This window comes from Oenanthe melanoleuca, chromosome 4 (assembly GCF_029582105.1).
Source record: "Oenanthe melanoleuca isolate GR-GAL-2019-014 chromosome 4, OMel1.0, whole genome shotgun sequence".
In the NCBI taxonomy this organism is placed as follows: domain Eukaryota; kingdom Metazoa; phylum Chordata; class Aves; order Passeriformes; family Muscicapidae; genus Oenanthe; species Oenanthe melanoleuca.
In genome coordinates this window covers 62554982-62699160 of record NC_079337.1, presented here as the reverse complement: position 1 = coordinate 62699160, position 144179 = coordinate 62554982, and the positions used below count along the sequence as shown (strand labels likewise).

General features: G+C 42.5%; 1 protein-coding gene across 3 annotated transcripts; it reads right to left on the bottom strand.

Moving 5' to 3' along the window:
* Nucleotides 1-43739: 43739 nt before the first annotated feature.
* FAM53A (family with sequence similarity 53 member A) lies at nucleotides 43740-112494 on the bottom strand. 3 transcript variants are annotated; one of them, XM_056489465.1, is made up of 5 exons: nucleotides 112373-112494; nucleotides 91756-92000; nucleotides 84972-85026; nucleotides 80431-81230; nucleotides 43740-44936 (listed from the first exon to the last, which is right to left on the bottom strand). In XM_056489465.1, the coding sequence occupies exons 2-5, from the start codon at nucleotides 91831-91833 to the stop codon at nucleotides 44613-44615; spliced, it is 1257 nt and encodes a 418-aa protein (XP_056345440.1). In that variant the 5' UTR covers nucleotides 91834-92000; nucleotides 112373-112494; the 3' UTR covers nucleotides 43740-44612. The 3 variants fall into 3 exon arrangements, with proteins under 3 accessions (XP_056345440.1, XP_056345442.1, XP_056345441.1); XM_056489467.1 differs by lacking the exon at nucleotides 112373-112494 and adding an exon at nucleotides 112259-112364 and having other exon boundaries at nucleotides 80431-81227; XM_056489466.1 differs by lacking the exon at nucleotides 112373-112494 and adding an exon at nucleotides 112259-112345.
* Between the last annotated feature and the right edge of the window lie 31685 nt (nucleotides 112495-144179).

The window sequence follows — 144179 nt, the reverse complement described above, 5'->3', positions numbered from 1 at the left end:
TTGCTAGGTGAGCAGCTGTGGGAGGAGCTGGGCTCTTCAGAAGGCCCAGAGCTATGGGAAACTCAGCTGGGGTCAGTGTCACAGGTCATCAGTGGGGAGATGGCTCCTGGCTGAGGTCAGCTCCATCCCTTCTCTCCATGGGACAGAGATGCTGCCTGCAAGGGGGAGGATGAACCTGTGAAACGTGAAAGGTGAAATGTGAAATGTGAAATGTAAAATGTGAAATGTGGCCCAGGAGAAGAGGAAGAGTTAGCTGGGGTACACCAGCCCTGGGGCAGGGGCTCACTCCAGACACTGCCTGGTGTCCTGGGCACGTCCCTGCAGTGCCAAGTGCTGCCTTGCCTGGCACCTGGCAGAGCAGAGGTGCTGGGGTGCTGTGTGCTGCAGTGAGGGTGAGCTCTGCCACAGCCTGATGTCAGCCCACTTCACCTCATTTCCTCCAGTGGGATCACCAGGAGTCAGGATCTTAGCACAGACCACACTTTAAAACCAGCAAATAAATACAACCAGCAAGGCTGACAGAATTTGTTTTCTTCTCACTTCACACCAGTTTTATGCTGTTGACTCTTCATGGATATCCTTATCTCCTGGATCTGCCACTACATCAAGCATTTTGCACTCACTGTTCCATCACTTGACAGCACTGTTGCTCCAGACAAGAGGCTGCTGATTTGCACTCCTGCAGCTGAGCAAAATGTGGTAGATGACCAGGCTGCTTTTGCAAGAGCCCAGCTATGTGATTCATACAGCAGTGGTACTCCTGGGCAGCAAGAAATTAGGCTGGGAACAGAAAGAAAACTTATTTAAAGCTGTTCTCAACTATACTCTTCCTAAATTAGTTTCTTTTGACTCCTGGTAGCTTTTCCACTGGTGTCCAAGCAGATGACTCTGGCATTCTGGATTCACCTTTTCTATCAAGGGTATGATGAAGGCAGCTAATCCATAAAGAAACAGGAGGAGCTGAGTTTGATGGCACACAAGCATTTTTACCTGTTTTTTAGCACTGTTCTCTACATTTTCAAAACAGGACAAAGCACATCAGTGCCACAGCAGAGGCACCTTACCCAGAGATGGGAAAGCAGGGACCAGCAGACCTCACAGAGATGGGAAAGAACGAACCAGGAGATCTCCAAACAGCTTTTTTCCTCATCTCACCACCATGTTACACATGTAAAATACAAGTGGGCATAAAACCTTCACATTAACATCATTCAAAGCTCAGCTCTACCCTCACACTGCTCTTTCCTCTGGAGCACATCCCACCCTCCTGTGTGCAGTTATTTATATTTCTTCATGCTGTCCTTTCTGGCAGGCTGTTCTACTTAACACCCCCCCAGCAGAGCATTCCCAGCAGGACTCTCTGCAGCAGCACTGCTTTTAACCTACCATCATAATGACCATAATTTACTGCCATTGTATTCCACCCCCCCTCAATGTTAAACATTAACCTTGGGCCCACTATTGACTGCAGAAGGCATCTGCTGCAATCATATGGGAAATATTGGGCATTATTTGGCTCTTCAGGAGATGGAGGCATACAGAGGTCCATGCTGTGTTGTTTAGGGGAAGAGCAGAAAATGTCTGTGCATAGCCAGCTTCAAAATTTAAACTGAGTTTTCATAACTTCTGCTTCTAAAGGTTGGTTCAGCAAAGCACTAAATCTTTTCCACAGAAAGCACAGAAGTTTCCTTGATGATCAACCTTGTTAGCTTGAAGGACCTATTCTTTCAGAGTCCTCATTGTGTGGCAAGAAGAAAGAAAAAAATGAGTTCTTGGAAGTAAAAACGCTTCTTCTGTTCAGGTTGGAATAAAGAAAGGGTCACTGCCCCTGAAGGCTTTGCCTCTCTCTTTTCCTTTTCTTAGACCACATAAATAGAAGAGTAATGCCAGCCCATAAGCTGAATGCATCAGGTTCTGATCATGCACCAAAGCTTTTGCAACACATGAGACTCATATTTGCTGTCACATGCACAAGGTGTCACCTACACATTAATGCTACACAGGATTGATGGGCAGATTCTTGTCATTCTGTGCTGTCCCTCTCCCATTGCACAATCCCTGAACAACACTCTGCCCCTGTAAGGAAAATCTGAGAACATTTTGAACTTTTTTTAACCTGCAAATTAAAGGCTGGTGGTAGGACTAGCAAGTGGGAATCCTGAAAAACATCTCCCTTTCCTTTGTCTTCAAAAGCCTTGACAAGCCTCCCTCTCCCTGCTCTTATCTCACCCAAACTTACCAGCAAAATCCCTCCCAACAAATCACCCATGACTTCCAGCCTTCTTTTTCTTTTTTTGGTGATGTAATACAGGATGCAAATTATTCCACTTTTTTGGGGATGGAATGTACATTAAACATTATCCAGTTCCAACCTCTCTGCCATGGGCACCTTTCACTGCACCAGGTGGTTCAAAGCCCCACCCAACCTGCCCCTGAACATCTCCAGGAATGGAGCATCCAAAACATCTCTGGGCAGCCTGTGCCTGTGCCTCATCACACTCACAGTAAAGAATTTCTTCCTAATAACTAAACTAAACCTGTACCTACCATCTTTCAATTTAAAGCCTTGTCCTATCAACATACACCCTTGTATAGTCCCTCTTCAGTTATCTTGTAGCCCTTTAGGTACTGTCAGGCTGCTCTAAGGTCTCCATGAAACCTTATCCTCTCCTCTCCTCTCCTCTCCTCTCCTCTCCTCTCCTCTCCTCTCCTCTCCTCTCCTCTCCTCTCCTCTCCTCTCCTCTCCTCTCCTCTCCTCTCCTCTCCTCTCCTCTCCTCTCCTCTCCTCTCCTCTCCTCTCCTCTCCTCTCCTCTCCTCTCCTCTCCTCTCCTCTCCTCTCCTCTCCTCTCCTCTCCTCTCCTCTCCTCTCTTGTTCAGAGCAGAATCCCCTCCCTCAGCTGGTCTCTTTCTTTTGTACTCTCTGGTGAATATTTCCAGTTTAACCACAATGTCCCTTGTCTGTTCTTTTTCTCTTCTGTCTCGTGTCTTGCCAGCTTTATATCACTGTGAAGCAGTCAGGTTTTTTTGTTGGAGAAAAGTGAAACAAAAGGCATTAAATATGTTTTCCTTCTCTAGGTCATCTGTACCACTCCTGTTCCTCATTAGGTAATGGGTTTATGCCTGCTGCTGTCTTTCTCTTACTTTACTGTATTTATAGCACCTTTCTCCTTGTATCCTAACACTCCAAACTGGTTGTAATTCATTTAGCATGGAAACCTTTGTGCCCTACGTGCTTATTTTATTCCTTGATCTCATCCTCAGTAATGTGACCTCATTCTCCTTTTTAAAATTATTCTTCTGGGACTCTCCTATCCACAGTGGGTAGAGGTGGATCTTCTACCGTGAGGAACATGCCCTGGCTCAGATGCTTAGCTCCTCACCCCTGGCCCTGCTGAGAAAACCTTGTCAGGATGTGGGATCTCACTCAAACAGCAAGGTTTTATCCAGCACACAGCACTTAAGTTGCTCCAAATCCTTCCCAGGATCCACAGCACCCACGGGAAGGGGATGTGCCCCATAGAGAGGATGAGGGCAATGACTGTCCTCTGCACTCAGTACTGGTGAGGTCACTCTGAATCCTGGATTCAGCTTTGAGCCCCTAACAATAAAAAGGTATTGAGGGGCTGGAGTTAGTCCAGAGAAGGGAAATGGAGATGGAGAATAGCCTGGAGCACAAATTTTACAAGAAGAGGCTGAGGGAACTGGAGGTGTTTAGCCTGGAGGAAAGGAGGCTCAGGAACTTGTCACTCCCTACAACACGCTGCAAGGTTGTAGTGAGGTGGGACTCAGGCTCTTCTCCCACTTAACAAGTGACAGGATAAAAGCAAATGTTCTCAGGCTACACCAAGGGAAGTTTAGATTGAATATTAGGAAAAATTTCTTCACTGCAAGGGTGGTCAGGCATTGGAATAGGCTGCGAGGGCAGTGTTGAAATCACCATCCCTGGAAGTGTTCAGATGTGTGTGGATGTGGAGCTGGGGACATGGTTCAGTGGTGAGCGTGGGGATGTTGGGTTAACAGCTGGAATTGATGGACTTATGCACTTCTCCAACCTCAATGTTTCTATGAGTCTATATATCAGGGATATGCCAGAGGAGATCCTCTGTATCCCATGCTGCTGATGTGTGGTAACAGCCAGGGATGGGAAATGCTGTGCCTCAATCCCACCAGCAAAGGACAAGGGAGCATCCAGAGAGAGCTGATCAGGACATTACAGAAAATCTCTGCCCCCAGTCAGTGAGGAAAAACCACATTTGCTCTCCAGTTTTCATGTCTGATGGATACCTTAATGTCAGCTAGACACTTGGTTTTCTTCTGCAGCAGAGATGAGCATTTGCCTGTGCAAATCCTCTGCAACAAAGATAGAAAAGACCTCTGCAGGTCTGCCTTGCTCCACTCCTCCTCCCCACTCACAACACTTCCCAAAGCCACCTCTGGAAAGCCTGCAGGGAATTAACACAACACTGGCAGAAGTGAGGCTGGAAAAAATCATGTTTAAAACTTTAAAATAGATATCTCCTCTGGTAAAATCATCTGACATAGAAAACTCAAACAGTACCGGGAGCTTTGTGTGTGTTCAGCCAGTGTGTGCTGCAGAAGGGGGATGTTGGAGCAAGAGTCTCACCCATATTTGACTTGCTGAAGACTTGAGGGGAGTGTAGCCTTAGAAATGCCTTAGGCCCCTTTCATTCAACCTCAGCAGGGGTGGCCCTTGGAAACACTGATAAGGAAATAATTAAAAAATTAAAAAGAAGCAGATAAAGGGCTGATCATAGCCCCAGTAAAGCAGGACATGAAAGAAAGCTGATTGCAGCCCTCTAGGCAGGACAGCAAAGACTTTGTCCAGTTTGGGTTTGGTGATTCTGCTAAGACTTGGTCTCTCCAGGTAGCTTTCCTCCACAATACAAGGTGTCAAATAATTTGCAAAATGCTTGTAATTGCATTGATATATGTTGGCATGCATTGACACATGTGTGTTCTTTGGGAAGTACCTCCATCCAAGTGCCTCCTCAAAACTTGTCCTCTCTCAGATTGCAAGGACTCAGGACTCAGAGGCTGAGGGAAGGGAAAGCTGTTGTGATTTCTGAAACAGGGTGTTCTATTTCAGAGGCAAAGAGCTCCAGAGAGCCCTGTGCCTGTCATTAGAGCCCACAGCTATGCAGGGCTGAGAACACTCTTCCAGCCTTCCTAGATGAAAACCTGACTCTAAAATATTTTAAAGATGAGTTTTTATAACACTCACTTATTCCATCTATGTCTGAGTACCGTGGTGTGTGGAAGCATCAGTTTTAATATCACAGCACCACTCTCCTGCTGACATGTCCCTAAATGATCTCAAACCTCTCTTTATCCGCAAAAGATTGGGGGTTTATACCTTAATTCCTTAAATTCAGATAAACTCCAAGGAGTTTCCCAAAGTCAGCCTCGAGCCTGGGGGGAGATCAGCAGGGCTGGTTATTTTTCAGCCCACAGCTGATCCAGACCCTGCCCATCTCACCCAGTGAGACCCTGGTTGAACCAGCCTGGCCCTGTATCAGGTGGTGTGAATGCAATCTAAATTCAGCCAGCAGCCCTAATTAATGCTCCTCATGTTTGTTTGACTCACCCAAGATACTCATGGACCTGAGTAGTAAATCTCATCGTTGCATAGGAACTGCAGGGATCAGTTCCTTTCCAAATGTGTCCTGGAGAGAGCCCAAGATATCTAATACTGTGGGGAAAACACATATTGAGTGTCAAATAAAAGCAACAGCGGCTCTGCAACAAATGGCAACTTCCTCTTGGAAGAGTCAAAGATGGCTGTGACTGCTGATGGTTTTAAATGTACTTTCAGATTATTAATAGAGACAATTTAAAATAGCTCCTCTCACTCCAATTCCTGCTTTAACTCATGCCCAACTGCTAAACATACTGTGGCTGCTCCTGCTTAAACACTCTCTAACAAATCACAGCCATGCATAGGTTTCCTTTCAGTGTTTCCAATTTACTCTTTAATGGGAGACAAATGTGTCTTATTTGCTGACTCCTTAATGAGTCTGAAAGAATTTCCAGGCATGCTTATTAGAGCTGCTTGCAAATTGTTTTACTTGCTTCAATCTGTGGCTGTGGGATATTCACTGGCACTTAGATGCTGGACTGGCTGGGGCAGCACTAACACGTAAATCAGTATATTATGTAAAAGAAATAGAAACTTTGGTAGGACTGTTCTCATTTACACCTGACAAGAGTCAGAAACCAACACTGAACTGACAAGATGTATATGTAAATAGTTGTTTTGCTCATGTAGTTGTAGGATAGTAGTTGCTGTCTGGCTTCCTATTGTAGAAATTCACTGAGTAGCTGGTCCTGGCAACTTTCAGGTCTGTTGAATTTCATGCTCCTGTGGTTTACTATGATTATTCAGAGGGACTTTTTGTTTTGATGGCCATACAAAGGAAATATGCCTCTTTGTGGGTTTGAACATGTATTTTGTGATTGGATTTTTCTTTTAAATAATTTTTTCTGAGTGTGACAACTCCACCAGGAAACATTTCCAAGCGCAGACTTCCTGACATAAATATTTATATTATCACCTGCCTTTCCACCTGCTCCCAGGCACTGGGTCAGAGGTGGGAAGTGTAGATTAAGGGCTGGGGACCAGGGGAAATGCAGCAGGGAGGGAGGCTGAGCCTGAGGCAAGGGTACTTGGGGCGTGAGAACGGCTGGAGAGTTGAGGGAGGGCAAGGCAGGGAGTCCTGGGCAGGAGATCTGCACAGATATAACCTAAAATATTTAATTTGGGGTAGGATGGAAGCAGGCTTTCACTGGCAAATCTCTTGGTGTCCATGGCTCTTCCTTCACAAAGGAAGGGTGGTTTGTGGGTGCTGGGTTTTGTGAGTGCCTGCAGACCCTGCAAAGCAACAAAGAGCCAGATGCAGCCAGTGTGAGCAGAGTCAGATGGGGTTTGGGGAATAAAGCACCCCAAAATAGGTGGTCATTGGAATAGAAACAAAAAGAGAAATTGTACATTGACCCTGAATTTATGTGACTGAAAAAAAAGAATAAATCCCTCATTTTTCCAGCATGAAAAACCTACACAGTTTTTAGAGAGTAAAAGGCCTTAGATCTTATTGCTTTGTCTTTCTTACTGCTAGTAGGGCATTCAGGCTTAAGCAAACCATTAAGAATATGCTTTCTCAGGGTATACAAGGCTTTTTGCTGTTCAATAACAGGGGAAAAAATGAATTAACATTATTCTGTTGGTTTCACAAACTGAGAGAGGGGACTTTGAGGTTTTCCTCTCTTAGAAAAGTTGTACTTTTCGTCTCTCAACTATACCAAAACTACCCACATTTACTGCAGAATAGCCCTGTCAGTGTGCAGCATGCATTTGAAATATAGAGGCAGGCCAGATGAAAACCAGCAGTGTGAAATCAGTGCACCAAGAGAAAAAGGCAAGGCTCAGATCAGACCCTCTGGGCTGGCTGCTGGCAAGCCTGCAGCGTGTGTGTGCTCTCCCCTCCACTCCCAGTGCCCTTGATTTCTCAGGCTGCTTTGAAAGACAAAAAGAAAGTTGGTAATCATACACTGACAGATGGTTCCTTGGTTAGTTACTCTTTATTTAGATTGAAACAACTGCGATCCATCAGCTTTTGCTTTTTTTTTTTTTTTTTTTTTTTTTTTTTTTTTTTTTTTTTTTTTTTAATAACTACATCACAGTGAACTTTAAACTCCTAATCTATTTCTAAGAAGTATTGTGTGGCAAGTGTCTATTAATAACAAACCTTGGGCTGACTGGAAATTTCCTTTTCTGTATTCATATTCCAGTTTCTGAGATGTTTTCACCCAATTCTGCTTCCCTGCTCAATGGCAGAACTATCCAGAAAGTTTTCCAGTGAATGTCACATTAAAGATATTGCTTGCATGCCTATAAATGGAACTTAGATATTTCTTTCTTATTCTTGGACTTTCTTTATTTTAATTGTGAATTCATAGCTAATGAACTGCTTGTTTCTTATTTTGATCATGAACAATTTTGATTGATTATTTGGGGAAAATATGCTTGCATCACCTTCCTAAGCATATCAGAGTTAAGCTGTATCTGAGTTGTCCTTTTGAATAGCATTTTACAGAACTCTATATGCATTTCAAGTTAAGAATGTCCAAAAATAAGATGTCTAGAGGAAAGCCTGAAACAAAGATTTGGACTTAAATTTGAAGAGTGGCTGTCTGCAATAAATGGAAAAAAAACCTTATATTACATTCCTGCACATGCCTAGAGGTTCATTTTCCTTTGGCCCTTTGGGTTGATGTAGGATTTCTCTGCACATCCTAGACCCAAGTGAGCAGCGATTTCTCCAAGATTCACTAATTAAAGGAAAATCCTGTTTAAAAAAAAATCCAAGCAACGAGAGATTCAGATTCTTTGGGGGCTTTTGTTTCACATTTCCTACCATCCATCATTACAGGTCTGCACCAGATTTACTGAGTGCAAACAAAACTGCTGATGAAGTAGTGTCCAAGTTTTCTTTTACAGACAGAGGGGAGACTTTCACTGATACATTTTTTCTAGCAGCACAAACTCAAATATCAGAATTTTCCAGGTATTGAAATGGGTTGAATAAAAAAAAAAAAAATTGCTACATTGATCTTTCAAAAATACATTAAAAATTTTAGATTTGAAAAACAGAAGGGGATCATAGTTATGCTTAGTTACCATAAAGCACTTAATGCATCTGTGGCTGTTCATTTTTTAAGGAATTCATTCTGAATTTTTCAAAGGGAAAATCTCAGGGAAATCAAATGGTCAGTTTAATGTCTTTAATTCTAAAAGAGTAAGATCCAAGTCTGCTCTAAACTATCTTATATTTGGACCTGATCTACCTCAAAACCATCACTGACTATTCAGGCCACTTAGTACTATGCAAGTTCAACTTGGAAATTTTTTCTTTTCACATCAAAGTTTTGCCTCAAGGTTTGTTCTTTAACAGGCAGAGTGAAAGGAAGAGTCCCTTTTTCACAGGATATACCACACTGCTGGCCTTCTAGACAAAAGCTGCATGCACTGATTTCTCATGAGGAATGGCATGCTGTTAGGAGATGGGATCATTGGCATGAGCAACTCCCTTCCTTGCAAACGGCTGTCTTCTTCATCTCCCTTTGGCAGAAAGCTCTCATTGATAAACCTCAGCAGGCAGCTGGGCATTCCCTCTGTTGTTTTATCCTCAGTTCACCTGTCCTGGCTGGAGCTGGCTGAGTGCTGCTGAAAGGCATTGGGATGATGCCCTGTTTTTGCATGGATAAAGGAGATGCTGTGAGAAGATTCAGTGGGAGTTCCCTTAAATAAACCCTTCCAAAGGCCTGGATCACTGTTTCAAGGATTTTGGGCACATCTTCCTTGCAGGAGAGCTGGAGGTAGCCAGGGCTGTTGATCTCCAGCTCCTCATGGTGAGAAATGGTCACATCCCCATCACCCAGCTCAGAGATTTGCCCTGCAGGCACCTCCCTTCCCTGACCCCACAGATCCTTCTCCTCCCTGTCCCCTCTTTGGCACTGATCTGAAACCCCCATGGGTCACACAGTGGGCAATGAGATTAAGGCTGGGATTTGTAAAGATGAAGCCTTTTTAGAGAGCTTAATAGGCCAGATGCTCAGCTGAGGATCAGGCCATCTGTCCATTCAAGCCCTACCTGTACAGCAGGTTATTGCTAAGAGGGAGGGTGACAGTTTGGGACTGCAACCCCAAAACCCAGGGACACAGCATCCTCCTGAGATGAAAAACTTGGAAGGGACAATGGCAGATGATGTTCCTGGCTGATACAGGCACCAGTAAGAGGGAGACAAGCCCAACTGCATGCATGGCAAAGGACTTTGCTCTTCCAGCAGATATTAAGGACCTTAGAGTCAGCAAAACCTGTAATTAGGCTCACTTTAAAATCCTTTGCTGTAGCAGAGTGAAGGGAGCCCCCCCAGCAATGGAGGCAGGCCCAGTCTCCAAAGGCAGCTGCTGCTTTAGTGCAGTGATCTGTCTCCACACTCCCTGATAAGCAGTCTGTGCCCCGTGACTCATGATAAAAGGGAACGATGGTCCCTGCACAGACCCAGAGAAGAGGTATTGATTTGCAAATAGTTTAAAAGAATATTCAAGGGTCATGAGCTGACCCTTTTTCAGCTCTGACATTTTCTATCAGGGGGGATCCCATTGAGATGGGAATTCATATCCTAGACATTGTTTTGTCCTGTTTCATAAATAAGTTGAATAGCTTAATTGATTGACACCCACTGCACTTTCCCAGCTTCCTCAGGCTCAAAAGTACACTGCTGTTTTCTGCCATAAATAATATGAACTTTCAATCAGCCGCCAGGCACAAAAAGGAACTGAGAATTCTTCATACAATAGCTGCAATCTGGCATATGAGGCACTGCAGGTCTGGAGGGAGAGCTGTGTTTGATGTCACCAGGTATTCATTTTTTTCCTGTGGCACCAATAGCATTTTCCTACCCAAACGACATAAATCCTAAAGAAGAAGCACCCAGAGGCCCCTGCAAGGAGGGAGACTGGTTTGTTCTGGAGTTTATGTGTGGGTTAAGAGCCTGGTGAACATAACATGGAACCACGTGCTGGACCATCAGTTCCAGTCCCTTGGAAATGCTAGTGCAGCATCCCTACATCTCTTTTAGATTCTCACCCAACTTCATCTCAACCTGAGTGACATTATTCTCTCCCAAGCTCCCCATTTGTCCCCAGACCTCACTTCTCTGATTATTACAAATTTCCTAATTTTCAATCCATTATTTGTGTTTGAGATCAATCTGTTCTCGTGGCAAGTTTATTCCTTTACTGAATAGTTCTTTTCCTCCCTGGGTATTTAATCCCCAATGCATTTTGTTCTCATTGCTCCTCCTCAGCCTTGGTTGCATTAAGGGAAATGAGCCACACATTTTATATCTCTTATTTTTAATACAATTTAATGGCCTTTTCAGCAATTCTTGTGACTTTTGGAGAGTTTTTGGCTTAGCTATAGCCCACACTTTCAAAAAACAGATGCAGAAAGAGTGTGAAAGTGTTGAGGACTTCCTCTTGGGGAAGGAAGGTGTGGATGTAAGTGCTTACCTTCAGTTGCCCAAGTTGGAAAATGTTAGCTTCTGACCTCCCTGTGCTTTAATTTCCTCATCTGTGAAACAGAAAGAACAACACAGACCTCAAAGGGGAGTAATTAAGTCCTCCAAAGTGCTCCAAGATCTTAAAATGAAAAGTTCAGTTCTGAATGTGAAGCTCTTTTGTGTGTTGTTCTTTACTTGTTACTCCTTAAGCAGAGCAAACCCTGGAGTGAAGGCACTGAGCCAGACCAAAGCCAAGGCAAGCTCCTCCTGATTACAGTGGGAACCCCTTATGCAAAGGTTTCATCTGCTGCTGAGACAGAGCAATAAAGACTGGGAGAGAAAGAGTACTGACTGAAACCATTGCAAGGCCAAGAGAGATCTGTAGTTTTTCTTTAGAAATAGCAGCAAACAGTTAAATTTATTTCTCTTGTTTTGCTTCAGCAGAAATTTCTCCAAGGATGATCACCATATGCACCCTCATCTGTAATTAATAAATGTTTGGAAGGACACTTTCCCACTCAACATATGAAATTATAGATGATCCCTTAATTCCCCAGACATTTGCAAGCCTTGTCTTGTCAGAATTGAATTTACTACAGCTGATTACCCTGAGAATGCACTGACCTTCTTAGCTCCTGCTGTGGTCTTTATTTTTTCCATGGCAGATAATATGGGGACCAGAAACTGGGGACTTGGTAGTAGGGATTATGTGATACTAATGAGACAAAGCTTATTGTTGATGTTAACTGTTATTACCACTAAAAAAGTGCACAACTTCAGACAGATGGACTTCACTTTGTTACACCAGGAGGGAGTGAATGCATTCTGACAGTAGCAGCATCTATTTAAAATCTGGACCACATCTGGTGCTTCTCTGAAGCAGACCATATCTGATCAATCAGAATTATGGCTCTTCAGTCTCCAGACGAGTTAGAAGAAATTCATTATCTTTTTGAAGCCTGCTTCTCTTTCATCTATTAAAAAAAAAAATGAATTGTCATCAGATCCATTTAGCTACTAAAAGAAAAAAAATGTACAGTAATTAAACTAACTAGCAAGCTCCACATCTGAAGATATGATTAATTCTTTGAAACACAGTGTATGTAGGTACTTGGCTCATGCTAGTCTTCAGTCAACAGTTTCCTTGCTGATGAAACAGATAGCCTAGGACTTATCTCCATTTCTGGTTAATTCATAAACTCTTGGAAATACCCACAGGAATATCTCCAAACTCTGTCAGAAGTCAATATTTGTCTTCCAGTAACATTTAGCCCTGGGCACCTTGAGGACAGCAGTGTGTCCATGGAGCCTCCTGCTGCCAAGGGTGTCACCCTGTCTGTATCCCCTTCTGGACCTGCAGTGTCAAACGCTGAAAATTGGCACCACATGCTGTGAGCTCCTCCATGTGTGGTCTGCTGAACCCAAAAAGGTGCTGAGAGCCTGGCCTTACACACAAGCAGAAGGCAAGAGGATCCTGTTCTGGATCACTTTAATTTCTTCAGTCTTTTATGATTTTCTTCTTGCCTTTGCTGATGAGCACAATCATCACACCAACTAGAACCCAGCCTCTGAAATTCTTATCACTGCTTCCATCCTTGCCACGTTTTAAGAGCACAGTTTGGAAAGAAGCCTTGTGAAAGCAATTGACATACTTCTCCCTCATTCACAACTTTTCAAACAAAACTGTTATTAAAAGATAAAGCATTTTATAGGTGTTATAACTAAAGTTAGTGAGAGGGTGGGGAAACACAGGTTTTATGTGCAAAAGTATAACCTTGGAAGAACAATTTAAAAAGCTCATCAACATCTGTGAAATATTTCCCAAACTTTGTCAAAGTTCTATTTGTAATTCCTGCTAAGAAAACCCAGGGAAATTATCTCCTTTTTTGAGTGGGGTGGAGGCAGTGACTGTAACCTTCCAGAGGAGCATCAGGTGTGCAAAAGAGACCAAGGCTGGCATTAATTTCTTCTGCAGCAGTGATAGCTCAGGAGCAAATGATTTTGACTGCTTGTTGATCACGTCCAGATGGGTAAAGCACAAAATGAGGTTATAATAGCTGCCTGCCTCAGTGCTAAACCACCCTCAAAATTAGGTGGGGCAGCTCCAAAGCCATTTATCTACCTTGGGTGCAGGACTGTCATGGCAAAATTGACTCAGGGTGATATATATCAAAATCTCCTGCTGGCAGTAGTAAGTCCTCTGGAATTTCTACAAATCATGGCTGACAATTTTCTAACCAAGAAATAAAAGCTAACAGTAACTAAGGTGGAAATGATTATGTTGGATCCCTGTCTGAGTCAGTTAAAAACACATGGTATTTCAACACAACCAGGTTCACAAAGCTGAAACAAGTACAAGCCAGTTGTATGGAAGGACTGAAGACTAAAGGTTATGCATGCAATGAATAGTTTAAAATTATTTAGCTGCATGTAAAAAGAACCAAATAACAACAACAAAATCAGACTAAAACTGTAAGGAAGCAAGCATGGTTCCAAAAATCTAAAGTATACAAAATAAGCAATAATAATGGATGGATGTTTAGAAGGCAGATGTTGCAAACACTGAAAATACATCCTGGAGCTATACAAAACTAATAAGGAAGCAAAGGGATCCAAGGAAATATATATGGACAAAAAAAAAAAAAAAAAAAAAAAAAAAAAGAAAATAGAAAAAAAAAGACAGGAAGAAGCAGATGTTTAAGTCCATTGAGACCAAGTGTAACCCTACCAATATTGAAAGCCCATGAATAGTAGAGCACCAGAAAAGTCAGTAATAATGCAGAAAATCAGAATTGAGTCCCTTCCCTTCCCTGGAGTAAACCAGGACATGTTCATATCATAAGGAAAGAATGAATATTTTCTACTCAGGCCATAATTGAAATGGAAGGAAAACAGTCAATACTGAAGAAACTTTAACAACCAGATTTGTGGCACCAGGACTACTAAAAGTGCAGGTTAGGAAGTTCCTCTGGATGCTGCTTTTAGTAATTTAGGCCCAGCAGAGGCAGAAACATGAGAGAAAGCAAATACTATTGCAATGTTTGGACAGGGTGAAGGAAATGATCAAATAAGTATAAATTTGTCATCCTGGCACTCACTAAGGGTTGCAATAACAGAAAAATTTACAAGACTTAACTACTAAAGATTTCAAGGAGGTACTCTAAATATTTTGCAATTTATGGAAAACAGAGCTTCTAGAAGTTGCTGTTATGATCACTGCCAAAGACAGAGACAGATAATACCTGTTGATTTTGCTTGTTCTCATCTCCAGAAAAGATGGAAAATATTCTGCATATTCACCAAGTAAGAAATATCTGAGGTTTAGAAAAATGTGACACAAAATAGAGAATTATTTCTTTGAAAAGTATTTCTTATCAATCTTAGAAGGATGAAGGTCCTAATTAATGCTTGTACAATTTGACCTAATTTTTGATTTAAAACTACCAGCTGTAATCTGTAACCTTTTTATTTAGTTGTGGTGATGAAGTAATCGGTTTTTTGTGAGTATTCTATTTTAAGAATGGTTTAAGGCTTTAAGGCAGTGCAATCCAAAACACCTGTAGGCACCCACAGCTGGTACAAAACACTCTTCTCTCTATTGTTGCATAGGCTTCAGTAATTAAGCTCTGATATAAAGAAATAAAGAATTTGTGAAAGGAGTGGAATAGAAATACTCAACTCCATCTGATTTCCACCCAAGTCAGAAACAGGCACGAAGCATCGTCTCCAAAAATCACTGAAATGCTTCCTCTTTTTTTTTTTTTTTTTCCTTTTAAATCTGTCATTTCTCTGCTGAAATGAGGCCTATCAGCTCCTTGAGGTGAGGAGATGGAGTCCCTTTGGTGTGAGCTGTGTGAGCTGGCCCCAGTGCAGATGGAGGGGCAGTGCAGGTTACATCACTCCACAAAACCCCCTCTGAGCCACCTCACCTGCTTCAAAACTGCCTTGGCTTGAGGGGTGGGGTTGAGACCCCAGATTAGGACAGGGGAGCACAGCAAAGTGCCCAAATTTTCACTGTGGCCAGTGGGAATGGAATCAGCACAGACTGAGAGTTTTTCCCTGTGGAAGGCGCTCGCTCTTATCAGCAGGTTAAATTCCACACAAGTCCCTTTAACATCTAATTTTATCAGGGAAATTGATCCAATGTTTTGCAGCAGGAAAACAGAGCCCTCTTTTCCAAGGCAATACTTCAATCTATGTTTCTCTCTAATGAAATTTCTCCCTAGGGCCATACAGAAGGCATTGCTCACTGCTTTAAAGGAAATGTTTTTTTAAAACCCCATAGTTCCTCACCTTTTATAAACTCCTCTGCTTCACAGATCTGTCCCCTCAAATCTTGATGTCTCATGGGTGCAGCTACACCAAAATTTTTGCAAATGCCATTCAAGAATTAGTAAAACCAAAGCTTTGCATTGATGTCAGTCTGCTTTTGGCTCTCTATGAGAATTTATTCCTCCTTACTTCTAGATGAGCCCATTGACTCTCTTGAAGGAAGGAAAAGCCCAGACTTCTCCCAAATGCTGTGTGTGCCATTCCACATCCAGCTGGGAAATCCCAGCACTGGAGCCAGGCTTGCAGGGATTGCAAATCCCTCGTTCCAGGAGTGTCCTCAGACAGACAAAGCCCAGCCAGCAGAGAGCTTGGAAAGGACAGCAGGTTTTGCTCAGGTCACCCTGAGCCCTTACCTTCGGTGTGAGCTCTCCCATTTCCAGGAACAGGGTGGGAGGTGCACATGAGAACGCCTGGGGGAAGGAGGCACATTTGCAGCACATCTCTGATCTGCCAGATATGCTGCCAGGAGACTGTTTGTGGGTACTCTGTTATCATGTTATGATTTGCAATATTCCAAAATACAGAATGAAAAAAAAATAAAGACCCCAAGCTGAGACAATGCCCTGCAGCAGCAGCTCTGATGGTAGAAACAGATTTTCCACACCTGCTGACTTCACACCCAAACCCACATCTGTTTAATAAACAGTAGCAGGAATAAAAAAATACCAGCTCTGGAGTTTCATCAACAATTAGAGTAAACTTGTTATGATGTCAACAATCAGCTATTTCTGCTGATGACTGTCACACACATTCACCTGAGAATGTCTCTGAGTTGTTCTTATTTGGGACAGGGGCATGAAACAGGTGTAATTTTAAAAGCACTCAGATAATGTGACAAAGATTGCTTTGAAAGGACTCTCATGGTGGAACTCAGACACAAAGTTATCTTGCCCATACATGTGGTATCAGCACATTTTCATCCCTGATTGAGTTAGAATTTTAAAGTTAATTACACTAAGTTAGACAAGATGAGGAGATTGTGTGCTGACAGTCTTTTTGCTGTGCAAGCCATGCCAAAAGCCAGTGATTAGCACCTTACAATCTCCTGATCTTCATCCCTAACATTTTTCTTCGAAGCCTTGTATTTCAGATTCTTTAGGTATTCTACAGAGCCCTACCTAATCTTCCCATTTTAATGTTGTTCTCTCACCTTCCACACATGCCAAGCATTACAATTCTTGTTGACTCACTTGGCAATGCAGCCTTGCAAGACCCAAACACACTTGTCATAACGAGGTTTATAATGAAAATACTCCATGGAAGAAAAAGAAAACACTTCTTTTTCTTTTTTCTCTTTTGTTTTGCTGAAATACTGCATTTTAATTTCTTTATGAAAAAAAATATTAAACACAAAATGTTAATAGTTTTTATGGCTCTTACAAGAATAAATGTATTAAAGCAAGACACTGAGTTGGACCAAGAGTGCAACAAAGCATTATAGTCCTAATTCCTAAAACCAAGTAAAAATTCAGAATGGTGGCAGGAGTCAAGGCTTCTCCAGCTGATTATTACAGATTTCAGTGATGTGAGAACTTTAATGAGCCTAGCCCAAACCCTTGAGCAGTTGAATCAGCCTGCAGAAGAGAGCCCCTTTGCTGGGGTCCCACTGAAGCACGTCCTGCTGGCCCCAGCTCTGCTTCCCTTTCAAAGCAGCCAAAGCCATTTGTGTCACACGCTGTGCCTGCCCAGGGCCATCCCCTTCTGCCCTGTGCCCATTTGGCAGGGCCCCAGCCCTCCCTGCAGCCACGCTCCTGTCACACACACAGAGTGCAGCCTGAGCACCGTTCTGGCACCTCAAACACACAGCACCTGTTTTGAAGGTTAACAGATAGTGACAAGTATAATCACAGCTTCTGCTGAAGTTTTAGCCTGCCAGACAGCCAATTATGCCATTATTTTCTATAGTTTTTCCTCCCCACACACATAACCCATCACTTTTGCAAGGCAGTGCCACAGGCAGCTGCAAGATGCTCTGTTTTGGAGAGGTGGTCACCTCTCCTTGACTCCTTCCTGATGGCCAGCAGCTCTCAATGCCATTCCCACCAGGCCATGGCATTTCTCTGGGATGCTGCTCCTCAAAGGTCATGGTACAAGGATGCTCCAGCAGTTTTCCCACTTTACGTCCATCAGGTGAGGTCATGTCTAGAGCTCCCTGCTCACATTTCACCTTTGGGCCCTGGGGTCTGTGGCCAGGAGCAGTCACGAGCTGCCCCAGTTGTGGTTGTGCTGCAGGGCTGGGACTGGAGCTGGGGTCACTGCCAGGGCAGGAGGGGGAGGCTCAGATATCCCTGTCTAAAGGTTCCCACGCCCAGAAAGTTCCTCATCATCTCAGCACAGGGGCTTTCATTTGCCAGGGAGTGTGCTTTGGCAGAGGTCTTCTCCCCAGGCAGCTGGGCTCATCTCTTGTGCAGGGAGGAAGAGAGGGAAAATTAAAAAATGGGAGTGTAATAACACCCCCAGCCCCTACAATCACAGTTTACTGTGCCTCAGCGAGGACACAATTCCTGGCCATTACAGTGGGAACAAAAACACTGTCCTAGACCTTCATATTTTCAGCATTAGGCTTCCAAAAACTTCAGACCAGAAGCAATTATTCATTTTTCAGTGCACCATTTTGATTTTATCTTGGCACAGAAAGGAGAGACCAAGTGTTCTCCTTCCTTTCCTGGAAGAAGGTCTAAAGATACATGCAACACATCCAAGGTCCATTTCAAGGTCTCTCTCTATTGCAAGCCCTGCTGACCTGAGCTGAGCAGCACAGACATAAGTGAGGGATCCTTCTTCAGGGTGCTTAACACACTCTGCAATTGAATCCCTGGGACAGAAAACAAGCATTGGGCATGGTGGATGTAACCTGGAAGGACAAGGAATAAAAAAACAGGTTGTTACTTCACAAAACAGGGGCACACAACTTTTTGAAAATACCTTTATTTTTCCAATTAAAGAGAAAAAGAAAGGAAGCTTTAAATACTCATTTGAGGGGTCATTAACTTTGTCACCAAAAATTAAACAAATATAGCAGCATGGAAAACAGCCATGATGAGATGACAGTCTGCAGCACCCCTCTCCAGTGAAACCCATTGCTTGTTTCCACTGGAGCTGATGTGCTTTCTGTAGGATTACACAAAACAGAGAGCCCTGTCCCCATCCCATGGGTGGGGACAAGAGCCATGTCTAGCAGGTTTGCAGATGGTGACAGGGACAGCACTGGTATTTTCACTGTGGCAAGTCAGAGAGTCAGGATGTAGCTAGGAGAAAATCACACTACTGGTGCTATGGTGTGCCAGCATAGGAAAACTCAGAGCACTGTTTGCTTTGGGGTGGGAAGGATGGACAGGGAGTAGGATTTTTCTCTTTGCTTGTTTCCCTGCTGCCTGGGATGCAGGTGAGCATGGCATTCTCCTAGTTTTGGGGAAGGTAATGCTTCCCCTGTAACTTTCTGGCAAAACACCAGTTTGGAGGAATCCACAATTTCCCTGCAGACAGGGAATGTGCTGATGGCAGCATGGTTTCCAGGGGCCTCCCTTACTTGCTCTGAGTTAGGAAATTCACAGACCTGCACAGAGGGGGCTGTTGTGGGGGACCTGGAGCCATCAGATGCCAAAATCTCATGCCAGTTTTTCCTGACCCAGGCTTGCACTGGGGGTGCTTGGAGGCATCATATCCCAGAAGAAAAACAGAGAGGCTTGGCATGGGAAGGGGAGCTGAGGATATAAACAGCTGTCAGCAGCAAGCCCAGATCCCACCTGCCCTGTGCAGTGAGAGAGCAAGGAGGACAGGAAGGTGGGATCAGCTCCTGGGCATTCCAGAGTGGGCTCATGGTGCAATTGCTTCAAGGGATGGGAGATCAGCCTGTCTTACCTGGTGTATCTCCTACCTGGACCACAGGGTGGGAGGGGAGTCATGGAACACACCCAAAATTGCAGATGGTGCTTTCCTGACAGGGAGGTTCACAGCAGTTCATGATCCACCTGCCTCTGTGGGGACTCACACCCCTCCACATGCTAAAATGCTGGGCACTGTTGTGGATGCCAAGGAACAGAACAGCTCAGCAGAACAGTCTGCAGGAGGAAGAGGTTATTTAAAGGGTGTTTGCCCAGGCTCTGCACCAGCACTGCTGTGACAACCCTACTGGGGGGAGCAGTGTGAGGTGAGGAGCTAAGGGCCAAGTTCTCATCAGCCGTTTCCAACCACAACACTGCAGCTAAATTTAAACAAAATCTGTTCCCATCCGTTCTGCCTGCCCTGCTCTTGCCTGTCACTCACAAGACAACCTGAATTTGATACAACCCCCAGGCATTTATTTATTCATTTATTTTCAACCTGTTCACCTGGTGACCACCCACCCCTCCAGACCCCCCATGACCTCTGGAGCAGTGTGCCAGGGGCACCCAACCACCACTGCATGGGAAGGGACAGAAAGATGCAGTGAATTTGCTCTGAGGTGCACTCACAGTCCCAGGAATTGTTAGCACTTGTCCAACTCTCAGGTATCCTGGGCAACCTTCTCCACTAAAAGGAAGGCTTACTCTTAAAGCAAAGCTGTTCTCAAAAAGAGGATAACTTCACAAATGTTGTTTGTTTTTTGTTTTGTTTTTTTTTTTCTGAGAGCAGATCTCCTTGGCAAATGCTTTTCCTTTTTCTGAGAGAGAGACAGAGGAAATATCTGCTCAGACCTCCTGTGTCCTCAGCTGCAGGACAGGTCAGTGAAGAGCAGTGAAACAATCCATCAGCTGAGCCCATGCTATTAAATTCAATCCAGTGATGCCACACGAGTTTTTCCCGTATCATATAATCAAATAAAACCAAAATTTCCATTCCTTTTCCATCCTGCACTAGTGCCACTGGAATGACGTGTAGGATAACACCAGGAAAGTTACAGCTGCAAAGTAAGTAAGGGTTAAGTTTGCACACTGCATGGGCTGGGGGTTATTACCCATTTAATACATTTCTTTTGTCATGTATCAGAGGCAGAGCTTTTGAGAAAAAATCTGTTTATGTACTGCCTATAACTAACACTGCCAGTTAAAATATTGTGTGGTATATTGTTAATAGGATACCAGAAAAGCCCAAAACAGGAAGAACACCATTAACAAAAACATAGAGCATGTCCTCAGCAGAAGGAAGAGACAAAACACACCTATATTCCACAACAGTATCCAAAATTTTCCCATTTGGCAAAGATAAAATATTGTCCTGAACACAGCCTTTTTGAATGAAATCCAAGATGGGTGAGTGGGTAAATGACAGATCCTTTAATTTCTTCTTCAAAAATTTCTGAAAGGAAATAATAATTTACAAAGCCTTTCTTACTGGTAATATATATATATATATATATGAGAAGAGGAAAGAAGGAAAGAAAGAAAGAAGGAAAGAAGGAAAGGACAACAAAAAATCCTGACTACTTATGATCCTGCCAAAGCAGTTTTTGTAATTAATAACCTGGGAGAAACCTAGGCTAGGAGTTGGGTTTCCCAGTGTTTAATTAATTAAAGTAATACAGAACAACATTAAAGAACTTGTTTGTTTTGCCATGGTCAGTTCTGACCTGACATGGGACCTGTGACCAAACTACCAGGATTTTCCTGTGTCTGGTGCTGTCATGCTGGGATTTGGTTTTTATTGAGTAATCCTGCACTGTCTGCACGTGCTCTCCAAACAAAACCAGGCTGTGAGCACTCAGTGCACAGAGACAATCCCCCTGATGTGCCCAACAGCTCCCAAACACACACCTGGCCCAATCCCTTCCCCAAAGATGGCATGAGGACTCCTCTCTTTTAGCTGGTTACATTTAAAAATAAAGAGAATATTTGCTTTATCATAACTTCCCTTTAGAGTCTACATAGTCTCATGAACAACAATGGTGGGCTCTGGGAGGATTTTTTTAAATTTTGAAAATCAGGAGTGAGACTGGCACTACATAGGCAAGTGTGCAGAGAATCACTCTGAAAGTGGACCAAACCTCTTGTGTATTTCTAAAACTTATCAGCTAAATAATTACTGATTAATGCTAGTTAATGCTGAACCACTCTGTGTCAACCCACAAATGATCTACAGGAGCTACACAGGACACATGACCAAAGCCTTCACCCTGGAATAATCTGGAAGAAGGCTCATGTTTCTGATTCAGTATCTGTTTTTGCCAGAGGATAAATGATTTCTGCAATACAGACTTGGAGACAGCTCTGCTGATGATAACTTGTCAACAGGGCAGGAAGGCAAGGCCATCAGCCTTTCTGTCCCTGTGTATGGAAATGTGGATGGATTTCTGGGCTGCTGCTCAAGCCCAAATACCAGCTCTGCACTGTTTGGAGCACCAGACAAATAAAGCCACCTACACCACTTATGAATGGCCAAAAATGGTGGAGAGCAGGGAGCACCTCCTCAGTCCTCCAGGCATAGCTGAGCTGAGAGCAGAGACTGGCACAGAGCTGAGAGCACTCCCACACCACTGAGACACTCCCCAGCTCCAGGAAAGCAGAATCCATCCCTGCTGGCTCCTCAGGACAAGGTGACTCCAGCCTGGGAGGGGGCAGAGGGACAGCATCCACCTTCTTGGCTCTTCCCTGCACAGCCCTTTGCACCACAGAGGAACACCGTGGGGACACCAGCCTTGAGGAAGAGGAGCATCTTCCCCAGTCCCCAGCCACGACTCTGCAGTGCCCCTCACCACAAGGACACCTCATGCACATTCATTTTAAATATAGAGGGGTGATCCACTCCCCCACCACCCTGCAGCTCAGTGATGCTTAGCCAATTAGATTGATCTGAGAGTCCTAAGTGGGATATAGTCAGCATTTAAGTAGATCACTGACAAAAATAGAAAATCAGAAGGACCTAGGAGCTATTTTGGTCTAGCCTTTGACTGTAAATGGTGTGGCTGATAGCTGAGACTACTGGCTCCATTACAAATAAAAGCCCCAACTAGAGTAAACAGATGAACTGACTCTGTTTTTACATTTTTAAGAGCCTTTTCCTATGAGAAGTATTCTTAAAAAGGTCTGAAATGCCTTATCCCAAGGTCCCTCACAAGTGAAACAATTAACCTCTACTCTCACCAAATACCTTCTCTTTTTCAAGTGCACCCAGTTATTGATGTACACAACCATTTTCAGATGATGCCTTTTTATTCAGAACAACAATATCCATATGTGAAAATACAGCTCATATCTTCTAGTGCTATCAGAGAATTTAGTTTCCAGTAGATAAGATTGCTGCACTAAACCATGTTTGGGAATGCAATATCCAGCCTCTGATCTTTGCTTTAATATTGGCTTCCCACTGTAGCATTTGAGAAATGTTAATGGTCTCTTTTTTTGAGCAGCCAACACCTGTGAGAGGGAGGGAGGTGGTATTATCTCTGTTTTACAGAGGATCCCTGCTAGCAGAAGCAAGCAAAGGTCAAGGTTATCTGTAATGTCTACAGCCCAGCCAGAAATAGTTCTTCTGGGTTCTATGGAGGATAATAAAAGGTAAGAAAGTTGGTCAAAATATTTCTTGGAAACCAAACTTACCCTGGCAGTAGAAGAATGCTTAATCCAGAAAACAAAACAAAACAAAACAAATCAAAAACCAGCAAACCAAAACAAACTGCCAACACAAACCCCAGTGGGTGGAAGCTCAATTAAAACACTGAAATAGAGAGTATTTTTCCCAGCTGTGAGGATAACCTTACCATGATCTCCCAAAAATGGGGTCCTTCAATCCTTCATTTGAGAGTTTTAGTACAAGCCCATTTGGGAACTCTGAGCTTGATGCAAAATGATGTGGTATGGTTGAACCATGGGGGAGGTCAGACTGGAAGAACATCCAGTCCCTTCCAGCCAGAAAGTCTGTGACAGGTCAGTGTCTTTCATATGGACAGTTCTTGCTCCAAGCAGATGCTGAATTATTGCAGCATTTAAGTGTTTTGCTGCTGGCTCTGATAGGATTCTGTGCTCCTACCATGCTGCCCTCCAGCTCTTTATCTTCAGGACAATGCCCTGCTTGTAAGGGCTGACATGAGCTTTGACTTCCAGGCACCATGTTATTATAAAAAGTACCAGATCCAGAAATGGACTGGCAATCCAAGATAAGAGAGTGGCAAAATATCAATTTACAGCCTCTTGCTCAAGACAGGCACATCCCAGAGACAGAACACATAGAGAACTGCTTGTTCACATTGCTCCAACATGCCAAGGATTCTCAAGTCTACTTGCCTGGAAAATTTCCAGCAGTACCTGGGATGCCAGAACTGTGCTTTAGTAGATGACACCTCCTAATTTGTCACCTTGGACTGATGTCTCTTTTGGAGGAACCTATTAGAGTTTAGCCTAATTGCAAAATCATGGAATAATTAAGGGTGGAAGGCACCCCTACACCAACCCTTGCTTGAAACAGGGTCACCTTCAGTGCTGTCTGCTCCACCTTTTAACTACCTCCAAGGATGGAGAATCCCCAAATTGAAACTACTGAAAGAAGAGCCATAAATAATGGAAACAAGCTCAGCTCAGGAGGCTCAGACTGGCAGCTTTGGGAGCTGGGGATGGGGTACAAACTCCACCCTTGGAGGTTTTCCAGAATTTCCTTCTATGGGCTGCTTTGAGTAGAGGTAGGACTGGAGATCACCAGAGATCCCTCCAAACACTATGTCTGTCATTCTGTCAATAGATTGTTCAATGGATCAATCAATCAGTGGAAGCAAACATAGTTTTTGCAGTCTTACCTCAAAATTCCATCAGATGTTTTGGAAGGATTGCCAGAGCAGCTGGGTTGATTCACTGCATCTGGGTTTTAAAAAAACACTGATAAATGGTAAAGTCTCCTACTAATTTATTGTCATGGACTACCATAAACTCATACCAGATTAAAACCTAGGAAGTTAAAAGAAGAGTAAAGGATGGCATGAATGAACACATACACATATGGATCCATACTTTTGCATATATTTGTACATTCTGACATATGAAGACATATGACATTCTGACAACAGAAGAAGAGTTTCTGGAAAGTCCCCCAACACCTTGTAACTTGTAAATGTGCTGGAATTTCAGGTGATTGGTGCAATCATAGTCATCTGGAAAGAGAATGAGTGATGGGTGAAATAACCAATAATCAAGTATTAAAAGCTATCCAAGATTTTCTGATCTAAGCCTGAATGTGAATAATTGTGGAAAGATGGAGCCACAGTTAAAAGTCAGTATCAATAAACACAGATTAATTTATGTGGGAGAAATCATCCTAGCCATACACAGAAAAAGAGGTGACATAATTGTGAATAATTGTCTGAAAATGCCAGGCCAGAGGCTTTTAAAAAGAATGATAAGGTTTATCAGAAGAGGGCAGAGAACAAAATTAAAAGTCCATTGCACACCCCCAAATTTTGTGGAGGGAAATGCTGATCAGAGCCCTGGAGTGGCATTTGTGTGCCAAGTGACAGAGAAGAGCTGATGGTGGGGTGTGTCCCCACATGCAGGGACACCAGAAACTGGCTGCTCCATCTGTAGGATGACTTTCCCCTGACCCTGGCATAGGTTCCTTGCAAAAAGCATAACTGTGCACAATTCCTAGCTGTGCACCCAGGCACCACCCATAACAAGGGCAGGAGACAGGATAATAGCAGCCTGACACCACTCAAATATTTCATTTTGCATGGCCAAATTTCATATATGTGACCAGAGATCCCCCATTTCAGCCTGCAGAGGGAGAGTGAGGAGGGAGGAAAGCAGGAGACAGACCTCTGACTCACAGGTGCTCAAGTGTGGTAAGAATAAAAGAGAAATGGCTCAACATGAGATGCATCTTTCACACCCACAGGCTCCATGATGGGACTGTAACAACCATGTTGTCTTCAAGTGGCATCAGGAGCAGCAGGGATTCCAGTTTAAGGCCACTGATGTTTACTTATAAATAGTATTGGTGGGTGGAAATTCCCATTTCCAGTTTTGTAAGAGAACTAATTGCTCTAGAAATCTCTGTTCTCTGAAAAATCAGTGTCAGGGGCTGGGGCAGGTTCAACAGCCCAGAGGACAAAGTCTGGGCACCCAGAGCAGTGGACAGGACACTATATTCCATGGGCCAAACTGGGGCTGGTGCACCAAATGTGACTTGCCTGTGGCTGTTCCCAGGTAATGAGTCCAGTGAAAGAAAAGCTGCCTGCTCTTGGATCACCATGAACTCTCTCCATCTCTGGGCCACAAGTGCTTTTCTGACAGCTGAACAAATCTGTGTCTGATGGACAACCCTTTCTAGAAAGACTTTCATACAAAGGGCTTAAATACACTGGAAGATTTACAATGCAGGTTATTAAGAGCTGGGATGTCAGAGAGCTCCCACCCACCCTCAAACCCAGTTTTCCAGACACTATGTACAGACCTTTGAGCTCTTGGTAGGACAATCATGATCCAGATGGATTTGGGTTCTACTCCCAGTAAAACCATTTGTAAGCCATGGGTGCAGTAGTATTTTTGGCAGTGGTATTTTGACTTCTACTCCTTACAGAATGTTGTTCTTCTTCTTAGAGAATGTTGTTATGGAGTCCTGCAAAACCAAGAAAAGCCACTTTTGCATTTCAGTTGTGCCTGACAGGTTTCAGAAACCAAAACCCAGCCCCACAGTTTGCAAGCAGAGAGTGTGACAGGAAAGCTGGCGGGCACCCAGGCCCATCCTGACAGGGGGAACTGGCTCAGCTGTTTCTGAAAACACCTACTCAGTTCACCCATGCACCCAGCAGCTTTACAATTAGTCATTAACCACCTCACCCCCCCTGAGCCACACAAGCACAGCAGCCTGGCCCTCTGCAGCCAAGTGCCTTGCAGGTGTGCAATGGATCCAAACCCTCACACACCCTTTTGGGGTCTTGGCAGGAGGAAAAGGGGTCCTGGAAGGAAGCTCCCATCACAAAGAGGAGTCAGGAGTGTCCGTGGCTGCAGAGCCAAGTGCTGAAGGTGAGTTCCTGACAGTCAGCTGAAGCCTTACAGAACCTGAGAACAGCTGCTGGAAGTGTGACACTGCTTGCTGGCAGGAGCTTACCTAGGGCATGAGAAAAGAGCTCTTCTTCCACCTGGAAAGGACCCAAAGCCCCATGGTACTTGGAAGACAAACACAGGATCAGGGCATGTGCCCTCACAGGAAAGAGTTGTGGGGATAGATGGGGGCAGGTGGAGAGAAATGAGACCTGGTAACCCAGGCAGGCAGCAGAGCCCTCACTCCTTCTTGCTCACAACTCAAGGATACACAGCTCAAGATGTGTGTCCTTATCACTGTACCATGCCTCCAGTCTCCAGGACAAATCCTGTATCACAAAATTTTCTCATCCATTCATATTTTCAGAGGCAAATTAAATCTGAAAGGGCTGGAACAGATCACACTGAAGAGGACCAGCCCTTTTTGCTCAATTTTGAGGAGATCTACTTTGAGAGAGCTTTGAGAGTTCCCATGGCTGTGGCTCTTTGTCCCCTCAGAGCAGGACAAGCCTCATTAGCACAGGGGAAGATTTCCTGACCACCTTCTGGTACTCTGGAACACTGCAGTGAAAGGCTGGAGAGAACATTTCATAAACAAAAGACTTCCCTCCTGTTCACATCAGCAACATTATGGAAGGAAACAAAGAAAAAGTGACAGTGGGCTGAGACAATGCCCTGCACCCTGGTACCCCAAAACCCCACTGCAGACAGTGGGGATACTGACTGTCTGTCCTCTTCTAAATGTGTCACTGCAGCCAGGGTGGGGGCTGGCAGAGTCACAGAATCCCAGAGTCACAGTCACAGAATCACTCATTTGGAAGAGACCTCCAAGGACATTGAGTCCAACCCATGCCCTGACAGCTCAACTAAACCACAGCACCCAGTGCCACATCCAATCTTTATTTAAGCATCCCAGGGATGGTGACTCCACCACCTCCCCAGGCAGACCATCCCAGTACTTTATCACCCTTTCCATAAAAAGCCTTTTCCTAATATCCAGCCTGTATTTCCCTTGGCACAGCACAGGACTGTGTCCTCTCATTCTATCAGTTGCTGCCTGGAGAAAGAGACCATCTGGTCCCAGCTGGGAATGGGGTCCAGGCAGAGCCATGCAGTGATCTGAGCCCCTCCAGCCTCCCTGCTCAGCCCAGGCCCCTCTGAGCCACACCGTGCCCTCCCAGGGAAGGAGTTCCATTTCCATCTGCAGCTCAGAGCAACAAATCAGGAGACCCCGGTTGGTTTTAAGACAAAAGGGGAGGGGAAGAACACAAGGTCAGAGCAGGACTGATTTTTCAGCCTCCCTGCAGGTCTTTCCTGTTTATTGGAAAGTTTGCTGAGGGCTGCAGATGAGCCTCCAGTACAACCTTTGCTCCAGACAGCCTGGAGCGCTTGGAGAAGGAAATGACTCCAAACCTGGCAGTGTGTCCAGCAGAGCTCTCTGAAAGCCAAACACCTCCCAGGAGGCTCTCAGGGCACAGCTTCTTGCCACAGGCCTCCAAGCAAAGGCAAACACCCACTGCAACTGTGGCTCTGGAAAGGATGCAGGCAAGCCTGTGTCCAGCAGAGCCAGGGCTGTCAGGGAGCCAAGAGCACACCTAGAAATGAGGCCCTTCTGCCATGGGGTCACACAGGGATCCTCACTAAAGTCACTCAAAGGGAATGAAGATCTCACCCCTCGAGGCTGCTGAGTTTGCCTGTCATGCTCATCTGTGAACACTTTTAGCCTACAAACCTCAGGCATGTGGCCAAATAGTTATGGAGAGACATTGCCCTGTCCAGATTGCATTGGCAAGGAGGCAGCATTTGCTGCAGAGCCCTTCTTCCTGCAGTAATGCTTGTAGGGCTCTGGTTGGAGATGATTTTCTTTAAAATCAAGCTTTAAAAATTTTGCTAACATGAGCCACGTTTCCCTTGAAACAGGCAAATGTGGTTGTGAGCCCTAGCTTGTGAGCACAAGTGCAGATCCTACAAAACTAAGAGAAAGAATCAGAGGAGATCCTGCAGGGTGTGAGTTCTGTGTGCCCAGAGCATCCTGCAAAGGCAGAGCTCATCTTTGCTGGTCTCAGTGGTACTCAGAGATGCCTCTCAAAATGGCACAGAGTTACAGCTGCACTTCATGAAAATGCCCTTACCCTAATCAGTTTTTCAGGCTAATTCCTCCTTCAATTGAACCTCTTGCCCAGTCCTGGGCATGCAGGGGCTGTTCCCTTGCAGGGCTCTTCCCTCCTGCAGCCTCTCTGTGGTCAATCCCTCTCTGGCCAGAGGAGCAGCCCCCAGAGCAGCTGAGAGCTGGGGACCCCCAGCCCCAGGGAGGGGACAGCACAGCAGGGCAGCTGCTCCCCCAGGAGTGTCCCCTGAGTGCCAAGGGACACCCCTGAGCTGGGGGGACACATCCCACACGGGCAGTGGGCTCCAGCCCTGCCAAAGGGCTACAGGTGGCCACAGCAACTGCAAGCTGTCCTGACACTGGAGCCTTTACAGCCAGTTAAATAACAGATATGGTCCATTAGTTTGGCAGGGTGACAGGCCCCCGTGCCAAAAAGCCCATCTCTACTCAAAAGGGACACTGTTAACAGTAACTCAAGAGGATGCAACAGAAGAAAATAAACAACAGTTGAGGCAGTTGGTGTAATTGGCCAGCAGACGAAAATAAATTTATGCCAGCTTGTGAATACAGCTGCTGAGCATGATTCAGTGAGTAAATCGTGTGGCACAGAGCACAGGGCAGGCAGGAATAAAATTAAGGAAGAGACAAAAGCCAGGCTGCCTCTTGGAGAATATCACCCCTCCAACCACCCAGCTCATGTCCCCTCATGTTATTCATGTATGGGTTTCCCAGCCAGCCATAATGTTTTTCAGGAGGGACATATGCTTGAACCACTGCTAAAACAAATACCCAAACCTCACAAAACCCAAGCAGAATTTTAAAAAAAGGAAAATGTTCAGCAGAAAATCCCAACCATTTCAAGTGCTCTTTGAGCACCATACATGAATAACAAAGAGTGAGCCTGCCATTTATTCCTTTGCGGATCACTTTTAAGATCAGCTTTTGTTCTGTGCTTTTTAGAGCAGCTCAAGTCCAATGGACAAAAATTCCATTCCCAGGAGCACACAAGAAAGAACTGGGAGCCCTGGGCTGCACATTTCACCTTTACTTTTTCATTCTATGCTATAAATGTTCAGCATGGTCTTAACAAACTGAGCCAGCGTCTTCCTTTATGCAGTGGGGCCAACAGCTTGGAAACTGGAATTCTGCAAGCAGGAGAGGAGGATGGAGCCTGTGGATGATGTGAATCACCAGGAAAAAAGAGACCTCAGCCAGAGTGGATGGGACCCTACCAAACATTAACACAACTTCTACTTTGCAGATGTTCCTTCCAGATTTTAGACAGCAGAGAAAAAGGCTCCCCTCTTCTCATCTTGGCCTGGATATGTAGAAGGCATTTTAAGACACCTGTTTATCTCCTGGTTTAGCTGCAAACCACTTGCTCTTATCAGCTCACTCTGTGAAACACCAGCCTGCTTGTTTTTTGGTTTTTTTTGCAGAGCAGCTCCAGCTCTTGCTGGCACAAAGGTGTCTTCAAAGGCAGCAGAACCCCAATGCTCATGCTGTCTTCCACCTTCAAAGGGACGTCCCAGCTTGTTGCCAGCTCAAGCCCATCCTTTGCAGAGAGCTGGGGGTTCCCTTCTTACACAAACAAGCTCCTAGAAAGAGTTTATTCCTTGCCTTTTTCCTTAAACTGATGGATGCTTGATTCCCTCTGGTTTATTCACTCTATCTTTTTCAGAACAGCCAACCCAATCACAGTGCAAAGCAATGAGGTCACTGTAAACTCCACAGAAGATGTTATCACTGTTATCCTCTGGTTCCCTCAGTCTTTGCTTTGACTGCCTTGTTTTCCTGAGCCATATGGGAGGATAGTGCCTCCCAGCAAAATACAGACGTGAGGAGTCTCAAGGGCTCTGCCTCAGATAACAAAGACACCAGCATTTCCTTGACAATTATAACTGTAAGAAACAGATTTTTTTTTTCCTCTTTTCAGTTATAGAAGAAATATTTGGGCCAGATTTTCAGTGTATTTCAAATCCCAGGTAGGCACAGCAAACAAATGGCCTGGATTTTTCCCTAGATCCAAGAGGCTCTTGGAAAAATCAGGTCATAAAAGTGAAAGCAGGAGCTGCTGAAGGCAGAGACCTTCTACCAAACCTTGCCCTAAACATCCTCCTGTGCTGACAATCACTTCACTTTCCAGCCTCCCATGGAGCTTGGGAAATAATGTCACCCTGGGAGCACCAGACAGTGGTGGGAGGTAGGGACCCTGAAGTTCATGTTGTTAGGTGACACATTTAAACAGATATATTTTCATGCTCTGATAGGATGAAACCAAGGCCAGGAAGACCCACAGGATTTGTATGCCCAGTAAAAACACCATTTCCCTCTTTGAATATGACAAACACATCTGTGGGGTGGCCACAGAGCCCCCAGTCCCCAAGGCATTGTAGGGTGAGGTTAACTAATTAACAGTGTTAACTAATTAACAGTGGGCTGTGTTTCGTGCACGTTTGAAGCCACAGGGCTCCTCTTGGTGGCACAGCCACGTGGAGGCACTGCTCTAAAGCCTGGCTTTGTCCCTGCAAAGTCACTCATCCAAAGTCCTCCAACTGCCTTGCAAACATGAATTGTGGGCTCGAGTGCTGGGGATGCAGGTTAATATCAACTGCCCTGTTTTACAGACCGTTGCATAATCTCAGCTGATGTCATTCAGAAACTAAAACCAAAAGGTCACTTTTAAGGACTATATCCCTTTCCCTGCATTGTGCAATATTTCTTCATGTTACATAACCATTTTTCCTGGTATTTTACATGTGTGTCTATCCTAAATTCTGCTGCCTTCCACGATTGTCTGCTCTGCAACCACAGATAAGTGCCCTGCTTATTTATTGGAGATAAGCCTTATCTGCAGGGTTTCATCACATGCTGGAGTCCCCAGCAGCTCCCAGCCCCACAGAGCAGCACCAAGCCCACATGCAGGAGCTCAGGGGCTGTTTGGACACAAACCCTGAGCAGAAACCATTGAACCAGACACTCATATAGCTAGTGACTGTCCAGACACATCTGGAAATCTGAAATCCTGCATCAAGCCTGGGTGGGAGGCACATCTGCCCAAGTAACAACTGGCAAATTTTAGCTCTCTGGAGGCTAATTTTCAGGGTTTGGCACACAAATTCCCCCTTTATTTGGAGAAATGCCAGTGTGATCAGAGGGTTTTCCCTCTGACCTCCCTAGGGTGGTGGGTGTGTTAAACCACACCTCATAAAGGGAAAAGTTGTGATCTCAGGGCAGACAGCTATTGCAGAGTGACACAACCATAGGGATGCATATCTCAGTTGTGGGGCAATTTCTGCTCATATTAGTGGGACTTTCTGCTGCTGCTTCATTATTGAAGTGTGCAGTGACAGCCAGCTTCAGAATAACCTTGTGTGCAGCAGGTGCAGCTCCAGATTTCATATCTCTGAGTTCATCTTTTGTTTGCTTTTCTCTTGTTGGCCAAACTTCTGGTAGAGATCTGCTCAGGGTGACAGCACCAAGTTACAAAAGCTGGGTAGATAAGGAGCAGGAAATGAGTTTCTCTAATGGATACAAAATTCATCCAGATATCAAGGTCAAGCAGAAAATGAGATTTTTTTTCCCCTTCCTTTTTTTTTTTTTTAAGCAGGGTGAAACAAGAGTGATATTCTTGTCACAACTGCAGTGTGGCTGGTGACAAGAGACACGAGAGGCTGTGCTTGACTCTATAGTGTCCCATGGAGGATGTCCACAAGGATAGAACTACCTTAGAGGAGACTGGCAAAATATGCAGCCCAGGAGGATCACCATGGGAGCAGCTAGAAGACTGATTTCCCAAAGAAAGCAATGGTCTGATATAACTCACCCATCCACCTCTTTCTTGTCTTGTTCCCCTTGGACCTGGGGCTAGCAGGCCTCACACTTTCTCTGCCCCCACACTGCACAAGGTCTAATCCTTTAAAATAACTCAGCAAGACACCGTGCAGCCTTTGCATCTTCTCAGCATCCATTGTGGAAATTCCATTTTCATCCCACCATGGTGGCAGATCATGCACTGGGACCTGTATCTACCAATCCAAAAGCTGTGATGGTGCTTGAGAATAAACCATCATCTTTGGGGCAAGTTAACTTCAGCTTTAAACTGATTCCTCTCCTGTAAGGACAACATGATGTTTCTGTTCCTGATGACAATGACCTGGAAATGACCACAGCTCAGCACAAGTCAGAAAGATGAAGGAAAGGTGCCCTCTCCTCCTGGCAGCAGTTAAAGTTATACAACACCTTCTAGGTTTTCCAAAGGACCATTTCACTCTTTGACAGGCCCTTAAACTTTTTTTCCTTTCCTTTTATGCTGCACAGAAGGGAAAACACTAGCCTTGCTGACTGAAAACTATTTCAAGCAGTAAAAGCTGGCAATGCTGAGAAGAAACATAAGCTCGAGAAGGAGCTGCTCCAACGAGTACCCTGTTGTGAGATAAGTTTTTCTTTTAGTGATGAATCAACATAATAATCCATCTGTAACCCTAGATGTGTCTGCCTGTACTACAGCAAAGGGCCATCTGCCCATCTGCATGTATGCTCAAAATGCTGCTGGGACAGCCACGATGGGCTCTTAATGAAAGGCACTTGGCAATTAGTACTTGAGTGAAATCGTGCCTGGGTGGCTCTGAACCCTCATTTGTCCTTCCCACTCCAGCGCAACAAGTGTCTGTAACTTTTTCTCTTTGTTTTTATTCCAGCGATTTCTCTTTAAAGCCCGGCGGGGAGGGGTGGACACGTTCTGATGCCTGCAACAGCAGGAGCCGAGGCAAGTTGTAATCAACATATGTCCAGTGTGAGCTGCAGGGCTGTGAATGAGCGGGACAAGCCGCTCCTCCTTTCCAAAATCCCACCTGCTCGGGGCCAGGCTGCAGCACAGCCATCCACTGCGTGGCTCCATCTGTCTGACAAACAGCCTGCTGAAAGCTGAATCATTTTGCCTCTATTTGCTTCCCTCTTTCCCCCCCCATTCTAATTGGGGCTGGTTTGAAAGGTGCAGACACCCACAAACAAAGGGCACAATGAGGCACAATGAGTTTAACAGTTCGTTAAACTCCAACCGAAACGCGCCGGGCTCGGAGGGACAGAGCTTGCCAGCCTCCAGCCAGAGAGGGAAATTTAAAATAAAAATCGCCCAGGCTATGAAACAGTGCAGAAAACCCACTGGGGAAACCTTGTGTTACAGACAGGGGAAGTAGCTGCAACCAGGATGCCAAGGGGGATGTAGCTCTGCTGGGAAATAAAAAATGTCAGATGTCAAAAGTCCTGAGGACCAGCTCTCCAGCACAGTGGCAGCACAGGGGAGACCACCCTGAGTCCACCCCCAGCTCTGCTGCAGGCTCTAAGCAGTTCTAAGGTATAGCCTCAACAATCAGATTGAGTACAGCCCACAGAGTGTACAAAAAATATTGAAAATTGTGTGCATTGGCACTGCAGTGTCTGAGCAGGGCAACCAGGAGAGCACAGCCCCTTGGAGGTCTTCCCTTGGTGTCCATATCCTGGCAGTCCTGTGGTCAGTGAAATAACCATATTTCTATCCCTGCTGCAAAAAAACTAATGATGGCCAGGAGGCTGAACTGCTCCCAGCCTGGAAAGCACAGATTGCTGCATGGAGCTTCTAGGACATGATGTGGTCATGAATCTCCTTCATCTAATCACTTAACCTCATTAGGGAAATGACAGATTTCTCCACTAATCAGACCTTCCATTTCACTTACAAAGGAGAGACTAAAAAAGGGAACTAATTGTGATTCTGAAAGACATTTTACTAAAAACTTTCAACAATCCACCTGGCAGTAAAGACACATTATTTTCCTAGTAGTTGGGACTATCTTCATAGTAATCTGTTATGTTTTCAGGTGGACTACTCACAAAATGCATTAGACTGTAAGAGCTATTTGCAAGGATTATCATTGGTGGAAGCACCAACTTTCTGGTGAGAGAGTGAGATGGAGAATGAGTCAGGTTTAAAACAAGGTTTTGACAAGTCAAAAAGGGTGATTCTGGGGAAAGCACCTACTCTTTACAGATGATGGTGAGATTTTTCTTCATTCTTTGCCACTGCCTCATTGGGTTTCTCCCTAGCATGGCATAGTGAGGGTCTGAAAGATGCATTGAGTTAATATTCAGGATGGGAAGACTGTGGGACAACAAGGCTCACTACACATCTGAAAGGGTTGATACACACAGCTGATAATGCTGCCAAGTCCAGTAGATTTCTCTGTGGGTTGCAGTGCTCAAACCTGGCTCAATGTCTTTAGAGGTGGAACTCTTCCATTCTTTCTGTCTGTGATTTGCTCTTTGGCTTTGGGAACACATACACTGACCTGTCCATCTAGCACAACCTTCTTTTCCCACAGACATCTCACCAGGATGGGCAGCTTTGCCCCAGCTCCCCATGAGCCCCCACTGCCTGTCTGTCCCTTCTGACTCCCCCTCTCCAAGCAATGCAATTTATCATTCAAGAGCCCAACAATTTACATGCCAAATTGCAGTTCAAAGTTTGCAGGAGTGGATTTCAACACCTGAAACGGTGCTTGGCCTTCAGCCAGATGAATTGCCAATCCTGTTTTCCCAACCTTTCTCCCAGCTCTGCCCAAAAGGAGGGTGCTGAATTCCCTGCACCCACGTGCCTGGTGCCCTGTGGGCAGAGCATCCCTGCCCTGTCATCCTCTGAACTGTGATGGGGGTTTTGATGTCAGTGTGGACACATGGAGAGATTCCCAGGAATGATCCTACAGGAGTGCATGTAGTGCAACCACTCACATGCAGGGACAAGGCAGAGGTGCTGCTGCAAATCCTCCACTCCCAGTGGGCAGCTCTGCAGAGATTTTGTTTTATGGCTCCAGTGGGGAGATCTCCCCATCTCTGATATGTTTGCCAAGGGATGAGAAACACAATGACTGACAGGGAGGAGGGAAGGGCCCAGTCCTTTGTAAAAGGTCTGTGAGGCATCCTGACCCTTTCAGCCCAGCCCAAGGCCACCAGTCCCTGTCCCAGTGATGCTGTAGGGTGCCAGACCACAGCTCCTCACCAGGACGTGTCCTGCCCCATCCAGCCCTGTGCCTGGGCTGTCCCTGGCTGGGATCACCCAGCCTTGCACCCCAGCACTGATCTCCAAGCCTGAGACCCCATTCCACAGCCTGGCAGGGGGATGCAGCTGTCCCCATGCTGGAACCTCCACATATCCCATGGGAGCTGAGCCCAGCTGTCCCCCAAACCTGGAGCTTTCCACCTCCCTGCAGAACAAATCTGACAGCAGGGCAAGGAGGAGAGGTGTGCACACCATGCCAGGAACCCCAGCTCATGGTCAGAGGGGTTAAAACAGGGGGAACAACACGGGATGAGCCAACTGGCTGTGGCAGAGCATGGATGCTGGCTGGAACATCACAATTTCCCACATCCCCATGCCTAGCTTCAGACAGAAATTTTGTCATTGCATGGAGGAGGTGAGGGTGGGATGGAGGAGCAGGGCACAGGCAGGTCTGGGGTTGCAATACAGGATGTGGCCAGAAATGTGAATTCTGTCCCCATCTGTTGGAGCAGGGTGGGGCAGTGACCCTGATCTCCTGGCACACATTATCTGCCCATGGGCCATCTTTAAACCAGCTGGGCAATCATCTTTATCTTCCCACAGCCCATCCTCCCTCCAGGAGATATCTCCTGTTCATGGCCAGTGAGTCCCAGGGCATGACTGATAAAATTCCATCATCCCACTGGGAGATGCTCCAGCCAGGGGAGGAGCCAAGCCTTTCCTACCCAGATCAAAACTGAGATTTTGAACAAAGGTACCTTCTTTCCACTGAGGAAAGCCAGACCTTTCCACATCATCCCTGCACCTTCAGAGGAAACTGCACCTTCTCCAGGAGCACTGCTCCAGCTGAACCACATCTGCCACTGCAGGAGGATGCAGCCACCATTGAATGGGACTGTGCCAACACCCTGACTGACTGACGGGTGTCAGCTTGGATTCTGACTCTGGCAGGGTTTTGGGATTGTTCTTTGTAATACTGTATTTCTATTTTAATTTTCCTAGTAAAGAACTGTTCTTCCTAATTCCCCTATCTTTGCCTGAGAGCCCCTTAATTTCAAAATTATAATAATAATTTGGAAGAAGGGGGTTTACATTCTCCATTTCAAAGAGAAGCTTCTGCCTTTCTTGGCAGACACCTGTCCTCCAAACCAGGACAGCAGGGGAGTCACCCAGCCCATGCACCTTGGGAATCCAGCATTCCTCCCCCAAACAACCCGAATTTTGGGGCATGCCATGGGGCTGAAGGTGAACTCTCAGCAGAGCTCATCCCAAAGCCCACACCAGGAGTAGCTCATGATGCAAAGCCCAGCTCCAGCCCCAGCCAGGTCCAGCTGCCTTCCTGTGCCCCCCTGGATTTGCATAACCATCCATGGGAGGAGAGGGGCTGTACAGCTGGCCATTGGAAAAATGGATTATATCAGCCTTTTGTCCCCCTGTCTGGCTCACTCTGCTTGCATATTCAAGCTTTTTCCCCACCCAGGCATCTCCTGTGCTGGGAACTGGAGGTGCTCCCAGCTCAGCCCCAATTCAGTTTGTTCTGTACACAAATATCCCAGTGAGGAAATGGAAACAGATCCATGGGACAGAGCTCACTGGGAGAGAAGCTGGGAGCATGGAAATGAGGTTGGATGTTACCATTTGCAAGTGGATTTAGGAACAGGTGTGACTCACTGGAATCTATGAAAATGCAGCACTACACGAATGAGAAAAAAAAAAACTTTTTAAAGTTGCTCTTTTTCTGTCTGAGAGTCACTGCTACCATTCTGAACAGCTCTTGATGTGCACAGTACTTGTGTCTTCAGGAGTTCAAGGTCTAGACAGCTTTGTGTATGCACAACAGACCCAGTGCTTTCCTGCCTATGGGCTAAATTCACATGATTTTCCTCAAGGGCAATAGTTTTAGGAAACTTCCCTTGGCAAGAACTCAAAGAGGTTGGTGCCTAAAGACTACCCCAACCATTCCCACTAGCTCTGAGTAAGGCTGACTGAAAGAAATTCCTTCCTTTAGAATAAATGTTTGCTTCACACCAAAAATATGCTGGGTAGAACAACTTGCATTTGCTACAGTTCAAACACTGTGCCACAACCCTTTTGGTTTAAATTATGATTGCCTATATTGGGCTTTTTTTCCTATTCAAATTTTGCTATTTCTTTTGAATTCTCTGTTTCCTCTCTTTGTTTCTGTCACCATTTTCTCATCTGCCTAGACAATATAATGACATTTGAAAGCAGAACATCCACATCAGACAGGCAAGTCAGACACACTCACCCTGCCCTAAATGATGGAGAGGAGCTCCCAGATCAACAATATTTTATTACAAGATCCTGATTCCGATGACTTAAAGGTGTTCAGGCTGAAGTTCTTCCATGCTGTTTGCTTTGGATTAATTCCTTCCATTTGTTGAAAAAAAGTTAAACTGGGTCAATACCAAAACCAAAACAAGCCACCAACCATCTAGGTAAGAAGCCTTAGCATCTATAGGGATTCACCTTCCTGATCAACACAGCACTCATGTCACAAATCAGCATTTGTGGTTCCTGTAAAGTTTCATCCAATTTTGACCTTTCCTTTAAGGTGGAGAAACACAGCACTTTGTCAACTCTTATCTGAGATTGGAAATTGCAGCATCTCAGCTCTCTAAACATTTCACATGGGATGGGCACACACCTGCTGTCCCAGCTCTCTCTCACTGCCCAGGTAGCCCACACACCACCCAAATCCATCTGGACCAGATTTTCAGATTTTCCAAACTGAGAGAGGGTAATGGATGTAACTGAGCAGTACAGAGGATAGAACAGAATGATGGGGATGGGGAGACATTAGGGATGCTTATGAGTCAGAGGGGAAAACCAGAACTAGATCATCTTGTAATAGCCAGACTAAATTCCAGAGTAAATCTTATGCTCCCTAGGCATGGACATTGCTTTCTTGGCAAGTAAGAAGCTATGAAGACATCTGCAAAGCATGTATCTTGTTTCCTCTCTGGTGGATCCACTCTATCAGACAATAAATGCAGTAGTCTTGGGCTGTATGCTTGCATAGAGACTGATATGGGCCACACAGAACAACACAGAGTCATTTGGGTTGGAAAAAACCTCCAAGATCAGTGAGTCCAACCTTCTGACCAAGCACACTTTGTCAGCTGGACCACAGCCCTGCCTGCCACATTCAATAATTTCTTGGACAGTGACTCCACCACCTCCCTGGGCAGTCTGTTCCAAGGCTTAACAATTCTTTTAATGAATAATTTTTCCTGATGTCCAAACTGAACCTCCCCTGGAGCAGCTTGGGGCTCTGTCCTCTCATCCTCTCACTGGTTTTCTGGGAGGAGAGGGTGGTCCCCACCTGGCTCCAACCTCCTTACAGGAGTTGTAGAGTGACAAGGTGTCTCTTCAGCCTCCTTCTTTCCAGGCCTTTTCTCTCCAGGTCCCTCAGCTGCTCCCCACAGGAATTACAAAGGTCATGACAATGCTGAATCTGGACAATTAGCACATTTTCCTATCTTGTTTCAGTGGAGGATTTATATCATAACATAATGTTTTCAAAATTCTGCTAGAGGTAGATGAGCATTGAAAAGTCCTTCAGAATGAGCAAACAGCAGTCAAGGCTAACTACAGACTCACAGTTTGGTCTCGTGCACCTTTCTGCATTATGTAAGATGCTCCATTTTCATGGGAACACATCTCAGTGCATGGAAAGAGCTTTGGGAGAACGAAGCAGAGTCATGCAGCAAAATCACAAACAAGAGCTACAGCACTGACCTTTCCCTTGTAGACACCTCATCACAAGCTCTGATACTTCCAGAAACCTGTTCAGTGTCCCAAACCCTCACCTGATGCAGAGTGCTGTGAGATGAAGCAAGGGAAAAAAAAATGCTGGGGCAGCTGAACATGAACATCAGCCCATACCTGAGTGCTCTAGGAGTACATCCTCACTCCATGCTGCTGAAAGGAAGAGTTCAGCAGTTTGTTTGGGAAAGTTTTTAGTACTCTACAGAATATCCCTCACTTCCAATTCACATCACTGCTCACATCACACAAGCTTTCCTGAATGAGGAGACCACAGCTCTTCATCCAAACTGAGGATCATGAAACGTTTAATCTTATGGGTTGGGTTTTACAGAGTTTGAGAAATGAAATGCCACTCTAAAGAAGTTTTAAACTTGTTTCCATGGGAGCTCATGCCATGTTTCCCTGGCTCAAAGCACTCACAGTGTAGATCTCAAAGGCATTTTACAACAGCAAAAATCCCTAAAAGCAGCACTGCTGATGGGTCCAAGAAGCAGATAGTGAAAGCAGCCTCATTTTCTCCTGGTAAATACCCAGCATTTCAGCATGCCAGTGACTGTTGTGATGACCAGATGGTGGTGGGAGCAGTAAGTTGGATGATGTTAACTACACACAAACTCCAAAACAACTGCTGTCCAAACCCACTTTGAAAACACAGCAGAACGGGCTGCTCAGCATATGGCAGCAACGCTCCACTGAAACTGCATTTGTGTCTTTAAACAACCAACAGGCTCCACCAAGGGCTCCAAGGACGAGCAGCCACAGCAAGCAGGGCCCCAGATCCCAACTATGTGATGCTTGTCCCTTTATAGTGGTGGTGAAAAGGTGCAGAGATGTGGTGTGAGTGTCAGCCTGCAGCTCCTGGGCCAGGTCCAGGTAAGGTGAGCGTGTGTAACACATGCCACCAGCACAGCTGTGTCACCTCTTCTAATGACAGGACCTGGGAGGAAACCTCTGCTGAGCAGCACTGGATGGTTCCTAATGAAAGGATGAGCCCTGCTGTGAGCCCACTGTGCAAGCACACAGATCTAGACTCGGGTGCTTCCAAAAACAAACAATGTGTCGTTTGCAAAATAAACACAGCAAACAGATTGAGAAAAATTATTCTGGCATCTGCCAACTTCCACTGAGGGCTTTCCAACCAACCTGTGGGTTTTCAGAGGAACTGCAGAGGACATCTTTACACCTGTAAGCAGCAGCTTCACCTGTGGTTTAAAAGCAAAGGTAAATTCACTAGGCACCACCCCTCAGAATGAGCCTGCAAACACAAAAATACATATTTATGTTTTTCTGAGAGATGATTTAGCCCAGTATTACACCATAGAGGTCTATATTCTAACAATGTCAGCTCTGAGCAGCATCCACAGATCCCATCTGAACCATGCATGGGAGATCTTTCCTTTCTGCTCGAGTGCTCTCCTTGCCACCTTATTTTCAGCTTCTCTTTTTTCATCAGTTATTTACCTTGAAATATCAAGGCTTGCTTGGAGATGCAAGCTGTACAGATCCAGAGGAAAATGGGACAGGATCCAGAGGAAAAGGACTGTAGAAAGTCATCCAGCCATGTCCCCTGCCCTAAAGCAAGCTGTAACACAGCTATGGCTGCTGACAGATGCTTGCTCTTAACAGATCTCCTTTTGTGGAACTGCTACTACTGGCTCCCCACACATCTGTTCAGTGACTCCATACTCCTTCCTTAAATATTTGGCCTTAAAAGAAACTACCACTCATCCCAGCTACAATTTTAGCCCCATCAACCACATGATTTCAAGCTCAATCCTTCCACTGCATCCTCACAAGTCCCTTTCCCACATTTTCAAGGTACAAGCCACACCACATCCACTGCACTTTCCTGCCCCATGTGCAGTGGCTCAAGTCTAAAGTACAGGATTATGCTGAATCTCACCAAATGCACTACCATTTGTGAACCCCAGCCTGAAGCTTTTCTACCACCACCAGGACCAGCTTTATCTGAGACAGTGCTTACAAGCTGCCACAACTCTGAATTTGTGCAGTTGTTTTACCCTACCTAAATTTAGTGCCTGGCTAAAAAGGATCTTGTCTTTCCCCACCATCTCCTCCCTGCTGCAACCATTTCTACAAGTTGCCAAGATTATTTTGAATTCTAATGCTATCTTATCTTTCACATCTGTCCAGCTTCCTGTTGACTGTAGATTTAACGTGCATACCACTTTGTTATCCAGGTTGCAATAAAAATGAGAGATAAGTGACCTAGAGCAACTCCCTCAGCCCCTGCAACACGACCTTCCGTTCTGACACTGGGTGCAAGATGGAAGGAAACCACTCCCAGAGCAGAGCTGCTCACAGCCCACTCAGCTGCTTCCAAGCACAATTCAGCCTCTGGAACACACTTTCCCTTCTTGCAAACCATCCTCTGTTTGCCCAACAGCCACACCACCATCCTCTAAGCAAGTGCAAAGGTGCCATGTCCATCATCTGTGATTTTGTTTCAGAACAGGACTTGAGATCTCATGGGGAGAATGCAAAGTCCAAGCCTGCCCCATCTGAAGAAAGTTTCAACCAACAATTCCTTTTGCTGTTGGTTCTCATGGGAAATTACACACTGGAATCTGCAGACAAAGTGCACAGATTCCTTCCAGCAGATTTCTTCATTCACCAGTGTCACTGCACAGCTGTTCAACTGCTTATTTTCCTGTCACCGACTAACACAAGCCTAAACTAGATAATTACTACTTCCCACTGTCATGAAATTCATTCTTCAGTACTGAAACCCACTCCTTGCTGTTTGTTTCCATGAAAGGGCTATTTAGAGTTTTAACAGCTGGCTTAGCAGGAGGCTGAGTCCTGTGTTACCATGAGCAAATGTATCTGTAACTTCCCTGGGGAAACCCCTTCCTACTCTACGGATCAGGGTAGGAATGTGGCTTTGTGTTGACTGAAAACAGCACACCTACAAAAGCAATTCACCAACACCACAGGCAGGCTGTATTTCAAAGCTAGAACAAATATTATCTGGTTGTCTACCCTTGCCTTTGCTTTATCACCATCTTATTGATAGCTTCAGCTCTTGTTATTTTTTCATTGACAATGCACATCTTAGCCTCCTTCTGTGTCCTCTGAGGCATTCTCTTCTTTTGCTTCTTCCAGAAGCTTGTCTTCCTTGGGGGAGGAAGAACTAAATGGATTGCCACATTAGCTATCTCATTCTGTGCCATTACACTTTTAACTAGTGCTTTCAAATAGGTAAATTAGCTTTTAAGTGATCCCAGTTGTACCATTGGCCTTTGCTACAATCCAGCACTAAAGCTGATTCACTTTTACTTACCTCTGCTGTTCAATTCAGAATACACAGAGAGGAAGAGCAGTTCTACAGCCAGCACCTGCAGTCCAGGAGTGAGCTGGGTTGTTCCATCACCACACTGCAGCACTTTTCCCATCCACCCATGAGGAACTGGCTGTACCTCACTCACTGTTTCTGGAGGAAGCACCAACAACAGTGATCCTTCATCACATAGGATTATTCCAAATGGCTGCAGGTGCCAGCCCCTCTCTGCTCTGTGCTGCCCCACACAAGCATCTGTAGGGTGAGACATTGCCAACAGGAGCTTCTGAAGGCACTCAAGTCTTTGCTCCAACAGCAACTTCTTTATTTACTCATCTAGAAAAAGGAGAGTGATTTTCCTCCACAGTGAGTGGCTTCACTGCTCCCACACAATATGCAGTAACACACCAAGAACCTGGCAAGTCTCTGGAGTGTTCTTGCACCTTACTACACACATGCCAGTATCAACAGCACAGATCATTGCCAGTTGCAGTGCAAGCCATAAAAGTGAGAAAAAAGTTCAAAGCATCTTTCTGAACACCCTTTTAAAATATTGTTGAGTTTCTGAGTTATGTGCACTTGTTCAGTAATTAAGGGACATCCCTTTAAGATCAAAGGCTGACCCTAATCACATGGCTGGATCCTGTATCACACCTTGCCACAGCCTTCGGCATATTCCTCATGATATTTTTTTCATATTTTAATCATATTGCATTAGCTGACTGGTTGCTGTGTTTTGGTTTTATGTCCCAAGTTCCAGTAAAAGTTGGCTCATTTAAGCACACTAACATGATGGACTCAAATGCCATTACCTAAGTTTCCTTTTCCTATCCCATTTAACACCATTTTGAGATCAATTTCCCCCTTGTTGAAGGAGTTCCTTATTGCAGCTGAACTTAAAAAAAAAAAAAATTACATGTTGCAATAGTCTGCAATGAGTGCAGTATGACATTTGAGATGATTCCAGTGAATGTAATCATTGAGACACTTCTGGGATCCAGCATGAGTTATTCCACAGCTCTCCAGACAAGCCTGATGTCACTTTTCTTTCAGATGACCAGAAATCTGCCCTTCCTCTCCCACACCTAAGTACCACATTACAGACTCTACCACATTTTTCACCAGTAAAATCCATGACCAGACACAAGTGCAAAGCAAAATGTCATTTTATTTAATTCAAGGACTATTTTCCTTCTAGTATTGCTGAAGGGATCACCTCCTGGGGAATTGATCATTACAAAGTCCCTGTCTAAAAGTTCAAGTGCTCTTGTTGTACATTCTTTTGAAACACAGAAAACATAATGACCAAGTAGGTGGGCAGCTACTTGCAGTTTTAGCCCACCTAAATTAGCATTGCTTCAGGCTAGAAAACAATTCAAGTAGTAAAATAATGAAAAATGTTAACCTTTAAGGTCACTACCATATTTTGATCAAAAAGTTCTGAATGTATGAAAAGAACATTTGTACATGTTATGAAGTTGTTTTTTAACCAGACACTGTCAAAGATGGCAGTTAAGTATTTTGGACCAGTTGTCAACCAGATATTTAAGAGTTCTATCTGAAGGTTTATTACCAATTCATTATGCAATTCACTTTTCACATTAAGCTCTTTAACAAAAGCAACATAGACCCGCACCAGAATCACTGTAGACAGATTTAGTTTTATAGAATGCCCTTCTGAAAATTCGTTTCAAAATAGAGATGCTTTTTCTCCAGAACTGTAAAAGCCATAAAAATGCAAAATATTTGTTAGGAAATTTTTAATCAAAATTATTCCTTAATGTTCAAAATAACATTTAACTTCCTACTTTTTTTTGTTGTTGTTTTTGTCATCCACATATTGACCAATAGACTAAACAGGTAACAATGGTTCACGTTTTTTCCCCACCTGAAACATTTCTTCTACACAAGCCCAAAGATAGGCAATACAGAGATTCAGGGACATGGATTATGCATGGCAAAGGTAATCCTCTATCACTTTAATTTAGAACAATTCTGATTCTAGCACACAGCTTGGAGTCTCAGTTGTTTTCAATCTGCTCTAGGTCCAAGTCCCCACAGTCTAGAGGGAAGATTCCTTCCTCAGTGCTCTCACAATCACTCGTGTCCTCGTCGCTTTCGCACACGGCGTCTGCTTGCTTGTAATCCCTCGTTCTGAAGCTACGCTGGCACGGCCCGTGGTGCCTCCCTTCATCCAGCTGCTCTTTCATCGGGCTGGAGCCAGGGGTGATGATGTTCATAAGATCATTTGAGTCACATGGGGATGACACAATTGTCTTCATTTGCGTGTCATCATCATCATCTTCATAGTCAAGCGAGCAAAGACTTTTGGAATTTTTTAAAGTCTGCAATAAAAAGAGAGAAACCATGACTATATTAACCATGACTGGACAGGAGGAACAGAATAAATTCTTCAAATTCTTGTATGGTTTGAGTGTATGTACTCAAGAGTGCCACGTGCTTAAAGTAATCCTGGAAATGAGAGGCATGAAGAAAGAGGAAGAATGGTATTTACTTACTGCACAGTCAGGCTTTGCACGGATATTTTGCCTAGATGGCCATTTGTGAGAAAAACAGTCCCCTTTCTTATGCAGGATGATCCAAAAACCTATCCTTGGTCAACTACACGAGGAGAGAGAGAGACCCCCACCCAGTTTGCTGTATTGGGTTTCTGGAAATCCAGAGCAGAGCATTTGGTGACACCAGCATTTAGGTCAGACAGCTGCTTGCAGCCTGGTCAACAATTAATTTCCCCTGCAGACAATGAGCCCTCAGGCGTCACCTCAGTGAGGCTGCCAGGACAACTGGCACATTTGGGTAATCTCAAACAGAAGAAACCCAAGCCTCTACTGGGAGCATCTTGCTCCAGAGTCAGCTCAGCTTGTCTTTCAGCTGGGTACTGTCTGAACAAGAGCTCAGGAGCAATTCTGTTTAAACTCAAAGGGTATTAAAACTAGAGGGGCACTAACCTTTATTTGTACAGCAGCAAAAGAAAAGAAACACTCAGCAAATGAGCTACCTCTGTATTAGAAATAAAGGAAAAATGTCTTAGCTCCTCATGAAACTAAGGGATCCTTAGCTAGAATCCAGAGAGCATTTAAGAAAAAACAAATACACAGAGAGCAGAACTTAAATTTTAACAAGTGAGAAACTTCCAAATTGTTTGCATGCATGCACCCAGTGAGAGGAAGGTGAAATAGCCAGGGCTTCTCTGAGAGGTGGTGCAAGATAGAATGTCACACTCATTTTGTCTCTCACTGGTCAAGTGACTCCAGTCTCACCATGGCAATCATTGGATTACAGGGAGATCCACAGGGAACAAGACCAACTTTTACACCCATTTCCAGCTTCCTCCCCCAATTTGTCATTTGTTAAGTATTTCATATTTGTTTATTTGAAATAGGAACATTGCAACATTCCTAGTATGCTGCATTCCAGATGCTCTTCCAGAGGATAGTGTAATGGTTCCTACTTCACCAATGCACACCAGCATGTAAGGGGGCTTATCAGTATCTTTTGTATTTTTTAACCACAACTTCACAAATTCAGAAGAAACTTGAATTAGCCTTGTCTGTATACAGCTGGTTAAAAGAGGGAAGCTCACTAGGGGAGGGGATTAGCTTGATCCCTTAGGCTGATGTTACACATGGAACACCTTGCAGACAACCCCACTGCCATGCTGCAAGGTCATTCAGCTCCTTGGACACACCTACATCAAATCTCCAGGGAAAGCTCAGCTAAAGAGCAGGGCACTCTAGGTCTGGAGCTCAGCCACAGCACAGGTGGGCTGATGGTGACCAGCAGCACTGGGATGGGATGGGATGGTGGCCCCATCACTGGTGCCCCTCCATGGGGAGGGCACTGCAGCAGCATTCCCTGAGCCTGCACCACATTTAACACCAATTCAAAAATGCACAAGTTTAACACATTTCTCTACTGATCAGAGGCTTGTTTTGCTCTTCCTCTGCTCAAACAGCTTTCATATCTCACATCAGATGATTAGCTAACAAGTCTCACATTTCTGGCCAGAAAGATCTATAAGGGATAACCTAGTTTGTTTGAACAGACAAACAAGACCGCATCTAGGAGCTGATTTATGTAACTCCAAGGCCTCCATCCGAAGATGAACTCTCAGAAAAAAAAATTACTGCTGGTCATAGTTCTGTCAGGAGGAATTCAAAGTCTTTGTCAGCCATGGCTAAAGCCCATGTCCAGTTTTGCATATGACTAACATCAACAAGATAAATAACCTTGCATGATCAAAAAGACTTCTATTTTCAAATCTCACTCCCCTGTGAAAACAGCTTTGGTACAATATACATTCCTGTTTTCAAAATGCTTCCATATAGCTCACTTACAGTTTATTCTAGTAGAAACATTTGAGTTTCTATGACTAACAGGTACAAGTTTCTCTCATATTTACTTAAAAGCAAACCAGTATATTTTTAAAGGAAAAAACTTTAAAGTATATTTTAATTCTAAGTCTATCTCATTGCTTTGAAAAACACAAGATGTGTTCTATCTCCTTATAGGGGACAATATTTTCAGTTCTTTAAACTTATAGTAGGTACTGGGAGGCATAGGAACCAAATAAAGAGAAGCTTTGAAGGTTCTGCTTTCAGTGTTTTAAAAAGGAATTCCTGAGTCCCCCTTCAAAATATCTTTTATTCAATTTACTGCTAGAAATTAATCCAACCACACAGCTGTCTTTCTAGAAGGTTTGTGTACATAAATGGAAAATTGCCTGTTAGCTGTACTGTGCTGAAACCACTTGAATGGGAACTTTTAGCCGGTTTCAACACAACAGCAAGTGCATTCAACTGCTTCTTTGTTCACCCACTTGTCACAACCTCACCAAACTAAAAATAGGTGGATTTATTATCTGGCAGCACAATCCAGCTCCTTTCACAAAGCAAAAGGTAGAAATTGCAATGCATTCAGACCCTCTGAACTGCAGCTTTCCATGTTACACTGGTACAGTACCACACCTTTCAAGAACAATTGTGCTCAGTGGGGAGCCTGCGAGTACTTGCTCAATGGTCCTCATTTTATAAAGGATGCTGGACTAGCAAGACAAAAGAGTCCACAGTTGGCAATGGATAGAACTCAATCAGCTAGAAGTATTCTTTTGTGTGATGGGAAAAAAGGGGGGAAAAAAAGAACCTCAGAGTTTTAAAAGAAGTGAGGCGATAAAATGTCTGAATATTAAGAAAAAAACCCCAACTTTGTACCAAAAACAATGGTGGAGAAGGAAATAAAAGAAATCTCTCTAGACCCTTGCCACACAAAGCAAACAAGAAAGGCCCAGAGCAGCTTGAAAGGAAGCTAATGTCTGTACTCTTTATTAAACCTTCAGCTCAGAAACCCGTAATACATCACTTTCCAAATATAAGAAGCAATAAGAAGGTTGTTTTTGTTTTACTAACAAAACTAGAGCATTTGCTACAGTAGTCAAGGGAAAAAATAAGACATTTATGTGCATGAAAACCTAGTGTGCAATGGGAGCAGCAGTTCTCATGGTTCTCCCCCAAGCCCCCATCATGCTCCAGGTCCAGCCCTTGGCTCTGAAGATCCAGCTGCTCTGAAGAGGTGCAGCTGCAGCAGAGCAAGCCTGAAACCACCACAAGCCCTCAGCCCACCCCACTCTTTGCCAGCACCAGCTATCACCATGGGATGGGCTGCTCCCTGAAGTCCCAGGCTTAGGAAGAGAGGGAATTCAGACTGCTCAGACTGGTTATTTGGCTTGCTTCCTGTCCCATCCTGAGACTTCTGCCTCTGATGCCACAGGAGATGCTGCTTAAAGACTGGCACACAGGATTTCTCAACTGTTAAGGGCTCTCTACCAGTAATGTGAAATGCAAGGATGGTGCAGTGATCCTCATGAAGAGGAGATTCTGGAATTTCCTGGAGTATCAGCATCTAATCCAAGAGCAAAATACTGAAGCAGCAGAACTCAACCATGTAGCAATATGTGGCTTTTTTTGTTCCTTCCTTGTATCTAGCCAGCTGATGGAGATGGAGCAAGTTAGATGGGCTGCACTTCTCTCTTTGAGAGCTTCATGGGTCCTTACTTCACTTCCTTGAATTATTTTTCCTGTAGATTAGTGAGACTGGCCCAAAATGCTTTTACTGATGGTAACTCATAGTTAAACTTCATACCAGAAGCACCAACAGCACAACACATTCATGTTTCTGACACCAACCTGTCCCCAGAGAGGTCACAGCTGAGTCTCAGCAACAACAAAACCCAACCAAGGTACAAATTTGTTATTTGAAGAGATTAAGGGGAAGGGTCAAGGAAGGACTTTATAAGAACTGACACAAAAGCCTGGTGCTGAGCAGCTCTCAGTCACACTGAGAACAAACCTTCACCTGGCTGACATCACATCCAACCACACACAGATGGGAAGGGTGTCCCTCCCACTAAACTGAATTTTCACTTCATGCACCTAATTACTTACATTTATACCTTCACCTGGGACAATTCAAGCTGGAGATGTCTACTGTAAATGATTAGAAATGTCAACTGGTTGTACAGATTAAAAAATATCCCATCACAGTACTAATCCCTACATCTTCTACTATGCATGAAGTGAAAAATAGTAAGAAAAATGCTGTGTTTATGTAACAAACTATTAATCTTTCTGTAAAGTAAATCTCTTGACATGACTGACTTCTCTGTCTTGAATTGCACTGAGCATTTTGTGAACACTCCAGTGTTTGCAGATAACCTTTTCTTTCAAGAATCTTGCAAGTGAGTAGAAATGCTGCTTCACTGGTGCAGAGTGGTGCTGACAAGAGGAAACAATATAGTATTCTCCATGATGTTATGTGCTTGAGGCTTGCTAATGCACTAGAAGTTAAAACCTAAAGTTAAGTGGGAAAGAATGTCTCCCTGTTCAAACAAGAAAATAAAAGGTGTAGAAATACATTAGATTTTATAACTCAAGTGTCTAGGAAAATACTCAAGATCCAAAATCACTGCAGATTTTTAAGTTATGCATTTGAAATAAATCAAAAGAGAAGGAATAATTTCTCTTGCATGAGGTTAAAAAACAAGTAGTAAACAAAAACATTTCTATTTATATATTATGTAGAAATCATCAAATCCCAAGAAAATTCCTGACACCTTCACAGGCAAAGTTAAATCTCTGTTCAAAGAGCCAAAGATGCTCTTCTCTTTTTTTAGCTCTGCACTTATCCCTTGTTTTCCTGGAAATTTAACATGCACTTTCATATATTCAAAAGGCAATGTTTATGTCATCATCTATAGCTAGTAATCAGAAAAGAACTGGAATACTGGGTATGAATGAGAAAGAGCAAACAGCCTCTAACATTCTGCCACATAATTAGACACTGAACTATAATAACCATTCCTTCCAGCAGATAAAGAATTACTGCTGCAATTCTTGTAGTCAAATAAGGTAAAACTCTATTTGCAATGCCAAAGACCCAGTTAAAAATCAATACAAGCTGACAGCAATACACAGCACTGTGGCTACAAAGTGAAATGACAATTGTTCAGTGCTTTGTCTCTGCTGTATCTTCAAAGATTACTTCAATTTTGTAGATGTAGGTGCCCAGGAAGGGAAAGAAACTGCCATCAACTCATTTCACATCAGATGCTAAACAGGATCATGATGTAACAGTCTTTCATCTCCCACTAGCCAGACTGTTCTAGATTTAAGTGTGCAGTTTTCTGGTGTAGTCTACCATGAAAGCTGATCTATTTATTGGCCTAGATATTTGTGCTTATATTCTGAATTGTGCCACAGTATCCTTATAAGTTTTGTTTATAAGCTGCAAGAACCTGTGATTTAATTTGGCTATTTAGTGCTATTATTGCAAAAGTAGTATGACTTTAAGAAATATTTATGTGAAATGCTAAATTTATCTAATTATGCTCAGATATAACAAAATACAAGGCTGCTTATTTTGTGAAGTAACTGAGAGAAACCACTAGAACAGTGCTTACAGAGTACATGCACTCAGTGTAGTTAGGAATTTAAGGAGATAACAGAAAAGTTTGTCAGCCTTAAAGTGTTTAAACTGAATTTAAATTTTGTAGTTATTCCTTTAACAATTACATTTAGGTTGGATGGGGCAATTTAGTGCAGGAAACAGTGCTGGGGGTTTAACAGCTTCTACAGGTAATGACCATTCATCTCAGGGGTTAACTTTTGTTTGCTTTTAAAGACAAATGGAAAGCTAAGCAAGTTAATGCAGTACTTAATGCAACACAGTCAGGAATATGATTCAACACTAGTGCTAACATGGAGAGGGTGAGCATATATAGCAATTTTCCCCTTTATAAAGCCCAGATCAACATTAAATCACATTTTAAAACTTTACAGTATGGAATTTTAATCAAGATGTTAGCCTCTTAGATTTTCTAATTCAGTGGATTTGTGAACTGTAACCTTTTACCTTTGCTGTCTGAGTAAGTATAAATCTTGCAAGCTTTTATTGTAGGAATGTGGAATTACACTCTACAAACATCAAGCCTACCTATTTCACCTGCATGTAATTAAGCAGAGAAAGTTTCAGCTAGTCTCAGGACCAGTCCAGCAGGCACCTACAGATGCTATGAATTATGCCATTAGCTACAACAGAGGGGGCTCACATAGAGGATTTAACTCTTCTGAAGTGACTAATAATCAATACAGTGCCAAAGTGGAACAGTGACATTGTTTTGTTCAGCTGCATTATACAGAACAAAGCTTGGGCCAGGGACAAGGAGGTTTAAGGCAAATAGGACAAATTCCTAGATACTGTAGCAGTGCTCATCTGAAATGCACTCATGCATTAAAAGAGGTTTCTTCAAAGGCAAGGAAGCATCACAGAAAAAAATTATTCCAAAGGGCACTGAAAGAGCAGGAAAGGACCTGGATGATGGGTTCTTGCTCTGGTCTTGTTTCAGCAACAGCTGCAGTCAGGGGTCTCTGCAGTACCACAGAAATTCTTCTGCCTTAATGTAAACCACTGTCTTTGCACACCTTCACCCAGATCATTTTCCTACTTGCTGCTTGACCCTAAACACATCTCTATTATGGATAGGGAATTTATTCTCCCTACAGATAGACTGAAGAGCTGGACAATATGGAATTGGGCCTCTACTGTGCTTGAGCTGCATAAGCTCAAGAGGCTTTGGTCTGGCAAATCCAATCAGCCAACAGCACTAATGAGCAATGGTGTGATGAACAAACAGCTGCACCACTTGTGTGCACACAGGGATGATAAACACATCTGGTTTTGTAGTAGAAGGACACAGAGGGAAACAATGTAAGCACATGCTCTCTCCCAGCAGAAGTGATTCATGCTTTGCCAGAGTTGTTCCCTCTTTTCCTATTCAAGAACTATTACCTTTCCTTTCAGAAAGAAAACAGGCTGTGGAAACAAGAAAACTCAAACTGTGTATTATCATCTTCCTTAGTAACATGACAAAATAGTTTTATGAAGACTTAGTTTAAATCAAATCTAATTAATACAGATGAAAGAAGCATCTCTTTTTCCACATTTTGGTCTGGGAAGGCACGCACACATCATTAACATGAGCTACACACACATCCCTGAACAGAAACACAGGCAACAAAAGGAGCAGCACAAGAAAACTGCTTAACAAGACTATGATTGCTTGCAGTACCATCTCTCAGTGTTCAGCATTCAGAATCCACAAACAAAGACCACCCTGGGTAGTCAAAGCCTTCTGATGTATTATTCCTCTGACAGAGGAATTAACAGACTACAATCAGCTCTGAAACAACATAAACAAAAAAGTTACCTCCAACCCCAGGAGTTATTTAATAAGTTTCTCAGTTTCTAACCAGATACATTTAGACAAGAAGAGAAAAAGCTGTGCTTCCACAAAATTCCAAATAAAAAGTGACATTTTAAAGTTTGCCTTGCCATGCCATACTCTGCTCTCAAGTAACACGGTTTGACTGATTATGCACTGGAATAACACAGGACAGGATTTGACCCTTGTGGCTTCAGAACATGACCATACTGGCTTAATTTCCTGCCATTTATGTGTCATCTATTTTTATAGAGAAGTTCTATTCCTGAGAAGTTTAGCCAAGGTCTTATTCCTTCATGACTTTGCTATGAGCTGCAAACAATTACTTTAACAACTGAATCACATCTGCACCGATTGCTGCAGCATACATCACGTACCAACTTCTCTTAAAATTCCTGCATGTCCTCTTTTCATTTTATTTTTATCCTCAGGTCCAACATTAAGTTGATAGGATGGGTCAAACTTAAGAGAAATTAGAGAAGTAAACTCCAAATCCTGATTCCAATGCTACCCTCATTAGTTACTGACAGATGTCAGACTCACCTATATTATTGGGTTATGCTGGAACTCCATCATAACTAGCATTTTAAGGGATTCTATAATTGGGCCATAAAGTTCACTTCTGCCAGGGGAGGGGGATGGGGGAAAAAAAAGGGAAAACTACCCCATCAGCTTGGGAACAGTTCTCCCTTCTCCAAATCAATTTTCCACTACAGAAATACTTGTCCAAAACAAAGCCCTAAGATCTTGCTATGCAAGTGCACAGAGGGACACATGGGCACAGTCACACACAGACAAAGAACAAGAGCTGCTATGAATCTTCTGCTCAGCTCAATGCAAAACTCACAATTTAACAGTAAATTCTTCCAGGAGCATTAATTCAAACTGTAGGTGGACCTTTACCACTAATTATTTCCAGTGACAAGTTAAATTGAGCACAGTGCATTTGTTTAAGAACAGAATTAGTACCAGAGATTGAAAGTGAATGGTGCAAGGACTGCATTTTTCTAGCTCAGTATCTGATTTGGGCTTTTTGAACATCTTGGAAATAATGTGGTTATTGACATTAAACGACAAGATTGCTATGTATTTTTAATACTAAGTCAACTTGTACTAAAACTTCTGTTTGATAAATTAAATTCAGACAGGTTTGTTTATTGGTTCAAATACCAAAGCTGACAACATGTCAGCAGTTGATGCTCAGTATGTTTTTTTTTTTTTTAAAGTCAGGAAACCATATATGAGATCCTTTATCCTTCAGTGCAATACATGTTTTAAAACACATCATACCAAGTCAGAGGAGAAGTACATACAACTTGTGTAAGGCAGAGTCAACACTCATATTCCCAAAATATTGAGGTAACACTAAAACTGAGCTCACCCTCTCACTGTATGACCTCAGTTTCCCTCTATTATGTAGTAAATCCAGTTTGCATAAAAAAAGCTGCAAAATTCAAAAAACTATACACATTCAATTACTACATGTGCTTTGTTCTAAAGATGAGGATCTGCTTATGCTACCTCAGCTTGCAAACTTCCTTTTGAGTTTTAGTCACATGGCTACTAATATAATGAAAGCTGAAATCAGGAAACTCATCAGAAGTCTCATTTATTTAAAATTCCTTTTCTGCTAGTAGTTAAGTTTTATTGCAAAACACATGACATCAGAATCAAAGTGAGTACTTTCAAATATAGAAACAGATGAGCTATTTTATTAGCTGCAGCTCACCTTCACACTAAACCATCACCTCCCAAATCACTTATGCAAAAAAAAAAAACCCTCACCTTAATTAGCTATTTTCCATTAGAAGTTGCAGTTAACAGCAACTTAAGAACAGGACAAACACCTCTTCAATTTGTACGCACTTGAAAAAACATGTAAACAAGTCAATATTTCCCATATAATGGAAAAATTGACATCACTAAGTCATGTAGAGAAATTCCCATCAGTTCATTTTCACAGGCTTGAGGTGTCTGTTCTGCTTTTATCACAGCAATGCAGCAGTGCATACATGCAGCAGGCACTGATCAATGCAATGCAAGACTAACAAAACACCAAGCGACAGTTAAATTTAAGACTTTTCTGAGTGATTTTAATAAACCTCTCTGCAGAGAAAAGCCTCAAATGAATCAACCTGATTTCAGGGTTTGTTAGATGAAGATGCATCAAGTCAGAAAGTGACTGTCAGAAAGCAAGGGAAGTTTCACAAAAGATAACAGTGTATAGAAGAACAAAGTCTACTTTCAGAGTTGTCCTCACATTCAGGCACCACAAAAATGTACTAATCCATTAATTTGATTAACATGTTATTACAAAAATACTGAATATTTAAAAAACCTTCTCCCTGAATTATCCTGAATTAAATTCAAAGACATATAATTCCTTTATTTAATAAATTTTAGAAGATTACACTGGGATTTTATTTTTTGCCAAAAAATCTGGAAAAAGTTCCCATATCAATGATGAAACACTACTTGACACTTCTGCTAGCCATTATCTCTTGCAATTTAGATCACAGGAAAAAAATAACTTAATCCCCTGCCACCTGCCAAAGCCCAGATGGTAGAACCTGAGAGAAGTGCTCTCACCTCTCTTTAAACCCTCTGATGCAGCTTAGGCACATTAACTATAAGTACCCTATATTTAACACAGAACCATAGCTTAACTCAGTATTGTATTGTTTTCCAAACAACATCACCAATAATTTCAGCATAATTCAATTTTCTGATGGGATAAGTAATAATTAAAAATAAAATATCCACAGCTGGCTGAAACCTGGCATGTGAGTCAATAGATGGCCCCTTTCTTTTCTCATAATGTCAAATGCAGCTGGTCTGGTATTCATTAGCTCTTTCAGCAACAAAACTTATTGTACATAGAGGAACTTGCAAGAAAGGAAAAGCAACTCTGCAGCAGATATTGAACTGCCTCCTCTTCTCAGCACGTTGCACACACAGGGCTGACTGCAGGTATGGCAAAGCAGCAGCGATGAGCAGCTCTGGGTATCCGCAAGGCATTTGTTACAGAATCCATTCACAAAAGGAGAGAAACCTCCATCCTTAATGAGATTTCCTTTTCTTCACTCTCCTCAGGGCTTATACTCCCTCACTGTCAGAGCACAGGGAACCCCCAGCACAAGGGCTCACTTCATTAAATGCCCTTTCGGGCCTAATTTCACATTGTGACCCACTCTGCCGAGGCAAAGAAAGCAAAACGCCAGATGCTCTCTGTGCCTGCTACCTCAGCAGCGTTTCATTCACTGCTCCAAAAAACTTCCAGGCACCCATTCAAAACCAAGTACCCCCAGCCTGCTCTGTCCTGTCACAGGACAAAGTGCTGGCTTGTCTTCAGCTCACTTTTGATGCTTGCCTATCATCTCCCAGCCCTGCCTACTCCTATCTCCTTCTCTTCTTCCCAAGCCTGCTGGAATTTGAACTTTAAATGGACGCCCTCCATGGCAACAATAGATAAAAAAGGAGCCTTTGATTGTTCATGCGTTGCAGGAAAGAAAGGAGGAGATTCATCCTGGCTGCGACCTAGCAGAAACTCATCAAGCACAGCTCCCCTTCCTTTGCAGGGGATGCCTGAGCCTGGAGCTGCTCATTCAAGCTCCCTGCCTCTATGTTTCCATTCAAAGAGGATGAATTCTTCAGGTTTCCCCCCTGTTAAGGAATTAAATGTTGATCCTGTGAATGAAGGGCAACACCAAGCTTGGAAAGCTGCCAAAAGGTTCTGTAACACTCAGCAGTTTGGAGTTAATTCAATACTTATTGATACCTAGCAGGATTTATAGCTGCATTATTTATAAGGGGGGGGAATCACAGAGCCATATTTAGACCTTGGTAATAAACTATTTTTAGCACCATCTGTTTTTCTGGTTTGTTCCCTTGCTTAGGCAAGAGCACACTTTTATCCAGCTCCCACTTCCTTGCCCATTTAAAAGAATCCACAGAGTCTAAACCAAAACACAAGTTTGTATCACTTGGAATATTTATTGTGCAGCAATCCTCCTAATCATGTTCTGGAAATCAAACCTGCTGACTAAGGACAGTCTTGGGTTGATGTAACACTAGATCTTGTCTTCACAGAACTGAGCAGATTTTTTTGATGTAAGGGGCAATGTGTTTCACACAAAGGAGGTTACTATCTGGAAAGAAACAACTGATCATTAACTGCATTAAGCCATCTGAAAAGTGGTTCACAACTCCTGGCAGTGTTTTTCTGGGACATAGTTGCCAAGTTTCACCCTCATTAAACACATAGATTTTTTTTTTTTTGGTCACAAGTACATTCTGCCAGGCTAGGCTGCTGTTAGAGGGGGAGAAAAATCATAAGCAGCTGTTGCAAGCACCTTGTTTTAGAGATGAGTTTTAACTGCATCTGTTACCCACTCAAAAGCTCCCCCAAACCTTAAATTACCTCTTTGGGTTTACATGGATATTCTGCTTTTAGTAGGTGACAACACTGGTGGTCTCTGCAGCATAACAAGGGACAGAATGAAGGGATTGATGGTTCCTTGAACAGAGAAGTAAGGCTTTGGGTACTTCATGCTGATAAAGTTCTCAGAAATGCACTTGATAGCAGCAATATATCCATCTTACCCCCCCAGCTCACAAAGTTTTGTTTTTACCCAAACAGTAGCACAAATATTCAAAAGTTCCACTGTTAACTGGGTCAGAGTAAGAAATTTTACAGTAGAGCAAGGCAGAAAACTGATGTAAAAATGAGCTCGTGGAGTTCTTACTTGTTACAAAGGGCAGCAGCAATAAGGGTTGCAAGCTGGTTTCCTAGTCCTTGCAGCACAGGTCAAGCATTCCTAGGAAGCAGACTGCGTGCAGCAGAAAACCAAAATAACTCCCAGCATGCAGTACATAGGTCAAAATTAAATTCTACAAATGCACAACAGAAACATACAGCCACTATAATGGATTCCAACAAAGTCTGGAGGGCTTTGAAGTTTTCAAGCAATCAATATTATTAATAGAACATTCATTTGGCACTGGCATTATGCAACAATTTCAGTGTGAAGGAAATATAAAACAGTGCTGCCTACACCGCAGCCCCTGGGATGTTTCCTTCCACTTCACTGCTTTTTTTTGTTGTTTTTTCAGTGGAAGAAAGAGGACACTGCACTAACAGCAAGTACAACAAACAGCCAGGTCCATCCTTGGCAGCACAATACATGCACAGCCCATTCCCAGGATGAGAGGCAGGATGGTGAAGTCTGCTCCTGGTGAGAAGCATCTCCACACACCCCAGCAGCATCCACTGTGTCCCATCTGCCAAAGCTCTCCACTGATGTGATGAGTGCTCTGTCCCTCTCCAGGGAAAGAAAGCTCCAAATCTGTGCTGCTTGGAGAGGACACCTCTCTACAGAGAGCTCAATAAAAGCTGCTCAAAGCACAGAACCAGCCTGCAGTACTTGGAGTGGCCACACAAAGCACATGGACAAAAGCCAGCACATACAGTAACTGTCGCAATAAATTTAAGATTTATTGCCAAGTATGTTTAAGAGTAAAAACTAAGATTACAACTTGTAGTTCAATTCCCTAAGGCTGTTGCATAACCTGCAAATATATTACAACATGAGAGCAAACTAATACTGGTGATTAACCAGGAATATAATAAGAGGATCTGGAAATCCTCAAAACATGCAGCTTGCTGCAATCCTTATAGCAAAGCATCCAACTTTCAAGAGGCAAGGATGCTCACTTGCACATAAACATACACTTTTGTGAAGATTTGGAAGATGTAACCTACTGATCACTTTTACAGAGCTGACACCTTACTAGCTAGTACATATGCATATTTAGTATGATTCTGCACTCAGGACTACAGGGACAGATGAACCACAGACTCAGAAAGCAGCTGGTGAAGATGATGGAAAAGAGATTCAGGATCACGCTCACTAGGATCTGCCCATCCACCCCTTACACACCAGATGGCTCTGGAAAGAAAACAGTTTTCTGTCCTTAAAAATCAGTGATCACAAAGAAAGAACTTGGTGATTAACTCTCAAGTCCATACCCATTTGAGGGGTGGCTGGGTGCCAGTGAAAGGAACTGTGGCAAGTCAGAAGAATCTGTACAAACTCCATTTATATCCTATTCCATTCAGGGATCTCTCCCCTCCACCCCAGTGACTAAGGGATCTGAGTAACTGGGATCCACAATACCAACACTGAAACCCTCTCTCAGTCAATATTCTTACATAGCAAGCCAATGTGAAATTGATCTACAACTGCTTCTAACTGTATCAAATTATGTATAGGCAAAAAAAAGGAACTATTAGGAGATTGGTATTTTATCCTACTTAAGTAGCATAGCTAATAATCTATAAATGAAGTCTGATCTTACCTATCTTGAACCTCCAACTTTAAAAAATGCTCCAAAATCATTGAGGCAGTTTGAACAAAATGTGACTTTAAAAAAAAAGTCATACAATAAATGTATTTTTTAAACCTCAGTAAGTTTGTTATTACTCCTTAGCATTTTGAACAGTATTACTTCAGTCCTCATGATGATCATTAGTAAACAACAAGTTTCCATGTCAAGGCCTCCAATGGTGGAGCACAATGAAAAAAGTGCAGAAAGACCTTTTAATATATTAAATGAATTGTCCATGTGCTCTGTAAGCAACCACAAATAAATCTTTGTCTCCTGACACTAGTCAGAATAAACATATCAATATTAGCCTACAAGGCCACTAACATTAACTTAGCAGTGTTACCTCCTCCTCATTTGGAGTGGTATCACCCTTGTTCCTCCTAGCAGAAACACTTTATCATTTCATGTACAAAATTCCCTGACAATATCCAACACTTGACTGTTTTCTACAATTGCTGACAATTCTACAAGCACATGCTGGCTTATGTCCACTACAAATGTCTGCAGGCCATCTGAACGAGTCTGTGCTACACTTTACTCAAGCTATAGGTGGGAATCCACCTCTCTAGTTGTTAAGATTTAAGAAGTGGATACATACTTCAGGTATTGCAAGTATGCTTTACAAAAGACTCCTCCTACCCCCCATCAAACAGAATAACCAGTGTATTTACCAGATTACCCACACCCTAAAGCTTAATCTGTTTTTGAATTGGACTGTATCACTACAGGATAGAACAGAAATCCTATGCTTGACATGCAGGCACTCCATTGACTTTAGGACCCATTTCCCTTAAAACTGAATTCTTCCTGCTGCCCACTCTTGCAGGGAGAGAATACCTTCTGCAGAGCCCAACCACCACAAAAGAGGCAAGATAAGCTAAATTTAAACCAGGATTTTGCCCAAAGGAGATGAAAACAACCAGACAGTCTGGATCTCAAGGAGTTCATTGGTGCCTCAAAAGATGGGAATCAATTAAGTTCTTTCTAGTGTACTGAAGCCATTCAAGATTATTCATTACTACCTAACTACTCAGGGTCCTTGCTTTCTGCTGTTAAAAGGACCTTAGGCTCAGTAACAGGACAGAAAATTCTCATTTCTTCTATAGTTATTCTGACTCTCCACGAGGTGTCCTTTCCCTAGGAGAACAGAAAGAACTCAGTTCTTTTAGAATACAAATACCAGAGAATAGTATTTTTCAACACGAAGCATATATATACTTTAGTTACAAGTCTGAAGTGAGTCTGGAAGTGTAACACTCCACTACAAGGTTAAGTATTTCTATTCATATTAAGTTCCATTATTACATTCCTACTCACCTGACGAAGTACATCTATTTAACAAGCTTAAGGGCCAATTACCAACCCAACTGCACACTTGCATGCCCAGAAAACACACCTTACTGTGCCAACTATGTGAGCTTTGCAAAACTGAAAAAAGCAAGTTTATTGCTCTGGGACATGCAATTTTAACAAGATTTGGAAATTCAACTTGAAAAAAATTTGGTTCTACAGTAACACAGGCTCAAATTACAAGAGTTACACAACCAAAATAATATAAAATGCTTAACACAATGGCTTGTGCATTGAGCACTTCAGGACAGTACAATCACTCTAAAATCCCTGAAACCTTCAAGTCCTTATTTTGATTCAGGAAAGTATCCTCAAAACAAGTATGATGAGCAACATTCTCAAAAGAAAAAACCTGCTAGGCAAGCTGTTATGCAAAAGTAAACTCTAATTACATGCTGAAAGGAGAGAAGCAGGAAAAAAGATAAACCACACTAAGTTTATATTTGAGGAGTTTAGAGCAGATCAAGAGTCTCAGCCTCTGGATCAATTTTTTTGTGCACTAATGAAGAATTTCAGTGAGGCTCTATGTTGACTACCTTCAAGCACATCTTTTTTTCTGCCACTATCAGCAGACACTACAGCAGTTACAAGTAACCTTGAAGCCCTACAAAATAGGACATGACAGTTAAGCCACAAGCACCTGTCATACATGTTTTAAGATCTCTCATACTATTTGTACATCATAACACTACTTCATATCACTTATTTCAACCTACTAGTTGAAACTTAAATACCCTTGTAACACACAGCTTTTAAAAAGGACAATTTTCAACACACTGGCTGAAATAGAGTTGCCCAGCATTAGCTGAAGTTCAGAAAAATTTCAGTCCTGCTAAGCAATTTACACCACAGTATTCTTGTTCCAATACTGCCAAGACCACAAAGTTCTCCTGCTCTTTACTGGTAATGTGAATTAGTCTAGAAGACAAGCAAAGCACACTCTGATCAATGTAAAACAGAACTGAAAACTGAGATAGTTAAAATATAACTAGACAAAGGAAAAAAGTCTCATACAGTATCAAAAGCCACACCTGAAGAACACTGGGAATATGCAAAACCCTTTCCCAGAAGGACAGTATCTTTGCAGAGCTTAAATTGCTCAACCTCTGGTCTTAAAGGCTCTTTTAAACTCTGTACTTGTAAAACCTTCAGAGGCTCAAGCATCATATCCAGAATTTTTGATTTGTGAAAAAAGGACCACATAAGTTATGTGCCTTCTGGTTTTACTGCTCAGGCTTGGCTGAGGGAAGGCAGCTGCTTCAGCAGGGAGCTAGAAACGTTAGTAAGTGTGGAATGGCAGCCTCCTGCCACATGCATCCTTCCTGGGTAAGGGGGAAGGAGGAGAGACTGCTCCTACAGCAGGCACCAGTGACCCCAGTGAAGCATCAGGGACCCCAGAAGGGACACACTGAGCCAGGCTTTGGCTCTAATGCAGACCTAAAGATCTGTCCAAGAGTGAGACCTACCACTTCTCCTTCCCCTTCCACTCACAGGCACAGGATGTTGTTCTCCTATTGCACTAGAACATTGTGTCCTTTTGAAAATGAAATAGTTACATATATAAAAATCTGCAAGTAGAATTTCAACACTTTGATATTTCTGATCAAGGCAGACTATGCAATGATACCTGAAACACTAGGGTACTGCAAATACTCAATGTTAAAATTTTTCAGCAGGCCTCCAAAATATAACTCCGTATTTTATCCCACTGAAACACTTTTATGCTGGAAATACTTCATGCTCAAAACATTCTAGTGACTAAGAGGGCCAATTTTTGCAATCCTCAAAACTGAAATTAAGGGTTTGCATTTGCAAAGAATGAATTGCGAACAGGGACTACACTAAGAGTGTCTGCATTCAGCTGTTCTAAAATAGAGATTGTCCTTCACACCTCACACCCTTCTCACTTGATAACTGCTACACAGGCAAGTCTCAGCTCACTCATACATGGGGCCTTCCTACAACTTGTGCCCTCAAAGTAACGAGTTGTCAAATTGGTGGTATGATTAGGAAAAAAAAGTTAAAGTCCAGGCTTCCTTTGGTAATACTGCAAAATAATTCATGTGAAAAAATGTTAGTGCTGTTTTCAAATTAAAGTCAGAGGGTGTTTCCCTGCTACAGAAGAAACATGTTTGATAGACTGAAGATAACTCTTGTCAAATCATCCTGTATACCTTGCATTAATAAAGAACAGTTCAATTTAACAACAGTATAGTTCAGATGAGTTCATGCAGCAAAGCAGCAGTGGTCCTAGGTCAGAGAAATAAAAATTTGTACAAACATCTGCAAAAAAAGCTCCATGAGTTGATCCTCTCTCCTTTCCCAGTTTCCCAAGTACTCTGCATTTCTGCTTCCCCCATCATCCTTCTTTATGATGCCTACAAGAACTCTTGTAGACTAAAAAAAAAAACAACTGCCAAGGTTACACTTGACAAATTAGTTGTTGAAACTGTTTTAGTTTACATCAGTTTATCAGTTTCTATACCTAATTTGACTACTTGAGTACTTAGTCACTTGGTTGAAGTTAACAAGGTTGCCACATTAATAACTGAGTTATCAGCACACTGTTGGCTGCTCAGCAGTGCTAGAAGCAAGTAAAAACAGTTGCCTGTAGTAACTGAGGATGCCTTTGCTTTTTCCCAAAAGCAAAGGAAGACAGTTACAATGGAAGTGCTTGCTGTTCAGCAAACATCCAGATCGATGGAACAGTCATTTCACAGAGCACTGAATGAACCAAGTTATTTTTTAACCACTGCAAGTTCAAGATTCTTTAAAAAGGCTGTTGGGCGGATGAAGTCTGTCACACCAGTATTGCAACAAGAACAACTAATGGAAAACTACCCAGGTTTCTGTTTCACACAGCGTGCTGCAGCTCAGGCTCCAAAAGGTTTGGGCTAAGACAAGCTCTTCACATTTCTGCCATTTTATTGTTGAAGTCAGAGCATTTTAGCCACTGCAGGCTTGCCAAAAACACCCTGTCAGCAAGACACATCTTTTGACATAGCAAAATTAAGCTTAGCACAAAGGCACCTATCTACTACTTATCCAGTTGATGACTTGCACTAGAAATATTATTTAATCCCTGATTATCTTCTACTGCACTTCAGAGTTAAGAACTCCCATTCAGGAGCTGCATTTTGTTCTCTCACTTCATTATTACATCAGACCTAATCTCCAAGGTACCACCTTATTCCCCAGCTAATGCAAATATTTACTTGAACTATTTAATTGCATTTTTCAACCAGACAGGTGATGTCTGATCAAAGTATTTTCCTGAAAGTCAGATTCACAACAAAGCAGATGTGTTCACGTGGCAAAGCAACCCCAAAATCTGTGGTGGGATCTCCAACACTGGGAACAGTGCAGAGAAACTATAACCATGACAACAGCAACTCACCTGCAAAAAAAAGAGGCTGCAACACCTCCTGATATCAAAACAACACAAGTCCTTACTTCATCCTGCATTGCCCAAATACAAGCATGTTTTCCACTCCAAACTGACACTCTCGATCTTGAGAGCAAACCTGAAACCAGCTCCTTCTGCTACACATACATGAATAATTTATATAAATAAAAGTGAATCAATTTAGAGAATTATGCAAAAACTAAGAAAACCAAAGACTCCAGGACTTAAAGAAAAGCATGTTAAAATAATTCATTTTTTAATCTCTGCTTACGCAGAAAGTCAGACAACTCCAAACATCTGGATATGAAGAAACTAGCAAGATTTAAAAGAAATTTAGTCTCATTTAGTCCTGATTTTCTTTACACTCACCTGAAAGTAACTGTACTAACTTCTGACAATTTTTTTCATTTAGCAAAAATTCTTTAATCCTTTGCTTCAAAACACACAGTAAAAACCTCATACACCTGACCACGTGAATCCTGGTAAATCCCCACAGAGATTCCAGGAACACTCAAAATCCACACCAGAGGACTGACTGCCCACCAGCACTATGTGACCTTCCTGTTGCTCTCTCCCTTCAACCATACCAAAAAAGTCCCCAGATTTTAGAGGTTTCTGGGCACTGTCTGTTCCTGGGTAGCTCTTCTAAAACAGACAAGATTCCTTTTGCTTTTTGCCAACTTAAACAATTCTCATTTCAAAATGGAAATTCTCCCCTACACACAAGTCCTCACCCTTGTAATTTTTGCAACAAAAGCTCATTTCACACCACGACTGCAGCTGCATTTGTTGTAAGCCAATTTTCTTCCTTCACCAAAAATCCCCAGCACTCATTACAGTCAAGTAGTCTTACAGATACAAGTCTGAAGCAAGTTATTTTCCCTAATATGTTTATAAACCACACTGAATTTAAAAAGTCTTTTTGAACATCAAAAACCCCACAGAAGATGAGTCTTCTCCACTAATCCAGTTTAAACCTAGTACTTTCTTATCTTCTTGTGTGCACTGATCTCACAGGAAGTTTCTTGGGTGGAGACTTAAAGTTTTCAAAAGCCTCTGAACTGCATCTGAATTACTAGTCTGGCTTTATTGCACATTCCCACTTTCTACAATCCAAACAGACCTTAAACCAGAATATAGTTCCAGAGAAAAATCTCTGCCCTGGCATATCTTCGTGCCCTTAGAGCTGAGGAGATCACACACCCCACTCAGCAGAGCAATTATGCCATATTCTATTTACCCTTACTGACATAAGCAAAGCAGGTTAAAAGACTTTTCCACAAGAGAGGCAAGGGAGCTGAGTGACCAGACTTCAGTCCACGGGTGCCCAGAACAGCAGCATGACACAACTAGTCTTGGAAGTGACACCTTGTGCCAAAAGGAAAAGGGTGAGTTATTCAAAACCATGCTATGACACAGCACTTGGAATAAAAAAAGTCAAGTTACAGTCTGTACTAGAGACCCTAACAGCAACAAAGCTGCACTGCCTACAAAAATAAATTAAGCATTGAACCTCAACTGCTTACTGCAGGAAAGTACACAGAAAGGTAAGTCCAGAAGAGAATAATTGCTCCTTCTTCATCAAGACCAGAAAGTTTTCTAAGAACTGCACCTCTTCAGTTTCACGTATTTAAGAGCACTGGTATGTTCATCTCAAGTGTGGCACACAAACCTGCTCCAGACTCTAATGTTGTCCTCCACAACCAGCTAAATCATCATTTTTGATTTTTCCATGACACAGTGCAGCAATACTGAGACCCTCATATGAAGGAGAAATCTATTCAACACACAAAACAGCAGCTCAAAGATGGAGGTGGCAATACATCTTTGTGACAACACATCTGGAGACCGCTTAAGAATGGGAAAAATATGCCCCAAAGTGTAGATTATATCCACAAACTTCATGAGTTAAAGCTGAGTGACAGCCACATAAGGGAAGGCTGGAATATTCATGAACTTGATTGAAATGATATCATGAGCACATTTATAGAGAAGCACAAGGTCACACCATCAAACTGCATCACGAGGAATTAATCAGTTGGAAGGGTCAGAGCAGGACAAGAAAAACAAGTGACTGCAGTCACCAACACAAAACAGCCTAAAAGGAGAGAGAATAAAAGCAAACAGAAAAAAATAGAGGTAGGCAAGGTTCACAGTCTGCTTCAGCAGAGCCTGGCTCACTTTGCATGGCTAGAGACAATCAGCAGTAACTTTCTCTAAGCAGGCACACTGCAGAGCAATCAGCTGGAAGGAAGAGCTAAGGAGCCAGCCAGGGCACAAGCACACTTGGTAAGGACATGTGATATGATCAGCCATGAGTAAGTTTAAGAAATTACTCACAACCATCTTCTTCATGGCAGTTTTCTAAAATAAACCAACCATGATGGGAATGTACAACAAAATCCAGTTCCAATTAAAATTCATGTTAGATGGTGCTCACGTGCTAATCCTAAAAGTAAATCAAAACAAACCACAGCAGCTTCTGTGATATTCACTGATTTTTACAGAGCTCAGGAACCTGTGCAATCTCTTCCAACAAGAGACTTCAGCTTGGCTATACTTCTAATGGTTAGTGCTTCTTGGAAACTGATGCTTCCACAGTATGTAAGCCTAGTGAAGAAGGTTAAGGAAGAGAAACTAGCAGGGTGGGGAGTGTTACACAAGAACAAATTTATCATAAATCTCAGGACATATTTAAATAGATCACAGAAAAATAGTTTGACCACAAGCTGGCCAGTGAAGGGTGAAAGTAGCCTTACTCTGTGTACACAAAACCTTTTCAGATGGAGAGAAGAAAAAAAACTCAAAGTAGGTATGAGTCACTTAAAGAATTTAAATACAACTGCTTTGGAGCTGAGGTGTAGAAGGGGAAGGAGGTTTGAAGCACAGGGAGTTAACAGCAGCACTCATAGTTCAATAACAGTTCCACTGAAGTTTGTTCTTACAGATTAGAGGTTATTACAAATACAACAGTTCACTAAAAATGCATTTCAACATCCTGCCCCTCCTTCATTTCCTCTCTGTAATCCTTTGGTTTACAGTTTCCAAACATGAACTTCAAGGACCAAGTTATTTCTGCTGTAACCCAAAGGTAAAACCACTAATATGCATTACAAACCATATTATCATTACAAAACTGGACTTGACCCTCAGTCTGAATGGATATAGATCAAACAATCCCCCATGGAAGACATGATGAAGTCTGTTTAACAGCAAGGGAAAGACTTCACCAAAACAGAAGAAAAAACCATCCCAGAGTGACAGCAGCTAAATCAGCCAAGCAATACTGCCTGCAACATCTCCTGTAAGATATCAAAGCAAAAAAAGGTTGTTTTGTTTTTAGATAAACAGAGGAGAAACTCAAAGTGTCCCAAACCTGTCACTTGTTACACTCTGCAGACAATATGTTGTAGCACCAGCTTCAATTAGGTCACAGTTCCTGCCACTCCCACAAGTTACTGAAGGACAGAGAAACACCTCATATTGCTGCTACTACTTGTGGTAAATGTAGCAGTATATTGATTTCTGCTTTGTGTAACTGGCAGTTGTTTCATCACTACTCAGGAGAACAGGAATCTTAACTGAAATTATTTCACAGGTGCATGAGGAACTCCTAAAGTAGAAGATCCAGCATGTATCAGTAGACTCATACCTGAAGAAAAAAATAGCATTTATGCCTAAACAGACATTTGAAACCAAAAGGCCGTCTCAAGAACATCAGCTTTACAAATACTGCTGCTCAGGGAATTAATAATTGGAAGAGACAGGCACTGAGAGCTATTTATAGACCTAGAGCATACACTAAAAAGGTTGCAGAGGACATTCCTTCCTTCCCCCTCCAACTCTGGCATCCCCTCCTGAAGTACACTAACATGCTTTTTTTAACCCATAGCTTTAAGGCACTAACTTCCAGACTATCAAACTACTGACAAAGGCAACAACACCAAAAAGGAAAAAAAAAATCCCCAAATTCTGCTTGGGAACACACCTTTTGGGCAGTTTTCATCCTTTTGCCACCATCCTCTGGCTGCTGACTGCAACTTGTCTCACAGTTACCCAGATGCCTTCATATTTTTCAGAATATGTATTAAGGCAGAAAAAGCCAGAACTATGCTAAGTGGATTTCCATTTAACATGGTAATGTTAAAGATTCAAAACCACAGTCATTGATTGCAGAAGCAGATTCACTAAAAAAAAACAAAAACAAGTACAAGCCATAAAAAGAGTTGATCACATGAGCAGAAGGATGTCCTGTGTGTCTGGGAGCAAAGAGTGGACAAGGAGATGTTGGAGTGAGCTCACATGGCTTCACAGATGCTGGATGCTCTCAGATATGCCATGGCTACAACATCCAGCAAACATCAGGGTCACTAGATCCCAAGCCTACCTAGTCAGGCCATGTTTTGTATAAAGCAGCTTCTTACAGTAGCCTAAGAATAGCTCAGTGTATTTATACAGAACTAACTGTGGGTCATGCCACCACACAAGAGGATCAGAGCACTCAGTTCCACTGGATCTTTCTGCTACAAGTCATAGAATATTCCTTACTGCCATAATGCAAGTGTAGCAGGATTTAGCTGGCAGGAAGGCCAGCTGGTTTTCTGGACAGTTATTCTCTACAAAGATCTAAACAGGATTTTGACACCAGACCAAAGAACTTGAAAAAAATCCCTAAACAAAAAGGAGCAGAGCAGAGCTGCAAAAATAACTCAGAGCAAAGCCAAAGGAACTCACAGAACAGCAATGTACATGGAGCAGAACCTGAGGAGTGGCAAGCTGTGTAAACTACTTAATTCTGCACATGTCCTGTTCTCACACAGTAAATAGAGAAGGAATCACTCCTGCTTCCAACCCTCCCATTCTCCCTCCAAAAGAAAGAGAGCTTACAGCAGCAAGTAAAAGTCCATAACACCCTTATAAAACATAAGGACATGCAGGAACACACAGATACAGTAATAGGGAAAGAAGCTGGCAACACTCAGGAAGAAAAAAGTTTTTAGACCATGTGAAATTAGCCAGCAGACATCATGCTGGGCTGCCAATTCCCAGTAAACACAGACATGCATTTTGTAAAGATGCTTAAATGCCATCTGAAAAAAAATATTGACGCTCAGTAGAACAGTTCCATACTTTAGGTTTGTACCATGTAGGATTCATCCTAGAGGAAAAGGCCTTACATGCAGACAAAGGTTTCCTTTTTCAAGGCCTGTTACTGAAGGAGCTTTTCAAGTTCAAGAATCTTACTTTTTTTTTTTTTAAGAACACAGCTGGGCAGAATAGCATCCAAATTCAACAGTATCAGAGGCAGAGACCAGAGGTTCTCCAAACCCTGTGTCAAACCATCAGATTAACCCCTTCAGGCAACAATGTTCAAGGTAAGAAAAACAGTCATCTGTCTTTGAAAAATAACTAGGTCAAGAAAAATACTCTGCTGTGGTTAGAAAAAAACCCACAAGGCCACTTCTTGACAAACTTTATGACCCATATAACTCCAGTTTGGAATGTAGTTACCAGTTGTTTTAGCACAGAAAACTTAAATCTGTTTGTGACAGCAAGATGATTTTAAGGATAAATACTGGAGAAAAAAAATGCTCCCCTCTAACACCACTCAACCTAAAGAGATTTTGTAACAAATTAAGGGCTCCATTAATTAGAAATTACAGCTATAAGCAAAGGACGTTTTTCATCATAATGAAGGGGAGAATTACACAAGAACTGTATTAGCCAAACTCAGATGCAACCAAAATGGAGCCTTAGATAGCAAATCCCAACCCCCTTCCCTCCCCTTTTTTAAGCGACCTAGATACTCATGTTGTTCATGGCAGGAAGAAGTAAAAGAAAAAAAAAATCAAATTTAAAGTCTATTATCTCCAACAAGTTGGCAAACTGTAGATTATTCCTCAGGTACACTGATAGCAGAGTAAATCAAGTCTGGGTAACTGGGCCTATTTACTAAAATAGGATTAGAAAAGTTAAAAGCATGCTTGAATTCAAGCCTGGTAGAAGCTGAAGGTATTGGGACAGGACCTGCTGGTCCCGCCTGAAGGATCTGTCATCAATATGAACAGTTGCTCCCATAGGTCTGAGACTACACAAGAAGACTCAGATGTGCCCTGGAGCTCTTAGGAAAAGCTTTCCTTTTCTATAACACTTATTTTGAAAGGCCTTCCTTCTCAAAAATGGCTGTTCCTTGGATAAGGTGCAAAGACTAACAGCTCTAGTGTCAAAAAAAATCATCAATAACCAAAGGAATTTCACGAGTTTAGTACCAGGCACAGAGCTGTATACAAACAATATCAGATGCACTGAAATAGCAGGGATTTGGAGACCAGATACCAAATGCTATGGGCAGGACTCTCCCACAAGTGTGAGCTCTGATGAATAAGTGCCCCAGGCTACTCTCAGAAGAAGCCAAATACTGGCAACTGGAAACTTCCATCTTACTGAAGTAATTATTTGTGGTGCTTTGAACTAAGCTAAAATTACATAGTCTTTGATATATCAAGGATCCTTCTCATCTAAATCAGTATGAAGCTAGCACTACATACACACCAATACAGGCAAAATATATCACTTGTCCCCCTCACTATTATTACTTTTTAATAGACTTCGTTTAATTTTTAATAGATTATAGCTTCATCTGTGATGCCCTAAAATATACTCAAGAATTAAGTAAATAAGAGTTCAGAAGGTAACCCCATAAGATCAATTCATATTGTATTTTATACAAAAAGTTGGCATTTCAAGGTCTCACATATTAGATCAAATTAGAAACTGGGTATAGAACATTTCTCTAAACCACCCCACTAAAAATACCTGTCAGGTGCTAAAGCTTAGCAGGACCAGGACACTAATTATCCATGATTCATTAGCCATCCCACAAATCTGTTATTGCTTCTTCACATGGAAAGTTCTTAAGGACTGTCATATTCTGAAGCCTGGCAGTCAGAAGTTGACTCACTCAGAGACAAAACATTATTACCAAAATATAATGCCTGTTTCATACAGACATTGTAATCACCATTGTATTTGAAAGATGAAAACAAGGAAAAGGAATTCAGCTTCCCTTCCTCTGAGTCCTCCTCATACAAAACTCAAACCACAGGGGTGGCAAGGGGAGGGGAGTGAGGAAGGGAAAAACAAATACTCAAAGTGGTTTCTATAACCAAACCCTTCATAATTTCAAAGCTTGTATGACATTAACATGCTGCAGAGTGACCACAGGAAAGCACAGCTTCAGAGAAGATAATGCCTTATACCAGTGCCTTGCACACTGCCATTTGCTTAAGGAGTCCAAACTTAAAATTACACAATAGAGGTTGTGAAAAGTGTTTCACAGTTAGCACATCTTCATCTTCATAAAATAAAACACAAGAAAACCAAAGCAGCAAGTGATGAAGGAGGGTCTGTAATTCAGAACAAAAAAGGATACAGTTTTAGTTACTTTTTTTTTACCTATAGAACTTACTGGAAAAAATTAATTCAAGTTACTAAACACTTTATTGGATGGGGAAGAGGAGTCTCAATTACATCCCAGATTCAACAAGAACTGGGAGGAAGTTGAGAAGCATTAGTTTCAACATCTCATTTCATAATTACACATGCCCTTTTCTCTAGCTTTATTCAACTGTAGAATTATCTGAAATGTTAAGTTCAAGAAATTGACAGAGCAAAGACCAATTGCTATCAGAGATGTTTCTACTTGAGTAAAAAAATTGCAACCATAAAGGTTCACATGAAGTTCAAAAGAAAAGTGAATTCCACAGGGCAGTGTCCCTGATAATTAAATCCACTTGGAGCCGAGTTACATGTTACTTGGATAGAGCCTTCAAGTTGTACATGTAAATCTCAGACAAGTCAGTTCAGCAGCCACAGACCATTGACACCATTGGGATCTTCAGCCCTACAAGATTCACTGTCAAATTAAGTTAGGACCTGTCCTGCCCTTCTTATAGGCAGATGTTGGAAGTCTATAGAGTGTTTACCTCCTCCTGAAAAAAATATGAGATTAGATATCATTCTTCATTTTAAGGAACTGTTCTCACTTCCACAAAAATTCATAACACATTAAAGAACTAAAAACCACACTTGAGTCTTTGCACCACCCCAGTAGCAGAGAAAGCTCCTGAAGTTTGCTCCCCAAAGGCCCTTGAAAGTCAGTCATGGCACAAGTGTTGTCCTTAGGCCCTGCTCCTACACACATTTTGTGAAAATTCTCAGCTCTTTGTACAAGAGTACCTCTGCTTTCACCTGGTACAATGCCTGAAATTATTTCAAAAATTAAAGCCTAATTTTGCTATGTTGCTTTGCCAGTTATTAAGCATAATACCCAGTTTTAAAAATAAAGATTTTCACACGCTTACACTAAAAACCATCTGGTAAGGGATGGAAAATGAACATCAGTTTTGCAACACCACAGTGTTAATAGGAACTGTGTAATTATAGATAAGCCTTTTAACTGATGTTAACAAAGTCACTCTTGAAATAGAAAAATTTAGAGACCTCCTACATTACTTTCACACAACAGATGTGCAGTTCATCTATTTAGGATCAGAAAGATGAAAGAAGCCATACAACCATGTCTGAAATGACAAATCCAACTCAAAACTGATTGTCAGATAGTAACATAACACCCAGTGGAAAATACAGATTTTTGACAAGGTTAAAAAGCTGTCTTTAAGCTTAAGTCAACTACTTATGACACAAACGCATACCCTAAAAATAGTTTCATACTCCCCTGAAAATATCACTGTTATTTAAACAAGTTCCTGCTCAAACAATGGACACAGCAAGAGACAAGCACTAGCTGGCTAAATATGATCAAGAAGTTTAGAAGAATGCTACTGATTTATAATGGCATAAAATAAAGTCGGGGGGAGGGGTTGTTGTTTTGGTTGTTTAGGGTTTCTTTTAAATATCTAGAGCTTAAGCCCAACTTTTTATTCTGATGCAATACATCTTAATTTTTTTTTTTTTTTTTCAGTTTTGAAACCATCACTTGAGTATTTCTAACTTGAACATAGGAAGTAGCATCTGTATTAACACAAAGTAGGGTAAATAAAGCTTAAGATGACTGAAAAAGGTTCATCACTTTCTACAAAACATTCATTTCATTAACCTATTTTACTGGAGTACTTTGAAGAGGTTTAAATTAAGAGACCTAACTATCAGGGAAAGGAATAGTCTAAATGTTTGACTGGAAATGGAGATGTAGCTGAACACCTCAGCTGGCACTACTCAACTCCTTGAAGCTCCACAAGAAGCTCTCATCCCTGGCTATTATTTCTCAGAGCAAAAAGCTCCTGTTCATGTGTAATTCTCTAACTCATAAAAAAATAATTCCAGGCCAAAAAAGCAAAGTCATTGATAAATTTTTCACAAAGCAGAGAAGTGTAGCTGGATATAGGCTCCCAGTCTACAGGTACCACATTTAATATCTGCTATTCCTCCTCCTGCTCCTGCAGAAGTTGCTTTCATATGGAAACTGACATCTCACGTTTTTATTAACTAGAGGACCAGAAAGAATAAGTTCTATTTCCATTAAATATTATCATGACAGTAGGAAAGAAATCCAAAAATACATGACACTATCTTCAGTGAGTCTGAATAACTTTTATAGCTTAGCCAAAACAGCCTCTGCATCCCACAAAAGACTCTTATCTGCTAAGGAAACCACATCCCTGGAGGCATTTAAAAGGCTACAGTGGACCAAATACTAGAGAAATATATATTGTGGGAAGTAATCATGCATCAACAGAGGCGGCAGGATGATTTAGGACATCTTTCCTCAGCCATGATTTCCACAATTGCTTTTTACAGATTGATAGCCAAATGTAAATAGCTACTCATACAAAATCTGACTCAAACTGATGTATGCTATTTTTTATTAAATTTGATAATATGGGAGGCTTAATCACACTACATAGCAGATGCATATTGCTTAACTTCAGAAAGGCAAATTCAACAGTGTAAGTCAAATTACTTGGGAATTTATTAGACATCTGATGCCCAGAGAGGTGCAGAGCTCAGGAACAGCTGTGCTCTTCCAGCAGTGACACAGCTGGGACTGCCACTGGCCCTCACTGAAGTTTGCTCAAGAAGTAAAAGCCACAGGAAGAAGCATCTCAAGAAACTGCTCCCACCTTCCACATACCTGTTCCTCTCCAAAGAGAATTTTTTCCTGATCTTAGCAATTCTCTGGCCTCTTAATTGATTTACATCAAACAAATACTGCTTGTCCAACCTCTGGCAGATTAAAGCTGACTTGCACTTCATTGTTCAAAATCTTGCAGGCATAGCAGGAGTTGATCTTCACTTTACTGAAGCTTAGAAAACCTGCAAGTATCTTACTGTACTCACTTTCATTCAGACAGTTGTCCTCCAAGGCAAGATTACTCTTAAAGAAAAACCACACTGAAATATTGAAGTTTTTCACCCCCTGCACACAGGGGACACTACATGGGCAAGGAGTTGAAAAATTCTTTGAGGTGCATTGCTCATAATTTATTTCCAGCTATAAATTATGTTTAATGCCTAAAATTACACAAAATGGATTTAAACCACTGTTTTACTTAGCTGAGAAATTTTGATACCATGTTGATATTTGAAATGTAAATAACATTATCTTTTGCTCTCTTGGTTTATGATCTCTTACAGAAATTACCACCACAGGAAAAAAAAAAAAAAAAAAAAAAAAAAGAAAGCCCAACAAGTCCCCAGAGTGTTTTTTCAAAGTAAAGATAGGCCAGAATTAGTTCTCTTTTTCAAACATTAACTTAAAGACTTGCCTGGTCATAGGTATCGAATTTTAAATAACTAAAATTCTCTTCTTGGTTCAATTGCTTCATTCGTAGCTGTTCTTTCTCATCTTGATCTTAGACAAAGGGAAACTACTAGTGTTATACACCTATATTTGCTACCATTTTATTGATCCTACTCAACCCCAGCCCAATCCTTCTGTACATGTCACTCATCTGTATTGTATTTTCCACAAACCATATTCCAAAACCCAAGGGCATGGAGGGTGCCCTGCAGCACAAGATACCCACATAGAGTGCAAGGACATCTACCACCCATTTATCTGAGCACTGCTGCACCATGAATGCACCACTGAATTGCACCATGTCTTACACAGGTAGCAAACCAGACCTACATTCTGACAGAGATGCCATGGTACATCTTGCAAGTGAATCACAAGAGCTTAAGAGTTTACATGCTGCAGTTGTATTAAAGACCTTCCCCAAATCACACTGCACCCTGTGCAGGGCACAGAACAGCCTTTGCTGCCTCCACAAGCAGAAATTACACCTACCCCAAATAACCTGTTTGTTCCCATTTAGACAGGAGGCTACGAGAGACAAGCTTTACATAAGCATCTCAAGCTATTTAAAGCAACATGTTTACTATTTCCAGAACACAATCTGAATGAACTTCATGAGCCAGCACTTAACCTACTTTAGCCAGGGCAGCCCTGACTCACAGGGCAGGCACCCTGGGAGCTTAGTGAGGGACTTGATATCACTTCTTTATCTTGCACATGCTAAAACAGCAACCTGGGAGAGAGCTTAATAAAAGGGAGCAGCTCCTTCACTGCACTAATCACAACAAGAATTCAAAGAATCAAGAATGCTTCCACATTTACTTTGCTTAAACTTGGTGAGGTCACAGTATGGCTAATCCATAAACCTGTCCCCATACTAACCATTACAGTAACCTCAAAGGGCAAAAACCAGTTTTTGCCTGGTAGTTCTCAGACTGCAACCACACACAGTTACCCTGGCTTATATACCTGAATAAAAGAATTAGAATTACAGCTCACACTTGTATCTATTCACGCTGGCTTCTACAAACTGACCCACACAAAGTGAAACAAGTATGTGGATGCAGAGATTGCACAATAGAGATCAGGAGTTACCAGGAAAGTCTCTGTAATAAAAGCAGCAGCCACCTGACCCAAGTTCAGTTGCAACACTGCTGATGTGCTCTGCCCTTTATTAAGTACTGCCTCCTCCTCCCACCCTTCAGGGACACATATCCACCCCCAACATTCACCTCTGCTTTATATACATTTTTTAACAGCTGTGGAAATCACTATAACTAGTCCTGCTGCTTATTCTCACATGTAAGTGATACTAATTTTGCTGTTTTGGTCCACGTCTACACACAGCTCATTTGCTCACACTCCCTCTGTGAGAAGCCCTCATTACTATATAGAGCCATTACATCACTGCTATCTGCAGCATAAAGGCAACAGTCATAAAGCAATTCTAGCTCAATTCACATTAAGGATCAAAGTTATCCAAGTGCTTGCCTGCTAAAGAGCTCAAACTTCAAGGAAGACTAAATCAAGCATTCAGGTGTTGCAGGTCATGAAGAACTGTTCACAAAAATTAAACTGTTGTGTAACACTGTGGAGGTCCAAGATATGTGATTAAAGAAGATGATAATCAACAGAAAATAGCTCTTTCAGCAGCTGTCAGAGTTTGAACTACTGATGCACACCCTGAAGCCCCCAAGATGCACAGTGGCAGGAGCCAGGCCATGCTGGAGGAAGTATCACATTGCACATTCATTGTTCCTGCATCCCTCAAAGCAGCTGTTCTGGTTGGGCAGGGTGCCAGCTGCAGCTTTGGCCTGACCTGGTGTGGCACTTAGGATCTCTCTCAGTACCAAGAAAATCCAGTAGTATAAAATCCAGATGACTTTAAAACACTTCTAAGAAAAGCAGCACCCTGTACTAGGAAATTACAACTTCAGTTCCTGAGTTATTTGACTGTCTAGAGACCCTTAAAACTCTTCATTGTGTCATCTCAACAGTCTAATGTTAATTAACATATGAGATGCCCCAGGATTGAATTGCTGAAACTACTACTTATGTGGATAAAGCCAGGTATTTGGTATTAACTATTTAAACAGACCAAACACCACTTCACAGAAAACACAAATAGTTTGGGATTTTTAAGTATACCAGGATTATTACTTTCTGGAACTTCATGCCACCACACTGGGGGAAGCATAACACAACAATGTTCAACAGCAGAAAGACTTCAAACTACAGTGTGTTGTTTGATCTAAAAGAGAATTAAATCTCACTGTCACAGTAAAACTTGCTTACACACCAAAAAACATGTGCAACCTCTTGGCTGCTCTTTGCTTGTCACACCTCAGGATCAACTGACAAAACTCACGAAGCAGAACACTGGAAAAAACTCAGCACTTTCCACTTCAGCAAGGAAACATCTCTCCCCATACTGCAGTTAGCAGTCTAAACACCACCTTGACTCATTCTGTGGCAGCCTCTGAGACAGAGTGGATTTGCTGCAGGAGAGCACAAGCCCAGAGAGGCTCTTGGCCACACGCAGGCATCTCCAAGCCCCAGGGTGAGGGCATGTCTGCTGCCATGGAGGAAGGCTGGCACTGTCACTGCAGCCAGCTTCTCATTTGGTGCTTGGGAATAAGTGCTCAGAGGGCACAGACACCATGTTCTGCCATGCTGCAACTCCTACAGCTCTTCTTGTGCACAAAACTGAATGGAGAAAGTAATTTTGAGCCTTCAGGGGCTGAAAACAACTATTGTATTTTGTTATCTTTTCCTACAGTCTCTTCCACTTGTTTTTACAGCTGTCTTCATGTCCTAGAAGGTCTGATGTTTCACAAGTTTGTATTTTCAGCTTCTAGTCCAGAAAAAGATCCTTCCAGAATTTAGCACTATGTGAGAGCTAAGCAGGGGTGTACAGCAATCTGCCTGAACACTTTAATCTCCTTCTACATACATGAATCACTTGCTTTACTGGATATTAATATAGCATTTTCCATGAGAATTGAAGATATTGCTTCCCAAGTGGGTGTGAAAACCTAAACCAGAGGGGGAGTGCAGTGAAGTGTGAAGGTCTGTGGAAGAATAAAGCAAAGTCAAAGTACATAGAAATAAACAGCTGAAGGTATTCAGAGCTGCCTGATTTCTTTACCTCTTCTAAATAAAGGAACAAATCAGAATACTAAAGATGCAACAGAATCAGCAAGCCACTCTCCATGAACAAGAACAGAAAACCTTGGAAAACCTTGCTTTCAGAATTAGACTTTTGATTTTCTAGCACAAATATTTATCAAATTACTAGAGACTGAAGCAGCAATGAGCAAGTATATTTTCAGAATTCAACTAGCAAAAAAACCAACTCAGTAATGAAAAAGAAGCCCAAAACAACCAACACCAAAACAAAAACAAGATGATAAAACACATCAAACCCACTTTTCACCCTCCTCTGCCTCTAAAAATTCACCCTACCACAGCTATTCAAGATCTTCATTCAGATATAACAGCCTTTGCTTCAAGCTAAAGTAAATGAATCATTTAGTGCTGATAAATACTGATTTGAGAGAATTCCTTGCTGAGAAGCCTTCTGCAATTTTAGCAGGTGTTTGTGTCAACCTCTCAGGACACCAGAGCATTGCAGAAATGTCTGCAGCCCCAAAACTTTCATCTTCAAGCAGCTGCGCCTCCAATATTTGACCCATGTTAAGTTCTCCACAAGCACTATTATCTAACTGCTGACCTGGTTTTGAGCAACTGCTTGGTAAGTTGAGCCTTTCAGGAAGATTTGAGAACATGAAAATATTTGCAGTAAAGCTTAAAACAAGAATCCTTAAAAGTGCTCTTTTCAACAGAGGTATTTCATAAACTGACTTGGAAGTGAATTTGAAATCACAGAGAAAGTATTTTTGGAAACAATAAGGAGCCATCAAGATACATGAAAGGAAGGTCTTACTGAACTTTCCCTAATGGTAGCCCTGATCTTCACTGATCTCTATGCAGATATAGGACACCTTGTATGACACTTCAAAACAAGCCTTCTGTAGTATTAGCTCATAATACTTTGCACAGCAGTAATTTTGCTTAAGTTTCAAACCATATACATCTGCCAGGATTTGGGGCATGCAGAAAAGGTAATTATGAAGACTAACAATAAAATGGGTAAGCAAGTAGACCTTCTAAAAAATTTCACCATGTTTCTTAGTATCTCTTAGAGACTTAATTCAATTTTTACTTTACATGTTTCCAGTACCTGCCTAGGTTTTAAACATGCTTTCAGTAAAGTTTAGCATGTTTGGAAATTGATGTATTTTGATGTATTTCCAAGCTATAGTTTGTGCCTTTGATTAAACACACAGTAGTATCTTAATGGGAAGATTCTACTGAAATAGTTGGAAAGAAAATATCAGGCCTTGACACTGCAGAATAAACTACTCATCATGATATCATCACTTCAAAATAGTCTTACAGGAAAAAGTAGTCAAATAGTGCCATATACAACTCTGCAGCAAATTTAAACAGCCAAAAATCTTCCTATAGTCATAGGATGTAACAGGCTTTCTCCATACATACTGCTGTATGGATTATTTAAAAGTAAGAGCTGAGTAACTGAAGCTATTCAGTAGCCTGAAATATTGTATCTCACCTCCAGAGCCTGAAGAATGCAAGCACTGAGTCTAGCCAAAAAAGGGGCAGGTTTTAAATTTTGCATCAAGAAACCCGCATTAGACCACACAAGCAGTTGAAAGGCAAATCCAATAATACTTCTGGTCTAGATTAGCAAACTAATCCCAGCAGTGATTAACACAGAAACAGGTAAGATCTGATTAGCTAACTAATAAACTTGCATCTTTGCCAAAACTCAGCATACTGTCTAGTCATACCTAGAACAGAACTGGTTACCAACCTTGTAACTAAATAGATTGTTCTGCCCCACCAGCTTCACCAAATATGTTGTATTTAAAAAAAAAAAAAAATATATATATATATAATGTATTTTAGGATATAAAGAAGTTGCTTGACAAAAGTACAAGGGAAGAGCAGTTGTCATCACAGACTTTTAGCCAAGTGGATATAATAAATTAGCTACCATCAGATAATTCCAGTATCTTTCTTACTGCTATTTTTCCCATATATTGTGATGTAAAGCCTACTAATACTGGGGTACCACAAACTGCATGTTTTAGCCAACACTGTCTCCTATCCAGCGTTTCTTTTGCACAGTATATCACATACAGGGATACTGGTGCTCAACTATGTCCCTTCCTTACAATTTTACTACTACTTTTGCAAACTGCCTCCTCACCACTAGTCATAACAGGTTACCACACATGCCTTCCAAGTCTGGTGTCTACTGAAGGCAGTAGAGTTATCACAAGCACAAAGTGTTGTCTGACCATAATGTTAGTTTCAATTTTACATTTTGAACTGTAGCACTCAACTCCATGGACAAAGAAGGTCCAAAAAAACATGAGCTGTGTTACATGCATTTGTATTGCCTGTAAAGTATAGGCACGAACTGAAGTTTTCTAGAATCAGCATCTCTACTCTCATGAGGAGGGAAGTAGAATTCTAAGTAACATTCTCTCCATTGAGCTAGAGCACCTGTAGCTTCCATATTAGAATACTATCTCTTTCCAACTGCTTATTAGCAGCATCTTTAGTTAATCCATTTATACAGGAGTCTGCTCACTCTCATTTAGCTTTATGGAATTACTCAAACTAAGGGGAGGCTTAATCAAACAGATTTGCACTAAGATTACTCAGAAATCATGGCATTTGGGAACACAGTGGTATAAATTCTTTGCTACCATGTCTACTCCATTCCCCATGGCTTCCTTGCTTGTCAAAAAGCCATTTTTCTGTGACCTCTGCTTTAAGCACTCTATATCCAGTAGAATGGACTTGAAGAACTGGGTTTCACAGGCAAGACCTAAGTTGCTTTAGGGTATAGTGCAAGCAACCTGCTCTCCTGCTGAAGGCGACAGATACAGAGGGCACAAGCAAATCTGCAACTACAAGTTAGTGCTGATCTAGAAACAGCCTCTCTGCAAGAGCTCCCTTCCCACACCGAGGAAAACAAAATCTCACCCGTGTCATTTTAAAAAAGTCTAACGATGGCCTGTTCCATCGTACGTCCTCCTCCCGTCTGCGCTTCAGCCGGCTCTTCTTCTCGTTGAGGACGCAGGGCTGCGAGCGGCACCGCAGCAGCCCCTGCCGCCGGCTGAGCTCGGGTGTGGAGGTGGGAGTGCTGTTGGCTGAAGGCAAGAGGTTCCCTGTCTCGGTGATGTGCTCCTGGGAGAGGGAGAGGCGGCGCCTTGGGTTAAAGTCACAAGGGCCCCCGGAATTCCAGCGGGTGCCGGAGCTCGTGCTGCCCTCGCTGCTGTCCACAAACCCGCTGCTGGCGGAGGAAGGTCTGGGTACCGGAGAGGTGTTGAAGCTGGTGACGGTGAAGACGTTGTTCAGGGACAGGATGTTCTGTGGCAGGCTGATGCTTGTGCTTCTCTGCAAGGTGGCACTTCCGTGGCTGTTGCAGCGCTGCAAGGTAGCGCTGCCGCCGCTGTTACAGCGTCTCTTGGACACGGGAGTCCAAACCTTGGAGCCGCCGGGCTTCCAGGGCGACCTGCAGCGGGCCAGCTCGTCGGGCTCCGACAGCGAGCGGCAGTGGCGCTTGGTGGGCGGCGCCAGCGGCTGGCCCGAGTTCTCGGCCAGGTTCAGCTCGCTGATCCAGCCCGACACCATGGCGGTGCTGCCGGGCTCCGGCTGCCACGGCGCGCTGCCATGGCCGGCGCCCGCGCTGAACGGGCACGCCGCGAACGGGTACGCCGAGCTCCTGCCCGTGTCCGCCTGCAGCGGGTAGCCCCCAGCTAAAGCTTTCCAAGGACTGTCTTCTGAAAGCAAGACAAGACAAGGGTTAAAGATGAAAAGAGAAAGAACGGTTTGTTTTAAAGCTAGTTTAATGTAAAGCCATCAAAATCATCACAAGAAGGATGAGCTGTATATATCCAGCTCTTAATTAAAATTTCACACTAAAAAAAGTAGAAACTCAAAAACACAAAGACCAAAGTATTCCAGGAACCAATCCAGGTATTCCAATGCATAGGTACCCTGTGAACACTTTTTCCTTTATACTGAATAACTGCAGTATGTGTTTTTCAGTGAGCAACAGTTTCCTAGTGCACAGTACATACCACAACTAAATCATGTAACAGTGACAACCTCAGGTACAAACAAAGCAGATTAACAATGTGAGAAGACATCAGGAAACTTATTTTTTAGTGCAAAAGCAAGATAATTTCTTCAGACTGCTATCCTTCATTTATATCTTATGCTTTTCTATTAAGAACCTTATTAAAGAAAACTTGCAAAGGGTGTTCACATTCTCTGGTCTGAAAAGCTTTACTTTAAATTAGAAACAGTAAAAAGTTAAATCAGACTGAAGACTGTTACCTTCCCCCTTTACACTCTGAATACAAGAAAAAAAAACCCAAATCTTAATTTAATGCATAAAATAAAGTAGTCCTTAAGAACCTCCTGCAAGTTTTACTGTGAATGCAGACACAGTGCACAACTCATCTGAAGTGGCAATGCTGGGTTAAAAGCAGTCTGCCAGTGCAGCCTCTCACTCTTTTGTGAAGCGTTTCTTTGAGAACATTCTGCACATTTTACAGCTGTTCCTCCACATTATACAATGAAGTGTAAGAAGAACTACAGCAGACCTTGGATTTGCAAATTGAAAAGCAGCAAAAACTGTTGGCCAGCTAACAGTGCTTCATGCTTGGTTAGAAAATTTGCTAATTTAAACCAATTAGCCAAATAAGTTTCACTTATCTGGGCTTTAAAGAAAGAACATTTAAAATACCCATTTTTTCCCATACACCTATTTTAAGAACCTAGATAGAGCCTAAACACTGAATACTAATATATTCTTATGGTTGACTTTCTAAACTAAGTTTTAGAGGAATCAACAGCTAAAAGATTTGCTGAGTAGCTTTAAAAGTTGCAAACCCAAATAGTTGTACATGTTCCATGCCCAAAGTATGTCATGGATTATCCTGTTTATTTGGATCTTATTTAAAGAACACCCTATTGTCTCAAAATCATTTAACTGTGCAGACAGCTGGCCTATTCAAACATGTTTTATTAGAATTCCTCTGTCCTTCCTCCTCCATTCTTTCAGATGGGTACAACCACATACTGTGCTTTGCCTTAAGCATGCAACCTCTTCAAGGCAGGGACCATCCATAATTCAATGCAAGTAAAAGAGCCAACACAATGAGATCCAGCTAATGTTTGAAACTCCCAGCATCTACTGTAGGACAATTTCCTGCTGGGACTCACCTGATTTTTTTAAATCCTTAGGAAGCTTTCTTCCAGGCTAGGAGGCTTATTTAAAAATTTAATGTAAAAAAAAAAAACTCACAAAATTCAAGAGTTGGATCTGTGCTTTAATTCTTCACATGGAAGAAGCACTTGATTATTTAGTCTGGAAAACAGCTCTAAGATCAGAGTCCAACCATTAAGTTAATTCCACCAAGCCCACTACTAAACCATGTCCCAGGTGCCAGATTTACATGTCTTTTAAATACCTGCAGGGATGGTGACTCCACCACTGCCCTGGGCAGCCAGTTTCAGTACTTGACAAGCCTCCCAGTGAAGAAATTTTTCATAACATCCAATCTAGGCCCCCTCGGTGCAATTTGAGGCCACCTCCTCTTGTCCTGTCACCTGTTATTTGGGAGAAGCCTTTCCCTCATGCACAAGACAGATCACCTTATTGGAGATGGAGATCAGGTTGGTCAAGCAGGACCTGCCTTTCACAAAGCCCAGACTGACAGGTCTGTAGCTCCCAGATCCTCCTTCTGGCCCTTCTGGTAGAAGAGTATCACATTTGGTGACCTCCAGTCACCTGGGACTTCCCCAGGAGCCAGGACTGCAGGTAAATGATGGAGAGTGGCTCAGTGAGCCCTGAACTCCCTCATCCTCTTGGGTGGATCCCATCCAGCCCCACAGACCTGTGTGGATCCAAGTGATACAGCAGATCTCTGACCATTTCCTCTTGGATTATGGGGCTTCATTCTGCTCCCCATCCCTGTCTGCCACCTCAGGGGGCTGAGTACCCAGAGAACAACTGGTCTTACTGCTAAAGACTGAGGCAAAGAAGGCATTAAGCAGCTCAGGTTTTCAGCATCCTTTGTCCCTATATTTCTCCTTGCATTCAGTAAAGGATGGAGATTCTCCTTAACTTTCCTTTTGTTGCTGATGCATTTATAGAAACATTTTTTGTGTTTTATGGCAGTAGCCAGATTAGGTTCTTGCTGGACTCTGGCCCTTCTAATTTTCTCCCTGCATAACTTAACATCCTCATAGTCCTCCTGAGTTGCCTTCCCCTCCCTCCAAAGGTCAACTCTGCTGGCTTTTTTCTTTTAGCCTTGAGCTCCAGCCAAAGCTCTCTGTTCAATCAGGCCAATCTTCTTCCCCAGTGGCTCATCTCCCAGCACATGGGATAGTCTGCTCCTGCACTTTAACACTTCCTTCTGAAAGCACATGCAGCTTCCTGGACTCCTTTGTCATTCAGGACTGCCTCCCAAGGGATTCTGCCAACACAGGCTGAAGTCTGCCCTCCACAAGTTCAAGGTGGCAGTTCTCCTAATCCCTGCCTCTTTTTCCAAGGAAAAAAACCCAGTCACTGCACCCAAGGCAGCCTCTGATCACCACCAGTACTTCCCTGCTCAAAACCAGCAGGGTATCTCTCCTGGCTGAGCTCACTCATCAGCTGCATCAGGGAGTTTTCTTCCACACAGTGCAGGAACCTCCTAGACTGCTTCCTCTCTGCTGTATTGTATTTCCAGCAGACATCTGCTAAGTTGAAGTCCCCCATGACACCAAGGACTAGCAATTGTGAGGCTTCTCCCAGCTGCTTACAGGATATTTTGTATGCCTCTCCTCATCCTGGTTGGGTGGGCTATAACAGACTCCCACCAGGATACCTGCCTAGTTGCTAATGCTATTTAAGATAAAGCACCATTTGCCTTTGAAACCTCTCACAAACCAAGATTCATGTTTTATGAGGAATCCCACTGTGCAAATAAAAGTCCTCCATGCTCACAGAAAAAAATAACATGCAAAATTCCAAATCCACTCCTTAATAAGGCAGTACAAAGGTTACCTATCAATAACTGGAACTACTGTTTTTGCTAGATAAAACTTATTCCAATAGAACCAAGGGGGAATAAAAGCAAGTAACACTTCTTTGAGGGCACTGGACTTCAACTTATGTTTGCATCATGCTGCATGGTCTGTGGCAAAGAATATAATAATGTGTACAAAGATTTCTACTAGCTGAGGAATCTGAAGATGTTTAACATGAAAAACAGCATTAGTGTGCTTCTGTACACCAAGGCAGATATTGAACCAGAAAAAAAAAGTGTTACAAGGGCTTTTTACTATGCAAAGCAGATCACAAGTACAAAACTAACAACCAGCTATTCCCAGTATTGTTCAAAGACCAGCTTAAACCAGCAGGCTCTACAGCAGCATGCTCCATCCCCCTCACCTTATTTACAAAAGAAAGGCTGCTTGCTATACCAATTACCTCAGTAAAACACAGCTAAGGTTTCTGAAGAACTTACCATTGATTTCGAAAGGGAACAAGCTGCCACTTTTGTTCAGCTTCTCAGATGAGTACTGAAATCAATCAGAAAAAAAAAAGTTTTAACTGTAGAAAGAGTCAGCATTCATTTCAAGGAAACCACATGCAGTTTTTAGTTTTCCTATATGTGCACTGAACAATGCCTTTAAAAAGATGGGGTTTTCCAATGTAACTTGAAGAAATTCCTGAACAGCTGATCTTTATAAATAAGCCTCTGGCACCTAATTATTTGTAATGTTCTCTGATATATTGCTAAGTATCAAACTGTTTCAAGAGTTACAACATTAGCCCATGTGAATAAACTGGAAAATTAAAAGTGATAATTCATCCTTAATGAAAAAGCTTTGATCCAATTCTCATTTCAATAGAGAGGAAATTACAATCTGGCAGTTGGGTTTCCATTTTCAATCTTAAGGCTAGAAGGCAAAACACTTCATCTTCAACTAAGGGACAGGAATAGCTTTATCTAAATTAAATATACAAGGTCTTCAAGTTCACCACCACGAATACCATTCCAATCAGGCTTTATTAGTATTTTACATTTTCTTATAATCAATGCAGTGATTTTTTTTTTATCACTTCAAAGTAGAAAAGCCATTGAAAATAATCTTTCCTGACTACTTTTTAAATCTCATCATATTGGTGGGAAACAACATAATAGCCATTTTTAAAACAAGGCTTGTGTGTAAAGGCCTTCAATTAAGCCTCATCAGTAGCATCTGCACAGTAAGACAAGTTTGTAACTGATTTACCTAAAAAGTATTACTACAAAGGCATTCTTAATGATCTAGATTTCCCAGACAATGCACAGAGCTTGCAATCCAGCCTTCTATAAAGGAGCTATAAATAAGTGGCTCATAGCTCCATCAGCCCAAGGGTCATTATTCACTCCCCCACCACCAGCTCAGGATGGAGAGGAAGATTGCTTTAAAAAACAGCAACACACTTTATGTGAACATTGTTCTTTGTGTATAGCCAAAGAAGATAGCATTGTACATACACTTCCTTTCCAGATACAAAGTCAATTTTTAAACAAACATCCTTGGGCTACAAAGCTTTTTCTTTTTTTTTTCTGTACAGCAGCACACAGTGCTAGTGACAACATTATATCCTTGAGCCCCACAGAGACAAACACTGAGCTGTGGTAATATTCCCTTGGTGTTATTGTTTCACAGGTAGGAAATAACAGAACAGATGAAAGGATAGGACAGCAATGAGATCTTTAATCTTATTTTTTATCAGCATTTGCATGAGAGAAAGCATTTTATTTTTACTTCATAAATACATCCATAGACACATTTATACCCTCATTTTAAAGAGGCTACTTTAAGTAAACAGCAGAACCCCAAGTTTAAATCTCATTGGATCTGCTGCTCATTAGTGCAATTCAAACCATTTGAAGTCTGCAACCTGCCAGTTCTATAGAATTCACATTTAAAAAGCCAGTATCCATCATTTACTTTAATCAGGTACCAGCTTCATGTGAAACACAAGAGCACACTAAGGTAACAGTAGTTACATTTCAGCATCCCTGAAGGGGAAATGGACAAATTGAAGACTTAAAGATAAGGTCTCCCAACAAATTCCTCCTTTCCAGCATTCTCCAAATGAAAGGCAACACCAACCTATTCAACTATCAGACTGCAGCTATGGAAAATGTGTTTTTGTAACAAGTTCTGAAAAAAAAATCTTACAGCTTATTTATCCTGATCCAGATGAAAAGGGAGTAAGATGAATTAATATGAGAATCATAGTTAGGGATATTTAGAAGACAAGACATTCACTGCTTATAAGGAAAAGAACCTCAAGGACAATCCTGTGTGGCAGCTGATACTTAGTTTTTACAGTTTTCAGCCAAATGCATCTTTAACTAGGTTCTCTTTATGAATGTCCAAGTTGCTTGATTACCTGTATTTTTACCACCTTAAAAAGCCTCGTCTATCAGGTAGAGACTAAACTACTTTATCTTTGACAGCTGCAGAGCACTGAAACCGTTTTTCAGAGGACCATGGAAAAAGCTGGATCACATACACAGACTATTTGTCCTCCAGAGAACTGCAATGTTCTCCTACTCAAACAGTAACCTTGTCCTTACAGCTATTTCTGACCAGGTTCTGGAGAAGTCAGTGCCATGACAAAGCAGACATACTTCCTCTACAACTTGGGATTGTTTATACAGAATCCTGCTAAGTCACAAAAAAAAAAAAACCTTTGCTAATTCTTTGGAAATTCAGACCAAAAACCATAAGAACATGACATGTGACATCACATGCCAAAACAGAGAGTAAGCTCCAGTATTTCCAGCAAAAGCTCAAGGCACTGAAATAAGGGCTGAGTAACTAAGAGGACAGTAAGTAACAAATCTCCTTTACAATATATGCTTGGCTCTCTAACTGAAATGAAAATACTTGGAAACAGTGTCTGCTGGTGTATTTTAACCACGACTGGAAGCCCACACTTGAGAAGACCCTATCAGGCTGTAAATTTTTATAGGAGGGAGGATTTCTTTTATCTGTACAGCACATGGCACAAGTCCCACTAGATATTACTGTAACAGGGCACTGAACCAGTTTATCAGCTCTCCTGGGCTGGCCACACTCTTACCCTCCCCCACTCATTCCCTCTGTGCTATAATCTACATGAAGCTTCCTCAATTAATACTTTATTTTGTGATTATGGTTGAAAAGGTCTTGCAATTGCTAAGAACCTTGACAGGAAAGTCTGCTACCTTCTGTGTGAAAGAAATCTTCCTTAGAATAAGGCCAAATTATGCAACAAGGTCACTTTCCTGAAGAGGAAACACATCCATCTTGCAACTACTATTTTTTGAATAGATGTTGAAACATCCACCAAGATCTCATGCCTCTGGAGAATTTATTAGGGAAATAATGGCATATTTTAAGATAGACACAAAACAATGAGATTACAAGTTTCACCTGAGGTTAGAATTTTCTGCTTCATGCCAAGAAGTGGATCTACTTTGAAATGCTTGCTCACAAATAGAACCTCTTTTGTGCAGCTGGAGAGACTATGTTCAAAAGGAAAGGAAATGTGTGGTACAACATTTAGGACAATGCTGCAAGTTTCAGTTGGTTTTCTGAATCTTAACAGCTGTTCTTTTGTTAAAATAGTCACTCAAAAAGACACCTAGTCTGAACTGAGTAAGTGGGAGAGTCATGCAAGTGAGGCTGAATTATAATTTACATCACTAATTTTAAGTGTTCTTTGCTAGCAGAAGCCAACTGCAACAAAAATAATTCTGGCTATTCTTCTACACTCCAATGTACTGCATTAAGGACTTCACAGCCTGTGCTATCCCTCCTCATTATTCTCAGAATGACAAATTCATCTTCATACTTTTAAAATTAATGGCTTTCATTTCAAGGCATTTTTTCCAGTTTCCAAGTATATTTGAGTTCCTCCAATTTATCAGCATCCTTTCCAAACCACAGGGAAGCCATGGTTTATTATTCAAATACCAATTTAACCACCACCATACAGATGTGACTCAGTTTGAATAGGCCATGCCAGACCTCCATTTCTCTACCAAATATCTTCCAAATATGACTGGATATGAAATAGTGAGGAGAAACACTGACCTTTTCTCAGGATGTAAAGAAGTGATTAAGTCAAGTAGTCTGACCAGTGGCTTTTCCTCTGAGGAAGTCAGTCTAATTCTACATCTTTCAACATAAATAAGTTTCAAAAATTAAAAATAACAAAACCCCACATGCCTGGAAGGAGTTTTACAGTAAAACTTGTTCCTTTCACAAACCCTTGACTGGCAGTGCTCATGTTTCCTTCTCAATACCACACCTTCAAGTCTAACAGCTCACATGCTGTTACTTTACAAACCAATATGAGATTCTATAGGGGAATATGAAAAAAGTACAAGTTTAGTCAGGATATACTGAAAAATCCAAGACTTTTGAGCTCTGTGAAAGTTCTGAGAGTTCAAGGAAATAGAGACCAACTATTTTATTTAGTGCTGCTATCAACCCATGAAAGCCACAATGTGCTCATAAGAACTTCTCACCCCTTTTGTGAGTTAGAGTTGAGCAACCAGGGACACTATCCTGTGAGGTACAATACCCAAATTGAGGAAAAAAGCTTGGAACAACTTTCCTGCTTCTACAGCAGGTCACTCACTCATTTTCCTGAAGGCAGGTGCAGAACAAGGCTGTACAGCACAACTGAGCATGCACTGGCTGAATTACACCAGCTTGGAAAATTAGCATGTCATTTAACAGAGCAGTAAAAAGCTGCAGCCAGTATTTTACAACATAAAAGAGAGGTACTTGGTCACCACACAGCTTACACAAATGAAAAAGTGTACTATGTCCTATACATGTTGTCTTTCTGCCCAGTTCAGCTGCACAGTAAATAGCTTTGAAAGAGCTATTATTTTTCTTTTATAACCCTCATTCATGAGCTGTATTACAGAATAGCTTTCCCCCAGCTATTTTATCTACTCGTGCCAAGACACTTGTGCAGATGCACTGCAAAAGGTATCACAAAACTGATAAGGTTTAACTTTATTAACCCTGGCAAGAAAAGTTGGTCTTAATCCTCAATCAGCTCCCAATGAGGGTCACCACATGGTGCCACAGAACTTTGTGCCAGCACAAGTAACAAACGGTACAGGCAAGATCACTTCAGAATTGCTCTAAACTGCTGCTGCTATTCAAAGAAAATACAGCATTAACCTGAACTTCTTGCCAAAAAGCCTAAATGTGCTAGCAGTGATACCAGACCATTACCAGCAGTCTTTTTCTCTTAGTGAAATTGAGCAATTGCCTTCATCAGTGGAAAAAGCACACTTTTTATCATCTTAGGTTCACATTTTAGTCAGGAGGTCATTATTTGCTTCCATGAATCCTTTTTAGTAGGGAGCAAGCTACTTGCACACTTTTATTCACACTTGCTTCTCTATTTCCACACCTCACTACACAATTTCCACACTTTTTCAGGGTGCCATTGTGTACAAACAGAACCTGTTCCTGTCCTCAGAACCTATTTTCTGTAAGAACTAAAGCACTTACAAAACCAATTACTTGACAGATAAAAGGAGCAGAGGAACAGGAGAAGGGCGAGGACGAAACAACTGATGAGACATCATGCGTCATTTTCCGCTCCACTTGTTCTTTTTCAGGCTTTATTGTAAGTCCAGATAAGGACAGGAATAAAAACCAACCAACCTACAGCACATTACAGCAAGCCAACACACTCCTGTACAGACTCCACACAGTGTAAAAGCAGTAATATGTCCCTCTCTGCTATTAGAGGTCTGTGGTTCAAAACCTACAGTGACTACTGTTAAAAAGACTAGAAACTACAAGATATTGTTAAATGTTTGTAATTAAACACTGCTACTGAATTTAAGTCATTATTGGCTCATAATTAGGTCCAGAATTTAGTTTCAAATGATGACTTTGCCAGTTCACAGATACAGCAGACTCTCCTACAAACTGCATGACCCAAGTGCTTCATCACACCAGACTAAAATGCAAGTTAAGTATGCACTTCTCCTGAGAGTTAACATCATTTCAACACCTTAAATCTGCCTTTCAAGAATAGCACATATTTAAGTGGAAGGTGAAATAAAAGTAAAAATCAAATGGATCAAATGCTACAGTTTTGAAAATAAAACTCTTTGATTAATGTTAGATATCCTTACTGGACAAGGAACTGCATACATGAGAAGTGCAGGTGCTTGTGCACAAACCCCACCACATTCACAGTATGCTTCATCTGCTTTGGGCTTGTGAAGTATATAAGGAAGCAGTTCAGTTGTTTAAGTTACAACAGTGAGAATTTTAAAGTAACTGACACACTTCAGGTCCAATATATGGTTATTTTAAAAAGTAACAGAACTAGAGTTGAACAACACTTTGACATTTAGTCAAGTTTTTTTTTGTGCCCCACTGAAACACAAAAGTTTGACCAACAGAAGGATGCCACTGAAAAGTCAGTAAAAGAAAATTCTGCATTCCATACAGAACATGGTTTTGGGGCTCTCAGGTAGGCACCTAAAACTGACAAAGGACTGTCCTGCATTACTCACTCTGGAGTAAATATTTCATTCACAGGAGAGATATGAAGACAATAGATTCCTTCATGCTTGAACCACACAGTGGACTCAGATTAAACCAGCAAGAATAGCACCATAAACTACAAAGTTTTGCAGAGCACCAGGCACCTGAGATACTGAAAAAGCAAGGATCCACTCCACTAGCATCAACAATAGTCTGGCAGTAACCTGACCTTTAGTTTAACTGTATTTACTTGATGACCTGTTTTCCTTCTGCCCAGTGCTGATAGTTACCTTCATGGCAGTCAGGGATTTTTGTAAATAAAACTCTTGTCAAATATAAAGATATCAATCACCTGGTCTACATGGGGTGAAGAAAACTTCAACCCATACAAATGTATGTGCATTTTGCTAGCATTCTGAGATGCCTGGATAATCCTTTTCAGTCATTAGAACACTTTCACGAAGAAAACTGGCTGTCTGCTACATAAAATGAAGCCCCAAAGTTAAAAAGAGTAATTTTTTACATTAAAGTAAAAAAGCATCACTTCAAAAAGGGACTAAACACCGAAGATTCACTTTTTCCTTTCTCTTACAACTCTCACCCAACCTTGCAAACCAGTCCTAACTTAAATAGCTGAATTCTGGCTGATCTGCATTCTTGAATTTGTTATGCAGTTTTGAGTTACTTGGCATTTCACGTTTATTTAATGTTGTTTTGGTAGATCCTTACCAGATTAATATTGTATGTTTTACAGGTCAGATCATCCAAGCTCTGGTTCTGCAGCTTTTCTGTTATTAGTGTTACCATGGTAGTTGTTCCTTTTCCACTGCTCACACAAGTGTTGGAGGCTCTTCAGTCTCTTCTTTTAATACTCATGAGCCATTTCTGTTTTGGTCTAGAATCTTGAGATTTATGCTTCCATCTTACTGCCAAAGTTTACTTCCAAATGCTGTCAGTGTATCATGTCTGGCTTCCTGTAAAATTGGATTAGAAAAAAGGAAGAAGTCAGAAAAATTCTCGCATATATCATAATTAGTATTGTAATTACAGAACTCTTATTTGTACTATTCCTTCATGCAAATATATCACTTTGTGACCAATGCTGATGGCTGGCACTTCAGGTTACACATCTCTACTCATGAAAGAACACTCCTACTTGAGATTTCACCAATTAAAATTTCAGAAAGGAGATGAAACTCATTAATGTTAAGATCAGAGTACTATTTGGCTGCTTCCTGCTACTGAACTGCTTCTACCTAGGAGTTTAATCCAAGGCAGAGGGAAAGCTTTCCCCCTTTTAAACTACTGAAGCCTAAGCCAGGTACATTAGCACAGCATATGACACAGGCACTTACCCACCATACTGTTCTGCATGTTTAACACTTTTTGGCACATTAAAGCATTCTACTGTATTTTTTCATCACTAATCCCTTCTTAAAAAAGAAGAAAAGTGAAGTAGTGGTAACAAATACTGCACCCACTTCCCAAACCCTCAGCTACTTTTTATGTCTTGCCCTGCATTTTTTTCAGCTTTTTCTTTAAAGGTTACATAATTGTTACCTGTCAGCCAACACCAGATCTGGTAACCAGGACAGATTCCCATACACATAGAAGTATCACAGACAACAGCTTTGATATCTTTATTCTGTGAGCAGTCATCTACATCAAAAGCACTAGGTTCATCAGCTACCTCTTTTTACCCTAAACATCCTCTACATATTTTCTTTCTCTCTAGTGACCTGTATTAACCATTCCTGAGGATTTAACTTGGCCAAGCACATTCAGGGAAAGCTTACAGAACATGGGAAAAGACCTTCACAGAGGTATTTCCAAATTTAAACAGGAAGCTTCAGGGAGGAACATTGATGCTACTAAGACCATAAGTTTACTTATATTTTCTAGTTATATATCTGTAGTTTTTAAAAAAGAAGAAAATTATTTTCAAATAATGTTTCCATAAAGATATTGTCCCTTCCATACTACTAATTAGCTGTTTAAATAACCAGTAATAGCAAGGAATAAAAGCAACTCGAAGCTATGAGTCAAGTTAAACCCACTTAAAACTAAGATATTAATAGTAGTAATGGTGATGTTAGACTATCTTTTAAACATGTCACCTTTAAATACATCAAATGTGATTTTCACACATATGATTTTCATATGCTAACCATGCACTATTCCACCTTTGCAGCAATCTGCTACACACCAGCCTCCCTCAGCCTGAGAGCTGTCCCATAAATGTAACTGCTGCCCAACTTTTGGCCTTGATCTTCTACTTTTTTTTTTGCTTTAAAATAGAATGCTTAGAAATGTGCTTCCACCATGAATAATACTATCCAGATAGCTGGAGATTCAACTGGTCTGTTTCTACTTCATGTGTCCTATCTACTAGGAAAGCACACAACTTCAAATATTTACACCTTTTTCTGAACTTACACCAGGTCAAATATTAAAAAACCCCAAGTTCATACTCACTGGTAAAGGTGGCACATGCATTGCTCAATGTGAGCAGTCAAAGCCAAGTGTGGTTCATGAACTACTGAAGCCAAGTTTTGAGGGCAAGCATGTGAACACAGCAGCTTCTAGAGCAGCACAATCAAACACTGCTGTGTCCCTTTTAAGCCTGGTGGAGTTCAAAGTAAATCTGGAAATCCGGAATAGAAGTCACAAGAAAGGCTGACTGGAGGTCAGATGTTGTTCCTTTACAGATTGAAAACATACTGAAGAGCTTCATAACTGGTGCAAAGACTTGCAGACCAATGTTAAGGATGTTTCCACTAGTAAGAGGCTACTACAAAGAACCAGTGAAAAGTTCAGCACATATTTAGTTACTTTTATTTGGAAGGGCCATAGAAGAACTTGTGGGTTATCTCCCTCAAGGAAAAATCAAAGCCCAATAAAACTGTTCTGTAATCAGTTAATTATAGTTAGATATTGCTTAGTACTTCAAATGTTTCACTGAAATTTAAGTCAGCTTAATACAGGCTAAAATAAGGAGAGACTAGACAGAATGACATTACACTTTAGTTAATGAATCAATTGAATCAAAGGATAAAGGAAAAGCAAATGAAATCTTAGAAGCACAGCACTTTCAGAATCATGCTGAACTGTAGTTATCCACATTCATAAATCCTACCAGCTACTAACAAGAATATTCAGGCACTGCAACCATTCAGGCCCTTTCTGACAGCATGGAACACAACCAGCTCTGAAACACAGGCAATGTGGAAACCCCCCTCCCCAAAAAAGTTTCATTTTAACAGCTCACACTTAGAATAATTATTTTTCAAATGGAGACATGCTCCATTGATTACAATTTCGATTTTAAGTATGGGGCAGGGCTGAAAAGCCTTCATCTATCTGCTCCCACTTTCTCCTGCTCCCCATCACAAGAAAATCCCCTTTCTCAATATGACATACAACCCTGATAGCAGAGGCTGTAGTTCAGATCAGAAGTACAGTTTACAAGTGAATTCCTTTCTTAAATATGCTTGATCAGTACACTGGTATTAACTGTTTTACACTAGAAATCTGTTCTTACTGGGTAGTCCTTGTTAAGGATGACACAATGACTGTTTAAGTGGTCAGAGTGTCACCAACACACTCCCACCACTGAGAGCCATTCTAGGTTGCAGTTTGATGTACCTCAGCTGCCAACACATTCTCTTCTCTGGCTATTTGTGGCCCACAGCAGTGTGCCAGCACAAGTGTTTCTGCTCATCACAGAGAACTAGACCAAGGAATTTTTATAGCTGGATGAAACCAAAACACTTCCTTTTGTTTCTGGGAAATGTTTTCCAGCTGGATTGCCATGAACTGGACACAAATGCTTGTGTGGGTGCATCGTGGGATGCTGACACTGCTTGTCCAAGTACCTGTCCAACTACAGCATCAGGGAAAAAAAATTCACCACACGAGAAAGCCAGTTGACATGAGCATTTCCTACACTGAGCCACACAGATTCTTCTTTAATTAGAAATTAAATTACCTTCGCCTGAAGTATGGTTTGAAAATGTTTTGCTCCCATCTTTCCTTCCCTTTTGTACTCCTCTGACTGGTCAAACTTACCAGCTCAAAGGGCCCTGAAATCCTCCCTGCAGCCTCAGCACCTTAACTCAGTGACCAAACTCCTGGTTCACTCTGGCTGAGCTACATATACTCTACAAGGAATTGTTTCCCTCATCTTTGCTAATTAATATTGGCTGCCAGGAGACAAGAGATTCTTCAGAATGACTTCACTCAGCTGAGGTCATTTTAAATCTTTGTTATTATGTATTGTAAGCTTTTTGCCCCTCAGTACCTCCTAGAGGGAAGTGCCTCACTTAATTTTCCTATTTTTTAGGGTTTCATTTATTTTAAGAGACTCTGCTATGGTATATATTTCATGGATCCACAGCAAGAATAGAGTAAGGTGTTTACTTTATGTACTTTTTTCACCATGCTGTATTTCTAGAGCTGGTTAAAGGCAGCCAACTTTACTTTTCAGTCTCTCCTTATCATACTCTATGCTTATCAGGCTGAATCCCTCTCAAACTGCTCAGCACTTCATACTAATTGGATTTTCAGTAATATGAACTGTTTGACCATCCTTGCTAGGGCAACAAGGATGGAGCTGAATTTGCATGTTTTCAGAGATGCTGGCACAATCCAGTCGTGCCCCAGTCTGCACAGAGCCTGGCAGCACAGCCCACAGGTAACACACACACCTCTGCTGTCACTGAGACTCCACAGGCAGCAGCAGAGCCAGGCACTGCCAGTTCAAACAGGAGCATCCTCCAAGCCTTGAGCTTATAACAATAGGCCTTGGAGCTCCAAGTTGGATGGAGTCCTACAAGATTGTGGCCATCTTTTCCTTAGCACAGCATCCTTTGTGGAGCCTGATTAGGTAGGATAGTGAGCAAGCTGAGACCTCCAAGATAAACACACACAACAAAAGATGTTACTCAGTCTCTGTCCTGGGAGAGAATTAGTCTTCCTATGATCTCCTTGAGCTGAGGGGCAGAGGTGAGAGGTGGGGAGGAAGAAAAGCTATTTTTTTGTTGTTGTTGAAAGGTATACTAATCAAAAGGAATAAATGGAATATAAAAATCAAACTCTTAAATGCAAGCCAAAGCTAACATTCCTCAAAGCTGGAGAATGAACTGTGATGAAATTAGTACCACCACTGCCTCTGATTTAAAGTTCTTTTCTATTCATTCTGATGGCTGAGAAAAGTAAAGATTCATTATTGTATCTCTATAGTACTACTAAAGGAGAGAGGGCTTATTTCTATAAAGGATTAGCTACAAGTAGTAATGACTTGTAAAATCTCTGCCAAAATTAACAGTGGAGATAGAACAGAAGTGTTCATGTCACGAATCCTGTATCTTCTCAGTGACATCACTAGTGTCTTTTTTGGGGAAGACTACTAAAAATACCGATTATCCAACCTCCCAGTCAATTAAAGGATGTCAGAGGCTCATTCAGTTTGACAAGCTACTTTCAAAGAGATGAAGAGTCCTGATGAAGAACACAAAGCCAACACAAAAAAAATCTCTCCTTGGCTCTAAGAAAGTAAGGCAGCCAGACTCATTTCCCAACCCACTTCTCCTCCTCTGCATCCCACAGGACAAAATGTTCCAGTAACACCTCATCTCCATGGGAAAATTTACATTGGTTTGAAACACTTCTAACAATTTCTTCTATTTCTGGAAGTTCTATCTTGGATAAAGAAGAGATGAAAAGATTTTTAGATGAATTCCCCATAACACAATTGTAGGTGTTTCTTGGTGATGACTATTCCATTATTTTTCTGCCTGTGGCATTAAAATGACCTGTGAGAACACAGAGGGTTGTTTCCTCTGTTACTTCACATTATTTCCTACTCTTTGCTCCGAGTGCTACATGGAACCTTTATTACCAACAATCCCATACATGCACTTAGCTTGCTCCCAGCTGAAGAAAAGGATTAGCTGGAGTCAAAATTCCAACTGGGATAAGTAGGTCCTTTAAATTATTATCTCTGCTTCAGCAAGCCAAAGGAGCTAATCACTCCAGCAGTACTAGCTCCAGATCTAGATGATTTCACTACCAGACTCTAGATGAAAGGTGATGTGATTTTTTACCTCCTGGCACTTTCTGCAGCATCCAAGAAGCACTTCAAAACTGAAGCATCACACAAAACTGATCAAGTTCTAACCTTGTCTGTCCCATCCCACTTATGCTTGCAGCAACACTAAGTTTGAGGACCAGCTTTTCAGAAACTGCTAAGCTAATACTTTATGCCATCTGACAAAAAGCTACAAAATGTCTGTTTTCCTGCAATACAAAATTTCAACTTCCAAAAGGGAAGAGAACATTCTATTTCTAAAAATACATATTATTTACTACAGTGCTAAGAAGTTCACAGAGAGGCTAAGCATTCCTTACAACATAAGTCTATTATTAATAGCTTTTAGCCCAGAAAAGTTGTTGATAGCAGGCACTTAAAAGAGAATTATTTGGATTCTATCCTTTCCAGCACTAATCTGCAGTGTGGCTATTCTGCAAACCTTCCAAAATTCCACACCAAGTTAAAAAATCAGTTTTAATTACAAAGAATTCTTTCTATAGGTGTAGAATTCCTACACCTATAAATTTATCAATAAACATTTTGGGGGATTTTTTCTAAAAGGGGACACCTCCATTTCCAATATATTATACTTCAGGAGTCCTCTCAATGCCATGAACTAGCACCTCTTCATTTTCTGAGGTTCTTTACAAAGAGGTTTTTAACAGAGCATTAGAATAAGTTTCTGACCAAAAGGGACAACGAGAGGAGTTTATAATCCTAGCTTGTATTCTGTAGAAACTGTTTCACAATCATCTAAAAAATTCTGTTTAAATTATAGTTGTTCTCCCTGAAGAGCTCAGATGTGACAAAATAAAGCTTAACACCACACTCTACACATTCTAGAACTCTGAACAAACAAACCAAAGAATTCAGTTTCAACATTTACAAGTCAGTTGCTCTAAAAGAACTGAAGATATTTCATGAGTTACAGAACCTCTTCAGTTTCTCCATGCAGTGTTTTCATAAGCCAGTTTTTGTAAGAAGGAAGCGTCAATATTAAGAGGCATTCAAGCTGGGATTCAGGCTTGCACAACAAAAAGGAACAAGAATAATAAGATAGAAGGCATCCTTTACATCAACTTATGGGAACTGGAGACAAATTTCAGATATTTCACAGGCTCTGGAAACACAAGGAATATCAAGAGCTCAAAACTGTCTTCTGATGAACATATATCACCTAATGTGCAAGGCAGGACTACAGATCACCATTCTAAGCTTAAAAATTAGGATTGGGTTATTAATGCCTCCAGAGAGAAATGACAATAAATATGAGGTTTACTTACCTCAAATGTAGAAAATCACTACTGAGCCCAGAATTTCACTGTTTTGACCCTAAAGCATCACCACTAATACTAACTAGTCAGTGAGGCCAATGAGATGAAATATAAACTGCTACTAAAATAAAGCTGCATCCTGCACACTCACTTCTGCTCCATCTCCCACACTTCAGATCCAAGAGCTCCTATGAGAAGGAAGGAAAGCCTCAACCAACATACACAGACTTTGGATTCCACTTCACTTAAAGACAGGATATGCTGGGAAGGGGTTAAAGGTAATACTTTGGTATTACCTTTGATGGTATGGTCTCCCATTCTTAGCTGTACAATTCACCCAGCTTGGCTGAGGAACAAATACAAAACAAAAACTTAAAAGAATTTAATACATTTTGAATTAGAACCAAAGTATTTTACATGATGAACTGCTGTCTGTAATAAATATACCCACTTTCACTTCTCAAGTTACTGTCAGTGGTCAGGTTTTAAAACAAGATGAGTCTGCTTCCAGAAAGGAAAAAGAAGGGTAGAGATAGGCAATGTTAAACCTTTGTCACAGTTTATAAAGTACACTTCTCAAAACAACAGAAGCAGTGAAGTAAGCTCAACAGACTTTTTCCAGGTCATATCTAATTAAAGCAGGGAATATATCACTACAGAAAACTAGGGCTAAGCACTCAACTCAGCCAGAGGTAAAAGCATTTTTTATTGCCAACTTATATCAGTAAGAAGTCAGTCTCTCAGGTTTAAACCTGTCTTTCAGGCCTGATGAAGACCCAATACTCATAGCACAGACAAGTCATCCTGCATCTTTTAGAGTATCTGTGTCAGGCAGGACACCAGATGAGCTGTGCCTTGTGTCTGAGGCTGTACAACGATGCTGTTCCAAGATGCTTACGTTACTTGCGCTCTTTCCTAAAATAATGCACCACAATGACAGGAAAGGATTTCATTATTTTTTCTGAAGAATATTTACATCTACTCTGGAGTTCCATTTGAATGAGCCATCAGCACTGGCCCATGACCAGTCATCTCCCTGCAGTGTGATATTTGGACTCTTTCTCCTCAGCCCTACTGCAGAAAGGCTATGACATGATGTTGAGGAACAGAAGTCTGATCTACTGAGGCTTGAACACATGAACACCAAACCATTGGCTTTTGCTGTAATCATGACTTAAATGAGCTAACAGTCATTATTTTAAGACTGCACTACTCAAACCAAGACCTAGTGCCTGTTGAAGCAATTCAGAATAGAATCTAGTGGGCAATCACCACTTTAGTGCAACTTTCAGTGTATATTACTAAAACTTCAAAGTTCAGGTCCTACACAAATTACTTCCATCTCCATATACTGTTTTTATGAAAATGCTATTTAAAACCCATGGAAGTATTTACTTCATAGACTAAGCCTCCAGGAAGATACAAAATTCTGACTTAAATAGTTTTCTATGCTGATAATATTAGTGTTTGGAAAAATGCACCAGATTTTCATTAAAGGAAGTAATCCAGGCTGTACACGACTCATGAGTTGGGTTTTTTTACTCTAAAGCTTGAAGAATGAAGAAAAAAAAAAAAAAAAAAAAAGATCAACTGGCCCTACTACCAAGATATTTGCTTTACTCCACTAGTTAGAAAAGCCAGAGGAAAAAAATTAAAATAATGAGTAGTATCACCTACTTTCTCTTAGTGTTTGCCCTTAAAACTGAGAAGTAAAACAGACACATATGCATACTTTAAAAACACCCAGTGCTGGAAAAAAAAAAAAATAGCACTGACCTTTAACTTGTATGGCAGTGACAATGATTACCCCACACACATCCTGCTCCACTGTGACAGAATGGAACAATACCAGCACTGAAGAACTGTTCTATTACCGAAGCCTATGGGCTTGGGGCTGAGGGATTATACAAATCTCTTCCATACATCCTGCTCCCAAAACACACACAGCTAATAAACCTCCTCCTGTTTGCCTTCAGGTTCATTCTGAGGAGTTTCAGACATCTGGTTGGCTTGTTTAAAATAAAAAGCCCAACTAGTAGGTTTGTTTTTATGATCCCAAGTGTGAAATGTTCTTGCTGGAGGCCTCAGGCCAGGTGAAAACCACTTATGCTAAGATGCTACTCCATGGCATTTCAGGGATCTAATGAGCTATATAATCTGCACACAGGGACATCTCCCTTCATTAGCTTGCACACAACCATGGAAATTAAAAATGAGGAACCTATGGAAGTCCAAATATTTTTCAGTAAATAGTACAGCTGGTGAACTGCAGATAGCACTAAATTTAGAACTCAAGTTCTGAGCAGTATTCTGTAAGTATCCATACATCTCAATGCTTACAGCAAGATGAAGCACATTTCTCCAAGCCTCACTGTACTTATTTTTCATACTATGAGTAACATTTTCTTCTCATGACAAAGTATTATGCCAAATTTAGCAGTTTAAGGAAAGTGTCTTTGTCTCAAAACTGGAAGTCTCCAGAAGATCACTGTGCAAATAAACTGAGCATATGAATGTGTGTACCCTTATTTTAGCAGTTCACAAGTACACTGTTTACATATTTTCATATAAAACCCTGAAGTATAAAGAAAGCAAATTAAAGGAAGAGTTTACACAACAGTAAAATTCTATGCAGGCTTGCATTAAAGAGTTAAAGCTTGCTGCTGCATTATCTGTGGAAAGAGCATGGAAATGCATTGAACAGATATGAAATATGGTGTGTAGCTGACAACCAAGTTCCATCTCATGGCACAAACTTGCTCTCTATCATGGCTCACCATCTGCAATTTGTCACTGAAGAAACCCTAATCCATGTGGCAGGAGATACCACCTCAAGAGGTGGCACACAAAGATCCCAAGCTCTACAACACCCATCTAGCTACCAGATCCATCAGAATCCAGGCAATAAAACCCAAGTACTACACAGCTTTCAAATAGCAAAAACTTTTATTTAAAATAAAGACATCTTAATATCACACTACAAATAGCAAAACTGAGTGGTAATTTGAAGAATTTCTTCTTGTTGCTCTTACTTTGCTAAACTATGGTTCCTATCAACTTAATAGGTGGTTTCCAACTTGTGTTTGCACATACCACAAGCTTTTGAATGGTGAAGCCTCTGAAGGGACCTGCACAACATATAATCTGCTCTACATATGAGCTCTCAGTCCACAAATGACCCAAGTATGAGCAGACCACAAATTAAAGCCCATTAAAATAATGGAATGAAATACAAAGGCAGTACACATCAATACTGTGTGTGCTTTCAGCATTCAATTCAGACATTGCTTCAAGTGTCACCAGGGACATCCCTCTTGCCAGACCTATTTAAGGTACTTCAATAAAAATTAGTTCAGTTGAGCTATGCAGCTCTTTGAAAAGCCAGATAACTACTTTGTCTCTATGCAGTCAGCCTTGAGCAGCACACTGAACAGCTGGATTCAGGAAATGCTGTGTTAGAGGTCAAGACACAAACCAAGGGGTAAGCATTGCAGTAGGTATTCAGAAAAGGCATTTGTAACAATTACATCAACTAATGAAACTTCATGAGACAAAGTTACACCATGTCAGAGAAGGGAAAAAAAGTGAACTATTTTAGCTACATTAATATGAATGTATTTCCTTTAAATATTGGAAGATTGCCTTTGCTTGCTGGAAAAGCTCAGTATTTTCTATGTGCTACCTCAACATTACCTGATGTTCAATAAATGACTCACTACTTCTACAAGCACATTCTACTGGAAGATTTGCTTGTCAAGGGGGATTCCTAGAATTCACCAGAACTTCAAATTACAAAGTTTACTCACAGAGGATGGGCTATGAAGCCTTAATGTAAAACCATGTCCAGTATAGGAAGCAAACAGGCACAAGGTGCCAATTAGTACACATACTACAGACCATACTTCAGTCAGTACAAACCAAAACAACTATTTTATTTGAGCACAGAAATGCCAGTTGGAAAATGAGTGCTGAGGAAAGCCTTCACTTTTAACCTCCCCTGACTGGGACAGAAATTCAGCAGCTTTGAATGGCAGCAGGTAAGTCACTTGGCAAGCCCAACACATAACACCTGCAGACAGCACTGTGCAAAGGAGGACAGGACCAAGAGTGCTTGGAAGGGAAATGGGACCTCCCACTTGGACAGTTACCTTACAGAAGACAGCATTCCAACATCAACTTTGGAAACAGAGTTTTGTGCAAAGAAGCACAAAACAGTAAAGGTTTATCTGATGAAGTCAACACAAGAGATGCAGTCCTTCAAATGATCTTTCAATGCTGACAAGAAGTATACTCCATCTAAGCTTCCTTCAAAATAAGCCTCTGAAATTACATCTGTGCTCCTGGCACCTTCACACATGCAAAGGTTAAGCACACCACAATCTGCATAAAGCAGTAACATCTTTCCTGCAGAAGATCTGAAACAAACGACTGTGTGAGGGGAAGTCACTGGCTGAGCACCTGGACTCAAGAAGCACTGAAGTGATAAACAAGCTTCTGACAGCTGCAGCCTTTTCTGCAGGTGCAACAGGCATTTACCTCACTGCAGTTTGACTCAGTTCAACAGCCAGTTTAGAACTCAGAAACAGGTTTGGTATTATTTGATCAGCTTGTGCTCCAGTGAGAAAAGGACAAAGGGAAGGTCCCCTCAAACTAGTTCCAAAGTTTAAGACTGTATATTTAACAGGATTATAAAGTTTAATCTCAAGGATACATGGCATTTTGCAGTCAACTATGTTAGTAAAATTGGAGTATCACACTTCATACAGAAAAACCTGCCACAACCATGAACACACCTTGGAAGAGCTTTACTAATCATAGCTCCCCCATAATCCTGTTTAAGATCTGTAATACTTAAACAACTATTAACCTAAAGTACATTCAGCACCATACACATTGCCTTAAACTTCCCAACTCCAGGTGATGCTGCCTTACTGTCCTGGTAACAACTTGTGGGTTCAGAGTGGTCACTGAGGTAATCCCATCTAACAAACATTCAATATCTTTAGAAAAGGACCATCAGACTTCCTAAACCTCTGCTCAATTTAACACTGCAGCATGGTTTCAAAGCATATCTGTCCACCTCCTCAGAGCATCCAGTGGAAAGAATGGTTGGAAGATTAATTATTCCAGCTTGTAGCCAGGCACAATAAAACTTTTAACTATGCTCAAATACATCTCTGTGATGAAAAACTGCTACACATGCAGGAACTGTAAATAAGGCAATGAAAGAGCAATTCTAAGGGAATTACTGAATGGCAGAGATGTAAAGAAAGTTTAGAGGAAGAGGTACTGGAGAAAAAACAACAGATAGCACTTAAGAGAAGTGTGTCAAACAGCCCCAATAGAGACAGAGCTCAGAGAAATCCATTTCTATGCAGCACAAGATTTATTATGTGCATTGAGTTTGACAGGGGAGATAACATGAGAACTAAGATTTCAAAAATTGCACCTACGAAGCCGTCAAAAAATACTTACAAATACAAATCCAAGAAAAATACTCTAAAGAAAAGCTGTTCCAAGCAGTGGAGCTTATCCTTTGACACACAGTTTGCAATGAAACAGCAATTTCATCTCAGGAATGGACAGCTTCAAAGAACTCTAACTACAGATGACTTCAGTCACTCTGTAACACCTGGAATTATTTGCAAAGTACTAGATTTAGGTTGTTATATGATATATTTAAATACACACAAACACAACATAGTTGGAGCTTTCTTAAAAGAACAAGGAAAAAAATAAAACAAAAACAAACAAAAAAATTGATTTGGACATCAGTTTAAGGTTGGGCCTGTCTTCATTCCATGCCTGCATTAAGAAAAAGGTCAAAATTCGTGCAACCAGTCTCCAATCCCCCCATATTTAATTAGAACCCCTGGGAACCTTTTGTGAGCACTAGAGGTGTGCAGCACCCACCTGGTTCACTGGGACATCAGTGTAACAGGGTTTAGGGACAGGGAGGAACCTGTGAGCTCACACACCTAAATTCCAGACTTGTGCTGCTGGCAGGTAAGCAAAGGCAGTCCTTTGGGGGACAGTCACAGCCAGAGAGCAGCTGCCAGTGGTGCGTGGGAGAACACACAGAGCAGGAACCCAGCTCAGTTCCATTTCTGTGCTTCCATGATCTGCTGCTGGCAGAGGAGGTTGTTATATGTAGGAGAACAGCAGGAAGGACTGACTGCAAGACAGCCTTAAAATCCTGCATAACTTTGACAAGTTGGAAAACTATTCTGTAAGTAATAGGACACAAGTGAGTTCTGAAAGGCATGCTCAGGCAGGATTAAATGAACAAACAGGAAGGCAAGTTCTTCAGAAGAAAGCTGTGAGCTAGGTGGGATCAACAGGCTGACCTTGAAATGAGTGTTAAGCTTTGTCTTGTATGAGTGTAAAAAAAGCCCAACCTATGGGGATGCATAAACAGGAATATCAGCTCCAGGGCACATGAAGCCATTTTTTCACCCACTCAGCACAGAAATTCTCAACTGCAGTACAGACTTGGGTTTTGAGACCACACTTGAAGTCCAATGTGAACTAACTTGAGAGAACAACAGGAATGATCAGAGCTGAAAAAATCATGACCTCTAAGAAAGACCTGAATACACTAGTTTTCTTTAAGGCAAAAGTATAACAAGGGTGGAGGGCAAGACACAAGGAAACAGGAACACTGGAAAGAACAGCTGAAGTATTTTTTAAAGATGACTTACTACAGGGGAAGGAATAGCTGTCCCTTATGTCCAGGGAATTGGGCAATAAGCTTGACCTGCAGTAAGGAAGATGTTTGTTCCATATTCAGAACAAGTTTTAGTCCAGTGCTTTTGCTGTACTAAGTAGAAAGAAGAGCTGCTCAGGCTTCTGTCATGAATCACATCAGATGTGCAATACCAGCATAGGGCAGGAGACTCACAACCAGCCTACACCTTCCACAGCCCTACTTTTTTTTTTAATGACATGCACAGTTTCAAGCCCCTGTAACGTTTTTCCTTATCCTCCTACAATGTTTTTTGAGTATCAATGAACTAAAAATTACTTTTCTGATTTTTCAAATTAAAACTTCAGGATTTGCATAATCAGGTTAGTTTATTATTATCCAAAAAAAAGTCACACCCACCCCATACTTTCTTCACACAAATAAATCCCCTGCTGTGGCAGCATGCAAGTTTCAGCTATATTGCAGTATCCTGCTGCATCTTTCTTGTGACCAAGAGAAGCCAGAAGCCTATTACTTCAGAAAGACAGGCGTGCTTTGCCTTCTAACAACCCAGCAGGGTGATGTAATGGCTTTCACTGATGTGGTGTCAAGGCACTGTCACACAAACACATGTGAACACCTTTTACACCCACTGCCTCAGGCTGGGTTAGGACTTCCTCAGGATGGCAAATGCAGCAGCCAAATACTCCTAAACAAAAATTAAGATGTGCAGCATTTTACATATGGGGAGTTGAAGCAAAGAGCATTAGTTACAGCCAGAATTCACATTTAAACTGCAAAATCCAAAGTCACTAAAGCACAGAGGAATTAACTCTTAGGAGCTCAAGCATAAACAGGCCACCTAAAAAGCAACAAAGACGACAAAGTACCATCCTTGTTCATCCTCTGTAAAGTTTGGTACTACAAGCTATCCAGGTACTTTCCTTTTTTATTAAATGACATTCTTCTGATTTGTGAAGCATGAAAACAGAAGAGCAGTAACAGTCCACCCTACCCTCCCACAGTTCAGCAATTTCTTATCCAAATATTGAACCAGAATGGTCTGGTCAGGATGGGGTGCTAATGGAAGAAAAGGATGAAGTCAGCAGGCACATATGCAGCCAAGCTCAAGGGGACTGCTGTGCATCCTGAGAAGGGAACAGGCCAAGCACCAGCCTGGCACTGGAACACGCTGGCTCACCAGCACAACCTCCAAACCAGCAATAACCCTGCTGTCTCAACCTCTGGTAGCCTCTTACAACAGCAGCACTTCAGTTTAGCCTCCAAGTTACTCACACTTCTCAAATCCATCAAGGTTCAACTCTGTTGTTTCATTTTGTCATTTTTTAAGACATGAAAAGATGAAATGCTGGGTACTTGTTCCTTTCCCCCTTCCCACTACAAGAAATACATGCTGTACTTTAGTCAATTCAAGTAAGTAGTTCTTGAATGCTCTCGCCTCTCATTTACTAAATACTACATCAAATTATGCTCTGAAGCTCAGCACTAGTCTTGAGGCATGCTCACACACCACTGCCCTCCATTCCAACAGATAGCAATGAATTATTTGCCACTACTATCACAATGAGATAAATGGGCAAAGAGATTCTTTTTTTTTTAAACTAGGATTTTAATTTTAACTGTCAGTTCATCAAAAATGCTGTACAAACATACAAATAGGTCTTAGGTATCTAAACAGAGACCAGTACTTTAAAAAACCAATAAATCACACCCTCAAACAGTCCATAGATCAGAAGATTCCTATGTTATGAAAACATAACGTGACACAAAACCCACCTGCAACCTCAATGGCCATTTACATACTGACTGAGAGATGCTGAGCTGCAGAAGCAGAACCCCAGATCCAGACCCACCACACTGCCTCAGCTGTGCTCCCACAATTCTGTTTCATAGCCTACACCACACCTCCAAACTTCAACCTCTTCCATATTCTGCATACTACTTTTGGACAGTGGAAGCTGATAAGGCCACAGGGTTTGACAGACCCCAATGACACACGGCTTTTGTCACATGCCCCCTTTCTTAAACACAATCAACTTTCATCCCTCTAAAAACAAAGGGGGTCAGATCAACAGAAACCTTGAAGAAAGACAGAAAAGTATATTTTCTCCTTGGGAAAGCAGGAAGAGTTAAAGGAAAAAGAACCTTTAGAAAGAAGAATTTTCATTCTAAATAAACTTTTAAGAGTAGAATAAAGAACAAAAATATCATATGGCAACTAGTAATAACTGTGTGAGATGGATGAATACTTTACCAAGACAAAAATCTAAAGCCACAATTAAGAAGGTGAAACATAACATGTGCACAGCAGTGAAGGAATGATTTAGAGCTACTGACACCAACACAAGCTGTGCAGAGCAAAAATTAAACATGCTGCAATAATAATCTGAACTGCCCAATTAGGTTAACAAATACATTTACCCTACAAATTAAAAAACCTCCTAAACCCCTCGAAGGCATTAATGCTGTTCACAGTGTTATTTGAGATGCAAATTAGGGACCTAAAGTTAATATAACACCAACAGAAGTTTCTATTATTCCTATTAATGGCTCAAGGGGAGGTGACAGTAAAAGAAAAGCCACAGCCCTGTTACATGAGGTCTCATTAGGACATTACACGTTTTTCCTTCATTTTTAATACCTTCACCTTAATGCAGAACTGGCCAAGTTAAAAATGTGATCTTTCATACCCAAGAAAACTGGAGTGAATTAACAAATGAACAGCAAGCTGGTTGTCAAGGCTGGCTGGATAAGGAGAGAAATAGATATTCCTTTAAAAAAACTTTTAAAAAATGGAACTCAGATCCTGTCTTCAAGCACCAACTCTCAGGCTAAAGCACAAAAGCAAAGGTATAGACAGTGGTGCTGCACTTATTTCTTCAACTATTTCCTGTACCAGCTGGGTGCTCCAATTCTGAAGCTCAGCAAAAGCAGAAACAATTTGTTGCAGCTCAATGCCCTCCCCACAATGACGTGTAGGTCTTGGTACACAGAGCCAGTTTTGCAAATGACACTTCTAATGAAAGCTCCAGGCAAAATACAGTTTGATTTCACACCCTTGGCTCTCTCTGCACATACACACTGAAGAGCAGCTGCCATCACTGGCACTGGATGTCCCAAGCTCTGGGCCTGGTACATCACTGACAATTCTCCCCAGTGCTTTCCTACAATTTAATTCTCACAGGAACTTAATGTTGTCATATCAGGTTCAGAGCAATGATGTGAACATCAGGTGATTAGAACCCTTGATCTTACTGCTAACACCCAACCTGCAAAACATGGCAGCTGCATTTTACCAGAATACACTCAAGCTCAAACAGAAGAAATCAAATTATTTTATTTTGTTTTTATAACTCAATAAATATCCTAATTGAAACATTTCATATTACCTTAAAGCATAATATTCAACTGCTTGCTTAAAAAAACAGTGCTGTCAGTAAACTGAGAGCCATAACCCAGATAATGTATTTAGTAACAACCCTGCCTACTTCCTCTCCTCAACCTAAAAATTAGCAGCAACACAGCCTTCAGAAGTTATTTACACCCACTGCAAAGCATTAGCAGTTAGCTGAGCAGCTTCTTACCAGCTTGCTAATGATACTATTCCCCAAAACAACCAAAAAAGCCAAAACAGCACCAAAAGCAGAAAGGGCTATGTTAAGAGTCAACAGTTACCTTGATTTCAGGTTTCTCCATATTTAACAGTACCAAAATATCCAGCTGGATCATAACAAAAAGCTGTAGAGCAGCCTGGAAAGGAGTTAAAAATATGCCACATCCTTTTTTTTTTTTTTTTTTTTTTTTACAGGCCTCCTCTTGAGTGAGGAGAAAATTCTTAAAGAATCATTTTCTGAAAATATGACTGTCTCAATTCCCCTAGCAGAGTGTTTACAGTTAAGAGAAACCAACAAAGTGAAGGTGGTTCTCTTTAAAGACTGATCACTGGATTGCAGTACTTCAGTGCTAAGATCTCTTTAGGGACACAAACTTTATGACAACCAAAAAGCACACTGTCCATGCACAGGATCAAGAAACTAAAGCTTACCTCCCAAGAAAGTATCAGACACTGCACTGATTTCAAGGACCTGTATTTCTAGCCATGAATTTCTTCCCTAGAATTGAACAGGGGTTCCCTGTGCTGATTAACCCTTCCTTCAGGAGTGCTCATAAAGCCCTCCACAGGTTTTTGTGAACAGTTTCACCCTCCCTCCCCCCCCAGGTAAGGTTTTGTTACTTACAATATGTAAAGTAAAAGTTACAGATAATTCCATAATGGGCAGGAATCCCTTGCATTTTTAAATAGAGTGCCTGCAAGATTATTCTTACCTGACTACCAGCTCTCAAGAATGCAGTAATCAAAAAAGTCCAAGAAGTTTATTTCACAAAAATTAAAATTACAGTTTAAAGCAAGCAAAGTTTTGTCTAAAAGGAAAGCACAGAACTTATGAGCTTGCAAGGGAGAGAGCAGCTCCCTGTTGCCAAAATACAAAATTTCTGTTTATATTATGACCATCAACATACACAAAAAGAAATGTAAATCATAACATAAATACTAATATTTTCCACTCAAGGCTTAAGGAGACTTCTTACTAGTTTTTAAGACAACTCAAAGCAGAACCACAGAGGACAAGTTTTTAGAACAAAACTCAAAGCCAGCATCAAAAAAGTGGAGGAGCAAGGCAAGAATTGTGTTTGGAAAGTTTTAAGTACACCATGATTCTAAAGGGAATAATCTATCAAACCACAGGAGGTGACTAGAACTGCCATCATCACTGCTAACACAAAGGAATGTAGATTGGGGGAGGCAACAGAGGAAGGGGGAGAAAGCACAGAGAAGGGAAAAGAAGGAACTAAAAAGGGAGCCACAGTAATGGCTACCAGACTCTCAAGGAATTCCTAAAGGAAAGAATAAATCCTTCAAGGTTTTGTTTTAAATAAAGCAATCCATGCAATAAATTGCAGTCTTCTCAGTACAGTCAGGCTTTCAGTTTATCTGCCCACCATATTTTCATACATAGAGTTTTACATCTCTACTAAACTCCCAAAGCTCAGCACAATGGCTCCAAAGATAAATATTTCTTCTCTCAGCCTCCTCATTCTTCTGAACTATAGCACCCTGCAGAAAAAACAGCTTTTTGAAAGGAAGGAGGGAAGTTTAACCATCCTGAATTTAAAATATCCCCTTACAATAATTTAGCCAACTTTAATTCCCCAGTTAGAAGGACAATAACCATGGGTTAAGCACTGGCAGGTAAAGGCCGCTAGAGGACTGCCAGATTCCCACAGGAACATCCCAAAAGGGCATCATCTCATCAGGGGGCTGATCTTGCAGATCACTACTTTGGGTTTGTGTCTAATAGGCAGCATTTGTTTCCATAGGATGAAGAGTAGCATCTTGCTACTGATGAAAAAAAAAATGGAGCTCATTATAAACAGCAGACATGTTAATATGAACAGTATTTCAAGGAAAATCAAAATGAGTGAGTAGTGAACCCATTTTCTAGCTCAGAGTTCCACCAGACTATGTAGAGCTACTTAAAATGTATGTTTTAGTCTCCTGCCTCTGAGCACAATTCTTCCAGGCATTTTTGGAAGCTCAATAGCTGAAAGGATAACAGGCTCTTTGGGCTTGAACAAGTACACTGCACCTCCAATAAAACCAGATCAAGTAACATGCTTCATCAGGAAAGTTTCTGCTATTCAGCAAACATTGTGCTCCACATTTCATAAGCCCGACTAGAAGCAAGCAGACCATTCACAATTAAAACACACCCAGAAACGCTTCAGCTTGCCACAAGAGATACAAACTTACTGGTTCTTGCCAAAAATGGCAAATTTTTCTGACAAAAATATTTGCTATCAGTCAGGCAAATGAAGGGAGGCAATGCAACAGTAAATGCTCCAAGAACTGTTCTCAGGAGCTAATTTTAATGTAGGCACAGTGAACCAGAAAATGGATTTGACCAGCTGGCTCAACTCATCCCCAGGCAGAGCACTTGGGGCTCATGTGAAAGCCAGGGACAGAACCCCCCAGTCCCTCTCATCCCTGCCACCCCAAAGCTGAGGTGCTGCTCCAAAGCTCTCAATGCTGGGATGGGGATGTCCTTCCCTAAAGGGGAAAACGCCTCAACTTTTCCATCCCGACCCCAGGAGTTCAGATCCCTGAACACCAACCACAGCGGGTGCCTGCTCTATCTCACAGGACCTGAAGCGACCTCCTGAAACAGCACCCAGAATTTCAACCACACGTTTCTAGCCAGCCTTCCAGCAGGCCAGGAGACATTTAATAAGCCAAATAACCAGAACAAAGCCATGTTATTGCCTTGAGAAAAGCAGGGCTAACACAAAGAGCCCATTCACTCGCCCACTGAGTCCAACGGGTCCTTACACTTCGGGGCCATAAACCAGAAATCAACTTTCCCATTGCTGAGGGGAGGTGAAGGAAGAAAATAACCACCGTTTCCACCCAGAAATCACTATGGAAGTCAGCTATTGTGGAAAAGCAGGCACCTCCACAGAGGTAACTCTATCCCTGAGCCAGACAGGGGGGAATCGCCTCAAAATCGCCGGGGTACGTGCCTGCAGACATGTGTTTCCAGGGCAGCGGCACAAAGGAATGTCCGAGCCCCGCCGGGCCGGGCACCTTCCTTCCCTTCCCCGCACGGCCGGGCCAGGCCCTGGGACACAGGGCAGCCCGGATCCCGCCCGCAGCGCCCATTAACGCTGATAACTCCGTTCTGGGGGTGACGGGTTTTCTGCCTCCCGGCCTCCAGCGCCCAGCGGCGCACGGCAGCAGCACCGGCGCTGCGGGGGGAGCGCGGCCCGGGCCGAGCACGGACAATAACAACACAGCGCACGATATCCACACCGCTTTACCTACGTGCCGAGGTAACCGGAGGGATGAGCAGGCTGCAGCCCTGCGGCAGCAGGAGGTGCCGCTGCGGGGAAGCGCAGCCTCGGGGTGACACCCCCGCCCCGCAGGGTCCCCCGGGCCGCGCTCGCTGCCCCGCCCGCCGGAGCTGCGCGGTGCGCACGGCCTCCTGCGCTCCGCCGAGGGCTCCGCGGATGGCCGGGCCGCCTCCCTGTGCCCCGCACTGCCTGCGGGCCGACAGCGGGGCTGCTGCCTGCGCGGCTACTGCCCGCCTGCAGGGCTGTTATTACCTGTCCGCCTGCTACCTACACGGCTGTCACCTGTTACTCGCCCGACTGTTGTTACCTGCCGGCCGCGCTCGTTGCCCCCCGCCCCATGCCCTCCCCCACGGCAGCCGCCGGTACCTGCGCGGCCGCGCCGCCTCCCCCGCGCGTATGGACCGGGCTGCTGAATGGCAACCGAACAAAACACCGCCGGCCACGCCCCCTCCACCGCCCGCCCGCGCCCATTGGCCGCGCCGCCCGCCCGCCGAACCTTGACCCGCTCTGCCATTGGCCGGCGCGCGGTTCGGCCCCGCCCACAAAGGGGCGGGGGGCGGGCGCTGCCCCGGTCGCTGCAGGGACGCGCAGCTGTGGTGCCGGGCGGGGTGGGGAGCGCGCGCTGGACTACAGCCCCCAGGAGGCCTTGCGGCGGCGCGCGACTGTCACTGGCTGGGCAGCGCGCGTGCGGAGGGGCGAGGGGCGCGCGGGGGTGATGACGTCATCGCGTGCCCGGATGGAGCCGCCAGGGGCTTGCGCGCCCTCCTCCTCCTCCTCCTACTTTCCTTTTCCTCATCTTCCTTCTCGTCTTCCTCCTCTTCCGATTTCTCTTCCACCTCCTCCTGGCTCTTGGCACCCTTTCTGCCTCTGCTCATTTTGCTCCTGGCCCAGCTGTGGATTCTGTTTTATGGGAAATTGTAGTTCACCTGCTTCCACGATCCCTGTCCGTATCCTTGGCAGGGGTTTGACTCCATCCTTGCAATCAGCTTTTTTGTTCGCAGAATTCCCCATGGAAAACAAATTATCCCCTGCAGCATTTCATCGCTAAATCCTATCCAAGCTTAGAATTAATAATTTATTTTATTTTCGGTCAGCAGGAAGCGACAGGATGTGCTCGCTGCAGGCCGAGGCGCGGCCCGGGCCGAGGCGCTGCCGCCGCTCCCGCAGCGCTGTGTCCGTGTGCTTACACTGCCCTCTGCTTGCCCGCTGCTGCTCCCTCCAGCGCCGGCGGCTCCTCATCGCCCCAAACGCGGCTGCTCCCCCACAGAGCCGTTCGATGCGAGTTTCTCAGGGGCGGCCGTGAGTCAGCCCGAGCGAGGAAGTGGGATGTGTTTGGACAACAATTACGCCGTGCACTTGTCAGGGCAGAGGCTGCTTTATGTGGGTGCATAATCCTTAACGTCATGAGAAACCGAACCCTGATTTACTGCTGCCCACAGGCCTGACATTACTGCGGTGCAGGTATTTCTTATTCACCGTAACTGTTACCAAGCTCTTCTGGTCCCTGTGACAACCATCTGTTGTTTCTGCCTTCTGCAACCTGTTCTTCTGTGTTTGCACATGGAATGGTATTTCACTCACCTCTCCTTCGACCCTCGAGTTTTTCAGCTGAATTTACCTTATTTCCCTGGGAGATTTTGCTGAATTACAGGACAATGCTGCAAGAGATACCTGAGTTAACGTTGCAATGCAGAGTCCAAACCAAAATTATATTCTTGGGAAATGTTTACTTTGGCTAGCTTACTTTCAAATTTGGACCTTAAGAGACCAATAAATTAAACCCAATTTTATTTTAAACAACATTACCAGGTTTTACTGCTGGTCTTCATCACTGTCCTCCCATCTTTTGCACTCTGTACAACCCCACGGTACTTTTTTCACATAGTTTTCCAAGATTCCTTCCCCTGATTATACAATGAATATTTAAATCAGTGTTCTAGTTCTCTGTAAGATCAACACATACCTCTCTTCAGAAAGATCTTGCAAGCGATTACAGGTACACAGAAGAAAGTACACAACTTTCTCCCATTGCTCAGTCCTGGCTCTTGAAATGCTTTGTGATTGTGCTCATTTTGCTCCTGGCCTTATTGTGGATTCTGGTGCATGGGAAATTTTAGTTCATCTGCTTCCATGATCCTTGGCAGGGATTTGGCTTCATCTTGTAATCAGTTCTTGTTCGCAGAATTCCCCATTGAAAACAAGTTATCCCTGAAGCATTTAGTTGCTAAATCCTTATCCAAATTTAGAAGTAACAACTTTTTGTTTGTTTTTTAAAATGAAGTCATGATACAATTTTCTCTTTCACAACCATCATAAGTATTCCACTGGAGTAGAGCAGCTCAAGTGTGAGATTTTGATGTAAAACTGGCTTTACTTTACCTATGACTTTAACCAGTTCTATAGTTTGAAAACATTTGTGTTTCCATGATACTTTCCTCCAGACTCCTGTATTGTTTCTATTTCAAGCAGGGTAAAACCAGAGGGAACTTCATGTATTTGAAACTGAAGTTTCTTGGTTGCAACTGTTCAGTCACAGCCGTGGCTGCAGCTTTGGGGGAGGCACATGAAGGGAGCACAGCTGCACTTCCCCAGCAGCTAGTGCTGCTGCTCTCAGCTTCCACAGGCTGGGCATTTCCATCTAGGGCAGAACTTTGCAGGAATTAAACTATCTTATGCATTAAATAAATCCCTGAACTTCTTTCTCTTCTTCTGTAATTCTCCCCTCTAATTTCTTCCCTGATCTATCACTTTCCATTCTCCTCTCCAAATTTATGTTTTGCACAATGTGACAGTGTGATAATGGCTTCTTTTGGGATGGAAGTGCTTTTACCTTTCTGTTGTCCAAAGCCACGTGGGAAGATGAGCCTTTAACTAGAGATGTTACAGAGGTGGTACCTCCTTTGATCCCAAAACTTATCAGATAGGAAACCATGTACAATGGTCAACAAAACCTACAGGACAGGGTGGGAGAGAGGAGTGAGTGACCATGTCTGAGACAGGGCAGGTGGTAACTCTAATCAATGTCACTCAGTATTCAACCAGAGTCTTCTTTCATTTTATACCCAAGAGTAAAGCCCTGGCAGGGATCCAGTCTATAATTCAGATCTTGGTAAACACAGACCTAAATTTCCCTCATGACAAGGTTCGATAGTAATTGTCTAGCACTTTAAATATCTAATTACAAACATGCTACCACATGGTAAAGTGGTCCGTGTCTGTTCACTCAACTGTGTGTCTTCAGGAAGGGCCATCTGTTTCCAACAAAACAGTGAGACACGAATGTGGGCAGGTTTCTAAATTAAAAATAAAAAAACAGAGAGGGGAAGAAAACACACTAAAGAGAGACACAAAGTTGTCTTTACAGTAAAGCACAAGCTGAAATAGGTGCAAGCAGAATGAATCTCAGGAGACAGTTTTCACCTAGGGAACCAATGCATGGCATGGCTTCTCTAAGTTGTCCTTCTGAGCTTTATTTTATGCACCTAAACTGCTGCATTAAGAATATGGTAGCCTTCACTACAGGATGAGTTTGGTCCATCTTGACCCTCCTGTCTCCACATCCAGGTCATGGATACAGGTGTTCAAGAAAGGGAATGTTTTCCCCTCCTTAGTGCATGGCAGATAGACGTGAGTGACACTCTGGCGTTGCCTCTCAGGCAAAAACAACAGCCAGGCCTGAATGCTATGGGTGTGTGTTAGAACTAAGCTGCTGCCTATCTAGGCAAATTACCACCTAAGATCAGAAAGGGAAGCAGAGGAGACTGTGCAACTCAGTTCTTTTTTTTTTGTTATTATTTTCATACTGTTTGTAGACAAGGAGCCCAGCAGCTATTTGATGTAAGGTCATGAAGTGCAAAAATAGTTCAGACACTGTAACGTGCACAACTGCTCGTAAAGGTCAGATGAGCATTTCCAACACTATTTCAAACTGATTGCAAAGTGTTTTGCTGTGGACACTGATTAGGTCAACACTAGTACCCCAAAACTTAGTGTATTTACTGCATACAGTGTTCTTTTAACAGTGAATTACAGAAGCAAGACAAGCAGGTTGGGATAGCAGGTCTCAGGTAAATTTACCCCAAATCATGCTACTTCTCTTCTTGTAGCAATGACTGTTGGCCATTCATCTGCTTCCCCATAAAATATATGTAGTGGCAGAAGGGGCCTCTGTTTTAAAAGATGCATTTATGAAGCCTGTCAGAAAGAGTCCAGATCAAACAAAATCCTTCACTGATCCTGTTTCCCTCAGGGTCTCCCCTGAGAAGCAAGAGGGCAATGTGGATTCCATTTCCCAGCCCAGGGAGAACCCACACAAGGGGTGAAGATAGACACTGGACTGACTCTGGAGTCTGACACACAGCAGATTTGAGCCCCCATTTGAGTCCCCAGTTGAACTCAATTGGGGAATGAGTTCACTGTGATGTTCTTCCTGTTTTGAGGGGGTGTTTGAGCACGGCTGAGCCCATCAAAGCTGCTTTTCACACTTCTCCATTCTCTCTGCTGAGCGGTTTCACAGCTTCTGGGCACAAGAGGAAGTTCTGCCACTGATTATATGTATCAGTTGGTGGGTTTAATGTAGACCTTGCTCAGACTGCTCAAATAGATGAAGTTATTGTATAAGGTACTTTTCCTTACTTACATTCACAAGCTTGCTATAGATGAGATAAATCAATAAGAATGCTAAATAAATAAGCTGGAACTGAGAAGCAGAGCAGTGTTCAGTATCAAAATCTGAAACAAGCAGAGGGCTGACATGCAGGGATATTAGAGTCAGGGGTCTCTCACATACCACTATGAGCTGGTTCCTTGTTAACTCTTTAAAGGATTTTGAAAATGTTGAGTTATCATGACCAGATCAGTTTTCACTTGATTTCATGGAAGGGTGGCTCCATCCCATGCCCCCTGCACACAGCTGACTTTTCCTACACCTAGCCTTTCACCTCCATTACCTGTTATTCCAGCTACACACTTGCCTGTTTCTTCTTACATTGAGCCAACTGGCCAGGATATATTTCCTTTTTCAGGGTATGAATTAGCCACTGGATTTCAGAAAGGGCCAATCAAGTTCCATGTGCTGAGCCAATACAGCATTGTTCAGCTTTTCACTGCAGTCCCTGAGGAACAGCCCCACTCCTGAGAACTCTAAACCACTAAGAGTTCAGCCAAAGCATCTTCTGCCTACTCAAGTTTCCAGTCCTTCCTACATACGTTTCCAAGTGCCTGGTTCTTTTTGCTGAATGCAGCACTTCCTTCCTAGACTTTCCAACACTTGTCTGCTTTTCCAAATGGCTTGTTCATCTCTTGACTGAGCTTTTTCTCAGCCCAGGACTTTTCCCCAGCTTGTGTCTCCTTAAAAATGCCAGGGCAGCACAGGTGCATCAGGTATGTGCATCCTGCTGCTGGAGTTCTCAGGTTTGCAGTTTTTCTGCCAGGACAGGGCTTGCAGAGCTCCTGCAAACCCCTCTAGTGATTTCCAATACAAGGCATAGGGAAGGCATATAACTAACAAGTCAATTTGATTAGTAAGCCCTGTTACTTAAAGCCCACTCTGCACAACACATCACACTTGTTATGAATTTCTGCATGAGCCATTTCATCTGCTTCTCACTTTTTATGAGTTGAGGTTGAGGGGTTTTTGTTTGGTTTGGGCTGGTTTTGGTTGGTGTTGCATTTTGGTTTTTTTTTTTGTTGTTGTTGTTGTTTTTGTTCATTTGTGGTTTTTGTTGTTTTTTTCATTTTGTGTGGGGGTTTTGTGTAGGTTTTTTTGTCATTTTCTGTTGTGCAATTTCTTGCTTGTTTTGTCTCATTTTGTTTTTTGTTTTGTTTTGGTTTTTGTTTCAAGGAGATGGTAGTTAGCACTGTTCCAGTACTTTTCTGCTTTTACTTACTCAGGAGTCTGAGAGAACAATTAGCAAACTAATTTTCCTGTGGAAACACACTGGATAAATGTTTTGTTAGTGTTAGAATTGTTTATATCTGCATAGGTGTTATTCTCTTTTATTCTGCCTCAAACTTGGCTGTGAAGTGGTCGATATGCAGTGGGCAGTGTCACAGTGTCAGGCCCTGATATCTTTTACCATCTCTCAGGAAACAAAGATCTTTCAAACATGAAACTTCACTGGAGAACCAAGTGATTGCAAGCCAATAATATCTGTATGTCACTTCATCTCATTCCTAAATTGACTGTGGTTAGATAAAGCAGGGACTATTTTAATCCTCAAATCAAAACAGGAATATAGGGATGAATTTTCCTTGTGTTTCAGCCAAGCAGAATGATATGTACCAAATAATTTTAACCATGAATTCTTCACATAGATTTGTGCATACTAATCATAGGGGATATTCAAGTATTGAAAGGTTTTCTCTTACATCTTATATTTCTGGATAATTGCCCATGCAAAAAGCAGTTCAAACACCACATTTCTACTCGTGCTCCCAGACCTGCCTGCTCTGCTCCAGCTGAAATCACAGCCTGTCAGAAATCCTGTTCCTGACACATAAGTGGGGGATTGAGCCCACTGTGACTCAGAATTTTTTCTTTGCTCTTGGTTTTCCCCTCAATGAGCACAATCCCCTCCCATCCTGGCCCCTGCACTGCTGCTGCAGTGGCTGCCTAGCCATGTCCTTGAGCCACACAAGCCTCCTACTCCTTCTCCTAACTCTGGTGGCTCTGCTTCTGTGCTCTATTTTATTTCTATCAGCCACAAACTCCCCATCTTTTCATTCAAAGCCCTTCCCTGCCTGTTGTGCCTCTGTCTACCTTTCACTAAAGCAAAGGCTGTCCTGCCTCTCCAGCCCCCCAGACACTCTGAACTGCACCACTGTGACCTCTACTCACCTCAGGCCTTTACATTTAACAAAGGTACTCATTTATTAAGCCCAAAGGTTTCAATTAAACTAAAGCATTTTCATTCTCAGGAGAGTAACCTGTGTTTCACAAGCAGAAAACAAGAGTGATCACCATGGCCTGAGGCTTTTTTATGATGACCTGAATGATTCAGGGGGTCAGCCAGGCCGCTGGCTGTAAAGGAAAAGGATAAAAAAAGACAAATGAATCTTCATGTCCCTTCTTCCCTGACTGGGAGGGAAATGTCTTCCTGACCCCAAGTCAACCCTGTGCAAGGGAGCAAGAGCCATCCATCAGTCCTGTAGAAAGAGGGGTTTCCTCATCACCTCCAAGCACTCACATAAACTGTTCTGTGTTTTGACCTATGAGACATCTAGGATCTTTCTGAAGAAGGGAGGGGATGATATTAGAATTAGTACATTTTAAAATCGGTTTTAATGAAACTTGGTGTCTATGGATGTGTTTCAAGGCTGACTGACTAAGATGCAAGTCCTGGCTGAAACTTTTTTGCACTTGGGGTAGGAGAAAGCCTCACAAATTTTTTTTTCCTGTGTTCTCTGTTGTCTGAGACTACAGAAGTTGATTAAGAGGCCTTGTCTTCAGCAGAAATACTTGCAGGGTGTTTTCTATTCGGTTGGGTACTTCCATGAATTTTGTGCAATCTCAAAAGCTCTCTAAACCTCTACCAAATTCAGTTGAAGTTGCCCAACTGGTTTTAAATCTGTTACATCGTGTACAGATATGCACAGACAGGCACGGATGACATGCAACAGTGCTGTGTGTTATCAGAGAAGCACAGAATGGCTTGGGTTAGAAGGGACCTTTAAAGGTCATCTAGTTCAGCCCCTCTGCAATGATCAGGGATGTCTTCAACGTGGTCAGGTTGCTCAGAGCTCCAGCCCACCCAACCTTGAATGTGTCCAGGGATGAGGCATCCCCCTCTGGGTAACCTGTGCCAGTTCTTCAGCAGCCTCATTATAAAAAATTTCTTCCTTATATCTAGTATAAATAAATTCTTTTTCCTCCCTCATCTCTGATACTGTTGGTTAAAATCAGAAGATTTAATTATAGCTGTTCCTTGAATACCAGACAGGAGTTGTTACAAGTCCAGCAAAGGCTTACTCCCAGAAAGAAGGAACTGAGCAGGAAGAGTGTGACACAGGTACTGGGCTCAGAAAGCAGCAGTGAAAGCCTCCAGCTCCAAACCTGTGACCCACAGGGCGAGGCTCCAGGGTTTCCTCTTGAAGCTAATGAGGCATCTCGTGGCTTTGTTTATATCAAAGGCAAGTGCAGTGCATTGCTGTGTAAGCAGCAATAATTACTTAAAATCACAAGAAAATGTCTGGTTTCAAACTGCAATAGATGAACACAATGAGGACCACTGGAATTATAATAAAGATCAGCCATGGTACCTCTGCCTTCTTTTTAAACTACAAAAAGACACCTCTTGGTTTCTGTGTGCCTCTTGGCAAGGATTATACACTTATTCTGTGTTGGTGCACTGCCCAGCACAACAGGGACCTGGACCATCACAAGAGCTCCTAAGTACTTTGGGTAGATAAATAATAATGGTAATCTACAAACAAGAAATTGTTTGGGGGGGTTCAGGGCAGTGGAATGTTTTCTGTGAAGCAAAGAATATAGCTTGTCCTCCCAGAAACATCACTTTTAATACTCTGCATACAGATCTGTAGATCCCAAATGCAGGGAGGCACTATTGACAGCTAAAATCATTCCTCTCTCCCCACCCCAAGAGCTATCATCAAATATGTGTTTTGAAGAAGAAGTGTAATCTTTGAGTGTATTTTTTCTGTTTCAGGTCTTTTTTAATGTTCTAAAGACATCAGGTACTTATTTAAAATAAGCATCTCAAACTTTGTCATTAAAATAGCTGTTCTGATTTTTTTACATTTTTAAACTCATTATGTATGTCTGTATGCTGAGGCTTTCTGTGAAAAAAGTGAAAGGCAAGCTTCATGAGAGCAATGTTTTTTTTTTCCTGGTTACCAACCTTGTACAAATTAAAAGCACATTAGCCACTTCGAAAATAAATCCAACTGCAGTTCAACTTCTTTGGAGTTTTAGTTTGAAGATAGCAGTGGCATTCCACTGACTAAGCCACTTGAGTGAATTTCCTGATTTTGCTTAGTTGCTTAATTTCCTGTTGGGCTCACATTTTGCCTAATTCAAGACAAAAAGACCCCTATAAATGGGATAAATGATTGAAATTGCAGAGCTGGACATAGTAATTTGATTGCAGTACAGCATGTACCTCTCTGAACAGAGGTAGAATTTCTGAGACATGCATATAAGTAACTCTAAAAATGTCTTTAATTCAGCATTTTCTCCCCTTATTGAATTACCCATCTATGTATCTGAATATCTGTTATCAAAGGTCTTCTCCTTGTGTCCAAGGTTTAATGTGTGTCCATGACAAGTTTCCCTCTGTTATGACATCACTCTTGAGGCTTTAAAACAGAACAAAATGTAAAACAATAGGAAGTGCTGTGGTCTGTTCTTCATAAAAGCTCTCCAGTAGTAATTAGGAGTACATTTAAAGCAGATCTCCTTTTTTGCCTTATTTTTGCAGTGATAGGCTTTAACTTTAAATGCTCAGGATTGTGAATGGGCCTAAACAATGCCTTAGCCATAGTTTATAAATCATGGCTATATAATACATAGAATTTAATTCTCTGACCTGATGGTTCCACACACCTTTCCTTTATGTATTGCTGTACAAAATTACTGGGCTATAAAAACTTCAAGTGAAACTGTTGGCTTTTTTCCTTGCTTCCTTCTTCAGTGAAGAGCACTGCCATTGTGAGTTTATGTATTGGTTAGGCCAGGGGAAGACTTTATGAATTTAAAAATGCACTTTGCAGCTTTCCTCAATGCCATCAGCCTGGGCTAAGCCAGATGTTTTCTGGGAAGGCTTTCCAGGCAGCTCTCCCTGAAAACACAGTCTTTCCACAGCACTGGCCATGGTCCAGGAGCTCCCAGTGTGTCACCTGTGGGGCTGGAAGCTTCAGGGATTTGAACTCTGTGTCAACCTAGGCTAAACCAAAATAATTGCATCACCCCATTACAAGGTCAGTGTCTGTAATAGCTGTTCTTCAAGTATTTTTTCAGTTAAGAACTTGGTGGTGGATTGAGTACCAAATTAATATAGTTGAACTGAACTCTCATATTTGTTAAACTAAAATATTAGGATTGGATGCTTGATCCTGATGATTCTGAAAGGGATGATTCTGCAACACGAACCACATTTCCAGCAGCCTGATTTGCTCCAAAGGTGACAGACAGATCCTTCAAGAAATGAAAATGCTGTCTTCTTTCCTGAATATTATTGTTGTTATTATTATTATTATTACTAATTGCTCTAGTATCTGTCTTCTTGATCAGATGGCCTGTTAGAGGCAGGGATCTTCTCATTATATTAAACATCTGGTTAATGGCCTAGGACTTCATCACTGTTTACAGATATTTCTAACAGGAACTGAGATCAAAGATGAAGTTAATGGAAGAAAGAACAGTGAAAGATGAGAGCCAGTGCTCTTTCAGGAGGAACCAGATTCTGTCCTTGTAGAGCTTTGTCTGATAGGTATTTTTCCATCTCTGATGACTGTAAGCCAGATCCTGTGATCTTTTTATTGACCATCTTTGTATTTAAAACTACGTCAATAGGACTGCATTTAATTTGGGCACAATTTGAACACACTGCTCTTTCACTTCTGAAAAATCCATTTTACCTAGCAAAAGCTATATAATATTACCTCTAAAAGTATTGAGCATCCTTATTGCCATGAACCAAGATACTGGCTTTTTTGTGGTTGTGGAATTGGTCTGAAGGTTGCATTACCTTCTGGGTTCTTGCAGATGGAAGAATGTAGGTTGAGACCGGAAAATAATTTCTTAGAAGAACCAACTCCACATGTATCCAACAGCCTCTTGAAACTTTACAAACTAGCTTTGAGAGTGGGCTTGAGGTTTCCATTTATACAGGAACAAATGTAACAATATATATATATAACATAAACATGACCAAGATACTGTGACTGATTTGGGTGGTTCTGTTTTTATGTTATTTTATTTTTAAGCTCGGTGGGAGAAGCCATGGTTTAAATTTAACCCAACACTTCCACATAATTGAAGAGGGATTTACAGAAGATGCAGACACTTTTCGTGCCAAATGTTGTGCACGCACAGAAGGAGAACAAACAATTACAGTTAATTTCTCAGACCATGTTCTGTACCCAAGGCTTAGCACAACAAATGCATGGGGGAAGGGGTTTTATAGGGGGGTTACGCGTTTTTTTCAATGCTGTCAGAACCTGGAAGTTGTGAAACGCCTCGGATTTCTTCTGCATGCGTTGGTCCAGGCTGGCAGGGCAGTCTGCAGGCTGGAAGCGCAAGCTGCGGCAGACAAGAGCAGCATTCCACCTGTTATCTGCAGCGCTGCCCCTCCAGCTGCGGCAAGCCCCGGCAGCCCCAGATAACGCTCGGGTCGGGACCTGCTCCTGCCAGGAAAACCAATACCTGCAGGGGGGAGGCCAGGCTTGCAGTCTGCTTAATTTATGGGCCAAGTCTCGCCCGGTACAATGGGAGTCCCGCTGTCAGTGCTTTCACCAGCTTTTACAGGATGTCACTTTGGGACGCGAAAGGAGGTTTGAAGAACACTTTGCAGTGATGGTGGCTGACCTACTGCATTTCTGGTTACGATTAGCAGCACATTCTCACCCACTCCCTCTGATTCTGCTTGTTCACAGGCCCGGGGGCAACCGGAATATCTTTCTTTTGTCCCACACTCCTTCATCACCACGGCAACAAATGGGCAAATATTATAGTGTTTTCGGTTTTTTTTAATTTGCAAGTAGACTGGTGAGTTTTCAAGACCACACACACACACAGGCAGTACGCTCAAACTCGGGATTAGCACATTAAAACCTTGGGTTTAACCAGTAACTTGGGCTCCTGGCCAATGCCCACTGGAAAACGCCCGCACAAAGTCACACGGCGGTGGGGACAACACAGGAATGAGAGCCATGGGCCTGTTGTCACCAGCAATTACGGGGAGGTTAAGGTCCTCCCCAGGACCACCCTGAGTCCGTCCTAATTGTGCCACCGGTGGAAACAAAAGTCAGCTCTTGTGCAGGGGTTTGAAAGCTGAACTTGCACCCCCAAGGGGACGCTCTAGCCCAGAGCCCGCTGGGACACCAGTCACTAATCACTGTGGCCTGGGAATCAAAGCCACCATCTGCTTCAATAATTGTCCCCAAATGAAGTGGCAAAAGGAGTAACACCACTGGGAGTTGAGGGGGGGATTCACCTCTGCCCACTGAAACCCCTGTGTCACAGGAGCCCCAGCAGGCAATGCTGGTCCGTGCAGCAGCTAATGACAGCACTGGGACCAAAGGCACAGGGTGTTCCAGTTTCTGCTTTGGAGTCTGGGAAGAGATCCCTGCCAGCTACAGCTGCTGGAAGGTGCCATGCCTTGGCAGAGCCATTGGGCTGATGGATCATCTGGCATCCGACCCAGGGAGCTTGGAGGCTCTCATCTGCAGCCTCTGGATCCAGCTCCTAGCCAGAAGTGCTGAGTCTTCCTTAAGCACCCTGAAATATCTGTATCACTTGGGTATTTCATGGGAAAGTTTTCTTTTTGCTGGTTACGTGTTGCTGCTTGCACACAGTTTTTTTCCCCCCATGTATCTAGACCATCTATTCTTTTCAAGTGACAGATACTAAAAGTAGTAAGCTGTAAAAACATGTACCACCAGAGCTATAAAGAAAATCTCTTGGGAGATGGTAAAACAAACCCAGTCCCAAACACCCTCCCCTGGCCCACGTTGCCAAACCACCTCCTTTTCTACCGCCCTGCCAACAACTCAATTCTTCCACAATACCTACAGGGAGGGAGGTGGCAGCAGATTAAAAAGCCAGGTTCCTCCCTCGCTGAGGTTTCCCAGCACGTATTGCCGGCCTGGGGAATACGGGGGAAGGGCAGAGGAAAGGCTGGCTCTGCCCTGCCTAGGGCCCAGCAAGTTTCCAGCTCTATAAAATATATTAAGTCCCAATCGCGCTGGAGCCGGTGCTGAAAGATTTCAGCAAGGCCAGCACTTGACCTTTGGCAGACAATAGCCCCGGCCCTAATTGGCAAGGGCTCATTGTGCGAGTGCTCAGCTTGCAGAGCAGGCGGGTTTCATGCTCATTCCCCCGTGCGCCCAGGTCCGAGCTTTGGCCCTTCCTGATTGTTCTATAATGCCACCTGCTGACTCGAGGGCCACGGCAGCCAGTCTATCAAAAGTCCTTTCACGGAGCCCTGCTTTTAACTTTAGTGCTATTTATATTAATGGGACCATTCAATGCACTTCACTCATGTCCTGATTTAGAGGCCGAGGACGGCCCCGAGTTACAAATCCTGAGTGAGCACCGTAAGATATATTGGACACTAACTACACTGGCTTTTTGTGCTTCAGCTGGGGTGCAACTACGAAATATAATGAGGAGGTGATTGAAAAGGTCCTGAAACTCAAAATATTAACATGTCTGTTTATACCACACTGTGCTTGTTTGAGACTGAAGCAAGCACAAGCATCTGTGTGCCAGCACTAAAATGTGTCTTCACCAAGTGGCCAAGGTGGTAGGAGGGGGCAGACACAAGGGGCTGTTTTGTCTGGAGGCACAGATCTTGCTCCAGCTACAGGAGTCCACAGCAATTCATGCAAGGATACATAGATTAAGGAGGCTCCCATCCAGAAAAAGGCTCTGTACCATGTACTTTTGCAAAGCCTGGGAAAGTGCAAACACAGACCTGGGAGTGGATGATGATACGCTGCTAATTTAATCCTTTAGCAAATTGAAAAATCATGGCCCTTTTATCTGACAAAATTTGCACTTCCTGAACTCATCCAATTATGCCAATGAGTCCTTGTTATTACTTCCCTGTCTAGACCAAAATTCAGCTTTCACCTCCATCTCTGGGTGAGCCCTTTCACTGAAGGATCATCTCCATTGTAGGGTGCTCCCAGCACACTTCAGCTACTTGTACTGCTCTGCCTGTGCTCTGCTTATCCCTCACATCCATTTGGGTTCTCTTTCCCTAAGGTCTGGCTCTGCTTTTGCTCCTGGCACCAGCCTTATTTATCACCTCCATAAATAACTCTTCATTCAGGTCTCTACCAGCACCTGCAGCAGATCTTTGAGCTCCTGGCTGACACTCAGGGTACAATTTTTGGAGGGGTTATGCCATGGGCAGCTTGGTGCTCTCCAGCACAGCAAGGCAGGCACTGCAAGGCCTTTGCACTGCTCTCCTCCTTCTGGCACCTTCATGGGGTCTAATTTTTTGTGCTGGCCTCCCACACACTTCATAAGAGACGCACATTCAAGCAGGCTTTGTGCCCAGAACGCAATTAAGCATCCAACTGTCCGATCTGTGTGGCCATATCCTCTGTTCCCGGGGCTTCTCAGGTGCAGGTTCACACTGGTTCATCAGGTTTCCATAGGGGGGAGGAAATGTAATTTAGCTCTTTCAGTCTTAGTCATTGAAAATAAAAGGGGAGTAAGTGAAGCTTGTCTCTGGCTATAGGAATGGCAAACAAACCAGCCATGATTCTTTATCTTAAAGTGAAATTTGCAAGTGAACAAGGCATTATAATTGATGCAGATTTAAAGATTTAAGGTGAGGCTATTCTGTGTTTGAATGACAAACCTTATCTCGCTTTTCCCATCCCCTCCCTTTTTCTTCCCTTGCACAGCAAAACGCCTAACAATAATTTCTTCAGGCCCAGTCCTCAGAACTGCCATTCCCATTCTTTACAACTTCAGCAGTTTTTTTTAGCAGATGAAGGTGTTTAACACGCCTGACAAAACCCCTCCATCAAACCTCTCTTTCATCACAAGCTGACCACAGAAATGTCACAATATCTGTGATGAGCAGTTTCCCTGCTTGCTCTGGGTCAGTCTGTACCATTAACAAATCATTTCATGTGATGAAAACAACCCAAAATCACAACACAGGAAATAACTATCATCTCTGCTGAGGACAGATCAGGTGTGTTTAATTCCAGAACCAAATCAAACTTAAGCTCTGGACTATTAGCTGTGCAGCCTGCTAAATTAGCAATGCCTTTCATCAGGAAGCTGTGGCCTGTGCCCATCAGTACCTTCCCAGAGAATGCCTGGCATGGCTTGGGGAACAGCAGGCATTCCTAAAAAGCAGTGTGGATAGTACAGAGCCAGCTCTGGCTCCCTGCATGCTCCTCCAGCACTGGCTGAGCTGGCTTTGCATCCTCAGCAATGTCTGGCCCCTCCTCGTGCTGCACACCAGGGCTCACCAAACCTGCACACCTGCAGGTTCACACTGTGAAAAGCACCTGGGTGGGATACAGCACAGCACAGGCAGTGATTTTTGAACACTTTGTGTCTTAGGCCTAAAGGCCACACATGGGCCCAGAGGAAACCACAGCTCCAGAGACCTTCTGTGCATAACTGGCTGTGCCACACTTTTCTTTGGGGCTGAAAATAACATCTGTTCTGTTCTATTTAACAATACAGCTGTCACCAAGGAGAGGAACATTTTCACCTCCTAGGACTTACCAGGGGGCAAAGTTTTAAACTATAAACTCTGTTATGAGTTTAACTCTGAATCTGAAACACTAAAAAACACAGTGTAGGACTTGGTCTCTTCTGTTTGTTGAGACAGAGAGAACAGGGAGGTTAGAAGATGGATAGGAATGGCTGATGGCACAAAAATAGCTTTGGATGATAGAAAAGCAAAAAAAAGTATTTTATAACACTGCTACTAAGTGACAGAGCCATTAGCATACTGATGCCTTGTGTGATGGCTGTGGGAGGGATGTTCCTCATGCATCCAGAGATGGATCTGTCCAGAGATGGACTGTAACCTTTATCTCTGTCACACCAGCTCCTTTGCATGCGCTTGGGCATTGCATTGCCTTTGCTCCTCAGCTGTAACCAGGCAAGGAAAAATAACGTGTGTAAAGGAATAAAAGCTGCAAAACCACTCAGGCTTCAGTCAAAGCAAGAGACCACAGGAGCTCTAGGTCCTCCATTTTGATTTGCATTTTCCAGCTACTGCAGAGGAAAATGAGATTTCATCTGACTGAAGGCAGCACTGGCCACTGGAATGTTTGCACAGAGACACAGATGAGCCTTTGATTAGCTCAGGTTTGAAAGAGGTGCACAAAGAGGGAAACAACAAATGGGAGAACAAAGGGAAGCTGAGTACACCTTGGCAAACTGAGCTCTAGGGGGTTTTCCTTGTAACTAGGAATTATTGAAGTTTCTCTGAAAATACTCTGCTGTATATAATAAAAGGACAATTTCACTAACTGAGGGGGTCAATCTTACTAGGTTATATACCCTAAGAGTAAGAAGAGTTAGAAAGGCCCAAATCACAAGATTTAGAACAATCCATCTAGGAAAAGTCCTTACTTTTGGTCAGTGCACCAATTCCTATTGCACAAGAGCAGGAGCAGGTGGAAGTGAAAAACAGTCAATGAGGAAAGCATGTTTCCCATTTTTTAAAAAGCTGTCAGCCTCTGCAAGGATGCCCAGGAGCTGCATCCAGCACCTCACTGTTTCTCCAGCTTGGTTTTCCAAATGACTGTCATCTTCCTCCTTGCTCTGCCCTCCATGGCTGTTGGAGGCCCATTCTGTCTCATTTTCTACCTTCTTGAATGTCCCTATTGCCCTGCCCTCCCATTTACCCAGAAATATCATCAACAGGTCTTTTCTCCACTCCTCTACATCCTTGATACTGCCAAGTAAACCAAATAAACCAAGCACAGCATCCTCACTGTCAGAAGCTCTGAAACACCAGGCCTGGGGGTCTGAAGTGTTACAGGACAGTTATACCACACAAACAAAGAAAATAAATACCAGACTGTAAAGATTTAAAGTAATTCCTATGTAAAAACTTAAATTTTAAACACTTCTGTACAGACACTCCTGTAGAGCTGTTTAGTATTAGTTGTTAAACTGTGTGATACAAAATGATGCAAGATAGATTTGCTTTAGTGGGTGGATCTGAGTAAATAAGAAGGTTGTAGGTTTAATAAAGAGTCAGTTTTTAATTATATTTTCTATTTTATTTGTTATGTATCTATTATGTTTTCAGTTCTTGAAATGAGAGTGAGAGACAACATGAGAAAAGCCTTGGTTTGGGTGTTTATCTGAAGAACCAAAAGTCTGAAAACACACTTTGAACTAAGATTTGCAAAAGTTCTGCCCAGCCTTTCAGCTGCTGAGATTATTAATGCAGGTTTAAGCAATACTGATATTTTCATTCCAGTTTGAAAATAAAGGATGGATGAGGAGTCCCATTAGAGACCAAAATTAGGTACCTGCTGTTTGCAGCAAACACTAGATGGGATATTTTCTCAAATAAATGGGAAAAGGGGAAAAGGAGAAAAGGGGAAAAGGGGAAGCACCTGTACAGGACAGCCTGCTCACTAGTCTTTGCACACTGGTAATCTTCCCAACTCAACTCCAGATGTTAAAGCTGGCTGGCTGGAGGGAGGAAGGGAAGATCTGGAGAAGAAAATGCACCAGAAATCCAAGATCAGAAGTTATGCATTCTCAGGCATTCATGAAAGGTGGGAGCTTGGCAGCTCCTCCACACATGGGATGGAGTTGGGAAGTGGGAAGCAGCTGCTGCTGTCCTGTGCTGCCTCCCAGCCATGGAATTTGTGCCCCTGGCCCACCACAGCCAGAGATGGAGAAAGACCCTCAGTGCAGAAGCCCAGCTAGATGCTGGAGTTGGAGGACAATAGCTAGAGGACAATCTCATCCAGGAGAATCATCCTGACCCCCAGACTACACCTGACCCCTGCAGTGGCAGCTGGGCTCCTGCTGCAGCCCCTGGGATGATGCCAGCCTCCTTCTTGGGGAGGCACTGACAAGTAAAACCCACATGTGGCTGTCACACTGTCACATTCATTGCAGCACGAGTTTCCTGAGCCCCCCCGTGTGACTGATGGGGTTTTCCCTTTCCCCAGACACCTCCAGAAGGAACGTGGCCTTTGTCCAGCTGCAGCCCATATCCCAGCTCATTTCACAGGCAGCTCAGGCTGTTTCTGTCTGCAACCCCGGGATGCTGAAATCCTGCACCACGCTGCACTTTGATGTGGCATTGGCAAAGGGAGGATGCTCCCCTCCAGCAATGTGAAACCTTGCAGTGAGATGCCGAGTCCAGGCAGGGGCAGGACAGATTCCACAGCTTTTGTGCTGCCTCCTCTTCACTTTTCCCTTCCTGTAGCAATTATTGCTCATCAGCACAGATTAACAATTGCACAAGCAAACCCTCAGAACAAATGAAATCAGGGCTGAGGGCCAATCTTAGTCGGTAGAGCTCTGCCACTGACTTTAAATGGGATTGGGATTTAGCCCTGCAGCCTTTCCCTGTGTTTCCTCTTTTTACCCATTCATGTGCTGCACATGTGTAGCTCTCTGGCAGCTCCTCTGGCTTTGTTTGGGATGAGGCTCTCACAGGTAGGAGCTCCAAAAGTTGCACCCATAAGCTTCTGGCATTCCACTCCACCCACTCCCTGGCCTTGGCTTTCTGCTAAGAGTTGTTCCAGCCATTTTATGGTATCTTTTAAAAGGTAGGAGAATAAAGACAAAAATAGCTCTCAGTCCATTCATACGGGTTTCTGCTGGGCTGTGAATAATTTAAAGGTCTTCTCACCTCATCTCTTGTTTATCTCGTAGCCTCAGGCCTCATCTACATGAAAGAGTTGCACCCATTCAAGTAGATGTTAATTTAAACCAATTCATTAAACTAACACAAACCCCGGAGGGAGCAGAGGGAGGGATGTTCCTGTGTTAAACCCAGGCTCCTATCGGTTTGCTTTAATCTGGTGAGAAACTAAACCAAAGTAAGGAGTGCCCATGGACAGGTTTGCTCTGGTTTTACAGAACACATGGAACAGAGCAATGCAAATCATGCCAGGGAGTTCTCACTGGCAGGGCTCTGCTGCTCACTCCCTGCAGGGACAAGCTCAGACATTCAGCAGAGATTGGAACCACCAAAAAAAATCATCATGAGCCTCTAGAATACAGCCAGGGCCATGAGCCTGGAGCTGGCTGTGCTGTGGGGGTGTCACACCTCTCACCCAAGCCAGGGGCTCTGTTGCAGGTCTGCACATTTTGGCCAATGTCCCTGCAGGTGGTAATAAAGCCACACCAGTGCTTTCATATAATATTTAATATGGGCTACATAAGAAGCCAGGTAAAGTGTAGGTCACCTGAAAAAACTGCAATGTCAGTGGGAGCCAAAGAATGAAAGATTTTAAAGGAACACCGTCCTAAAGTCACACAGAAAATCACTATTCAGTGAAAACAAGTCCAAAAAGAAAAGAGGGGAGGGACAGGACAGAAACATTTTTGCTTCACATTCTGCCCTCTTTTCAGTGAGTGGAAAGGACTGAATCACCTGTAGTCAGTATTGAATCACCTGTTGTCAGTATTGAGTGAGAACTACAAAGAGCATGGAGCCAGACTCCTCTCATGTGTGCCTAGGGGGAGGATGAGAGGCAGCAGGTCCAATCTCCATCAGAAAATTCCAGTCAATATTAAGAAGTTACTTAATGATGAGAGCAGTTAAACCAGAGGAGTCCAGAGAGATGTTGCTATCTCCATCCATGGAGATAAAGCTAAACCATACAGACACTGAACAGCCTGATCTAATGTAGAAGCTTTGCCTTCTCAGTAGGGTGAAGGCTTGATCTGGTGGCTTTAAGTCCCTGTCAATTTATTCTGATTTATTCAAGTAAAATACAGCAGAAATTTCTTTTCTGAAGCCAGCTTCCCTGATGTTCCAAAGTCACACAGCTGGTAAATCTACCTGGCTATTACCCAGTTGTTCACTCTTCCTGAAGAGAGAGGCAAAAAGAAAATGCCAAGAGACCTGTGTGTCTGCAAAATGGTGCCAAATCCATGTACAATTCCATGGGGCAACGGAAGATTTCCCATCAGGAAAGTGCAAGTGGGACACTGGAAACCTTGGCATCCACCTCCTTGCTGAGTGGACACCCCTAGGCTTGGGAAGTTACTGGAAGTTTTGCTGGGGATGATTCTGTCATTTGGCTTTCCTCTGTGTTGGCAAGCACTGGGAGTCAGGGTGTAGGTGGCTGCTGGCTGGTTCTGGCACTTCAAAGCTGCACCTGTAGCACCACACCATGGTACCTACACCTCTAGCAGCAGCCACAGCTCCTAAATTTCCATCACTGCGAGTGCTCAAGGCTGGAAGAGAGACAGAATCACTGTTAATATGGAAAAAACCCCTTAGGCCATGTAGGGGCAGCATAAATATAACATTATTTCAGTGAAGGGAAATGATTTTGCAAAAGGTATTTAGATTTTACCAATAATTGAATATTTTTGGATTTGTTTTGATTTATATATATATACACATATTGTAGGAAAAATATTTGTGTTGTGTACATGAATTTTTCATCATACTGGAGAAATCCTGCAAGATCTGTTTTTATATCACTGTGGTTCTTTTCCTCCAAGGATCTTTTATCGATTATCATGCCAAAGCTTTCATGGGTTCAAAGACATGAAAAATAAATTTCCAGGAGGAAGGCATGCCAAGGGTCACAAAAAACAAAAGCATGATGTCTGACTCAGGAAGCCTTTAAGCCATGGATAGCTGGAAAGTGGGATAGCAAACCAGAGAAATGTCAGCACGTAGTGCTGTCCTTGTTCTCTGTCCCACACCCAGCACAGACAGGACACTGGCTATGTGCTGCCCTGATGTTCTCAGCCTGATCCTCACCCCTCTGCTCCAGGTGATGGTTGTGCTCCACTCATCTGCTCTCCCTAGGAATTGACCCCTGGGCTTTGTCCATGCTGCAGAACCTTCCCCTGGCACAGACTGAGGGTGCAGCTCCCCCTTTGTCCCCACCTCCCTCACACTGACCCTTTGTGCACTCCTTCAGATCCCTTCCAGATGCAAACACCTCTTTTATTCCCTTTTCTGCCTGCTCAGCCAGTTCCCAGAGCTGGCCCGCAGGAGAGGAGGGGAGAGCAGACAGAAGAGGAGTGAGACTTTCCCTCCCCATGACCTGCTGCTCTCTCTGCTTCTGCAATAACACAACTGCCTGGGCACAGCTCCACCACCCCAAAGATCTCTGGTACATCTCCAGTGCAGTCTCTCAGCCTCCTGCTCCCCCATTTTTTGCACAGGCTCTGGATTTTTTGTGACCTTCACTGAGCTGAACTAACTGGCTGATGCACCAGTTATTTGGCCTAAAGAGGGACCTGACAACTACAAGTGATGGTACAAAAATAGCAGGCCCATGTGGTTGTCTTGAGTCTCCTCCAGCCTTAAAGGATGTTGGGCATTACTTAGACCATGTTGCAGCCGTTGGGTTTGACTCACCTCTTCCACCCCACTCCCCAAAACAGATGTTGTTGTAAATTATAACCAGATTAGAAGGAGCAGTGAAGACCATAAGAATGCAAGAGCAAATAACAGGTTGTAAATTCTGTTGGGTTGACTTATGTACAGTTTTCAAGTGGCTCTGACCTTCAGCACAGTCCTGAGTGTCTGTGCAACATGGACAGAGGAGGAGTCTGCTCTGCTGCACTTTGACAATCCAAGATAACTGTGGAGGATGAAGGAGCCCACAGATCTCACAGAGCTTCCCAGAATTCTGCTGACCATTGCTGTGAGATGCATCACAGCCATCCTCACCTCACCTGGATGTTCATGGGAGGTGCTAAAGTGAATCAAATCACAACTGCAGATGCAAGAATTCAAATCTCAGCCCCCTGATGGGCCAGGAGGGTGCTGGTGAAGCCCTGTGTTCACAAACCATACTCAGTAAGTCCACCAGAAAACAGCCCAGCACAGTTAACACACCACTGCAGCCTAGAATGAGAAGTCAGACAGAGGCAGGAAACCTGGCATTAGTTCCCAGAATTAGTTCCCTGTCACAGGTGGAGTTTGTGGCCTTCCCAAACACCTGATCCATCTGAAGTCAGTGGGAGGTTTCCATTTACTGCAGATCTCATATCAGACCAGTTTTTATTTTCTGAGAAAATACTGCAGGGAGTTGACAGGGGCTTTAAGAAGTTATACTGAAACAGGTAGTGAGTTGTCACTGGGCTTGTCTTTTGTTTGGTTAAAGATCAGAACTCAGGCAGTGGTCAGCTTTGCATGGCAAAGAGACACTTCAGATTTCTATTTCATGTCTGTTCCATTAAATATGCCCACCCCAATACAATTGATTAAATCCTTGGAGGATAAAATACATTTCATTTGTATTTAATATATGGTGCAGCTATTGCATACTCACAGCTGTAAAATAAAGAAAATAAGTGAGAATATAAAAGTTTCTTCTAGTCATGTGCTGGCAAAACAAGAACCTGTATGTCTTTTGGACAGCAGGGGAAAGATGAGAGGGGGGCAGCCAAAGCAGCTGCAAATAACTATGTCTGTTTCAAATTCAGAACCAATCATCTTCGTGGTGTAATTTCTGACAAATAATTTTCTTGTCCAACAATTTTTAGGTTGATCCTGCAGGACTGCTGGGATAATCATCCTGACACTGCAGATAACAGGATTGTGATCATAAATCTTAAGATTCAAGTACATTCACCATGGTTGAGTGACCACCAGCATTTTGAGGGAATGAGAATATTTTTCCCCTAAAAAGATGAAGGCACGAAGGGCACATATGCAGAAAGTGAAGCCTTGGAAATACAGAACAATGCATCATTTTTATTTCAATTTGCCATGCACTCCTTATCATTTCACCCACACTCTGCCCACTAATCAAGGGGAAGAGGCTTGGCTGGTGCAACTGGTTCTGGATAGATCTATTTGTGGCTGTTGCTATTGCAGCAACAGCAAAAGTGTGTTTTTTATAGAAGAATCTAGGCTCTGTCACAGAACCTAAGTGACTTATTCTGTGAACAATTATTTTTATCTACAGAGTGAAAGAACCTTTACACCAGACTGGTCTTGTGTGGGGCTATTCCAGTTGTGCACATGTAAATGATGAAGGGAAATACATTTCTTTTCATTATTTGGCCCTGCTTGGTACAATTCTGCCTTTTCTGCACAGAAGAGGAGAAACCAGGTATTTTAGTAATATTAATATTACAGAACTATGGAGCTGGGTTATTTGCCATTTAAAGATAGTTTGTCTTCTGCAAGAAAAATGAGAATACAAAATAGCACGATGTTGTTTATCAATTTGAAACACTCAGCTGATGAGATACACTAATCCATAGCCAGACCCTGGAAAAAGGCCCAGCCAGCTCCTGTTTAAGCCACCACGTTACTCCACAGCTTTTATATGTCAAATCCCTGACAATACCTACAATTTGAGCCAATTCCACAGTTAACCACAGCCCTGCATATCCATGGTGATCAAACAAATGCTCACCTTCCAAAATGTGAGGAATTTGACATTAATAAAGGTGTGTTGCTCCCTGCTAGGCAATGCATGATCTGGCCAGATGTGCCACATTATATCCCTTGCAAACTGGCAGCATCACAGGGCAAGTGTGTTAACTGGGATTAACTGCTGTGAGAAGGGGAAGAGGATGTCTGGATTTACTTTCTTCCCCAAGGATCTTTCCAGCAGCCAGCATCTTCTCCATTGCACATAATTCTCTTTTACTAGAAACACCTGGTAGGTCTTGTAATTCCTGTCCTCATGTTGCAGAGTGCTCTCCCCTCTCACATCACTGTCCTCAGGCCACACAAGACAGCCTCTTTAAAAGAACACAGAGTAAGAACCAGAAGAGGTGGAGGCAGATGACTCCCCAAAAACCAGAGCAAGGCTATAAGCTGCAGCCTCAGCCAGTGGGGGTCTAACAAGGAGTCCCCCTTTGCTTCCATTTCCCCCGGACTGCAGACTGCTGGTAAAGCAAACAGACCTACACACAAAGCACTGCTGGCTGCACAGGATTTTTCTGGAAAAAGTTGCTTAAGTTGCTTGAATTAACAATTTGTTCCTGTCACAAGAACAGTGACCTGGAGTACAGCAAAAGCCTCTTACCTTCCCCTCTGCAATAGCAAAGCTCATGCTCCAGGACCCTCACACCCTTGCTGCATGGTTTATATATTCTGTGCACGGGGGAGTGAGTGCTCAGGGATTTGGGAGGGGAAGGGGAAAGGGGGAAGAGTCCAAACAAAACATTTAAATTTGATTCCTTTGATGGTGCAGCTGTGAGAGGGCAACTGAGATGATTTTGCTGTATTTCAGAAGCTGCATAGTTTTCCTGTCCTTTATTAATTCCAAAGCATGTTTCCATGGCCAGGCTCTTCTCAAGTCAGCCTCTCCTGCCTGCATAGCAGACCTTGGTTCTAAATTCCCACACAAAAACAGCTGATGCTTCATTTCCCCCTTCTTATGACCCCATCTCCCACCTTCTCTCCCAAGCATGGCACACCAGAACCATCTCCTAAGCAGTGCAAACAGAACAGCACAATCTGCTTTGTGAGAAAACTGCAGAATAGTGCTCAGATGAGAAGGAGGGGTTGGGGCACTGGATCCCTCAGAAGGCAAGTGGCTTCCTGGTTCCTGCCCAGCTCCCTTCTGTGCTTGTACCATTCTTCAGAGGTGCCATGAATCCTGGTCTGCAGGGCACGAGGAGCAGGAGCAGAGCCAGCTCAGGGTGATCCAGCTGCACCAGGAGCTGTGGCAGTGCAGGGGGGTAATGCAGCCCTGCTCCTCATCCTGCAAGAGCACAGGATGGCTTCAACACCTCTGCCCCAGGCTCCTGCATGGAGCAGGGACCTCCCCACTGCTCTGTCCAACACTGCCCTGTCAGACAGCAGCAGTGGCACTGTGTGACTTCACAGGGGATGTTGTCAGGACAGAGCACACTGCAAGGCAGTTCCTGCACTCCAGCATTGCCTTCCTTCGACCCTGCAGCCCCAGCTGCAAACCATCCAGCCACTTCCCTCTAACCTTGGTTAAATCAGAACTGAGGTGACACAGTGCTGCAGCACTGGGCTGGTGTCACTGGACAGCAGATGGATGACCAGGGACAAGGAAAGGAGTCAGCACCTCCAGCTTTCTGTGGTTCTGTTGGTGGGGAGGCAGGGGAGGCTTGGAATTCTGTTTTACCCTCCACGTTCAATAACATATATTGAAGGTTTTTCAATCCCTCTTCCAGAATAAATAGTGCAGCTGAGCCTTTCCTAGAAGTGATGCCAAGATGTTTTTTTTCCTTTTCCTTTATATACCTTTTATATAACTTTTATGTATCCTCAGTATTCTTAGCATAGATACTTGTATTTCATTAATTCTGATAACTTACACAGCCCTAGTGTTTCTAGTGTTTTACAGGAGGAGACCAAAGATCCTAAAGGCCTCCTAGGAGGCTGGAAAAGGCTATGCTATCTGGGGAAACCAAGGTCCTCTAGAACATCCTGTAAACTAGAGATTTGGGCCATCCAGGGGGGAATATCACATCCAGGCCTCCCATTGGGCCATTCTTTTAGATATGCTGAATTATAAGGTCTGTAAATGGTATACAAGATCTATCGTGTGTGTCCATCCCACTTTGGTGAAGTGGTGCACCAATAAGGATCCGTATTAAAATCCTGAGGTGAAAACCCCTTATCCCTTAACCAGCTCTCAGTTTTTAAGACCAGTAAAAGGCATCAGAAGGGCTAAACCATTTAGAAAGAGCAAAGAAAGGAGAGAACACACAAGGATCTCCTCAACTGCAGACAGGCAGTGGCCTGACAGGCCTGACATGATTAGAGAGCACAAGCTGGACACTCTCCCTCCCAAACCATTCATCCTCATCTTCCCAGCCCAGCACCTGGCTCCCAGGCTGAGCTCCCCACCACCTCTGTTATTTGCATGGTTACTCTCATGTCTGTGAAAATAACAAAGTTGGGGGGTGCAGGGAGGAACAGGGTTACCTAGGAGCTCCGGGATTTTCTCCGACAGACTCGGTTCATTTTCTCTGAAGCTTCTGTGTTTTCTTTTTTCCCCTTTCGCCCCACTTCTCTCAATGGTCTGGTGCCCTCGGAGAGTCCAGGAGCAGACACCAGCTGGCCCTAGCAAAGGCCACATCCCCCACTGCCTGTGTTGTTCTCTCCAGCTCGCCTATATGGATCCCTTAATTGCATGCATGTCTTTCAGGCTATTCTCCATGCATGAGCTGTCAGCAAAACCTTGCTGGAAACACTGGAATTTCACATTTTTCATGGAGATTTTCCATATCAAATGGGCAGTTTCACATTTTCCATGAAATTCCTAATGACTACAAAAAAAATACAGCCCCAGTGTTTGGAAGGGCTTGCTCAGCTTGCCTTCAGGCACCATTTGCGTGTTAAATGCATGTGTGTGAATTTACTTAGCATATCATTTCAGGGATGGGATTGGAATTTTTTTTTTTTTTTTTTTTTTTTTTTTGTTGCAGATGACAGGAGAGAAGCATGCATTCATCCATTCATTCATAAACCCAACTTGTGGCACAGCATGCTGGGGAAGGGATCTTTCGCATCATTTTTAAAACAGAGAGAGTGCAAAGCCCTGTCAAGTGACAATATCCATCCAAGCTGTCATTGCCAATCACTTGAATGGACTGCAGCAGAGAGTATTTTCCACAATGAGATACCAATGGGGGTGACCATTAGGTCAGGAATCTTATTTTCTCAGCTCACCAACCCCTGCAAATAAATTCTCACCAAAAGGAGAGAAAAGCCTCATTGATTTGACAAGCGATCAGACACTGCAGTTGTCATTTTCCCAGCAGTTGCTGGCATATTTTTTTGCCTGGTGTGTGAGATATGAATTTCGTGACTTAACCTATCAAACTCTTAAAGGGATCATCCCTTTTTTCATCTGCATCCTTGTGAAAAGCAGAACTCACAGCAGCAAGACTCTGAAAGAAAAACAAAGCTCTCAGCTTTAATATATTATTATTAGTTGATTTACAACAAAGTTCATGCAGGGGCTCTACTTTATTGTTAACAGCCAGACATACTTATTTGACCAGCAAGAATGTGGGGGTTTTTCCCCTCATCAATACCCATTTTAATTTGTAAAACACATTTTTCCAAAGTTGCTGGTATTGTTCCCTCATGAATGCATCACAGCCAAACCAAGAAAGGTTACAAAAGCAGGAAAAACCACATTCTTCAGTGAAAGAAGTCACATTTTCTTGGTATTCTTAGAGACATCAGTTTTAATAACTTTTTAAAATACTGCATTAGTATTAAAAAAACCAAACAAACAACTTTATGCTGAATTCCAGCAAACAGCCTAAATTCTAACTGTGGATCCAGTGAAACAGACACTGGCAGACAAAGTGTCTCTTCTTCCATGCTACCCAAATCTGCTTCACCTCTTTGAATTAGAGCTTGAAAATTCATCTCAGATTTGCTGTGGAGTTTTTCTGAGGCAATATCTTGGCAGAAATAATTTGTGAACTGATGTAAAAACACAGACTTTGTTATGTTTTTCCAGGCAGGTTCTTTGGGATTGTTTTCTGACCATGAGGAGACTCTGGTCCTCAGCTAAGAGCCTGCAGGGAACTGAGTCCCTGGTTTAGCTGCCTTCCTATAACAGGCATATCAAGGATCTGAATCCAACTTCCCCAGTGATAGTTTTGCTTTTTTCATTAAAAAAAAAACCAAACAAAATTGTCTGTAGATATTTTTTACACCATGAGAAGGTTTTCTCTCTCAGTTGTAGAGACTTTCTGAGGATCTGCTTGAACACAACTACTTAAACTAGACTGGAGTATGATTTGCAAAACCTGCAATTCCATCCATCCAGCCATTTAGTTCCCAACAGCAAAACTGCACTAGGTCTTACTTAGTCTATTATAATTCAGAGAAATAATGGGATCCACTCATACTGGAAGCACTTCTGTCAAAAATTCAGAATATTTTTAAAATATTATACATACCCACATATATATATATATATATATATATAACTTCCAGTAACTGATGTATCTAAATTTACTATTTGGAGGAGAACATGATCAGATCAGAATGTTTCTTTGCAAGTATTCTAAGGTATGGTCAGAATCCACTAAAAATAAGATTAAGGATCAGGTAAAGCCTCACCTCTATGCCTTACACATAGTATAGCATCAAGATAGTTGCTTCCAGTTTAGTTTCTCCACTAAGAATGAGTTTGATTCTCAAATGTCAGAAAAATAATTCTTTTGGTAAATTGACAGGTCACTAGACTTCGTATCAAATTCTTCTAAACATTATCAGGCCATTCTTTGTTTATCAATATTGCACATTTCTTACTAGTCTTATCATTGGAGTACATTGTTCCAGAAATTCCTGCAGCATATTGAGGCATGAGTCTGCTTCCAGATAAGCCTGGCTGGCTTAATTTTTTGTCTTTTTTATTTCAAGATAAGTGCTCTAGTGCAGGGGCCCACCAAAATGTCATTTTATTCCTGATATTACTATCAATTCTAGCTTTGTCATATCCTTGCAACTCAATATTCAGCTGCTCAGGCTATGAGCAGTCTCTAGGTGGGACTGAGTCTCTCTCTATTCCTTTTTCTGATGTCCTTTCCCCTGTGCACACACGTGGTAACCTCACCAGCACATTCCTTTCAGTTGCTGCTAATTCCCTGCTACGATTTCACATCCAACACTCCAACTGCAAGGTGCAATCTTAGCTCAGCAATACTTTCAGAGCAGTGAGAGCTTGGTAGGTGGATGAGACAAACACTTTCTAACACATATCAAGGAATATGGATTCAACATCCAGGAATATTCTGAAGCTAGTCAGCTGTGGATAAAATCCTGAAATTACTTTTTCCTGGGAAATCTCAACTCCTCAGGAAAAAATAGTTTTCTATTCTTCACAAAAATGAAGTTCAAACAACTTAGTAAGCACTTTCAGATACTTCCACTGTAGCTCACTAAGGATTTTAAATGCAAGCAGGCTTGTACTGTCTGTCAGGAGGACTTTTTCTCCCCCCTGAAGTCCATTTTTCCTCTGCCTGCTGTTAAGTTACTATTATCTTCCATTCTTTGTAATAATGGGCTTAAGATCAAGTGAAACTGGAAATGGAAAGAACAGTGAAAGATGACAGACTTGAAGGGGCTTTATTGGGACTATGGGTTGCTCCTGAGGTCAGAATCAGTAAGTATAATTAGATTCCTGGCATTTACAACAAATGTAAAGCAACTCAGAGCTCCCTTTTGTGTGCCTGTAATTAAACATGCACTTTTACTGCCCTCTGCAGTGCTCCAAAGTATCTTTGATTCCAGCACATGAAAGTGAAATGAAAGAGCAGACCCAAATCTTCATCTCTATATGGCACTCATATTTCTGAAAACAAAGTATTTCTCAGCAGAAATGGAATAGCCCCTTTCTAAAGAAACACAAAAGGGAACGTTGTTTTTGCTAATAATTAGAGCCACTCCTGTACCTCCCAGAAACTTTCTCAAGACACTTGGGTAGATAGAAAGGTCCCAACACAGACAGCTGGGCCCCACTTTAACCTACAAAACAAGTTCCTAATTGTCACTCAAAGTAAAGTTATTTCTTGAATGTATGAATCAGCAATTTTTTGGATAAATTTTCCTCTTATGCTTGAACACAATCTAAGAGGTGACAAGCCTGATCAGAGTGAACAGGACTGGTAATCAAAAAATACAGTGGGGGCCAGCAGTGGCACCTTGCTTCCTTGAATGTTTTGTGTTTAGGTATTACCCAGATGCCACAAAACTAAACAGTGCACAACTGGAGTAAATTCTGTTCAGCATTACCACTAACTAAAGTGTATATATATTACATTCTAACTACACTGTTTTCCTTGAAAGTAAAATGGATTTTTGACACTTCACAAAGTAATTTCAATCTCTTAACTATTTATATAATACTTTGGCAAATTTACCCCTAGTTGTCAGGAAGCACTCAAAGTTAGTATTCAACCAACAGCTAGCAGCCAATCTTCTCACATTGAGAGAAATCATATAGAAGAAAACACAGAAGAGCAAGAACTTCAAGTAAGGTCAAAATTTTTTTAAAAGGGGTCTTTTACTGGCCCAATTTTGATAAAGAAGTGCCTGATCCTCCAGGTTTCCACACAGATCCATCCTCAGGCATACATAGTTGTTGTCCACATGCTCTTATTTACATTAGGAACACAATAAAACAGATAATCCTAAAAATAACTTCACTAAATACTTACATGAACAGAAAGTTGTTTGAGTGGCTTTTTTGGACTTAAAAATGGATTCATGGAAGAAAGCTGGTTTTAGCTTGGCTTCCTTAGAGCACTGAATTGTTGTACTGGCAAGTCTTTTCCAAAATCTCTGTCACTTCTAATTTTTGAACTGTCTGTCCAGGTACTGAACAGAAAGGTAAATATGTTCCCTTAGGGTTTATGTGACAACAGCTGAATTGTCACATAAGGAAGATCCAACTAATGCCCAAGTGAAGGACAGGCTGGGACAGCTCAGCTCTTTAATGTTCTGCTTGCCACCCTACCCACACATGTGTACCAATGGCCCAGCCAAAACAGATGGAGCTTTAAATTAGCCACAGCCATGACTGCTGTCAGCCAGGCATGGCATGAGGATGCTGAAAGGGGACAGGGCTTGGTGTGAAGGGACTAAGAAACACGAACCAGAAGGCACAGGTCTATAAAAAGCAGGGTTGACAGGTTCTGCTGCCTACAGAACAACCTGCTCAGGTTTATTTTTAGAGGAATTTAACCTAATAAGGCTAAAATTTGACAGCAGTACTTGCTTGTTCCCCATCTGAAGCAAACTCCACTGCATGCAACTATGCACAACTGAACATATGGATATTGTTTTTCCATAAGACTTCTCTATTACCAGATACTGCCCTTAATGGATGGGGTTAGCCCACATTTAACCACTAGAGGGCTTGATTCTACTGCAAAAAACTGGTTGTTTTCCAATCTGGTGTTCAGTACCTTTGGAAAAACATCCAAACTGAGTGCTCTCTTTAAATAGCAACCATAAAAACAAAGTGACCTAAGTAACTGAGACAAAGGGGAATTGTTGTAGTGAAGACATTACTGTGGATGGCCAGCTCCTTCAGGAAAAAGTAACAAATTGTGCCTGTTTCACAAACAGAACCCAGAGCAGCTACATTTCTGGTCAGGATCATACCCACCTGGTTCCTGGGTGTGTGTGCTACACAGAACTGAAAGCACCTCAGATTGCTTTTAATGAGATCAACAGAATTAAGATACCTGTAAACAAGATGGAGCACATCACAGGAAAAGAAAACAAGGGATAAACTAACCAAAACCCCCCCCCCCCAAAAAAAACCAGTGACATTGAACCTTACAGTTTGAAGCAGAAGTGATAGAGCACACTGAAGGGTGACAGGATAGAGCAGAGATGGAACAGTGAGTGAGCACAGTGAAAAGCAACACCCATCTCAGCAGGGCAGGGTCATGAACAGGAGAGCAGAGACAATGCAAGAGGGTCATTTCCCAGGGCCTGTGCTGAGAACCTCGTCTGAGTAGCAGAAGGTTAGTTGGATTAATCTCAAATTATACACCAGATTATGGACTAACCACTGATAAATTACTCTGCAGAAATTAAAAAGCATCTCAAGACATTTGCCAAAGGAGAATTATTTGTTGTGTGCTCCCTTAGAAGTGCATCCCAGTTATTTCCCTGAACACTGCCCAGGAGTTAGTTCTCTTAATGTTTTCCCATATTTCACCCCAGAGATGGATGCAGCACTCAAGGTGGGGTCTCACAAAAGCAGGACAGAGGGGTAGAGTCCCCTCCCTTGCCCTGGTGGCCACACTGCTCTTGGTGCAGCTCAGGACACAGTTGGCTTTCTGAGCCATGTGAGTGCACATGGCTGAGTCACTTCAAGCTTCTCATCCACCCACCATCAAGTCCTTCCCCTCAGGGCTGCTCTCCATCTGTTCATCCCCCAGCCTGCATTTGTGCTCTAGAGATTGCCCCAACCCATGTGATTCCTTATTCCAAAACCAGGTGTAAGTAACTTTGCCCCTCAGAACTCTCTAACAATCTCCTGAATATTCCACTGATCCAACCTGTTTGGGTAGCTACAGTAGGATAGAAAAACTTCTTTTAAAAAAAACAATTCTACTGACAGTTCTGATACTCAACTACACACTGACACACCAAAAATACTTAAGAACAACCAGTAACAGTGTGGCCAGAAAATGTGACATGAGAAAAGCAATCTGGGAAGAACAGAGGGTGCCCAGTCCAGGCAGAAAGCCACTACCATTTTGTTCCCTTCTCTGGAAAAAATACATGTTAGGAAGGCTGTCTCCTTAACATCAGAGCTTAGCACCAACCTTATCCCAATGTCACTGCTTCCT

What these genes read in the sequence shown, in the direction of transcription:
- FAM53A (XM_056489465.1), bottom strand. Translation starts at nt 91,833, where the DNA reads ATGGTAACACTAATAACAGAAAAGCTGCAGAACCAGAGCTTGGATGAT. An exon ending in AAACATACAATATTAATCTG is followed by an intron (nt 85,027 to 91,755) that starts GTAAGGATCTAC and finishes GATTGATTTCAG; the next exon opens with TACTCATCTGAGAAGCTGAA. An exon ending in GTTCCCTTTCGAAATCAATG is followed by an intron (nt 81,231 to 84,971) that starts GTAAGTTCTTCA and finishes TCTTGCTTTCAG; the next exon opens with AAGACAGTCCTTGGAAAGCT.